This window comes from Sipha flava, unplaced genomic scaffold (genome assembly GCF_003268045.1).
Source record: "Sipha flava isolate LNK unplaced genomic scaffold, YSA_version1 49_pilon_pilon, whole genome shotgun sequence".
Lineage (NCBI taxonomy): Eukaryota > Metazoa > Arthropoda > Insecta > Hemiptera > Aphididae > Sipha > Sipha flava.
In genome coordinates, this window is record NW_020273360.1 from 1,530,605 (window position 1) to 1,661,724 (window position 131,120).

Here is a 131,120-nt window from a genome sequence, read left to right on the forward strand (position 1 = left end):
CAGTAGGTAATAATACTGTATTAATACTAACTGTGTCATAATATTTCTTAATAACTTATCGTCGACAACCGTCCGCAAAGCCATGGCTTTGGCGGTCAAACTCACGCATAAACGGTAATAAAACACAATAGGTATAAACCATCTCATCCAAAACGTATGTTCTTGTGATTTCGAACAAAGAGCAGATACTTAGAAAAAAAAAACAATATATGCTAAGGAAGTCACTGGATGTATTTCGAACATCAAAGTGTACAAATTATGCCTTGGCAGTATTAGGAGTGTTTGCATACTGCATGTAATGTGTAGGTGTATGCTTGCACATGGTATTTATACATTTATTAAAAACCATTAATTTGTGATACAAATATTTTAACGCATTATGAAAGCGCCGGGATCTTCTTAATCGTAAAGCGTTCGGGATATTTATTATGCAATCTAGTATAGACATTGGTGGCGGTTCTTTTCCTGAGATACTTAAATCCCCCCTTCAACCCTTCAAAACGGTGACACATAACAACACTACCCCAATTACACGAAATATTATATTCATAATATTCATATATACATATATATGTGTATAGGTATTTTTTTACATTAAGTAAGTCGAGTTGCGTTTATAGCACAGCTTACGGTAAGGAATATACTTTAATTCACCGTGGCTAAATTCATCGCGTGTCAAATAATCGCGGTCAATTTATCGCACGTCAATATATCGTGGTTGCAATTAATAGCACGTCAATTTATCGCCAAATTTTATCAAAATATTTAGTAGTAATATTTATTTAAATAATTACAAAAAAAATCACAATAAATATTGTTTGTCGTTTACATACTATATATTATTTACAAAATTTACAATTGCAATTGAAAATTACGAGTATGAGCTATTCCTTGTAAATAGTCATCGATAGGTCTATTTTCAAAATCATAGCATATTTGCGTCAAACGTTGAGCTTTATCCTGATACTTTTTTTTTGTTGCTGGACATTCTCCAGCTATATATTGTTCGATTTTTATTTTATTCGTGTTTTCCTCTTTTTCAATACTAATATAAATTTCCATATACTTGGATGACATTGGTTAAAACCAATGTAAAACAATTGTGCCACCCTTCAATAGTATTATTTGTTCTTGGTAAATCTTCAAAAACTAACGAATAGCAGTTCCAAATCGAAATTTTAAAAGTAGACGATTGCCTTTTTTGTCGCCTGCCAGTACGTCCTATCCAAGTATCTTCAAAATAATTAAGAATTGGTAATAGAAGTTCATAATTTTCAACAAAGAATTTGGTGTTCAAAAATTTTTCATAAGACTCAATAACCTTATTTTCTGGTACATAAGCTAAACTTGGTAATTTACGAATTTGTAGCGCAAAAGTTACGTCATCTATATATTTTTTTTTTGGAGATCTGCAGCTTGAATTTTTCGCCAAATACATTATGACAAATGAAGGAAATAACCTTTTAGCTTTGCTTCTGGAAATTCAGTAATTATTGCATTCATTGCACCTTTTTCAAAGTCGACCATAATTGTCTTAGGACTTAGATTAGACGCAATTGTTTTTAATGCTTGAAACATATGTTTATAGGTGTTTTCTTTTTTATTTGGCAATTAGATGTAAACAGACGATAACACATTAGAATACTGAACAGCGTGAATTCTATTAAATTGATAAAATAATGATGGTGCACAAGAAAACGTGCCATCATAAAACCAATTGTCGCATTGTGTCATAAGATACAATAAATATGTTGTTGAAAAAAATTAAAATTCGTTCAGTAATAATACCACTGTCATATTGCAAAAAACGATTTCCATCTATGGTTTTTGTCATTTCATCAGGTATGATAAAATTTAAGTCAGTCGGGTCGTTGGGCAACTGCAATTTTTGCTACGTGCGCGTTGAATAGTACGTTTAAGTCTATTTATATTGGGTAACTGCCAAGACGATTCAATAGGGATTTGACTAAGTGCTGAACCTATTACCGATTGTGTACTCAAATCACTATTATTACTGGCTAAATCTTTTAGATTATTAAGTGTTTTTTTTTTATGTGAATTTCTAATGAACTCGGAACGTGATTATGGTCAGTGGTTTTTTAATATTTTCCCTTCGCTTAGGTGAAGTCGTCAGCGACATTAATTTTTTAATATTAATTACATTTCCAAATAAATTTCATGTCATTTTCTTTTTCTTTTAAAAAAAATGTAGCCATCGTACCAAAGCATATCTTTCCCTTTTTCAGTTTTTAGCATTTGAAAAGCCATAATAGAATACTTTATTAAAAAACTAACAAAAATAAATTAGCGTACCCGATTAATACACGACGGTTAAAATGACGATTTGACGGTTATCATAAGACTGAGGCATTGGAAGAGTTCATTAGAGTTCAAAAATCATATAAACGATAACACACGATAAATTATGACACGCGATTAATTTATAACGGGATAAGTTGACGTTGCGATAAAATGACCACGGTGAATTTAGCTGCGATGAATTTACGTGACACCACTGTAAATATATACCGCGTACTCGTAAGGATCATATGCACACAGTAAGTATTGAATTATATTACAATGAATATACACATACATATATGTATAATATAAATTATACACAATGAATAAAATAAACTACAAACTTGCATTATACATTGCTAAGTACACTGTATTATATTATTATAGTGGGAAAATATCGGTTTTTGTTACTTGAACTGTGTTTCAGATTTTCGAAAAAATAAATCCCGTATAAATGATACCAATTATCGTAACGGATTTCTCTTAATGGATTATAATTAGTAATCGTTTTGCTGTCTTGAATGTATGAAGAACTCCGTTGTAGAAGTTATATTAGCCGGACAGTTCCAAACGATCACCATCTAAAGTTCTACAAATTACCATATACCATATGTGGTAGGTATCAAAAAATAAATAAATTGCGAGCGTAGCGAGTGCCTTTATAATGAATATTAAAGACATTTGTTTTAGTTTTGCACTTTATGTAAGAGAGGTGGTAAAATGTTACTCCTGGGTGGAAAAATTTTAAATACGGTATGAGACGTGCTCTATTTATAGTATTGGATAGTTTTTTGGTGAATTATCACACGATGTAATTTTTGCTATGAACTCTGAGAGTTTTTCACAACTTTCTATGAGTGCACTGTGCATAGTCATAGTAGACAGATGTTATACTAGCTGCGGGTTCATGTTGTATGCGTAGAACATATGTGAATAATTTACCGAAATGGGAACGCGAGTGTTTTATTGTGAATCGTTTTTACAGATAATATATAGGTACAGCAGTTACCATAAATAAAAAATAAAAATAATACGATTCTAGTATTTTATTACGTCCCGAACGAGTTAGTTGTACTCACAAATAATAGACGAAATACGATTTCGACTATCATTAACATTGGAAAGACAATTGAAACTTTTTACATTTCAGAACGAAAAAAAAAAATCTCGTGAAATTAAAATTCCGTCACAATATGTATAGTATATTGCATTGAAATAATAAATGACACAGTGCTTACAGTCCGTTAAAAGTTGTCTCCATAAAAATGCCATTCCATTATTATAATTATATTTCTATTGCATTAAATACACGTTCGTCCGTTCGTGTAAACAATAATTTCGTACAAAAATATGTATTTTTTTTTTCATTAAAATACCGTTGTGTGTGTATGTATATTTACATGATCAAACTTTTCTAATCGATGTCACACATCAATGGGAATATTATTTAAAATGAAATTACAATAAAAATTATTCCAACACGAAATCGATAAATGGATGAAAAAACCAATGTGAATTCAGGTGTTTTATTAACCTGCCATATGTTACTTCGACATTTAAATATTTCGAATAGAACATTTCTCGAAAGAATGTCGACGAATAACTGAACGGTTTGGAAAAACACGAGGAAAATCGTAAATTTTGGAAAATTGCAGTTTGGTGCACAACACCATGTGAAAAGTATCGTGTTAAGTGTAAGGTCACACGAGCGTTTTATTAACGGATGTTACGACGAACGTTAAAACGTCTGTTCTTGTACATTTTCCAGTATTTTAGTTCATGTTTTTCACTTGTAGAAGTTGATATATTATTAATTTTAAATTAAATTTTTTATACTTAAAGTTGTTCAATATGGAGACTACTGAGCAATTAATATCGGAAGTTAAAAAAACAACCAGTATTGTGGGACACATCTGATGAATATTATAAAGATAGAAATAAAAAAAATGAAGCTTGGTTGAATGTTACGTCTGCTTTATATGAAAATTTTTCAAATAACACCGTAAGCTCGTAATCTACTATAAAGAGTGTAAAAATCACCATGCAATAATCTTTCACTATTAATTAGGTGCACCCACCATTTCCTTTTTCACGTTTTTTTTGCGAATAATTTTTAAAGCAGTATACCCAAAAATCGCAACCTCCTCGTCATCCATTTTGATGAAAACTGACGTTGTCCCTAGCTAGTGTGACTGAAAAAGTGAAGTCCGTTAAAATAACGTCCGTTAATACAACGCTCGTGTGACCTTACACTTATTGACGTAGGTACGTTACGACGGACGTCATGACGTCCATCGTTGAATTATATGATTTAACACGTTACACACTCGACGTTCGTCGGTTTACCATCCGGTGGACGTCGACGACGTCCGTACATGTTACAACGGATGTAAAACTTAACGTCCGTTCTTTCAACGCTCATGTGACCCCAATCTAACACTACATTGTTTTTAAAATAAATCGAAAAAAGTAACATTTACGTTATAAATGTACTCGTATTACGTTCTACTGGAAATCAGTGAAATGGCCAATAATGTACTCCGGTTTGCGTCTTAATTCACCATTATGTCGACCGATTATAAAATACGTTATCGATTGTGTTCGATAAAAAACCGTAGTCGTGACAGTTAAACATGATGTTCTAAGTGAGGGGGGGGGCTAAAATAAAGCCAAACCTCCCCCACCATTTATATTTGTTATATACCTATAATATAAAATATACATACTGATTATAGGTATAATAATGTATAATCTATTATAATGTATATTAATGTTTATATATTAATAATGTGTTAACACACTTTAACATTAATGTATTAAAAAAATATATATATATACCTAAATGTATTAACTTATAAAATGTATCTTATGATAATTAAAAATAAAATTTGAAGATAGGTGTTGTTGCGCCAGCGATTTAATAAGTTTAAAAAAAGCAAATCCCAAGGGAGAGGGGTACACCACCACTGACCGTAATAGACCTTCGGCGAGTCGTCGTAACGTTCTGCACGTCCGAAAACCTTTGAAATCGAAAGAGAAGGTCCAACGAATTTCCCGTGAGCGTTTATCCGCGTAAATTCATAACAGCATTACACATGAAACGAGAACCTGCGTGGTAAACCGACCTAATACCCGTAAACGTTGGCCGCGCGGACGTACGGAAAGGCAAAAGCGTCGGTCCACCCTGTATGCGCACGTGACGTTTTTCGGGCACGAGCGTACACCGTACTGGTACGTACGCGGCCCAGAAATAATTTAAGAAAACGTTTTCAATCGGGACCGGAGCCGTCGCATGGGTGCAGGATAACCGTCGACGTGCCCGTGTTCAATAACATCACAATTTATATGTATATAAGTACGTATTAAAGTAGCGCGCCCGTGGCGAAGAACGTATCACGTTAAGTCCTGCAGTGCGGGACGGTCGCGTGCAGGAAATTTCAATCAGTGACGGGCTAACCGTACGTGTACACGAGCGCCACGGTGACGGGCAGGGTGGCGCGGATGCATCATATTCAATTCCCCCGGACTGGAGTTCAATTATTTTCGAGGTTAGGTCGCTGCGCGCGCCCGATTAATATCAATGTTTTTTTTTTTTCGATTTTATAATTTATAAATACAAAATAATATATTTACCAAATTGTATTTATACACTCACGTGGCGAAAACAAATTTGTCGTTTCCGAAGGGTGCTGCTGCAACTGTACTCCGAGTGAAACGTATTTGTCCTTGGAAGTTTTTTTTACGCACGTTGTCGAATGAATACATTGTAACCGATTTTAGGTCACTTCTACACCGCTACGATACGATATTTAAGTTATTATTTTAATTGTTATAGCTACTGTAGATAGAAATATTACTAATTATCATTATTCTTACTGTTTGGGTTGGATTGGGTTTGATAAAGTTCAAATCCGGTACTCTTCACAGAGCCGCGAAATAAAGAGCAGGTCAAAATCAATCATCGAACCACGGTTGAAGATCGAATTAGCCATAAGCCGGTTGTAAATGTTTCAGTATAGGTGCATTGAATCATCGAATACTTTGAGTAAGTATGAAAACCTTTATTTTACTTATATCTTATACTCTTAAGCGTTGCCATCTACCGGAAAAATCTGATTGAATACAGTACGAAAACAGTGTCTTATTGTTTTTCACTAGAGTGTGTGCAAGCTGTACATGGTTGCGTGAACAGAGCCTGATCGAAGTTTACGGCGATCGAATATTTTGTTGGGGAAGAACACGATTTTATACGTTTGTCCTTTTTGACAACACGATTGCGTACGTTTTTAGATGGGTAAGAAAAATAAACACGATTGCGTATGAAATTGTATGCAACGTTGTCAAATTTACTAATTTCACCGTATTATATCTAATAAATATAGAATACATATACGGTTAATATAATACAGTTCTATAATAGTTCATAAAAAAAATTAATAATAAAATAATAAATAAAATGAAGATAATTAAATAAAATAAAAGTAATTAATAAATAAATAATATCGACAGTTTTTATTTGAATGCAAACTATTGTTAATAAATTATTTAAAAATGCTTAAATTTGGATTCCTTGACATCTATAACCTACTACTTTTACTGATACTTGGAAAATACCGTATAATATAACGGAAATAACGAAATTTTGTTATATCTGATCTTGATATATATGATCTTTTTTAAGTTCTCTCGTATAGACATGTGATATACATCAATACCGGTATGAAAATTGGCATCAACGTTTAAAACATCGTATGCAATCGTGTTTTACCCTTTTGTTACTTCTAAAAAGTAGTTCACGATCAAGAAAAAAAATGATACAATGTATTAATTACGCTAATCTTATCATATGCTATTAAAAAACAATTTGTTCGTAATTACCGTTAAAGAATTATTACAAAAGCATAGAAATGTTTGTTTTATAGATGAGCTGCAGATTTCGGTAAGTATCATAATATTTCATCTGACGGTTATATTTGTTAATAATAAAACTTTATTGAATTACATTTTTTTTCGCGTATTTCTGAATATTTAATTGATTAATTTTAATATTTTACTGCCACATAAGGTATTGTGCGTGCGTTGACTGCGAACATCGATAAGACCTAAAATCACCACGATTCAAAATATTTAAATTGAAATTGCTTTTAAATAAATTTTAATACTTCTCTCGACTCTTGTCAAAATATTTTTATTGTTATGATTATTTTTATAGCAATTTTTGCAGATAATTGGTGGGAAATTAGAAATCAATACCCATGAATACCCATCGCAGCATAATGACGGGTACCCGTACAATGTGGATAATGTTTGGTTTTGATTCATTGGGTATTTGTGTCATTGTGCCAATGACGCGCAAACTACATACGAGTACAATAAAAGTATATTATTATGTAACAATAAAAATAAAAATAATCCAGACAATTTTCATTAATAGAGCACGAAAAGTCATTCGGTACCAGTGTACGTCCTATACGATAACAGATATCCTAGGTTCTTAGTACCCAGAAGAGAGATATAGAAAATGTTTATATGATTTTCCTGACGCATCAGACAAATCTCGGTAAATTCGGTTACCGGTCGCTATGATATTGTACAAAAATGATATTACCGAGATAGTGTATAAAGACGCGGGTGAAGTCGACTATAAAAAATTCGTTTAAATTCGAAAATCGCCGTCCATATTTAACAGAGCGTATAACAATAATAATAGCAGTAGACTGACTGTCACGTGTGAAACCCCTACCTTCTCCACCAGTGGATAAACAGTATTTGTTTCAATATTAAAACGATTTCTGAATTTATATAGTAGCAGTTATGGTACCGTAGGTGGTAACATCACGTTGTTTGATACTCGTATACAATAATAACATAATACAGTCCCGTCGCAAACGGTTTTTGTTTAGAAACAATACGACACATGGTTGCTGGATTACGAAGGAGAAGTGGAAGAATCTTCGAAATATTCTCGACCGTTTTCGGTAATCGTATCACGTACATTGCAACAACACGCGCGTATGTTCTACTGTGAACGCAATCATCACCAGGACCACGTCCATTCCATCACATTTTCTTTGATAAATCAGTGGCGTAGTGATGGGGGGGGGGCAGGGGCGACCCGCCCCAGGCGACACTTTTTAGGAGGAGGCAAAATTTCACAGTAAATAATAAAATATATTTTGTAAATATTTGAACCATTTTATATTTTTAACGCAACTATAAATTCGGACCGAATGAAAAGAGCACGGAATTTTTCATTACTTATTCTGTGACGAATTCGGAAATTCCTTTTCTTTGAATGATATTTTGTGCTCGGATTGTTTATGACTTATAATTAGCGAGAATTACTTCTATTACATATATATTAAGTTCAATATTGTTTATTACGTCCCTTTAAGAAAGTATATGATGCTTTGACAATTCAAAGAAAGTTTTATTCATGGATCTTTAGTTGTTTAGTTCACACTGTTTCGTAACTGTGATTTTTGTGCGAATAAGTACATGTATTGGTTATGAAATTATTGGATAACTTTGTGAAAATTTGAATTTTCCGCTACTTTTACCGGCATTCAACTGTGTGAGTATTAAATATTTTATTTATGTAATTGTATGTTGGACTGTCTGATATGTTGTTCAAGGTTTAATTTATTAAAATCTGGTCATGTACAAGTTTCACACTCCTATACCTAGGGTTCCGAACAAATATTTTCGGTTTTCAGATTTTTGCCTATAGATAGATGTGGTGTAAAATATAAAATATACCTAGTTTTTGAAATGTTTGATAGTTTCTTTTGTAATTCTAACTTTTATCATTACAATTTTTTTTTTAGCATCAAAAATTAAAAAAATAAAAGAAATTGGGGTGGAATAAGATAGTTATAATATGTATAAGTATCTATATGTAAGTTATATTACCTATTTAAAATTAGGGTTCACCTCGACGATCGCATGATTAAATAATACCTTTGTACATAGGTGCAACTAAGGTAAAATATCAGGAGGGGTTACAGCCCTTTTATCAAAACTTAAAATAATCTGTAGATCATCCCTACTCTTATATACCATGTTAATACAAGTATTTTAGTTAGATTTACTGCGAAGTGTCTTTTTGTATGTGACATTATTGTGAGTTAAGTATGCTGTATGCAGTATGCCATGTATAACATGGAATATTTATGGGAGGAGGATAATCCCCCTAGTCACTCCCCCCCTATTTGCACCTATGCCTTTGTACTTGTTATATCAATGGTGGAAGTATGAATTTTTGTATTAATAAACGTGATTGTAAAACAAATAAAGTTTTTTATTTAAAATTCAACCTGTATAATTCAAAATAATGATGATTGTTCTTGTCGAAAAGTTCTCTAGAATAAATGTATTCAATGTATAGTATACATTAAATTGAAATACCTAATTAAGAGGGGGGCAAAATTGTCTTCCACCCCGGGCAGCCAATATCCACGCTACGCTACTGTAATAAATATAATATTATAGTAACGTATTTATTAATCCAAACACACTCTTTGATATACGTATACACACAAACACACACGTGCCACATATTGAATCTAAAGATGTTCATTTAGCTATCATAATTTTAGAAATTCTGCTTGTTTCTAAATATAATGTTTTCGACAAAAGAATAAAAACAACGGTCATAATGCTATAATTTCAAAGCGTTCAAATAAAATTAGTTAAAAATAACAATTAATATTACAATATTTCTATTCATATTATATTTATATTATTCCATAAACATTCCGTTTCGAACTCGCTATTTTACAACGTCTCGAAATATTTATATATTTTCATATTTCAACGAACCAATCTGGGAATTCATTATTATTTATTAATTTTCTCGCTCTTCAACTCCCACGCGCACTTACTTATCGGAATACGAATACGGGATATAGAAGCCCCTCGGCTTTTTCACCGACGGCCACCTTTGATGTGTGCACATAACGTATTTACGCGCACATGGTATAACGCCGAGAGGCGACGATCAAACGATTCGTACACGCATTGGTTAACCATAAACGACTTAGTACGGCTTACGCGCATCACACGTTCACCGCGAATCGCATTCGGTAGTTGAGTCGGACGCGTTAGTTAATATTGGTAGTACGACGATAACTCGTTTATTATCATCGTAAACACGACATCTTTGACCGGCTGAATCGATCGCAGATTTACAACCGTAATGGTATACCGAATAACCACGTTTGTGCGTATACTCGTATCATGTAGCCCGGTCGATTATACACATACGTATTATAATGCACAGTGATATATCGCCGGTATCACTAGCACACGCGTGCGCGGTCGGGGGTGCGGTTGACACATCATTATTATGTATTGCATTTGTGCGTACGCCAAATGCGTGCATGGAAAATATACCCAAAGGGCGTGACACAAAAGTATGCGCGATGGTCGTGCGCTTTGTTTAATTAATCGAGACGACGATTTATCGTCGTCAACGAACATCACTGGCCTAGAACGCGAGCGAGACGCTTGTACTTGGCTCGGGTCTGAGAATTTTTTTTTCCCCCGCGAAAAAACATTGCGTCCATTATTATTATAACGAACGTGGTCGTTTTTCCGTTTCGACACGGTCGTGGACGTAATGTATGTATATATATATATATATATATATATTATTAGGACCGATCATACTGTACCGCTTGTGTACTAAACGTATATATGCGGTCACCGACCGGACCTCGGGGTACGTGTACGAGCAGATTTCGTTCTCTTACGCCTTGTCTGTAGACATTCCCCTCCTCTAATACTCTCACGACCGTAAGCCAAATCCGATCGGACAGAGGGATGAACACGATTGTCGAAAAATAATCGCGTCCTAGAGGCAATTGTTTTACGTGAATGCATGTACGTGTGTATGTGCGGGTGACTGCATGTGCAAATCGCGCGGAGCTTAATTGGACCAGAACCAACCCTCGAAACTAAACGTCGCGTAAAATAAGCCCGACCCGCGCGCACCAGTCATATTATTATAAACATAACTGATTTTGATTCTTCTTCTCATCTGCAATGTTCGTTTCTCGCATTGTCCGGTCCGCATCTCGTAGAAGGTCGAATAACCAATAAGGAAGATTTTTTTGAAAAAACGACTGTATTTTTTTTCCTTTTGTTATACTTTTCTAAAACCAAATGAATGCCGTAAATGACGGGAACCCTTCGATTAGCCAGCACTGCTGTGAACTATACTGATCCAATGACAACCGGGTGCTAGTCGAATAAAACGGTTTCGATCATCCTTCGACCGGTAATCAGTTCACCTATAAATGTTCGAAATAATCTTCTGGGACCAAAGTGTTAGGTAATCATTAATTTATGTGTCAGTTCGTCTTAGATATTATTTTTCGCTCAAGCTTTATTCTCTTATATATCTGATTGTTTTGCTAATTGAAAATTACTGATTACACCGTGGAAAAAACTATGTCCGTATGAATTAAAACATTAGTTTTTTTTATTTTATTAATAATAAACTCAGTAACATACATAATATTTATACCTGGTGAGATTGCAAGGGTTACAATTTTATTCACGATCGCGCATTGAAAATATTTCGTAGGTTACTCTTGGGGCAGGATTTTTAATCGGTCGTTATTCGTAATCTTCAGTTCACGATATAGGTATATAACTCATGTTATTCAAGCTTTAATCTTTAAGGGTTATAGAGCAAGTCTCGTAAAATAACTAACAGTGATTTTGTTAGTATATAGTTTAGAGTGTACTATATAATATTATTTTATGTTCGTACTGCATATGTACAATATGTCTTGTCAATTAACGAAGAAGAAAAAAAAGAGAAAGTGTAAAATAGAGAGAAAGAGAAAGAGAGTGAGAGAGAGTCAATAAACGAAATTCGATCTTCTTTTTCTGATTTTAGATTTTTTTCATTTTTGACTTAATATGGCTTCAAAAGTGAAAGGACCAAAAACAAAATATAATAATACATTATTGTACATAATATTATAACTGTCACTAGTGATAACCTAAAGTGTCAAGTATATTTATCGTATGATAATAAATAGTAATAATTATTAAGTATTTTGCTGGTATTACACATATCTATTGTGACATAGTAGATTGGTACGTAAGTACATTGGCATAGCTTTTGTCATCACAGTTCATTTTAGTAAGTCTTGAACATTTTAAATTATTACGATCACCGAGGATCAATATACAATATAATCCTATACAGTGCCGCCTTAATTACCAATAACGCTTTAGAGCAATAAAATTTGACAAAATATATAATTTGATAGGTACTCGTCTTAGATATTTTAGTATAAAAGGAAAATTAATACCTATCTAAAATAAAACATCAAATTTTTCTTATCATCATTAATTTTTATGACGTCCTCTAAATTCATAATTTTTTGGACGCCCTAGATCACTTGCGCTACTTGGCCCCCTCTTCGGACGGCTATGAACCTATATGTATATGTATATGAAATTAACAATCTTTTTCATGATTGCCTTTGGATTATATGGTGTTTAGAAATTAAACTATTGACGAATTCAGTATATTTTCTAACTAGACATTGTGTTTTTATTTTAGTTAATTAATAATTTATAAAACCGTTACCTATTATATTGGTGTAAAAATAAACATGGGTCTATTTCAAACCGAAATAATGCATATTTAATTGATAATCGTTCGAAAATTATTAAAAAATTATTAATGAAAAAATAATAAATACATGCCGTAAAATATATATGTACTCGTATGAATCATATCTATATAAGAACGAGTCATTCTATGACCTAACCAATACCTAAGAATTGTTGACACCATGGACATACACATGCAAACATATAAATATATATATATATGTATGTATATGTGTGTGTGTGTGTGTGTGTGTGTGTGAACAAGAAAATTTCACATTTATCAAATAACAAGTAACAACTGAAAATTGTTTTTTAGAACAATACAATTTTGCGTGACATCTCATATTAGTAAGTATAGGTATAATATTTAAATATTAAACTTTGTATTGTATAAGACATAAGTATAAAAAGAAATTAATAATTTGTAAAGATACATTTAAATATGGGAGTACGAATATATTTGTAAATATTATCTGTCATCTTTGTCATCTTGCAGTAATATTTTAGTAAATCTTTAGCGCGCGTAGACAGATGACAGAGATTCTATTAGGCTCGTCCATCAATATGATATTACGTGTTAAAGTGTGTACGTTTTCAAATCTACATTTTAATGGCTCACATCTTTATAATTATTTGTGCCGTAAAAAGTTAGACTCTAGTAAGATTTCTGTTTTTGGATAATCATACCATTGGTTAAAGTTTTCTTCTTTCGTTCAAATTATTTTGTTTAAAGGAGCCATTCAGAACCATTTAATTAAGTTTTTCCATTATTTTGGAGAAAAAAAATTGGTTATCAACCCTATAAGGATTTATATATGAATGATTTAAAAGTTTGGTAAACTTTTTTTTGTATTTATCAACATTGTGGTTTTTTCTATATTATTATTTATAATATAACGTCCTAGAAACTTATATTAAATTTGAATTATAATATACATGTATTTATACATCAACACTTACATGTTTTTTATTCGATTTGATTGAAAACTTTAATAAATGTTTGGTTAAACAATTTATTATAATAAACACATATTGAGTATAAACTATGTAATAGAATTTATTCAAAATTTCATAAGGTAATTGATATTTTTCAATTATAATATGTTACTTCTTGTTTAAAAAAAAAAAAGATATGAAGTTTATTTTCGAGATTTGTAATGTATTCTTTAGGAATTGTGGTTTTCCAAAGACCTGGAAATAATGTATCTTTCCGAAACCTTGTGTTAGTTTGAAAAATATTATTTAATCAATCAGTATTTTTTTAAAATATATTTTGATTTTCTCAACAAAAAAAAAAAAAGAGTATTTGCACAACTAACAAGAATAGTTTAATGAATAAAATGCATACTATTTACATTATTTATTTATTTATTTTGGTCCATATCCAAAACAAATAATTAAATAAATAAACTGATGCAATCAAGAGTAAGAAAATATCTTCAAAGACGGTTTAGGACCAAGCAAGACATTTTTATAACAATCGACAACCCATATGTTATCAATATTTTTTTTTTTAAATCAACAAATATTTATAGCAGTATGGAAATGAAAAAACTTTCATTACTAAAAAAAAAAAGAAAAATCAGCTGTTTCAATATTTGTAAATTACAAATTATAATAAATAATCGAAAATTGCGCAGTGATAACAAAATATTACAATTAGACTAATTAGAAAAATTTACATTTATAGAGACAGAGTTGTAAATTTACAACCAATAATTAAGAACAAATGAAATATCAAATGCATTTTGTGACTTAAGGAAGTAAATATTCCCATTCATTACTGTAAGCGCTTCCAGCATAATACATACCTTTGTTTAATAACCGCATGTGGCGTGCATCTCTATTATGTTTTGTATGTTCTTCGACATGAATTAATTATCCTCTAGTGATCACCATTTTTAATCTCGTTCAGAATAAAAGCAGTTACCACATTATAAATGATAAACATGTAAACATGCATTATATAGAACCTGTAGTGATTTATGCTACAGTTATATGTATAGTATTTTATAATTTTATTGTTTAAAGATTTTTGTAATATTTCCTAGAGGATTTTCACTAACTGATAAAATAGTTTACATTAGTTAATTCATGTACTAAAACTTACTGTTTACAAACAATTAATTGTTTATAAACATAAATTAGCAGACATGCTAAATAAGCGGCAAAACGTTTAGCTTACATGGAATACGCAGTGTTGTCTTGAACTTTAATTTGCGTATTTTTTTACGCATAATTTTATTTTGTCTATGCGTAAAAATAACGAAGGCTTAGTACAATTTTTATAATCTTTGGATTAAAATAATTGTTTATTTTACGAGAATATTGCAGATCACGAATTCGATTTGTCGGTTTTCCATTCATTATAGGTTGCAGCGGTTGTGTTCTTGCGCTATGTCGAATATTATAAACCCTGCACACGTCTTCGATACTCGTGAGAGGGGAACTTATGCAATTAATCTTTAAGTTGTGTTCGTCGATTCTATATTATATGTTATACATATGTTAGATTTCCAAACTAATAGATAAATTTACGATCTTGTAAATATAGGATACACGTCGGACAACAGAAAATAAAACGCATAAAGATAAATAATACGCGTGTTAAGTACCTCTAATCGATGTACAATGTTAATAACGACAAGTTGATCTTGGTACTAGGGATAGTATTCAGGTTGGTTAGAATATAATATATAGTACGTAATATTATTATGTTTAGGTACACGTGGGTTTTCACTAATCGATAATAATTTTTTTTCCCGTGGCACTTGATTGGCATATTTTGATTAATCGATAATTATTGATTATTGCGTAAGTACGATTGATTCTCAAATAAAATTATGAAGCCGTATTGCCGTGTCAATATATTCTGGATCTGTTATTGTTTTTCCCCGTTAATGATATATTCGCCCTGCAGAGTGCGACACGTACGTTTTTTAGGTTCACATGTGAGATAAAATAATAGGTTCATAATGATCAGTTGACGCGAGCGCAATAATGTATATATACTCGTGTCATAACTGTTAACGATACAAAATACGACAATTCTAAATCAAACCGCTGGTAAGCAAACAGCGAGTTAAAGTAGAAAGATTATAAGCCCTCGAATGGTATTATGAGCTCTGCGTATTGTGATAATTTATTATGTAACGATTAAAAGATAATATTTAAGTTTAAAATTAATGATTATGATATTTTATATGATATAAACCACTGTTAAGTGTTATATTTAACGATTACCGTACCTCATCATCAAACGTGTTCGTTTACACAACTAAATTACACATTATCTCCCCCGACTCCGTTGCTAATTTAGAGTTTCGTGATTGCTAATAGATGAACGCCGTCATTAAAGTTCGGTTATTAAAGAGTTATTATGTGCTATTGTGTGATTAGCGCTTAAAGATTTCTTGAAAATAACTTTTATAAAAAAATAACCGTTGGTTTTAGACGTCGATATTATAGATTTATAGATTTTTTTAATGTTTTCTGTATGGACCAATATATATATATATATATGTCGTAGCCACATAGTGAAATTGACCATTTCATGAAATGGAAACGACTTTTTAACACTTCGTGAAATACGGAAATATTTCATGATATGGTCACTTTTTCATGAAACAGTCGTTCCAATTTGACATTGTGTAATTTTTTTCACAATCTGGTCGTTCACTTTGTGTACCGAAAAAAATATTTTATATTTATCAAAATTTTATAATAATTTTTGTTTGTTACATTATGTAATATGGTTAGTATATTATATTAAGTTTAGTTTTGATATAATTAATAATACGAGTAGTAATATGTAGGTAATTAAATAAATTATATAATAATTTTAATAACTTATATATAATATAATTTATCGTATAGTTAATAATTATTTATGTAAACAATTCATGGCAACGGTTGTTACATTTAACACTATTTTTAAAACAAGCACAACGTTTAGTTTGACAAGCACTTTTGCATGTACAACTCAAAAATCCTTGACCTCCAGATATAATTTTAACTGTTTCACGCAAAGTTAATTCGTTTTGCTTGTCAACTTGATTAGCAGATATGAAATGTGATGTGGTACGCTGCATATTTCCAGAACTTAACCATCCTTTAATTAAACCATGTTCAGTTCCTACTCTATACAACTCATTTTTTTTCTCAACTATAACAGCAATTATGCGAGCTGGGTCCAAAGACCCTCTATTGACTTTTGGAACAGGAATTGTGATACAGTCATTAATATTGAACGTAGGAATTATAACCTATAACAAATAACAAAAAAAAAAAAAAAATACTTAAATATATTGTACACATCCAATTTATTTACTATGTATGTCAAATTATTATAAATAATAAATAATTAGATACCTGTAACATTCTTTTGGCGGCTTTGTTTTGACCTATATGCGCTGCTTCACGTTCTTCTTCTATTTTTTGATTTGTTTTACACAAATCACAAAAGTCTTCTGTGGATTCAATTTTACGAATTCCGCAATATCGTTTAACATTTATTTATTCTTGTATATAAACTTCTTGTGGTAAATTAGATGTTGTTAATCCAACCTTAAGCTCACAACCAAATAATGCTTTGTAAGGAGATCGGCCAATTATGCGGTGGTGTGAAGAGTTTTTCTGGAATTGGACAAACTTCAATCCCACAGACCATTTTTTAGATTTATTGTCCTTCATCCATGCTCGAAGTATATTTTCGACATCCTGATTGCTACGTTCAATACTTCCCTGACTCTGAGGATGTCTTGGTCTCTCATGTACAATAATACATTCCGGCCAAAGTTCCTTAATTTCGTTAATAACAGAATTTACAAACTCTCTACCGTTATCACTTTGTAAAACTTTCGGTGCACCAAAAGTTAAAAAAATTGTGAGTAAATTAGATGATACTTCAACCGCTCGTTTACTTTCAAGTGGAAATAAAGATATAAATTTTGTATGGTGGTCTTGGTATTTTAAAATCCATTTATATTTTCCGTCAGGTAATGACTGGAAATCCACCAAGTCAACTTGACCTCTTTCGTTGAAGTCTTTGCTTACAATTAGTTTGATAACCAATTTACGATTTGACCCTTTCTTACTATTACAGATTGCGCATATTGATAGAAAAGTTTCAATAGCTGGTCTTGGAATCGAATATTAATTGTGCCGCACGCATTTTCCCCACACCACCATGTCCAGTACGTATATGATAATCACTTAGTCTTTCGAACAAGTCTTCGTATGACACAACATACCTATAAAATATATAAATTAATTATCATTGTATATTATCATTTATTTATTTATTTTATCTACGTGGCGCTACGACACGTATAAATGTTCACGTGCAACGTGCCATAGCATCGGATTTCCATATCTGTAGCGCACATTCGTAATATTTATTGGCAAGCCTTTAGTCGAGCACAGTGATCGCTCTTGGACCGTCGCGCCGCGGTCATCGCAGTATGGTTTTCGTACGCAATTTGTTTTTAATTACTTATTTACTTTATAGATATAAATATATCTTACTTGATATAATCTTTGTCGTTCGTTTTTTTATGAATTAAATATTTCTTCTCGGCCACATTAATACATCATATTTTTGTAAAATATAATAATCACGTATTTTCTTTGCACCTCTGTGAAATTTAAATTTAAATTAGTTACCGATACTCACGATTAATGGGTGGTCAAATTATCTATTTTGTAGGTACTTGTTTAATTTAGCATCAGTAATTTCGGCCATAATTGTCTCAATCTTCATATTTGTATATGGCTTTTTTCCCGGTTTGTCCAAATAATACTTGTTCATTCGAATGTAAAATTCACTTTTTGGATTAAAATCTTCCATATTATTAAAATTATACAAAATTATTTTAAAGTAAATATCTAAAATGCGTGAATGTTCGAGCACAATGTAATCCGTTCACCGACTATACACTTTTGAACAAAAATCTAATATGATAAATCAAAATTAATAAAATATATCCTGCTCGTTTCAGATAACCAAGTAATTTTATTTAATAGATATTATTGTATAATATAATTTGTGGTAAAGGAATTTCGTGCTTAAATCAATAGTTATAAATTATAACTTATAACATATTTCATATTTACTGATAAAAATGATTATAAGACCATGATAAATATTAAATATATTTTCGGTACACAAAGTGAACGACCAGATTGTAAAAAAAATTACACGATGTCAAATTGGAACGACCGTTTCATGAAAAAGTGACCATATCATGAAATATTTCCGTATTTCACGAAGTGTTAAAAAGTCGTTTCCATTTCATGAAATGGTTAATTTCACTAAGTGGCTACGACATATATATATATATATAAATGTGTATTTATTGAATGAATATAGTTTTCTTTAAAATATTGTACTTTTGTGAATACTATGTTTTTTATAAAAAAAAAAAAAATGAAACATTGCCAATAAAAAAAAACGATTATATATCGTTTCAAATTACATACGAATGAACAATCGAAAAACTATTACACATTTCCTTTTCAAGTCGTGTAATCAAATTATAATATATAATGAAATTGATTTATACAGTAGGAAAAAATCAATGAATGAACTCAAAAAGAAATAATTCAATTTTTTTTTTTTTTTTGAGGCTTAAAATTATATTTGTTTGCCCAAGCTGTTACAAATTATAAAATAATATAAAATTAAATTTAAATTAAAAATTATTAAATACTTAATAGAAATAAATAAGTAAACAGTTTATATATAAAATTAAATAAATAGATAAATGCTTAATCTGGAGTATTATAATATTTATAAAGTAAAACCATTTTCGAATTAAAAATTCATAGTCAGATATATACAAAATCAATAAACTCGCGATTGAACATCAAAAAAGAAAGGAAGGAATACATTGAGAAAAAATTATCGTTTCTTATAGGAGATATTTTATTTTAGGAAACAATATTATATAAAATTAGTTCTTATTGGACGTAGAAATGTAAAGAAGTATAAATACTTTGGTTATCATCCATGCCGTAGCAACCAAACATTGAGCCTGAGGCGAAACTACAAAATGCGCTCTAATGTATTTTTAATTTAAAAATATTATGCTTATTAGATATTATTTTCAATGATTGCTTTAATTAATATGAAGGAGCTTAAAGATTTTGTAAACAAAATATACGAAATTGACCACTGTATTTTTTTAACATTAAATGCAAGATTTTTATTTTTACGCTCTACCAGGAATTGCGCCCGGGGCGTAGGTGCCTCTCGTCACCCCCTTGCAACGGTCCCATGTATACTTGTAATCTTATATACTTACTTATATATTACACTAACTATAGCAACTATGGATACATATATAATTACACTCAATTGTAATAGAAAAAAAAGTATTATCAGGTTTAGGATATGTTTGGTTACGATAATATATACGAATATATACACAGTGTGATTATTTTGTGTGATTATTACAACACAACTTGCATTTTTTTGAAATAGCAAGACCTACTTTTAATAACAGATTTAGATATAATGGCATTTCTTAAGTCAATTTGTTCCTTTTTACCCTAGCTCTAAAGCAAAAATTGAGTAAATGACAACGAGTTAAAATTTCGATAAAAATTATTGAATTTTTAACAATCATCCTAGAATTTTATGATTTATCATGCAATTTTAAGTATTTTTTTTTTGTATTCGTAGGTGTGCCGACTTAATTTAAACATTTAAATTTAATTTTGAGGAATTAATTAATTCAAATTACGCTTTTGATGTATATTTTAGTTAATTTACTATGAAAAAATTAAACAAATTACCACAATTTTTATATTTTTGAAAATTGTTATTATTTATTTGGATAAAACAAATTGTAATAACTATCTAATAAATTGTTTAAAATTTAGTCCATTACCTCCATGCATGATTGAAATCGGCGCATTACTTTACTAAACCGCCAGCCGAATGGTATCACAATTGGCTCTTAGCAGGAAAAAAACTTAGTAGAATCATTGACGTCATAATCCATGAAACTATAATAACAATGATGATGAAGATATCATTGTATTGTTTCTTTTTAAATACAAATTTAACATTCGGCGAGCAACTACTACCACTAGCCCCACGATCAAAATTGACTGTACTCGGCATTTCTAAACATTTTCATGACTACGTGATAACACATGATTGTTTTTTAGCAGGAAAAAATGTTTGTAGAACCCATGACACTATGATGACAAAGATTTCAACTTTTTTTTTTTTTAAATTTGAATTATCAATTAATTTTTGTATTTTGGTGTTTTAAAGTCTTAAGTTTATTTTGTTATGTTTTCCTGTCAAATTTTTGAGGCAACGTTTTTTCTATTTCGGGTTTCGACAAACATTCAATAAATAATCATAAGAACATAAAAAAAGCTAAAACTGTTAGACATAAGTTGTTGTACACATATCATCATTGTAGTGAATATGATTTGTGTACAACTTAAACATTAACATAATAGTGATATAAATAATAAATTTAAAAATTATAATAGAAGATTATAAATAGAGAAGTGCGTAGAAGAGAAAAAGAGAGACACGTAGTGTGGTAGTTTGAATAAAATAACAGAGACAAAAATAATTTGGTGTAATTGGTGATCGTGTATGTTGAAAGTGGTATGATTAGGTATAGAAAATAATGAGAGATTTGGAGTAGAATGACAAGGCATTCTAAAATGACACAATCAGAATCAGTGAGCACTTGAGATACCTATTGCAATAATTATTCCCCACGCCTCCTAACTATTCCTTCTCACCTCTTGCAGAGTCGTACCGAGCCATTTTTTTATTCTGAGGCAGAACTGAAGCAATGTGCTCCCCTAGGTTATAGGGATGTCATACTCACAGCTTTTAATATGTATAATACGATTCGGAAAAATCTGAAATTCTGAAACGGCAGGGTTCTTTCCGGCTAGTTAAGTAAAATACATAAGTGACGTTTTGCGAAGATTCTTTTGATATAAAAATCAACCACTGACTAAAAATACATCAAGTTATTATAAAATGATGTGAAGCATGTAATTAAGCCTTTTGACGACTATGAAACGTGAAATGATCGTTATTGAAAAATGTATTTTAGATCGACATTATGGATCAGAAAAAAATTCGAAGCCATTGAAATTCCCAAAAAAAAAACCTCCTTTTTTTATTTTCTACAACCGGAGGAGAGAAATAGATTTCAGATATCAAACAGTCGCATTTAAATGACTCCAAATGATTTGAGTGACAAAAGAATATATTTTATTCAGTAACATAATTAGTCAATGAACTGGAAACAATTTTTATGAAACGTCGTTAAAGTTGCCTACACGCAGCCCCTCAATTTATTTTCTTTGCTAGTATATTATGTTTGGCCATAGGCGAAACTTATCATTTCAATTATATTTGACCAAAAGTTCAAAACTTGAGAAGTTCAAATTGGATTTTAAGAACAGTGGTAAAGTGTGGAAATTATTATCAATAAAGAAAAGATTCTTTGGCAGTAACTTTCTATTGAATGTACCATGGTTCAAAAGAAACTTTTTTCGTATTTGCATAAAATAAATGTATGGGTACTTATTTTAATTAAATATGTGTATTTTAACAATTTTGAATTTATTACAAATTTATTACAATAATAATAAGTTGAAACAAGTAAAAATTAATTTATATTATACATGTCTTTATAGTTCAATTCAATATATATCACTTTCTTAAAAGTGATATATAATTATAATTAAAGCAGTCTCTTGGTTTAAGACGATGACCTTAATTTTGTTTAGTTCGATAAATTCTAATAAATATGTATCCATTTATTAATATGAATATTTGATGTTTAAGACATTCACTTCTGATGTTTCAAAATGGTAAGTTTTTCTCAGTACAATCAATGATTCACTATAAAATAAATTTCCTAATAATTTTTCACAGTCGTTTTAACACTCGTAAGTTCTTATCTGTTTATTTGTTTGTTATATAGCTAGGTGAATGGATTATATTTTTGGAACATGCCGTTTATATAATGTACAATTAATGAAAATAATGAACCTACTTTATTTATAGATGAACAATAATAATTGTGGAAGAAGCCAACTTATTACATAATCTCTCTCTATTACATAATAATAGCATATTTTACAATGTTTCTTTTTCATTCATTTTCGTCTAAATCGACGTAAACACTTAAGCATTATCTGCCATAAAATACAAATTGTCTGCTAAAAGGTTGTATCACCACAACTTACCGAAAAATATCGTGTAATTGTCGCAGAACGTTCAGTATTACTTTCGTCGCTGAGGTCTACTCAGACGCATCTTACGTCCTAAGCAACCAAATACTATGCGTATGAAATTTGATATTGACCGGACATCGTAATTGGATGTCATCCGATCTGACTTTGCAAGATAGTACAACAATAATCTTCAACCACTCGTACTAAAAGCCATCGAGTACTCTTACCCAAGCTATTGTTAATATCGTAGGCGTATTTACAAGAGGGGCACTGGCATTATAATTTAACTGGTATAAAAACCAAATTGAGGAGCACTATGAATCAAGATCGCCTGGATAATTTATTAATCATCAGTATTAAACAATAATTGGCAAAAATTATAAATTCCGATAATGTCATTGAGTCTTGTATAATATTGAGAGAAGGATGGATTTATAAACATTTTATTTTCATCGGCAATTATTGACATAATGTGTTTTTATTTTAGTTTTAAATGCATATTTATTGTTATGCCACGCCAATGGTTATACTTTTTGATCATAACTAAAAAACCTGTCACACTTTAGTAAATAAAAAACGGAGTTTTTAAATTTTACATATTAATCGCATTGATTTTTTTTTTTTTTTTTGTTTGACTCAATATTTTCAACATCACCATAATTATTTTATCGTCTCAAAAGATTGTTGCAACACTTAACATCGATGCCTAACCTAACGTGGGAGTAAATGACCTTCGTGCAATAGTTGTGTACAGTTTCGCTTTAGCTTTAGACCACACAGACAATGTTCTAGTTTTCCCGAACCGTGGTGCCGCCTACGACTGTATATAGTGTGATCCACATCGTCATGAAATTACATTTTCGCGTTCACTACCCATAGCTAGGAGTTGCAGCGAACGGATTTCGTGCGCGCGATACAACTAGTATAGGTACTGGGCACGTGTGCAGTCCGCATATCACTCGACCGTGACTTTTTCCGCCGAAAATTTCGATTAGATTTTAATCACGGCTTGACGCGACGCGGTCTGTGCATAGGTACATCGAACCGGACGTCATCGGTCCGTTTCTATTCCTCAAATTCTGTACGTTAGGCTTAAACCAGTGGCCGCACGTACGCGGCTGACTGAAGTTGCGTATGATTATCTGCACGAAAATGACCGTTATTAATGGGACAAAATGTGTGGCGAGAGCAGCACGCAACATGACAGTATTACGCGTCGCGCAGCAGACGAAAAGCCGTTCGTTCCGAGAAACGGACACAAATCTGTTTCGCTCGCGCGCTGAAACGCATAGTCGTTTGTGCCCGGATTCGTTCACACGGTCGAACGACGAACGAAAGCATACGCTGAGGATACGTCGTTATCAGTGGCGTATTTACGGGGGGGGATATGGGGGATAAATCCCCCCCCCCTTGACCTTTTTTTTTTCCTAGGTAGCTATAAGTTGTCTCATTTTCTCTAATATTCTTAATATGATATTACTTTTAAGCATGTATGTTTTCTGTTTTCTAAATGTTCTAGTCGTGGCAATTGTACCGCTTTGATAGTCTGATATACTAATCGCCGCTAATCGTTTATCGTTGGCGGCATGTACGACTATCAGGCATATACCTATATTATGGTGTACTGTATTTTGTACGTTTCTGCGAATTATTTTTCATGCAAGAGTGTTTATAATAAACCCGATAAGCAATCGGTAAACAAAACAAAATTACCATGAAGATCGTGGATTAACCATAGGGCGGCCGGGCGGGCTTATTTTTAGAAAATTTGTTACTAGTAGATTTATGGCTAATGTATAGCTATATATATATATATATATATATTTTGTCTTATGATATCGTGATTCGTTAAAAGTAGATATGTACGGTCATTGGACGTTGACGGATAGCGACGCCGCGCCATTCCGAGTACTGACTTACTGCCGAATTGACTATTGTTCGACTTTATTTTTTGCGTCTTGTAAGTTGTAACTGTGAAGTTTTAAGACAATATGAGTAATATTCAAAAACAAAAAAAACTTTATTTTCTTATTTTAGTACAAATAAAAAAATTTGTTTGGAAAATGATGAGGTAATTATAAAGATTAATTCTTATTTTGCCTTGATCCACACTAACCTCAATAGGTAACAAGTTAGGGGATTTTAAAAAATGTATATTATGTACGAATTAATGGGTGTTAGGATGTATTATTATATATTTCATCCCCCCCTAGAAAAAATTCCTAAATACGCCACTGGTCGTTATTACAGTGGTTACCGCTTATAGTGTTCACTGGTTATAAGAATTAGCCGCTTATAGTGATCAAGAATGCCAGGAGCGGAACAAACAGCTGTTAAAAGCGCATTTTTCGTCGCTTACAGTATTCAGATTTTCGGTTATTGTGATCAGAAATAATCATTAGAAATATAAAATATAAATATAATTTACAATAATATCACCTCTTTTTGTGTATAGGAACGATTACGAATGACAATTATCTTAATCGTGAACAATCGAGCTAATCTTATTTAATGTAACCCACGTAATGAGCGATACTTCATATCGTACATTCTCACATGTTTGAAACCGTTTTTGTTCTCATAAGCACCGATATTTTTACAGTTTATACCTAATTTGTTTTCGTCCATCGTTACTGTTTGTGTAGTGTGTAGTCAGTAGCGCACATAGGGAGGGTCAGAGTGTCGACTGACACCCCTCAGAGAATTTATGGATAACTAGTTCTGTGCAGTGGCGCCGAACTACAAAAAATGCAGTATGGCGAATATCAAATTTTAATAGTACCTACCCACCTACCAATTAGTGTAAACGGGGGGGGGGGGAGGAGCTGAAACCCTACCATAGTATAGCATTAAAAATTGATATTAATATATATATATATATTTATACATACATAAATTTATATATTTATAAATCTATTTTCATATTGTGACTTATCAATAATTTATGATATAGCCCATATAGGTGTTCACTTTATATATTAAATAATATTTATTTTCATCGCATCGCATTATCGTTATCGTATTATTTGTGTTAATATTACGGTCTTCTGGCTTTTATCGACGTAATCAGCGTACCACAACTGATGTGCTTTTATGTAATAATTTTAAGTATTAAATATTTTTAATACTTTCATAATATATTTTACACATTGGGCTGTTGGTACCACGCTATGTGTCACCTACCCAGCACCCAGTAACCACCCATTACATAATTCACTATTGCAGTCGCCATACTTGAATATAGGGATCGGCGCCATTGATTCTGTGTGAACTTTTATGAATATTTGTTTAATTTAATACTAACCAATTTTTCAGCTAGCCAAATCAACATACTAATTATGTTTATCCTAGAACTAAAGCGTCATATGAGAATAAGTAGTAGGGCTCAACCCCAAAAATTATGCTATATAAACTTATAAATTAATACCCAAAAAATTGAATAATAATTAATATGAGGTTTATTTTAAAAAAATAACCTCAAAATATATATTTTCGACACCCTTGTCAAAAATCTACTGTGCGCCACTATGTGTAGTTGTGTACTGTATTATGGCTAGTAGGAGCACGCTTTCAATAAGTAAAAAAAATATGTATTTTTGAGTCGCCGCTTATAGTGATTTCCGGTTATAGTGATCAAAGTTCTCTTGAATGAATATGATCACTATAAGCGGCGATCACTGTAGTTTGTGTTTTGTACAGCTGCTGGGCTTTTTTTAATTTTCTTTTCTTTCCCCCTACCCCACCGTGTGCTCCTAGTTGACCGAACGAAATACTCTAGAAATACTAACATCATGTAGGTTTACTCCGTACGATTTGAATAGAGCACATGTAATCGTTGCGATTCTAATTGTTATAATTGTTTTTCCTGGTTTCGATGACGTGCTCTTTCAGCTTCAACGTCGCCATTTTTAACCGCATTATATTTGTTTGTATTATAATAATACGTTTTTACACGTTTGAAGTGCCTCTCCCTCTTCTCACCAATGGTGTAGATAAATCGTTATAGTTCGGTTCGTATGTATAGTTTAAGGTTTTTAAACGCTTTTGAAAAAGTTAAATATTTTTTTCGATTTATTCACTTTTTAAATTGATGCAATTTTTCCATTATATTCATAGGTGCACATGCGTACTTTTTATTATCAATCTACCTAAAACGATATTTTATAATATTCTATTACGACGTTAAAACTTTTTAAACGAGTTCCACCCGACCATTTTAATTTTTTTATTAAACGCCGCGTGCTCTCCAATAGCATGTTATTCCTATAGCGCTATCGTCTTAAACACGATGATTGGAAACGCTAATTTATTATTTAATCACTTGATTTTTGAAAAGCACTAATGAATCATTATTCGAAACAAATTGACTTTAACGAGAAGAAAAATAACTGTAGATATATGATTGGCTAAGACGATACGCCGCGGTGCACCGGTCTTTTATGGTAATTCAGTTAATGGTACAAACAATAGTAATTCATTGAACTCTTTTTTTCTTCGTTCAATACTGTATACAGTACTGCACTTATAAATATCGCGTGCATTATATTCTGTGTCGTAATTCTTTGTAAACATTGTTTTCATAATCAATAAAATGCTTCATTGCGGTTTTTTCTCCATTTTTATTAGAATTTGGATAATTATTTTAATAAGAGATTATATTAAAAAAATATTGTTGTTTTTATAAACTTGCGAGTATATGCCATACTCATACGACAATCTCGAAAACTTATGCGTCGAAGATTTTGAACCGAAAACAAATAAAATTATTTTTTTTCATAGTAAAATGTTTTCACTTTCGGAATCCATTTTTCTGTTGGTTAACACATCCATTGGTCAAAAGTGCATGTAAACACAAAATGGTTTTTTTTTTCGTGGCAAACTGTTACAAAAGAAGCGAAACTAGTTACTGGCTGGTTTCTATAGAATACTAGTAGATTACATAAACAACGTCCGAATATACTATCGAATCAGAATGTCGTGTGTTCATAAAGTTCATATTTGCACGACCCTATACGATGTATAACGTATCACAGTAACGCTAAATTATGTACGAAATAAGTTTTTACTCTCAACCGTCTAAAAATATTTATATATATTTATATACAATTGGATGATCCTAACGAAATTGAGGAGAAACATCGTTCAAATTTTACCTACTACATTAAAAAAAATTAATTTCCTTGCATTTAAGTTTTTTACATTTATTTTTATCTATACATAATTGAAAAAAGACAATGGATACAATTAAAATTATGATTATTATGCTTGTATATAAAATCAAACACCACAAATTCATTTAAAATAGAATTATTTATTTTGAACACATGTACTCGTACTTATTAATATACAGATATGCGATAATTCTCAAGCATGTTTGAAATAGCCCATGTTTAGATTAACGCAATCCTACTGTATACACACTCACACATTACAATACATAAACATGGATTAACGATGGAATCTTTAGTGTATGTGTGGCATCAGTGACGGTACTAGAGTTTGCGAGGCCCTGAGCAAAATAAATGTTGGGTCTTACAATTTATATTAATAACATATTTTAAGTTCAGTTGAATCAGAACCGCGGGGCCTTAATTATAATTTAAGGCGCGGGGCCCTGGGCAACTGCCCCTATTGCCCACCCCCTCGCTCCGTCCGTCCAGGACATAAGTATTCGACCGAGCATTGGTTGAAAGTTACCAGTTGGTTTTCAACACGCAGCTATACGTGTATTCGGGGCTATTGGATATAATTATAATAATAAACACATCCGGTCTGACGAGAATGATTGCCGACACGCGGATTTTATGAACGCCAAAGGTCGGGAAATAATGACATCATGGTGCATTCGTACATAATAACACGTACGTCAACATCAACTGTATCGGAATTGTTAAGTCGTGGTATCTTACAATCACGCGTTCACTGATGGCACGTCGAGTATTATATCGCTGTAGTTGTACATAAATATTGTTACGACGATAAAAAATGAAAAAAAGGTCTAAAAATGTTCATCCCGAGGACGGTGGGAGAGGAGAGAGAGAAAGAGAGAGAGATGATGAATGCAAATTAGGATAAAAACGATGAAAACACTTGTAAAAAAAATATTGATGATAACAATTTGCGCAATAGCTTTTGGTGCGATTGTATAAAAACACTGATTTAGCGCGATCACAACGCGATCCTACGTGCGTACCGGATCTGCCGTGGGCAAGACATTCGTGTTGGAGCGCGCACACGCTCGCGTGTATAATTATGATACACGCCATCGGGTGCACTCGGACCGTAAGGGGCGATTGCGTCGTCGTCGGTTATTCCTGTCGACAGTCGGTCACGGTCAAGGTCGTCGTGATCCAACGAGACGGGCGCTTGCATCCGCGTTCTCGTTCCTCTCGGTCAGGCTTTCGCGGAGATCGACATGACTCACGACGTGTACAAAATAATATTGCGTACCCACCTTCGACATTATCGTGTTCACGAGAACAACGAGCAATGAAACGGTTGAGTATTAAGAGGACGTCACACCCACATTGGTTTTCTCCGTTTCACATACGTACAACATAGCAAATTTGCGTTCAGTGATTCAAATGTAGTGAAGTGAGCTTTAATATTAGAGTAAACTGACCTATAATCACACTTTAAGGAAAGAACATTATCTGTGTTTTGTTGGTCAGTTTTATCCGATAATTTAATTTTTAAGCGTGTTATGGGTATGTAAAATACAAAAATTAAAAAAAACATCATAACTCGCAAAAAACAATTAAAATATTGGAAAAAAAAAAACGACCAGCAAAACACAGATAATGTTCTTCCCTTGAAGTTTGATCATAGATCAGTTTACTCTAATATTAAAGGTAACATCACTACATTTGAATTACTGAACGCAAATTTACTATTTTTTAGGTACGTATGTCATACGGAGACAACTCATGCGGGTGTGACGTCCTCTTAACCGCGCGCACAATAGCGGTTGGTACCATCGCAATATTATTGTTGTCATATAATACGTACACGTTATTTTTAATGAGTGCCATGTGTTACAAATCGTACACAACTACGTTCGTTACTTCGTTATGAAAAGGACCGTCGCCGAGCGCGTGCGTTTTAGGTCTCGATTTGTGTGTAGGTGCATTCTGTGTACAATTAATGCGCCCGGCAGCTATAAATAAAACTGCACGCAGATAGAATCGAAGACGACGACGATGTAATGAAATATCTTTGAGGTGCGTGAAAAAAAGTTCAACAATGATTTTTTTACTCGACCTTTTTGGCACGTTTCGTGCGAGTTTCTATTACGGAAATATAAAACACACTTTTTATCAAATTATATTGTAACGATAAGCGCTCAGTGTTCCACCTTGAACGCGGCGGTAGCTTTCAGATTTTCTCGGTTTATTACAAAACGATATAAGGAAAAAAATAATCATCCTTTTTCGAGTGCAGAAGTATAAATCATAAAACCTGTTTAAATTTTATGTTTTTAATAAATACTTAATTTACCGTGGTATTACAGGAATACGCTTTGCAGTGTTTACCCTTGTATAGATGTAGTGATTTTTGGTATTTGCCGTTTGTCGATCGAGGATTTGTCCAGGGCACCAAAACGTTTTTATAACGTTATGAGTAGGCTTAGAGACTTCTAGCATTTGCATACTTTTTTTAATTATTGTTAAATATAGCAGAGTGCGAAATAAATTCGTTTCTTGGTGTCATGATATCAGATCTAAAATTTGAATGTACATTATATTATGACAAATTGTTCTAATTTAAAATTAAAAACTATAGATACATATAACTATGTATACATATTTCAACCGATCGAAAAAAAAAATGTACTAGAGAACTTAATACTTCCAGTAAAATGCTATCTGCAAACTACCTCTCATATCTCATTATAATTTTTGTGTAAGTATAAATAATACTATATTCCCGTATCGACCGTATAACCCGCTGGATATCGATTAAGATAATAGTCAATATAGAATAATAATTTATTTGTTTAGTGTTCAGTTCAGTCGATTATTATCCGTCGTTGTTTTTGTGTCTCACAATCACAGAACGTCGAATCATTCGTAAAACGTCGTATGCGTATATTTTGTAACATTGTTCAATGCCAAAAGTACAACAGTCTACGAATAACCGAATAAAAAATTTTGTTTCGGAGTTTAAAGAAACATTTAAATCCGATGGACACGTTTTATTTTGTGTACTATGTGGTTATTATTTTTTTTTAATGCATATAAATACATATTATAATGCTTAATTTAATGATTTTAGAAGTATATTTGCATGCATATTTGTGTATTTTCAGAGCTATAAGTCCCTAAGCCTAGTTATGAGTACACAGCCGGATTTACACGGCGCGAATCTGATACGCGAGGCAAGATTCGCGAGGCATCTTATTCACCTAAATGTTAAACGTTAAACGATGAAACCGGATAACGGATAACATATCTGTAAACGATAAATAATTTAAAACGCATAACTAAACAAACGAAAAACGATTAAAATTAATATCGAATAACGTAACAGAAAACGATTAACGATTGAAACTTTTAAAAGAAATTTTCATGGAAAAATGTTTCTAGCTATCAGTAAAATAAATTTGGAACATGGTTATTTTTGTAAAACTGACTTAAATTACTAGGTAATCTAAATAAAACAACAATACATTTATCAACTAGTAAAATATAAATAAGCATTAATAATTATAATTTATAAATATGCTTTCTGAAATTACGTCGGATATTGTCGGCACGGAATTCATATGGCCTGTCTCATCAAAAATAATTTTGGTGAACACCGATGAAACATTAGTAATACACCATAAATAAGTTATAAATTGACAATAAATACATATTTTACGTGGTATGTGTGTTTTATTGTTGTTGTACAATAAATATGATTAGTTCATTTATAAGTTATGAGTTGTGAGAATTACAAAGAGAAAATACCGTAAAAGGTATTATATATAATATAATATTTAAAATATGTAATGTTATTTTACATAGTACTGATCGTTAAATACTACATTTGAAAACGTTTCAAATTTTACACTAATTTAAATAACGTAAAACACTAAACTGTTCATAACGTTTTAATTGTCAATAACGATAAACGGAAAATGTTATATAGGTTTAGATTTGTATAACGTTTAAAAGCTTAAATTGAATAACGTTTAAATATCCCATAACGGTAAACAATGTATATTATTTTGATTCAAGCCCTGATTTTATCTGAGACTTTTCTCATGCAAAAATGCGATATATTGATTTCTAAAATAAATATAATTCTTTCTACATTAATTTATGTGTTGCTATTACTATACTGTTGACATTTCAAATAAATTTCGCACCCACTGAGGATGTATTAGGATGTATCATATAATATTATCGCTACATATTTACTCGTATCTCGTTAATATCTGAGTCTCGTTATTTTTTTATCATCTATACTATAATTTTTATCGTTATGCAGTTGCGTGATGATCTAACTAACTTATATTCGTAGAATCAAATGTTATAATAATTTTACAATATTATTGTTGATTAATATACCTTATAAACAAATAAATTAATGTTTTCTCATATAAATATCACGTCGTACTAATACACAGTGTCGTATTAGGAATTTTGCGCCCGGCACAAAAAAAAAAAAATGGCACCCCTCTAAGGGACCTATCCACGGAAAATATAGGAGATAGATCCTCATGAACCTTATAGATATTTTAAAATCAATGCTATTTTTGTGTAGTAGTACGCCACTGCACGCCGCACGCGATAACACAATACGCCGTATTATTATAAATAACTTATGTTTATTGACATTATCACAACAAATTTGGGAACTGATATTAGGTATATTAATAATATTTTAGATCGCTGATAGCTATATTGTTATAAATATATTAATAAATTAAATACATTAACATTAATTTATGATACGGTTATTAAAAACAAAAAAAATAATAATTTCAAAATAATTTTAAAAGTTCAATAATTCACAAGTGAGCAAATTTCCGACCACAAAATTTTGGCACCCCCAAAAAACCTGCACCCAGGGCAGTTGTAGCCAGTGCCCCCCCCCCCCTTAAATGCGGTCCTGCTATTACATATATATAGTTCAAATTCCATTCGCTCTCTTACCTACTGATCAGCGTACAAACAAAACTATCATAACGATTCATTTGAAATTTTGGAGAATATTCCTACGGGGTTATTTTTGTTTTTAAAATATTTTAATATTTCCATTGGCCGTATCGATGATGTGGCGGTAATACTATTACACGCGTTGTATTATTAGCGTATAGCGTATGCAAACTGGGTTGTTGACCTTTTGAATGAAATACTAAAAAATTGATGATAATATTATATTATATCCACATACGTTTTACTTGTCGACTCTGGCACGTATATTATGTGTGTGTGGTCAGTGACGGTGCTAGAGTTTGCGTGGCCCTGGGCAAAATAAATGTTAGGTCTTTAATTTATATAAATAAAATATTTTAAGTTCGGTTAAATCAAAATCACGGGGCCTTAATTATAATTTAAGGCGTGGAGCTCTGGGCAACTGCCCCTATTACCCACCACCTCGCGTCGTCCCTGTGTGTAGTAAACAAGTCGTTTACGTCAAACGATTTCTGTATATATACAATATAGAATAATCCTTTTTCATGTCATTCATATTACATTAAATTATATGTATACGGAGTATGATAATGTAGTGTCGGAGATCGGGAAAAAAAATTCTACTACATTTTTCTTTTCGCAACATAATGGACAAATTGTACAAATTATTGTGTGTATACATTTTATAAGTATTTTTGTTTTATTCATCTTTATATATAATGTACATTTATCGTCTTTCTCTTTCTCTCCTCACGCCGTACTTCGAAGGAAAAGTTTTAGATCTTTTTTCATTTTTTATCGGCGTAATAATATTTTTGTACAACGCCAACAACATAACAATAGTAATAACAATATTAGACGCGTTATCAGTATGGGTTAATAGCGTTGTTAGACTTTATTATGAAAACCAACGAACGATAATATTATAATATTAGAATAAATATGCTCGATTGTGAAGAATAATTTACTCTCTTTTTGTTCTCCCGGAAGTCGGATTTTCGAGGATTTTCGCGTCATGGCATAATGAGTGTATTTCGCACACAAGGTCACGATAGGAAAAGAAAAAATAAGTTTTTTTTTCGGTTTCGGTGTGTGTATTACGATAATACACGAGAATGTCGAGGCAGCGAACGAAAGAGTCACCTGTTTCTCCCCTCATTCACTCTTTTTTTCTCACTCTCACTTACAAACTTTTTTTTTATGCGTCCTTCACTCAACACTTTCATCGTCACTGCTACCGCGATACATCGTTTCTGTTTAATTTCAAATACTCTAATATCATATTAATAATATTTTCATCAAACTGACTATGCAAATAAATATATAATTAGCGAGTCACAAAATATTTGGCGTCAACTGTTAAATAATTTTTAATTATTGGTTTATTTGTATATTTGTTTATTGGTTAATTTTGAACTTAAAAATGCAACAATTTAATTTTGAAAGAGCTCTGGTCGGCTCGGGTAAGCTCGTGGCTTGTCAAGTTGCGCTCCGTGGGAATGGTATAGAGTCTATACTCTTGTCTTATAAAAATAGTACGACTATGTTAGTACAAAGTATGACTGGGCAAGAAAAGTCAGTAGAAGCAGCATTGCGTGTTTGCTGGACGTTAAATAAACACCAAAAACCATTTACAGACTCAGAAATTGTAAAAGAGTGTATGTTGGAAGTAGCCACTGCACTTTTTGAAGAAAAAAAGGACATAATTAATGCTATTCAAAGTATTCCTCTATCAGCAAGAAGCAATACAAGAAGAACAGAACTATTGGCCGATGACAACAAAAATAATTTAATTCACATTTTACAGATGGCTCCTTGCTACGCTATTGCAATTGATGAGTCATGTGATATTGTTGATTCTGAGCAAATGTCAATTTTTGTGCGCTTTTTAGACGTTGAAAGTAGAGTATTTAGAGACGAGTTGCTAGCATTATTGCCATTGAAATGCAAGACTCGTGGAGAAGATTTGTTTAAAACTTTTGACGACTTCATGACTAAATCAAATATTAGTTATGATAAAATTGTGTCTATTTCAACTGATGGCGCACCGGCAATGATTGGTAAAGAAAAGGGATTTGTTAAGAGAATCAAGGATAAGAATGCTGAAATACTTTCATATCAATGTATAATTCATCAAACATCCCTGTGTGGCAAACTTAGTACAACACTGAAGGAAGTAATGGACATAATGATCAAGTTGATTAATTTTTTTGAGGTCCCGATCTGCTCTTCAGCACAGGCAGTTTAAAGATTTTTTATTTGAATGTGATTCAGTGTATTCGGATTTACTTCAATATAACAATGTCCGTTGGTTAAGTAAAGGCAAAGTGATCGAACGTTTTTGGAGTATAAAAGAAGAAGTTATCACGTTCTTGGTAAACTTGGATTCAGTAGAATCAAAGCAGTATCATAAATTTTTAACAAATGAGAGCAATATGCTATCTGTGGTGTTTTTAAAAGACATTCTTGGATATTTAAATGTACTTAATACTGAGTTACAAGGGCAAAAAAAGTTAATTTGTGATCTGATATCAAGTGTATCTGCTTTCCGACGAAAACTTGAAATCTTTGAAGAAGATATAAAAAATCAAGATTTTATTCATTTTCCAACAATCCTAGAATATAAAAAGACTCCCGACATAGACTGCAGTATGTTTTTAAGTTTTTTGTCGGACCTTGGTGAAGAATTTCGTAAGAGATTCAAAGACTTTGCAGAAATTGGAAAACTGTCTCAATTTTTAAAAAATCCGTTTGAAGTTTCTCCGACTGGAGAATGGATTGACGTTGCTACAAAATTATTTAAACTTCCAAAATCTTCACTTCAAGTTGAAATTATTAATTTGCAAGAAGATATCTCATTGCAAATGTATAAAACTTCGTCCACTGAAGATTTTTGGATAAAGCATGTCTTGGATAAATACATGAACTGTAAAACCCTTGCCATAAAATTAGCTACTATGTTTGGCTCCACTTATGTATGTGAAACTTCGTTTTCAAAAATGACGTTTTTAAAAAAACCGATACCGTTCAAGATTAACAGATCACCACCTTGAAAACACTTTACGCATCAGTTGTTCTCCAAGAGTACCAGATTTTAAAAAACTAGCTCAAGAAAAGAAATGTCATTTTTCTCATTAATACAATTTTGTTATTATTAGTATGAATGTATAATTACTTTATAAATAATTAAATACTTTGTCTTAAAATGTGTTTTTTAATACAAAAATAAATACATTAATGATAAAATTAAGTTTAAGATTTTTTTGGCCCTCGAAATTTTTTTTTTTTAAATATTTGGACCGCCATATAAATTAATTGCCGACCCCTGGTATAGACATTGTAGGTTCGTTATACGTCGGCAAGCAAGCCACCTGAAGTTCGCCGAGCTACGCGTCGTGAGAACTCGCCTTAAGACTTACTAATTAAATTATATAAAGTGTTTGAGTAATGGACCATTTGTATTACTGTCGCCGTATTAAATTAATGAATTTTTGTGGGAAACATATATGTGTATATGTACATGTATACTTTATGACAGAAAAAATGATTATTATCAGTAAGAGTTGATTTAATGATTTACAATGATAATATTGTTATACAAAATACGGCACCGGGTGGGTCATGCCGTTTTCTGTTTTGTCTGCCATGTTGATAGTACAATATACAGTCGAATGTATGACATATAGATATTCTACCTTTTAACCCGACCTCTCTCAGTATATCTGCATAATAGTGAGTATTGTCAACTTAACATGTTTTATTTTCGAGATGACTAGCATTGTGATCACATCAGCAAAACGTGCTATATATTATCGATGAACATCGCCAAGACAACAACGTACGTATTAGGCGTGTGCAGTTTTATGTGTTCAGCAACACAGTAGTATATTAAATCCATACATTTATCTAGTGCTCATCGAAACAATAACATTTTTGAGCGCGACTATTTCGGTGGCGTCGACAGAAATTGTACAATGTATATTCGGAACACGCGCGTTCGCTGTAAACATTTCGGTTTATACCTCTATATTCCTGTATCTATATCATCGCAAACAAACACGAAAAACCGTACCTCTCCATTGCCCACACCGTTTCACGCGTTTTGCGGTTCAACTAGACGGATTTATACTATAGCGCGTTTGCCACCGCGATAACGCACAGGTCATCAAAACGTAACTGCGGCAAGTACGCAAACACGGTTACGTGCCACCACAGTAACGATAGCGCTTCATGCTTTCAATTATGATTATTTGCAAGTCTTACGAATTGATTTCGTGTGGCCAACGGCGGTTGTTATTTATGTTTCTTTTCGATTTGGTTTACAGCCTTTGTACCTATAATTATATTATAATGCACCTGGCTGCGCCTCGTCTCAAGGATTAGCTCGCGGTTGATAAGTAACAAAACGCGACGCTCAACTATATGTACGGAGATACTTCACGGATATTTCTGATTTGAGATTCTATAATATTGCCAATAATATAGTTATCCTTGAAGCGGGCCGTGCGTTTACCCAGTGTTCGTAGAAAAATTATATCCGACGAAATTGTCGATTTATCTCGCATTTAGCGTAGATATATATATTTCCAATACTTTTGTCTCTTATAATTCAATAACTAAATATCCTGCGGAACGCAGACCTATATTTTACGCGTTTTTTTTTGTCGGTTTCAATGTTGCGAATAGACTCTTTAACAAAGTGAATCTATTATTTTTATTTTTGAACGAAATCAACGCTTTTTGTTTCTAATGATGTACTCAGTGGATTCGAAGAAAACAATTTCAACGACAAAAAAAATAAATAAAATAACTGACAGTTTGAAATTCATAAATTACGGACGATTGGATTTGAAATTTGGATATCGACAATACATTATCAATTTGTATAGTGTAAGTCCACAGGACCACCACAATTTTTGATAAAAAATATTATCATAAACTATAATTTTTAATTTTTAAAACAGAATTTTTCTTACTAAATGTGCAGTAAACGTTATAATATTATGGCATGGTGTTTGTTAACGTATGATATATAACGTGATAATAATGCTAATAATATATTTACCTACAGTGGATATCAGTGGCGCTGAACTACTTTTTAATAGGTGGTGCAAACACATATTTTAACCACTCAACCATCCCTACTTAGATATTATTTGACCATCAATGATCAAAATATTATCATGTTTATATTAAGTACAGAATCTACTACCAAATACCAACAGGCTACTAAGTACCAGTTTTTCAAAATTATATAGACCCAGTACCCACCTCTCAATTTTAGGTGGTGTAAATGCACCATATTAGGTACGTATTCGGCGCCACTGGTGGATGTAATCTGTGGCGTCCAGACAGGTTACCAAGGGGTGTAATTGCATGTGCTCTCGTCGGGAGTGGGTGTATAGGTTGGTTGGTGGATATATAATTGGACAACTTGGATACCAAACATTATGGAGTATGGTAATCAAATAATATTATTATAACTTCTTCTTCTTCTTGGGTTTCCGGCCATTAAGACCATCCCATCACACATCCAATCCTCCAACCTTTCCTATCCACCGCTCTTGTTTTCCAACCCCGTCCTCCGTTTAGTCTTTCCACATCTTTTTATTATTATAACACAAACATTATACCTATACGGCACTGGGTGTAGACATTTTAATTTTAATTAATTATAATAAATCTTAATTTCTTAAATTTATAGTTATTTTAAGAGTTAATTATAGTTATAGACAACAATTTAAACGAACATTTTTTAAAAAAAAAATAAAAAAAATGATGGGCGGAGGAATAATTTATTAGTTGCATGTGCTTTAAAAATCTTCTGTGCGTCACTGGATGTAATTGATTTAATGCTGAATGCGAGTTAGGAAAATATGCGTGCGACCTTTTTGATTATGTATTCGAACGTTAGTAAACTAATTAAAATGAAATGATTTTACGATTTGAATTATATATGAATAATGAAATTTATAAAATACATGAAAACTTTAATAATTGATTGTAAAAATATGCATACTATTTCGTACAATGTGATGATTTAAAATCACATCGTATTATATAAAATAACATTATATTTAAACGATTATTAAATCTTGAAACTCCGATGAATATGTTACGATGAATATATTTACTCGTATGTAAATGTATTAATTCGTATACTTTCTTGATTTACATAGTATTATTATTAATTATTTTCCGTTAGAATTTAAACATCTCCAGAGCGACTTTCTTTATTATAGTTTATCAGATTATTGAGGTTCAATATCAAGGGTATACATGAAATTTACATAAACGGTAAATCAAATTTAAATTACGAAAAAAAACCTATGTACAATGATGATTATATGGCACGGAGAAATTTGTTTTTTTCCTATATTCGTGCTTTGTTGGTTTTTAATTTTGTTTGAATTCCATCCTGAACCCTATACTCGTATTATTGAGTGGCGGAACGAGGTATTTTCTTAATTGTGCTAATCATTGAAATTATATAAAAATAGTGAAATGTCAGCGTATGCCATCTTCTAAAAGCCGAAGAATGTCGTTTACTGTTCACTGTTTTACACGCACTTCAATTTAGGTATTGCGCAATATCATTGAATTATTAATATTTCCTGTACGATGGGTGTAAATTTAATTGAGCAATTTTATTTTACGTTATTTACAGGAGTGGGTTGTTTAAAAACCATGCACGAGATAATTGAAACGTTCAAAGCAATAGTGTATGACATATACTAATTGTGTAAATATCAGTTAATATCCATATTGTACGATACACGTATATAATAATTATTAGTTTGTATTATGCAAATTTATATTATAATACTATACATATATGATTAACTAATTGTTTAATTTCACAAGTTCCGAAACATTAGAGCACAATTATTCTATAAATTTTACTCTCTTATTCCTTTTCAACATTACCTGGCCTCATCTAGTAATATATATATATATATATATATATGTGTGTGTGTGTGTGCGTGTGTGTTAACAAAAATCATATAACGCTATGAGAGGGGGGCTTTAAAGGATGCACATGAAATAAATAATTTGCACTTTAGGTAAAAGTAATTAAAAGGTCTTTTAGCGAATGTCTCTAGTAAAATAAAAACTATTGATTCTATTAAGATCTCTAAAAGCACCTTGGGCATAGTCAAAAGAGAAACATTTGAAAATTTAAAATGATCCTTTCAGTTGTGTTGCAAAGTTAATGAGATATTTATATCATATTAAACAATATAAATAACTAAAATAATATTTAGAGAGTGTTATGAGGTTATTGTGTTCTGATACGTGACATCTGGTATTGCATATTGGAACTAGAAAACATTTTTGATAGTATAATTTAAGGTAGTGAAACATCTGATACAAGCAATGATTGGCTAAGTATTATATTTGTTTTAAAATTATTTTTACCTAATTGATATTGATATTGGTATTCTAATAGAGATCTACTTAACATGCGAAGATTCTCAGAAACTATAATCAGTAAGTTGTTCTTATGAAAAGGGATTGGAACAAATTAAGAGTGTTGATGATCCTAACAACTTGATTTGAATTCGGATTGATAACTTTCACAAGCATTTGTATAATATATATTTATATTTATCAATCCAAATTCAACTCAAGTTGTTAGGATCATCAACCTAATATATTGAATATAATTGAAATCTAAGTAATATTCGAAACAAATATATACAGAAAATATAAATATATATATGAACATCAGATATTAATCAGACTTCAAAAAATAGAAAAAATATACAAAATTATATAAAAAAACCAAATATTGTAATGCAACGTAAAACAAATATTAGCGTATCATTATATTATAAGTTTTACTTGTAATAATAAGACACATTAAATATAATTTATATAATTGTTATCATTATTATTATCATATTAAATATGTATAATAAGTGGATAACTATATATGGACAATAATATTAAAAATTGGATTAAATTAGGCTGCTACAAGAACTAACACTAGTCCAAATACTAGGAGAGAAAGTATTATTGTCCTCTATGTAAATTGTCAATAAATAATCGCAAGGTTTGTTTATTTTATTATTATTTCGTTTTTTAGCCATAAAACATGTTATTTTGTTTATGGAGGAACTTATAAGTTACGTATACGTACCGGTATTTTTTTTTTTCGTGTAGGAATTTATGTACCAATGTATATTTATTTTGGTGTAGGAACTTATCATCTCCTGTTTATTTGTATACAGTAAACAAATAAATTATTTTTCATGGTAAATTAAATAAAAATGAATTTTTCTGCTGCGATTTAGAGCAAACGTCTTCATCAATAACGATAAATTCTTCAATTTTTTAGCACACTCATTTTATATTGAAACTATTGCAAGACCATTAAGCCGTGTTTAGGAACGGTGCTTCTTAGATCATTTTTAATTAATTCCAGTTTTGAGAATGACCTTTAGGTACTTACTACAGTAACCGGTAATATAAGCAACAAGTCAGGGAAATAACATCAATAATATAGGTAACATTATATTTTTATAATATATTTTTCATATTCATTAATAGTAGTCTAAAAACTATCGTGTTAACATTGGATGATCTCTGTACAAGTTCAGTAATCAGTGATGAGTAATCACTAATCTGTATGCTTTGTATTATTTTAATATTCCATGACTTAATTTACTTGAACTGAAATTTATTTTAACAGTACCTACAGAATATTACTGCGAGGCTCATTTAATAATGAGACCCGAGGAAAATCCTGCCTTCAATTATATGTAGTTCTCCTCTGATTATATTACTTATCTATGTAAATTTTTTTTATATTTATGCATATAAATAATCATTAAATATTTAAGATAACGACGAATGTGATATACGCTGTTTATTTTATTAGCATGATCACAGAGAATTAGAAACTAATATAATTTTATGGCACTAATCAAATTAAACAATTTTTTTTCGTAAGATTATTTAAATTTTTAAAAGACAATAGTTAGTAAAAACGGCAAATGAAGGGGTTCTATCACTATAGTTAAGTCTCTAAAACGAAAAATTGTCAGGTGAGATCAGGAAAAAAACCGTTATATGTTATTTTCCGTATCACTTCACTTTTAATTTGCATTATAATAATTGTCTTGATATTATCAAAATGATTGTACAGCCAATTTCAGTATAATTGTAAGTATAATAAGATGATAGCTAAAATGTAAAAGTTTTGAATACGTTGTAATATAGTATAATAATTGTAATTATAAGTACGTGAATTAGAACACTTAAGAACTCAATAACAATCATTCAACGAATCTATATTACATTTTAGAAGTTGAAATACGTATATATTTTTAAATTATTCATAACGAAATAAAAAATTGAATTTTGCTAGAATAGAACTTATCTGGATATACATAGTTTTGATCTAAGATGAAATATAGATAAGACTTATCGATTTTGGCATAATTTACTACTGCAGATAATCTTGCGTTGGTGATACTGGAAATGTTGATATTTTGAACAGTATAAATATTTAAAAAGATATTCATTGATAATGACTAACCTTAAATAATATTTAAATAACATTCATAATTTTAAGAATATATATCTAATTGATAAATTATATATTCACAAAAATCTTAGGTAATTATTTAGTTATATTTTGACATGTTTATATAATACTATTGACTATATTAATAATATAATTAAAATAATAAGAAATTTGGAATTATCAAATATTATCTTGTACAAGTAATACATACGAGTATATTATCATAATGATAGTCATTGTGATATGTTTTTCAGAGAATGATGCATCCACGGTGGGACTCGGTATTAAAGAAAATTAAATACATTTCATGAACATGACTTCAGAATTCGGTGCGAAAATGTTTAATTTGAAATCTCCAAGGTCGAACCATTGGGATAATAACAAATAAATTATTATCGTCATCGCCGTAGTATGTTTGCTACAATATTTTGGGTTATGGCCGATAATACAATAACAACAAATCGAAAATAAATTCTTGTATCACTCGTATGGTGAAACAATAGTTATGCGGAATTCGTCAATTCAATTGTTTGATTTTGACATCACTATATTATAATTTAATACTGATGTTACGTTCTTGATGTAAAAAATCTGTCTACAGTGTTTAATTAATTTAATAATAAATATTAATCATATTTATTGTCAAATGTTATAAGAACCATTTTGATCCTAAGCAAGGTTCACTAAGACGCGTTACATAGTGGATACAATTTGTACATCCTCACTAGAGCAATGTTAAATTACACAAGAGTATCGAAATACTTTAGACGTATGGGTAGTGTGGTTGCAATACGGTTAAATTAAGTTAATATTCAAATTTTGAATCTTGAACACAGCGCACAGCGAATAATTAATTTTACATGGATGAATATGAATTAAATTGTAATCTAATACATTTTACAATAAATAAAACTTAAAAATTATATCATATAATTATAAATATAATTAAATAATAAATAATGTATTTATTAATATAAATTAATTTAATATGCGAAGCCGATATTTTTTATAAGTAGATAATTAATATTTATATAATCTAATTGAACTTCGTACGACGAATACAGGGTATTTGAGTCAATTTTAGAAAAAACATCTTTAGTTATTTAAATACTCACTGAAAGTGAAATTTTTTTTGCCTTAAAACTAGTCATTGTGTCAGAAATAAGTATAAATTTAGATTTTATGAAGACTAAATTTGCGGCTAAACTGATGTCAGCAAAATACTTTCGTGCATTTTTTATAGACGCCGCTTCTTCTTTATCCATAGAATTAACAATGGTTTTCAAAGTTTGATGGTGATTGTAGTAATAAACTGCGGCTTTTACCCACGATCTCCACTTTGTAATTATAGGTACCGAAGGAAATGTAAGATCAGATGCTGTATTTTTGTCGTTATTTGCGATACCGTTGAATGCAATATGTGTACATATGTAGGTACAATATAGTTTTTTTGTTTAGTCGCAACTGTACATTCAAATTTTTCAATAATCATGTTTGATGGTGGTACAAAATTATCATTACCGAATACCAATATACATTGCAATAAATTCGACTATACCATTATTAGTGAGATTATCTTCTTCTTGGGCTCGTTTAAAAGGTATTTAATGTTATATATAATTTGTTATTTCGTTCTTGCATTTGTAATAATTTCGAGACTAAAAGAAAATTTTTTATGGGTATCTGCATTAAAATAAACACGGAAAAAATCGAATACGTGAAATTTTAATTGATAAAGTTATATTTGGTTGAAACTAAAAATTCTTGCAGTTTATCTACAGGTAGATAAACTAATGTAGGTATACATTATGCGTACATAGAAGAATCAGAGGTATGATATTGTATTACCCGTAAGTATTAATAATTTAATTGTTGGACTGCACTAAAACTATATTTAAAGAAACTCGGTTTATTATTAATATATATACAGTGGTTAAAGTGAGGGGAGGGGGAGTCCCCCTTCTTATTTAAGGTAAGAGTATACGTCCTCTTTAATTTAAGTCGCCAAAAGTCCGGGTGAACGTTTAATGGCATTGATCACCAAAATACAATATTGAATATACAATACTTATTATAATATTACAATATTACATGAAATTTATTTTCTTGATTAATTTGAACAAGTGGAAATAAGAAATAATATGTAGGTATAACGATAAGCAAAAATGGTAAATAATGTACACCATTTATTAATTTAATTGACGTTATATCTAATTGTAGAAGATCCCCGGGCGGTTATTACCCATAGCTCTCAAATTAATGTGATAGTGATATCGACTATTATTTAAAATAAATATTAACAGAATAGAATAACTAAATAGTATAAATAGTAAATTGTGATAGAGGATTGACACTATCTTATAGATAGTACACACCTTATGTGCAATGTACGTATTGGTTACTGTCTACGTTGACCAACAACTAGTAAGGTTAGTAATTGTTAATTTTTAGTTTTGTTAAGTTTAAGTTAAGTTTTTTAAACATTACCTACTATGTATTTCAATTTATTTTTACTGAGCAGGAATATGTATAGAATTATTTTTGTTTAGGAGAAATTTGTTTTTACACCCTATGAAAATAAAGTTTTTATGAACATATATATGTAGCAGAAGAGGCTTAGATCTCATGGGTTTCCTAAAAAAGGTTGGTCTGATTTAGAATTAGGTAGGGGAACGCTCCTCAATTTTTGATGAATACAGTTCCCCTATAACATTTTTCTCATTTTAACTACTGTATACATATATATATATATACATAAATAAAAGAGTATTAAAAACATGTAAAAGCCACAAAATATATTAAATATCATTGCGTGAAAATACTAAAACACCTTTTTAGAATGGCACGTAATCACAAAATAATACTATACGCGTGTACCATCCTTCGCTTAATAATTAACTAACATTTATTCAATGATCACGGAAGCTGTAATATCATCTACTACTTAAACTTCCCGAGAGCGGGCCATGAGTCATGACTTTGTAATTTTACACCGGTGTCGCATATTTATTGCTCCAAGCTCTAAACCCTGGCAACGCAATATTATATATTTTAAACGTAATCTATTTAGTAGATCCAAAACGCAAAAAGCGACTGCATATAATGTACTTAAAATGTGTGCGTTTCAAAATTTTCACGTGATTCGAAAACGTTAATCAATACATAATTATACTCATGTTTTACCGAGTATGCGCGATATATCGTATACTTATATACTACAGTACACTGTACTATATGCGCGTTAACTGAATAGAATTTGGTATTTAAACGAAATTGGGACGAGAACATAAAATAAAAAATAAAAACTGTTGAACGTTTAATAAACATTGTTTATTAATCTTATAAATGGCCCGTTTCCTTTTCATCAGTAGCCGCGCCAGTATTGCGCAAAACATAAAATAATTTTTCATGTGCATGTTATAATGTTTATAAGTGTAATCCCTAAATAATTGACCATTGCTCATAACGTGACATTGTTAGATTATGTTTTCAGTGAATCCGTATGTAAAAGGCAAATTATAATTATTTCTTTTTTCAACATTTTTTCCGACTCGCATTGTCATGTATAACAAGGTAACTACTACTAGAACTACAGGGGTGCATTCGAAAGTGGTTTAATATAATATACATTTTTCTGCAAAAACACACGTAAACACACATCATGTCTACACGGTAATAGTTTCGAGCACTGCACACGGAGTACGCGATGCGATAATTGCAGTTTATGCACTATTGTACGGTACGGAACAAAGAACGTCGTATACGAGACGCGTGTAAGACTTGAGTGGATTAAAATAATGCCGTTATTCGTTTCCTAGTTGCCAACCGCTACGGAATTTATACGACTGTGAGCTCTGCGAAAAACTGCGTAAAATTTGGTTTACGTGTATACAATCTATAAAGCGTACACGCCACTTATAATATAATCTTGTGAGAATATTACACGTCAGTAAATAATATGGCTGCGACGTTCAAAGATGTCACGAATTAAGATAACATTATTGGAAATCATCTACAATATCTGTCATTGAATTATTATCATTTATAATGGATTGTGTTCGTCGCGGCATGCAGTCGTTTCAGGGCCGGATTTGACGGAGGGTTTTAAAGGCAATTGCCCCAGGCAGCAGATGTTTGGGGGGCATTCGGATGTCGGAACACTTTAAAAATATATTTTTATTTTGACCTTCGGTTTAAGAAATGTATGAAAAAATGATCAATTTAAAAAAAAATATAGGTTTATATTTATATTATTTGGTCTATAAAATGAGTACCTCAAGATGTTAAGTGGCACTAGTATGGGATTGGGGCATCCAGCGAATGCACAAATATATTAGTATGTAGACTTTGATTAAATATACATGGGTTTTTAATCAATGATGTGGTATAAAACTATGAACCTTCAAGTCGTTATATGATTTATTTTTAAACACCGAGGTGGTAGTACCCGGAAAATAGTCTGATAATGATAAAGCGTATGTCATTATAACATTGACTTCTACGTATCACTTTACTATATTAAAATAGCGCAGACCATGTTATTTTGATTTTTCATCTTTATCTATGTTATGCTCTTTATTGTCTGAATGGGTGTACGTAAAACAAAACAGCGACACATATGTATGTTTAATGTTCAGTTTTAGTATGGGTAAATTTGTTAAATGTTTTGGTACAATATTTCAAGTCCACTGCGTGGAGGCAGACAACTTAGAATTTTTCCGCACTCGAAATACATTTTGTAAGTTTTATTCCATGCTGTTCAAAAATGTATTGAGCTGTGTTGTAATGTACACTTCCCTGCTTAGTTAATTTTAAATAGGTACCTATTTCATAATAACTTATTCTTAAATTTGATTTAAGTATTGATTTGATATTATAACACCAATGAATAAAGTAAATAGGGCACACCATTTTACTCGTACCTATAACAGTGGCGGCTCGTGATGATCAAAGCGAATTGAGTGTAATTTAGTAATTATAATGTAAAAGTCCATTTATAAAATAAAATATATAATATAATATAATAAATATATATATAAAATATTATACGTTTTTTTGTCGTCTTCATTTTTTTTTCTTTTTTGTACAAATTATTTTATTTTATTTCTGCGCTATTTAGTAAAACGATTGCTTTATGCTCGACTTATGCGTATAGACATTTAGTATATTATATTTATATTATATTATTATATTATATATTACCCTTTTATGTATATATTTATATTGATTTATATTTATATTTCATGGGCGTGATCAAAGATGGGGGATTAACTCCCCATTGGCTCTATACAATTAAAAATATTAATTTTTTTTGCATACACGTATTTTTATTTTTTATGAATGTGGACATGATTTTTCTAAGTAAAATTGATTCTATCAACAACATCAGGGGTGGTTTTCGATAGCAAATGTTGTATTAGTTCATTTTATATTTCTCGATCGTTTTCCCAATAATTGCGAAAAACCGACGAAAATTGCAAAAAAACGACACCATTTACGGAATGTCGAAATGTAGGGTAAAAATTTGAATGAAAATTGCTTCACAAATTCAATTTTAGTAATTTTTTTAGTTTCTAATTCTTCCATTTTTTTTTTTCAATTGTTATTCTATTCCTTGAGCACTGACTTCGTAACGCTATATAAGTATCAATTTGTATATTTTTTTTTAAATATCTATAGAATTAAAAATATTAGGGTGAGAAGAATTAAATGAACTATTTAATTTCCATAGAAAGATTCGCTATTGTTAGTCGTGCGTAATGTCAATGATAAATATTCTGACCATATTTCTGGTGGAATGTCAGCGTTATTTTTTATATATGAATCTAATATATAGTCCACTACAGTAAGCTACTACTGTAAAATTTAGCAAATAGAGAACCGGATATATTCTTTTGATACGAGTCGTTTTTACACCAGTACAACAAGACACGACTCGCTACTGACCTTTGGAAATAAAATCCTACATACACCATAGCATGTAAACAAAAAAGCTTGAAAAACAATTTTTTAATGTATACTATATAATTTTTTTGTAATTTAATTTTGATAGTATATATTAATTAATGCAACTTAATTTATAGGTATTATTTTTGGGTCTTAGTAACAATTTTTGATAAGCATGAAATATTTTGAATTTCAAAATATGAAAAGAGTTCAGAGAAGTGGCGCTGCTTATCGAAAATTAAAAAGCAAAAGGAAGAAATAATTGAAAATGACATTAAAAAAATCAAATGTATATCTAATTTTTTTTTAGTCAGACTTATTACTTCTAAAAGTACCACATTTTTAAAAATATATTTATTTTTTTTATTACTTACTATTACTAACTATTTAGTATTTACTGTAGGTATATTACATTTAATTAAACTGTGATATTATTATACATACAGAAATTTGTGATTTGTGAAGCATGAACAGTGGTATTTTAAACTTGAAATAAAAAAGTTTAGGCAGATAATTTTAACGTGCAAGTATGCAAATTTTTAATTTTTTCCTTTACTACATAGATAATGTTAATTTTGTACTGTTAGGGGCCTCGAAAAATAGATTTGTCCAGTCATCCGAAAGTATAAATCCGGCCCTGAGTAGTTTCATAAACTTGAAACCGTTCGCATGGCGTAACCTGCGCACTGACAAAATAATGATGATATGTCCGTACATCATACATTTTATTTATACGTTTATTTATAAAGCAATGATTTCCATTGTATTGGTTCAATTTTGTTACATGTTAAATTATTATAAATACTAGTTTGGTATATTGAAAATATTATATTTTATTCAACCTAGATAGAAAATTAGTAGCCAGATTCTTGACAAAACTGTTTAAATACAGTTATAAATTTGATATTTTTGTCCCAAAAATATAACTGTATAGATATAATTAAAGTTTTAAGCTTTTGAGTAGAGAATTTAAAAATTGGTTAATGTTATTTCTTGATTAGAAACGGATAGCAGTATCAATAAAAGATTCAACAATTTTGAGTAAAATGTTCACGACAAATTAACCTTTTTCTATGTATTTGTAAATAATTAATCACGTATTCCCAGTATTTTTTAAATTCAATATATTTTCCCTGAAGTATTTTTAATACAGTTCTGAGGTCAACGTCGATTCAGAAGCGAAAAAAAAAAATTCAATAGGTTATTAATAAAAAAATTAACTAACACTACATCGTTATAATTTTACATTTCTGATGTTTTTATATTATTCAAGTGAGCATAAAGTTGTAATAAAAGTTGTATTGGTTAGTCTGGAGAATAAATTGTTATGTACTTTATAGTAATTTTTTATATTATGGATATACCTCGAAGTTCGTCTTGTATATATTTTATTATGTATCGTATTATAATTTTAGTAATAAAGTATTTGTCTAGACGTTGAAAATAAATCATGATACGACCGTTTGATGCGAATCAAATACCACTTATATTCATAAGCGTGCGTACAGGGTAGTCAAGGTAATCACTTGATTACTCTGTGAACCTTCCCTCCCTCACCAAAATATTCAATATTATGGCAATAATAAATAACCATATTTTGTTCAACTACTTCGAAACGTGCGTAAACGGTAAATACATGTATAAGAATATTGGAAAAATATAATTATTAAGTTAAATTAAGTTACCCCAACTAAATTTGTTAATATAAATATTAATGTGTATGGTTTTGTTATGTATGTCTGCGCACGCTTATGCTTACAGTTACATACGACTCGATCGATTTAATACAGTATAATATAAGCTGTATTTGCTCATAATAAGAAGTGGGGTCATAACATATTAAACGGTTGGAAGAGAGCTTACCAAAATACGATATACGTTAAAGAATATTATATCACATAATCTTAATACCGATAACTAGTTAACTAGTTTTCTACTAGTTATCTAGAAGATAATTAGTTCCATGAATATTATAATTACGGCTACAATAATACACAAACAAATATTCTAACTATTTTCACTTGAACCTTATCTTTTTCTTATAAATTCGTGAAACTGAAATTAACATTCCGAAAGAATATTGTTTGTATTTGTTTAAAATCCGATTTCTTTAACGTGTGATCATGTTCTGAACTACTGTACACGTCATAAAACAGAGTACTGAATACACTTGCGAGAGACTTATTAACCGTGTTGTAAAATATGATGATTGAAAGTGTAGTGCATTATTATTAAATATTCAAACGGACATGGTAATATATTACATTGTCTTCGGCAATCATCGCGGTAATGTAATGTAGCCAGTGACGGTGCTAGAGTTTGCGAGGCCCTGGACAAAATAAATATTGGGTCTTATAATTTATATTAATAAAATATTTTATGTTCAATTAAATCAGAATCGTGGGGCCTTGATTATAATTTAAGGCGCGAGGCTCTGGGCAACTGCCCCTATTGCCCATCCCCTCGTACCGTCCCTGAATGTAGCTATTTGCAATATTATATTTTCAAATAAGTACTGACTGGAGTTTTACTTTCGAAACTGAAAATCCGCAAGGAAGACGTTTAAAACCGAATATTATAATATATAAATGCATGTATCGCACGATAGCTATCTTTCAAATAAAACCCGTTGAGTACCATATAGTTTAGCTTTAGTAATTAATGCATAACATAAAATAGATTTTAAAATTAATTGTATAATAAGTTATACAAGTGTGTTCACTGACCTACAGGATTGCATACAACGGCCCGTCAGTAATGCCGGCGAAATGTATCGGAGGGACAACTTTTCCGGTTGGTGTAGATTACGTCTTATGTGAAAATGAGAATGTTATTACAGACGGACCTAGAGTTTTATATTTGATGTGCCCGATATTATTTTGTAGTTATTTTTAAATTATAATATGGGGGGATGTTATTTGCTATAGGCAAACTCACCTGCTTTTTGTATTTTTTTTAGTTCATACTTTTCTTCCATAAAACGATATTTAAAAAATACTCGACAGTTAAAATATTTTAAGTATTCAACATTTGATTTATAACCGATATTATAACCTATTACTGTATGATATTTATGGGACCGAAGTTTTCATGTCAATAAAAATAATATGTAAAATTGATTCGACAATAACGATAAACAAGTAGGTGCAATGTAATAATTTAAAATCTGAACACCCAAACTTCATTAATTATGTAAAATAATGATTGATAAAAAATATACGTAATTATTATTTCACAGTCTCGTTCCAAACAATTGTAGTTTTACTCACAAAAAACTGAAATTCAATTAATGTGTATTAATTATTATTGATTTCTTTTTTACCATTATAGTGTATCTTGGCACACTCCATAGATTCATTTATGAACGCTAATGTTAAAAATCCGATTGCAAGTGGTTGTCGCGTAGGCAATCCGATTGCTGTGGATACGGTAGACGCAATATTAGAAGATTGATCCGTTTTATACGATCTGTTCGATACGTATAATGTGAACCAATTATTAACGCGTATCTTTTACCATACTGATTTTCGCATGTCAGAACTCCCAAGGGCGGTAGATTATATTTAATTGTTCTTACTGCGGTTAACTTTGTTTGAAACAATATGCAACATATTGCATACGGTTTTTGGTAATTTCTGCTAAATAATCGAACGTACAAACTAATGAAATCAATGCTACGTACTTTTTTACGTATTTATTATTAATATTGCATGTGGGAACAATAATATACAGTTATACGATTTTATTACAGTGATTATTTCGTGACATCGGTCGAACTACTGAAAACAGTGTAAGTGCATGATTGTATCCCAATAGTATACACATGCGAGGTATTATTATTGTAATTACACATTATTACAATCGAACGTATTGTTAAAATACGATTTGGAGAGACGTGAATTGATGATAACTATCGTGACGCCTAAACCGTACTCACCGTTATCGATCGGAATATGAGTCAAATGATTGTGGAGGACATTATTTGGTCGCCAATCCAGTTGTAGAAGTTGGTATCTTGGCGCCTCGGTATCTTTTTGTGGCGATGTAGTGTTTCGGAGTGATTTCTAATATCCGGAAAAACTTCAAACAAACGTAATCACGAAAAACAAAAAACAAATAAATAACATTTTCGGGGGTCTCTTGACAACAAAACTTCTTTCGTATTAACTCTGGCAGGATCACAATAATTACAATTAAACTGTGATAAAGATTTTCCAAAGTAATGGCCAATATTGCTCGTGTACTACATCAATATGAGATATCGCGTTATTTAGAAGTCTATTATTATTATTTACTTATTAAGAAGCCTAAAAACAATAGAAACCCTCTATTGCGAGAGATGCACATGAAACTCGTACAGTATTGAAAATTATTAAAAAAAAATAACTCTAGATATTGTTAAAATGAAATTAATTTTGATATTAGAGCAGCCTCACATTATAATACGAATCGTCCATATTTTATGATTAATATTATTATGTACCTATGTACCTATCAACAATGATGATACCGTTTACTTGTTGACAATTTTTTATTCATTGGGTAGATAGATTTCCAATTGCGGTTATATTATTTTTATTTTTACGAATACTTAGTATAATAAAACATGCGGGTTTAAAAATTAAATCACAAACTATATTATTGCGCAGAAATTAAAGCGAAATAGATACATAAAAAAAAAACTAACAAGGTGGAGAAGCAATTTTTTAGGAAAAATTTATAATTTTTCGTTTACGAGCTGAAATATTTTGACCAGTTTCCGAAACTATTGTCTGCAGTCGATCAACACTTCAAGAGGTTCTAAAACCCATGGCTGAGTGCACATTCGTGCTAAAACGATGATAACGATCGAGGAGTGTGTGCGATTTGGTTCGATTATGAGCGGTTTAGCCGTCGAAATTTCTAGAACAGATACCGACGCCGTCACCGGGACTGTTTATACCACTAATGATAATTGTATCTAATAATATCAACAGCAGCAGCAACAAAACAACAAACAACATACGCGTTGTGTGATGATGTCCTTTCCTCGGCTTGCTGGAATGGTGGTGGTGGCAACGGAGGTGGGGACAGGTCTATAAAACCGATCCGGTACGCGTCTGAGTCAACAGAGTGTGTCCAAACAGCGGCTTGTGAGATTTGTAATTATCGACTCATTGCGCGTGCATACTCAACTATATCGTCAGCTAACTTCTGCACCTACCATTGTCATAGACGTCTCCGCGAAACCGGACATCATGTCGGCCAAAACGACGTTTTGGTTTGCGGTCATGGTCTTGACCGTGGTCGCTTCGGCCGTTGCTGGACCGTTGGCTACCGTCAACACCCCGGAATCGGGTAAGTCCGATTATTTCGTTATTCTTTTCTGACCCGTACAATTTTTTTCCACTGACTAACCCTCCATTTCCCTCCGTTCATACCGATGCGATCGTTTAAATGATGTTTAATAATAACAACCGTTGAAAATCGTGTGCGCGTTTTCCTTAGCTGCGTCCATCCAAATAGAACATTCTAGAAGGTCGCGGATGTTTCGTAACGTTCGCGACACCGCTTATTATCATATGTACGTATCACATTGGCGGGATAATGATATTGAAGTCGACATCCAGACGCGTGGCGCGGAACCGAGTACGCCGCAGTTGGGTAAAATCGAAAAAGCGGATCGATTATCGCGATAAATCGATCGTCTTACCATAGTACAGTATTGTTATCGTTTTGTCGACCTTTAACGTTTTCCTTTGAACACGCTCCGCCTCAAGGTATTTATATTTGAAGATAGCGCACTATACGGGTTCCCGGCTTGCGATATTTGCATAAATAAAAATGCAAACGCAATGGCATTCGGTTTACTACGGACAGCGTTATAATAATTATAATATTATCGCAGCTAGAATTATCGCGATGTTTTTATTGTTTGTACTTATTTTTCTCCGATAATAATCGACTGGTTATAAATGCTATTATTATTAGTATTATAATTATTATGTCCTCATACGAAATGAGTAAATTCACTCTGTCCGACGTGTAACGGTATTTATAACGAGTTTTTATGTGCACAGCACAACCTTTACTATGTATAATAGTATTTTAATAATACGTTATTGGGAGATCGCGGCAAAGATATAACGATACTACTTATACTCGTATCTTTCCGGCGCACTCTTTTCAGAGCCAGTTCAATTTTACGATCCACGTTAATAATTACGTATTACTTAACAACGCGATATACTTCAAGGCGGCGGGTATTGTAGAGAGGTTTTATTTTACATAATTTGTTTTTTCCGCATACTCATTTGTGTTCTAGAAAACGTTTTCTAACGTCGGTTTACCGTTATTGTTCCGTATTATACCAAAGAATATACACTTATCTATAATATACCGCACGCTCAATTGTTTTTACCATATATGCTCGTCGAAAAACCTTACGTCACGTTTATGTTTATGTACATAGTACCATCTTTAAAGATTTGGCACCCTAGGTCATAATCGTTTTTATCGCGTTCCCCCCTAGACCTATCTCGCGTACTCGTAGAAATATATGACGTACAGTGTGAACATTTAAAAAAAAAAGCTGTCCCAGTAAATGTTGCTATGCAACTCCTGCCTTTAAGCAATAAATATAACAGCACCTCTTCGTAAAGTACGTTAAAAAGAGAAAATATGGCGTGTACTAGACATTAAAAAATTAATGTTTACGACACGTGTTAAAATGCTATTTGATTGGTTGTACAGTTATGTGTACTCGCAACTCGTGTTCCGAATACGTTCATATTTGAATTACCCGGCCTGTGTAATATTGCTCATTACGATTCGGTAAACTACCTCGACCCCGGAGTTGTGTACACCACCCGTATACATTTTATTATTGTGTAATATTGAAACACATTGGACCGTGTCTTAGGTGCGAAAACGTGCGTATTAAAACGTTTGTCATTACATACTATGTACCCACCCACGTATCGTTTTCCAAAATGAATTACGCATTGGGGGGAAAAAAGTTTGTTTCCCTTAAGTCTTACTCGTACATGTATGCGACGTGAAATTTAATCAATTTAATGGCATTTTGCCTGTGAACGCGGAGAATTAAATAGTCCGAATCAAAAGATATATATTTCGCTGGTATAGCGACTCGAAACGGGCGTGTTCGCGACACACTACACATGAGACGGTTTTCAAAACACAATTATTTGTTTTATTTACTTATTAAGTACCACACAAAACTGACTACACAGATTATACGCTAATAATCGCGATCACTATATATATTATAATTACAGTTTTGGGCACAGGTTTTCTTTCTGGTCACTAATACGTCTATTACGTTACCGTAAAAAAAAAAATTAATTTTTTGACTATTCATTAACGCCATATTTCAATGTTCTTAAGGCAAATGAATATTGGCTTTATTTATTTTAGTAGTTGGTAACGGGATGTTCTTATCCTAGTATATTATTGTTAAACTTAAAATTTTATCAGCCTCTTAAAACTTTAGTACATCTCTCATCGTGTATATCCCATAGAGAGGTTTAGCCATCAGGGCAAAATTAACGAATTAAACTGCTCACAAGTCATGACTAATATGTCCTAAGGGCCTTTATTGGACTAGTATTATTGCAATATGATGATCCATAATTATCTTTAATATGATTTTTCAAATAGTTTTCTTTCAGCTATTATAAATTATTGAAATGCACGTTTTGTTTATTACGTTTTTTGAGTACTAAGAGACCTATTAAAATATTTATTTTGTGTACATATCTCTTAAAGAGAATATTTTCAAACAAAAAAAACCTTGTGGTTATCATACAGTTAGTAGTTCGAACTTTGCAACAAAAAAAAAAAAAAAAACATAATTACAATTAAGTTATCGATCCACAATCAATTTAAATATACACATTTAAATAAACATATATGGTTCTACCGTTTAAACTGTATATATTTTACAATGTTCGTAACAAATATTTATAGAAAATTTCGATCATCATTCTGTATATTCATGCCGTTTTTCTGCGATGAATTTATGACTCAAACCGTGGGTACGGCGAAACATGAACGTCGACGAACTATGTATAACTAATTAGATGCATTTACTACACCGACGAACCGCTTATGCGAAATCCGCGCGAGTGAGAGCCGCGGTGGCATGTGCATGTATTGTACGAACGTTCGTCAACACGCCGGTTACACGCCTTGTTTCCTTTTGCCGCTTACCTACACCTTCCGACGGTGTCGAGCGAATACGTGACCACGCGCGATGTTGTCCGCGCTCCGTGCGGATTTCAATGCGCATAATATATTATATTATTATACGCGTTTATATCGCTTGAATACAGTTGAATCTCAATATTTTAACGAAATATTTGAAAAAAATTCATTAAGTGATAAATATAATTTAAAGACGCATATATTTTATAGAAATTGTATCTTATCTGTGATAATAGTGCGTTTGTATAGATAAATTGTTATAACCTACGATGAACTGTATGTAAAGCAACTTTGTTTACTTGTGAACGCTTCTAAACACAAACATTATTACTTTCTAAATCGAAGATGTCATTCCACGAAAAAATGATTATGTATCATAGAAAACTATACAGAGATTCAACAGTATATTTTATTTGCAACATCGTTTCTGAACAACGCAACCGATGAGTAAACAAGTGGCTCGCTTTTACAACTCCTCACATGACGGATATTTATAAACATCGGTAATAATATAATTTCGCTCCCGGGAGCTACGCGTATTTTTCATGCTTATTCGTGAACACCAACTCTCGCGTAGACTGTTCACGATTCAAGCCCGTTTGGAATGAAACTTCAGGAAAAACCAAGGTGTAATTATAATGATCGGTACGGCCGTTGGTTGTTGTGATGTTTACGCGTACGTGTATGTAAATAAGGATTTTTTCACGTACGGTGTCGAACTAATTATTAATAAAACAATAACATTGCCTACCTTCGTCTTTGTTCATCGTCGAAAAAATAATTTTTCCTGTTTTGTTCCCACCTTCGATTCGAATAACCTTGAATTTCGATGTAGCGGCGTTATTTTCGTATTGCCGTTGTTAAGGCGAAGAAAACGAACCATTCCGACGTTGGAAAACCCATCAACCGTGTGTCCGGGGCGTGCGGAACCGTTGCACGCGCGTCGATTGCCTGCACAGATTACCACGGTACGTTACGTGGAGTCTTTGGTTCGTGAAGGGTGGCGTCGGTATGCGACGATATGATTAACCGCGGTTAGGTAATCGCTGACGGCTACGTATGTTTATCGGGAAAACCCACGGTTAATTCTTTGTACACGGAGCGCTATTGTAATATTTTTGTTACAATGATGTCTCGCGATCGTCTTAAGATAATTAACGTAACAATGCAATATGTATATGTTTTAACGTCTATTTTTAATGTTTAACGTTATGATTATTATTATCGTTATCGTAATATTTATGTATGTATGAGAAGACATCGTGTATACCAGACGTGATTTCGGACGTGACGTGACCGGAACACCGGTGCATTGTGTGTAATATCCGCCGCGACGTTTATGTGAAAATGATGAACAAAATTTTATAGACACCAAAAAAAAAAAAAAGAAAAGAGTTTAAAGAAATTTCACGTAAGATTATTGTCTTGTGCACACGTGCGTATCTTTGCTGGTCATTGTCGTCGTTTGGACTATTATAAATCAAACAGCGCTATGTTCTTGGGATATCATTACCTTCTTATTGTTCATTCGTCAGTGTTCGGCCGATGACCCATTATAGGTGCTTGGTAATATATAAAATATACAAGGAGTACCACAACCGGCGTTTTATTGACGGAAAAATGAAGAACAAGTGTTGCGTTTACTTGATATTGATGTATCAAGTTGATCGTAAACATGTGTAGTACAGGATATAGAGCGGATATCCGTGCAAAAGTCGACGAGTCTCGTTTTTCAAAATAACTATTTTTTACGCGCGTCATATAAAAAAAAAACCTTTGTCCCCTCGACTAATGTTTATTGTATTTATAGTGTACATTAATAAAGCAGCTATAAGGTGTTCACGCACATTACGCTTGCAAACAGGATTACTAGGATTTATATTATCATCTATATTATGATGAAACGGGATTCATAATGGCGGCCTAATGCACCGCTGCTAAGCCCTTTCGATATAGTTTAATACGTCTCGATTAATATTTATTATTGGATACTTCCACATTATTCCACAAATTTTGTTGTATTAGTGAAATAACTCATTATTTTTCGATAAAATCTGACGATTTTGGAAAAAAAAACGTTTTTATCGAATAAGATTTGAGTGTTGAAGTAAAAAACTAAGCTCTAATATTAACCATCACTAACGAAATTATTTGCTGGAAAAAAATAGATTTTATTTATATTTATATAAAATAGTTATTTCTCTTGTTTTTAAATTTTGGTAATAATTCAAAAGTATTAGGAAATACGACAAGGATGTTGTTTTTACTCTTTTAACGTAATGATGATTTTTTAATTAATTTTGTCGGAGAAAAGACAAACTTATTAAGTAGAAATCTATTACACAAATATAACACATCTCCAAACCAATCGTTTAATATTCATGGGCTTTTTCCCGTAAATAACAATGTAACAAAGGTAGTCATAAATTATTATCATATAAACACCTCAGCTTTTTTTTAGTAACTGAACCCTATTTTTCGGCTTAAGCGTTGAGTTTTATCGCTGAAATATGATTACAAAACATTAAGCCATCATAAAAAAATATACTGCATATTAATTATTATAATGCGCTTGAGTACGATGGCCACGACTAACGTATCATGTTAGATATCGAGTATAGCTTTTTTAATTGCATATTAATTACGCGTGGTTATAATATTAACTTCGTATTTGGATAAACATTAAATTAAAAAAAATTAATAAATATTGCAACACGAATCCAATTTATTTTTCTACATATCTTCTTAGAGACTATATGAGACCGGTTGATTATTATCATTACAATAGCAAATCGGTTTTAATTTTTGTTCCGCCACGTCGCGTTATTAAATGACAACACGTATCATAAATTCTACCGAATGGTGTGAATCAATTTTTTCGGAGTGGCTTGCATTATGTTATTTTTATTGTTTAATTTAATCACAACATACAAGCGAACACATGCAATTATTTATTAACTGGTATACATCAAGTGACTCGGTACACAGAACATGAACTACTGTAGTCGCGTATTAACACTCTTTAAAGGCAATATGGTTGGCAATTGGTTGTTTCCACGATTATAAAAATTATGACGGGGTGCAGTCAACGAGGATTGAAGCTAATTTGTTGTACAGTTCCGATGACCGACGGACACGCGAGTGGTTCTAAAATTCGTAATCGTGCCTATACGAAATGATACAAAGTTATTGTAATGTTTTAAGTACACTCATGACAGCGGTTATATAGATAATTTTTTTTTCTAATTTCTATTGAAAAACGTGTGGGGGGGCTTGTGTACGTTTTACGCGATATATTATTTTATTGCTGAAAACCGAGAAAACTCTCGTGGAGACACAGGAAAAGGGAAAGGGTGAACAACGGTAATTATTTTATATTCGGACTAACGATATTCTTTAAATATTGTCGATACACTTTTGCTATCATAGAAATTCGAATGACCTTTTCCGTTTAACAGCACAATATACGTGTAAAATGATAAAATTACTATGCCAAATTTTTAACTCATTTTGAACAATATTTAATAAATATTTTGCGACCGTACATACGAATTTTTTCATGCTGTGTATAATAACATTTATCAAGAATTCGAAGGTTATCAAATTATACATGTTTGGTCTTTGGACACGAACTCGTATATTGTTTACATTTGAATGATATTAATCTCATAATCTCTTTAACCTTCCGTTCAGATTATATATCTATAATAATACGCATCATGTATTCTTCGTGTAATAACCTATTAATATCAAACAAATTACTTTTTAATATTATTTGTGCAAAATATGTATGTGTACAAATATGCGATTTTCTTGTCTCTGCCCATACACGAACTATTATATATTAGACTGTTATTCGCATTATTTTCATCATGTTTACTGTAGTGATATTTGCAGGTTAGTGACGACGAAACGTATCATCATTTGAATTTTGTTTCCAAACACACGTATTAAAGAAAAAAATAAAAAATTACCCACTTACGTTGTTGTATCGCTGTACATGTTGATGAGGAAACGGGTTAGATTCTTCTGTAACGTTACAGGGCCAACGTAGTGCGAGCGCTTACTTGTGCACACAATTGCACTTTTGAAATAAATAAAATTTGTTGCGTTAATATTATTCTTGTACCGCACTTAAAATGTGATAGGCTCTGTAATTATCAGAATGCTTATGGGCTGAAATGGTTTATCACGTGAATAATACCATTGATTACAAATACTAGTATTTATGATCAATGATAATACGATTTGGACGTAGTTACAATGAAATACGAGTTTGATGAGCTGCAGTCGCACGTCCAATAACAAATAATAATGTTACCATCGCTATCAGACGCCGGATTTACGCGCACCTGTATTATAAGTATTTTATCTATGTTGCAATGTACTCGCTCGTCGTCCGGATGTACAATTATATGGTATTAACATCACATATTACGTATATACACGTTTGGTATTCAGCACGATAAGTCTTTGTCGCGCGATCGATTCGATGTGAACGTTTATCCGTGTCAATACCGCGGCAATACGTCATCATAGTCATTGCTTGTCTAAATGTATTAGCTGAAGTAAAAATTAAAACTTTACGGTGAATACAATACTTTGTAGTCTCCCTGAGGCTGTCATACCGGTGCATATCAAAAGTAACTGAAAAATACGAGACATATGCTTAGTAATTTTATTTTTTTTTCCTCCAATACACAATGGGAACACTTGCTATCGATTTATAACTTATACTAAGTACATCGTGGAGTATATCAACTGCTATAGTTGAGCGTCTGCATGGGTCATTATTTTCGAAGAAAAGTAGGTTTATGGAAAACGAAACGAGAGCGTAAAATATTGTTAACAACAGATGCAGGTTCTATGTTCTTGTATAGTCGTTTAAATTTTGTTTCAGTCGCGGACATGTTCAAACATCTTGGAAAGTTTGTTTGTTCTACAAATAAAATTGGTACATTTGTTGTACGGATTCACGAATGCGACTCAAATCTAAATTGGGGTGTGCCGGTGCTTTTTTCTCGGCAAGTGTATAAACACACGTAATACGTGCATCGTTTGTCAAAAGGTTTTAACAATATGGTATATCTCGTATTTGGGTCAAACGTATTTACTTAAACAGTTAATAGAGGTCGATTCGTAGATACGACATTTCACTGTCTTCATCTCTTCACTAAGTAGTATTTATAAAAAAAAAAACATCGTTCCACATTTACTAATGATACATAATTACCTATCGGTGGATTTTTACATAAAATTTATTTATCAGATAATAGAAAGATAATGTAATTAAGTTTACGTGATGAATTTTAATTTTTTTTTTTAATTCGATTAAAATATATACATTATTGTTCTTGGAGCATTTTATGTTGAATATTGATTAAAATTAATAATCAAATATGGCGTATCATTTAACTGCAGATGTGGAGTTATCCTCTTTAAAAAAGTAAATAAATACGACCGAATCTCACGGCGCCGATGCAATAACTACACAAAGAAATGTGTTCGAATACACGTAGTAGGTACTCGTTATGGAACCAATAAAACATGCTGGTGTATTTCGCTATTTTGTGTGATTAAGAACTTTAAAAAAAAACAAACTGTTGAGACAGTGGTGGAAGTTGATCCTTCGTCCCTTCGATCCTCTGACTGGATAATGGTCATTTTAATGGATATATTAAGTTTTAAAGAAATGATAAATAAACTTTTTAGTCGAATGTTTTTGATTAATACTTCAGTATAAAAAATGCGGATATCAGTTTTAGTTTAATTATTGATAGGTTATTTTTTTTTATCAACCTGATTAAAATTTTCTTGACCAAATATTCGAAACATGTTGTTTTATGGGCTGCATCCCCGAGTTAGGTCCGAAAATAATATTAAATTAATATTTTGTACGAATTGGGTTCGTGTGAATAAAATGTTTCGTCCAAACTGGGTCCGGGTGTGGTAAAATGATGTGTTTGAATTGGATATAATAATTTATCGGGTAAAACATGATTGCGTAAGTTCGTTATCGGCGATACCTTTTTTAGTTACACAATTCTGTACGATTTTACATGATTTTCAACTACAGGAATGCGTTTTTTACGAAGTTTTAAACGTTGATGCCAATTTTCATACCAATATTGGTGTATATCACATGCCTGTGAGAGAGAACTTAAAAAAGTTAATAAATACTTAGTGTTTTATTGCTTTTATTACTTATATTTATTGTTAATGATATCAGATATATCAAGATCAGATATAACAGAATTTCGTTATTTCCGTTTTAATATACGGTATTTTCCGAGTATCAGTAAAAGTAGTAGGTTATAGATGTCAAGGAATCCAAATTTAAGCATTTTTAAATAATTTATTAACAATAGTTTGCATTCAAATAAAAACTGTCGATATTATTTATTTATTAATTACTTTTATTTTATTTAGTTATCTTCATTTTATTTATTATTTTATTATTAATTTTTTTTATGAACTATTATAGTACTGTTAATATATGTATTATATATTTATTAGATATAATACGGTAAAATTACAACGTTGCATACAATTTGATACGCAATCGTGTTGTCAAAAAAGACACACGTATGCAATCGTGTTCTGCCCAATTTATCGCATCGTAGTAATAACATAAAATATGAATTTAATATGAATCACGTACTTTCTGACAATAAAATGCAATGCGTTGAAAATTGAAATACACTGATTAGATACAATAATAGTAACATCTTATTGTAATAATATACCGTACGAATATACTATTGATAGTACCGTTTTTTATTCGGGATTTCTGCAGATTTTCCTCACGCCTAGAAAAAATATTGAGATTTCGGAAAGATAAATTTTCCATAGTGCCGTTGTATGCTGATTTTTAATCTAGAAAGTTAATAGATGAAACCTTTGGAGCAATATATTTCTACCCGAAAAAGTATTTACAAAAAAATAAAAATTGAAATAAGTAAACATCGTTGTGAAACCACAAGATCATTCGCTTTCCTCAGAATCCAAAAAAGAAAATCACCCTCCTCTTGTCTGTTGTAATTAAACTTGAACGAGATAGAAAAACGATGAAAATACATTATGTTAATTTTTATAATACCGGTGTTTTTTTAATTTAATGATTTTATTGTTTTATTTCTAGAAAATGAAGCCGCCGTTGTTAACACGTTGGCACCATCGAAGACCGATACATCAGCAGATGCATCGGTTGAACCAACTGACTTGCTGCCACCCGCCAAACCTGTCGAGCAACAACAGAATCAGCAGACCGAGGGTTCGTCCGAAGTGGAACTGGTGCCGACTGATCCCGGTAAGTTCGATGTGATGCCGAACGTCAGTGTCCAGCCCGACGAGCCCGTCGCGTCGGACCCGCCAAGCACTGCGGTGTCCGGAATCGGTTCGCCGAGTGCCGCGCCGGCCGCCGGAACCGACTTGCCGAGCGCCGCGGGAACAGGCCCGGCTTACGGCAAGAAACCCAGACCGCCGTACTACCCGACCGGCGTACAGACCGCCGTGGGCTTCGGGCCTGCCCACCCTAGCATCCCGTTCTTCTTGGAGTTCTTCCAGCCGTTCCAGTCGTTGCAGCCACCATTCAGGCACCAGCAGCAGCCGTTCGGCGCCTCCGTCGATCCGTTCTATCCGTTCGCGTCGGCCCCGGCTCCGGCCCAACCGTCTCCTTTCCATCAGCTGGTCGAAGCGTACACTAACGAGTTCAGAAGTACGTGTGGTAATTGTTACGCACTGCCGCCGCGCTCCGACGGCTTTTGTTTTTAGTGCACGAATCACGTCCGAAAGAGTCCACGACCGGAGATCGGGTGCATGGGCCACTAGAGGGATTCGTCCTACGATCGAACACGCGCTTTCGTCGGACATGTTCGTGCCCCGTGATATATGCTCAACCGGTGCTGCAACAAGCCGTGTGTGTTGCGTGCGTCAAATATGTGATTCAAAGGGAGCCCTAGCCTATAATCTAATGTTCGATCAGGAGTTAATCTAAATGAGGAGGGGGTGAATATTAAAATGAGTGATATATTTATGTAGTGCAATATTGACCATGATGACCTCCCATGAATCCGCTCCTGGGTCCAAGGACTAAGAGAGAAAGATAGTAAAACCATTTTGTGATAATAATTATTTATGGAGATTAAACTGATAACTGATGATCGTGTCTTGTATGTAATAGTTTCTTTTGCCACCTTTACGATCGAAATTTGGTCTCAATTAGTTAAAGGTACGGTTTCTCTGAAGCTACCATACGTGGGGGAGGGTTATTCATTTTATTTACACACGGGTTTAAATTATTGTAGTTGCGGGACTGTGCTCAAACAATTTTTCCCGGACGGTTCGAAAAATATTTCACCGTTTCCCCTCCCCTCGATCTCCTGCTACGTGACTGGCCAGGTAGGTCGGTGCAAGACTAACCCGATGAACGCGCGTGATCCTCGGACATCACTGTTTTGAGTGCCTGGTATCTGATGACAACTTTTACGCGTCTCCGCCGACTTACTTGGTCATTCGTTTCAGCCGTGATTCAATAATATCATTGAACGTATGCATGTACTCGTGCAACGATATCAGATATTTATTATTATGACAATAATAATCAATAGTTACTAATTTGTGTGACACGAAATCGCATTGCATCGCCTAACAAACTAACCGTAATTATAATGTACGCTTCATTTCGCAGCTCCCAACGTCATTATAGTAAAACCAAAAAGAAACGTTAAACATAACACTACATCAATTCCACCTATTCCATTACTAATGAACATCATGCTTAACGCTTTTCGGCACGAGCCGACAGGTAAAAAATGTTTCCCAAGTATTTGTAATATGTAATGATATCACGTAGCTTCTTTTTTGTCGAAAAATTACTTTTATAATACGATTTATTAATTTTTATTATGTTTTTGTGTGCTTGTTTTTTATTATCTCAAATTAGATATGCTAGAAAGTTTGGAGAAAATGCCGACCATGCCGCAAATGACCAACGTGGTTAACAAGCAAGACGGTTCAGGAAAGCCCTTAACCAAGACTACGTCCAAAACCGAGGTAAATATGATCAGAGAGCAATTATTATTTGTTTAAAATGGTACTAAAACGTTATTAACATTATTCTTTTTTTAATAACAATCCTAATTTTTGTAAACTTATGTATCTGTTTTTAATGAATAGAAAAATACTAATTAATTCGATTCAGTTAAAATTAAAGTTTTAGTGTTAAAATACATATTATTCCAAATCTCTCAAGGTTTTTGACAATTCATAATTTTAACGTTGTAATAGTTTTTTTTTTTTTTTAATTAGAAAATTTAAAGCTTGTATAAACTATAATTGAGCTGTCGAGTTATGATTTTTCATTTTCAGTAAAATAAAAAATGTAAAACTCCTTGTTCTACATAAATCGTGTATGGAATAGAGTATTATTTCTTTTCATAAGTTTTTAAAAAAATGTATATAAATAAGAGTATATAATTTGAAATGTTATTTTTTTGTATAAAAAAAAAGTGCCGTTTAAAGAATACATTTTTACTGCTAATAATCTTCGTTCCATTCTGAACACGTTTTTGCATTACAAGTATTTTACGTGATATTCGTTTATAAACGTTTAGAAACGTACATTCACGTATATAATAATAATGACTCATTGTAATTATTCTCACTCATATGAATCGGTTATGCGAATCGGTTTAGTTATTTATTTACATTTTTTTTCTCCTTTAAAGACTTACACGTGTATATACGTTTATATTTAAACATTACACATTTTATAGGTAATCACGGTGAAGCAGTTTTTAATATTCTGTTTCGGTAGTTTAAAATAATATATTTACACGCACATCGAGTATAATCACATATATTTATTCCCCTCCTCCTCCCTTTACACGTATAAGACAGAGTACGATTCCAGTTTCAATAACGCATTCGTTTACTATGTTCATTCTTACTTTAATTTATCACTGCGTCTCGTTCTAGATCATTGACGGCCATGTGGTCCAAGTTAACGAAACGACGTACAGCGACGGTGACGAGAACCACAAGACTTTCTATCATTTCAAAGAGATCCAGGTACTTCCGGATACAGTTAACAAGAAAATTGCCAACGAAAAATTGGTGACAATGACCAAGGACGATTCAGAGTCGCAAAGAGTGGAGACGAACGAGATCAGACAAGATCCAGCCGATGCCACCACCTCATTTCCAGAGAGAGGAGATGAAAAATTGAAAGAAATGAGAAAGGTAGAACAATAAGATAGCTGCAGCTTTTATTCACAAGATGTAATACACGTAATAATACACCATATAAAAACAATTGATTCATTTTCACGATGGATTATTTTTGTACATACCATCTAATGCTTATGTAAATTATCATCCAAGACTTCATTAACAAAAAATGCAGCGTGTACATTTAATCCGTCCAGATATTACCAATATAATACTCCTTTTATTTTACTACTCCTTATTGCATATTATAAATATTATATTGTACCACATATGGGACGCGTGAACGCTTTTTAATAGTAATTTAGGTATTGTTAATTTTGTAATCAATAGAGTATGCATGGATAGAAAAAGCATGACAATAATAAAAAAAGACAAAATGTTCTTAGTTATTATTGATGATATTTAAAATATGAAATGAACAATACAACAATATTTATTTGTATTCTCAATTTTAATAGTTGGTTCATTTAAAATTAACTAATGAGTATTTAGACGATAGAGCATTGGTGGATGAGACATTGTTCTGTTAAATCGAATACAGAAACGACAATTTTTTTAATTTTTGAAAATTTATTGATATTGAATCGGTTTTATTATTTTCCCATTTCATCAACTATAGAATTATTATTTCTGAAAATAGAAAGGAGTGCATCATATCGTAAATGACCAAATGTGGTACAATCAAACATTTTCAACTTTTAAAAAGACTAATAATTTTTAATTTTTTTTATATTTTTCTAGTAGTTAGTTATGCCATTGAAGTTTTAATTAATCGACAAAAAAATCGTACAGAAGAAATAATGAAAAAAATATTATTTTTATCGTGATTAAATGTTTATGCGCAATTATTTCTATTGTCGAATTTTATAGCCTATAGTAATGTATACGATTTTAAATACTCGTTTAGTAATAAATCAAAATAGGACCAAAACTTAAATCAAAATACTTATTTCTGTAATAATAATTTATAATTGTACCCATTCCATCCAATAAACTATTTAAACGATAAAGTAGAATATTATTTTTGCAAATATTAGAATTAAAATAATTATTAAAATTAAATTTAGAATAAACATGTGGGATTATAAAAGTAAGACGTAAATCATACACAACATAGTGTGCTGTTAATTTTATTTGTATTTATTAATTTTATAAGGCTCTTAATATCCAAGTATCATCAAGATTTTGGGTTATCTAAACGATATAGTCTGTTGTTTTATTATTTTTACAGTAGTGCGTATTAATTATAAATGTTGACTTGTTTAAATAAAATTCTATTCGATTTTACCTGTATCGCTCGAGTTTTTATTTCTCACGACATTTCAAATAGTTGTACGATAACAAATAATTTATTGTACTCCAACTGTATACATTATTTATTTGAATCGTTTCGAAAATCAACGTCCGTTCATATACTTATTTATGAATACAACGGCGCGTAATGGGCTTGGAAATTGTGACGAGGAAGTGCATACTACGTGTAAAATAATATTCGTGAAAAATAGTAAATATTATTCGTGTCCAGTGATTTGCACAATATCATCGAAAACCGATTGTTACGCACGAATATGAAGTATAGGTTTAAAATCGGCTAATCTGCGTTTGTAAAACCTTTTTCGTTTCTGCGGTCTGAACCGAATGACCATGACCATCTTATGTCTACGTGAACCATATATCAATCTGACTGAGTCTTTTATAACCTCTGTCCTCGTCATCTTTTAGGCAAGGCACTGAATGCCGTTACTTAAAACTGTAAACGTTCGACGACGAATAATAATAACACGTCGTGTATGATGTATATATTAAACAAAATATGTTGTTATAGACCACGACAGGTGTATTGGTTTATGCTTTTTTTTACGAAAATGGATCGGAAATAATCGCAATCAGATTCCGAACCATTTTGGCCCCGCACGTTTTTCTAATAACCGATCTAAACCATCGTCGTAACATCCGTCCGGCTTGTTCATAATCGCGGGACGCGCGTACTGAGGTTTTCACCTCAGCCCGCAGCGCTGCTTGACCACATAGTGCCGAGTGTCGGTGCTCATAACGCTGCTATGCAGTGTACCGGTGCGGGAAGTCGCATCGGAACGGTCGTAAGTGGGTATGGTGCAATAACACAGAGTGTTATCGTTCGCTCGGGTCAAGGGCGAATAGGCCCATCGGAATACCGGGACTTTCCTGGTGGATCGCTACATAACTGATCTTGATATAACTCAAGCTTCACCCAAAGAATAATCTATCGACTTCATAACCAGTTTAACGTTTTAAAACAAAAGTTTGAGTTATCTAAACGAGAATAACGATGTACACTAATTTGAATGAAGAATATATAATCTATATCGTATACTACGCGTTACTGATTATTTTTCATATTATATTCATTAAAAGCTTTATAAATTTTATTAATTTTATAAATTACATTCGTCTATTTTTATTTATTCATAAAAGTGTAATTGATCGAAAATTGGTTAGGTACTATAAGTTTTACGAGTACGAACAGTTATGATAAAAGCGTGATGATCAAGTGAGTGGTGAGGGGGAGGTGTTTGGTGATACCTTGGTTAAGGTAATTTTTTGGTGCGATGTTTAAAATTTAAACTTGAGCCGCTAGATTACATTTTCCCCGGGCCGGTCGAAGCACGCCTATCCGTCCCTGGCTCGGGAGAACAGCGGTGATGGATAAAAACCGCGCGCCATCGCCTAGTAAGTCAGTACTAACGTTGGTGCCGCGAGCGTCTTCACCTGATCGCGTGAGCACGTCGCGAAGTTTTTTTGCGCGAAAAAATTGTAAATAAACAACGCATACGTTGTTAAATCTTTGCTACTGCCACAGCTAACCGGTACGTATCCGATTTGTTCTTTTCCTACTACAATCGTGTTTGGCACTACGTACGTGGCTTGCATATTCGCTTTGCCGGCAACCACCCCCTCCGTCCTCGTTTCGATCACTATCCATGGTAACGGTACCGCCGCGAGTGTGCGATGTGTTCGCGTGCGCAGTGTCCGTGGTCTCACTTTTTAATGTCACCTAAACCGCTCTCGGACATAAGAGTAAAAAACGGGATAAAAACGGTATAAAAGTCTGTCGGAATTCGTTCGAACGAGTCACAATTTCAGACAACGACTCGCCCAGTGGCGTGTTCGAGGGGTAAAGCAACTATTGCCCCTCCCCCTTTCCCAAAGCTTTTTTTTTTACGTATTTTCGGAAGCTGTGATCATAAGTTAAATTGAATTATTAAAACTAATCACCCATCATGTGTTTCCCCAAATGCGGTACCTACATGCACGTATCCAGGGAGGGTGGGTTTAGAGGTCCAAACCCTCTTCGAAATACCAAAAAAAAAAAAATAAAACTGTTATAAAAAATGACCTGACCTACAAATTTAATAGTTATTTCAAAGTTTCTCATGAGACTTGCTAATAAAATACCTAAATATGTATATATATTATATAATGAGTAATAAAGTGGGTTATTTATCAATATTTAAATTTTTTTTCAAAACCCTATACATGAAATTTTTTCCTACGTTCACCTCTGGGTATTCAACTTTTTAATCGCAATAGAAACCGTTTCAAACATTAGCAAAATATTTTGTATTACAATCATAGGCAATAAAGATGAATCTTTTATCTAACGTTATCATACTGTATGGTTGATTTTGTTATTTGAGTTTCGTACTGATAAAAAATATTTTATGTTTTTAGAATAGTGAACGTTTTGACATATAAACATGTCAAAATCAATTGTACAGATAATGATCCCCCCACCCATGAACAATTATCCCAAATACACCACTGGGCTTGCCGACGACACGTTTTCGAACGCCCGTCCCTAACAATATGTCCTGGCATCGAAATGCGTGCGGGATAACGGGGCACGCCACTGACAGTCGCACCCTTTACCACGTATACCGTGTTCACAAAGTATTACAAGTACACCATACGGTGAACTATGCACACGCCACTGGACCCTGTGCACGCGTACCGTGACCGCGACGATCAACACCGGCACACCTAACCGTAGAGCGTTGTGTTTTTCGCAGGCCGGACCCGTTCCACTGGACGATCACTACCAGACGGCCGCGGCCAGTTACTACTCACCGTACGCCCCCGCGTACTACGGACCGCGCCCAGTGATGCACCCCACCGGTCAGCTGGTGTACTACGGCCGACCACCGGTCGGTTACGGACATCCGATGTCCGGTCCGTACGGCCACCCGATACCCGGCCCGTATGGCGGCCACCCGATACCCGGCCCGTACGGCGGCCACCCGGTGCACTACGAACAGCAGCAGCGGCCGATCAGCTTGTACGGTGACACACTAGTCAACGATCTGCTAGACGCGTCCAACCAGGCGGCCGGCGTGGAAGTCGTGTTGCCGCCCGATGTGGAGCTGATCGACGTCGACCGCAAGCCGCAACGCGGCAATCAACAGCTGTACTACAAATCGGACCCACGTCAACAACGACCGACGCCGCCGTCGCGGTCGCAACAGGTTTTCCGCGCGCCGTCGGCATGAGGTGTCCGACCAACGGCCTGTTGTTGCCGTTGTTGCGCCGACGATGTTGTGATTACCGGAAAATAATTTTATACCGTAGATGATGTAATGCTATCGCATAATATAAATTGCAAAAAAAAAATAAAAACTAAAAAAAAAAAATAAAATAGTCGTCGGTAGAGACGATCATCCTACGAGTGTGTTCGCTAGACCCCAAGTCATTATTTTAGTCTCGCGCCACGACAATTTATTTTGTAACGTTTTGTACATATAATATTATTTTAAATACCACATCGTTTTTCAGCGATGATGTGTCGCGCAACACTGATAGTTTATCTAATTTTTTTTCCATCATCCCGTTCGCTGCTGCTCCGTCGTGTTTCCCATCCACCAACGGTTATTATTATTGTTATTAATCATCAAAATCGCTACTCGTATGGTCGAATCGTGATGACGCAACAGTGACGCACGCATATCTTATCAAATATCGAATTTTTACCTCATGCGAGTTTCTCGGCTGTGTTCGTCGAAGGTAGTATTACGTTCAACGGGGCTTAGACGGTTTCGAAACGTCATAATCCGTTTCGTACGAAAATCCACTTCTGGAATCTGGCTTCAGTGATGTTTCCGAACACCTCATCCCATCCTTAATCTTGTTCATACGTCGTTGTACGTACCGCGATCAATAAATTATCTAAAATCGTAAAGAGGAATTTTATCGAATCTTGACGGTCAAATAAATAAAAAGCCTAACAATATTACTATGTTACAAGCTTTCGGTTACAGTAACCTATTTAAACACCATATGTGACCATTATATGGCATTCATAAATATTAATCTGGACAACTTGAATGTTTTTGGTTCTGCTCCATTCACTCCAAGTACTCGCGAGTCGACTATTACGATACGTACCCACTAAATATATACTAACTCGTGTTATAACAATAATAATCAGATCTCATCGTGCACGTGATACGCATCGTTCTAAATGTATAAAAAAACATTATAATGTGTCGAGACACGTCATATAGCGACGGAGCAGTATCGGATCACTGAACATTTCCGTTATCGCGGAGCTCGATCAACTGTTTATCTAAATTCTAAATGTGTGTGTGTGTTTTTTTTTTTTTTTTACTATTATTATTCAAACATTGCATGTAAGACTACTATATTATTATTATTATTATTATTATTATTATAACATGTTTCTCCAATAAATCTTAGACAAATCAAATAGTAACCACGACCACACATTTTTATTTTTATGTTTTGTTAACTGTATATTTACATGACATAAATTAGTTCCGACGGATTGGTACTTATTGATCAAGAAACATATAATATATGGACTTTTCAACAGTAATTAGTGTTAAAAAATAACATTTTTATCAAGTAATTATTGATAACTACCTACACTATCATGACTCATCATGTCAATGACGTGCATTTTATATGTCATAATAATATTATAATCATTCGTGGCATGATTATTTCTGAAGAGTATCGATTTTCCTACTATACACCGTTTAAATGTCAGATTAATTTATGTTATGAATTGTGTGATTACTATTTTACAATCCGTCCCTGCAGTGTTTTACGATTTTTAAACGATACTTATTGATATTGATTACAACAATACAACTAATTGAAATACATAAATAAGTAATACATAATGCAAATCGGATCGTTTTGATTGTTTTTATATTTTGTTTTTTTCCCTTGAACAGTAAATCCACTCGTATTTACAATAATGTTTTGCCATATTTAATCGTGGATTCATGTACTTAACACAATGCACCAATTATTAGGGATTATTTATCATTTGGGCAAGCAATATTTTCTCCTTTGCGAACTGAAAAACAAAACATTTAGTTTTTAGATGGTTTTCGAAATCAAAACCCATCACGAGTGCACCAACATCGAACGTACTCTAAACATCTACGGTGGGCATTATTCTCAATGAACAATAATTTTGAAGTAATGCATAGCATGCGCGGGGTTATTTTGCGTATTAAAACCCGAATTCTCAACACAATGAGAAGAATCAATAAATCGTTAACGAAACCGAAAACAAATATGAATAACATCGTTTTACCGACTGAAAATTTCAGTCTATTTTACTATTTAATACTGCATCGGTAAATGTACCAAATCAACGTACTACGATTAGTATGTTTTTATCACATTATGGGAGATGTGTGCTATACCTTCTCGTGGTCTCCCCTATCTAATAGTGTTGGTAATATTAATGTTTGAAGTTCACTGTGTCTTTTCGCAATTTTTGCTCAACCATGTTAACAACACGAAGGCAAACTTCTAAACAGCACAAACCAGGCAGCCGATTGTTGAAAGACCTTCCGGCCTATTGGTGAAAACAACCCTTCTCAGGGCTACCCATATGACAATCATGTTTTCTATAAGATACGAAAAAGTAAAAAAAAAAAACAAAAATTATATTAGAGAATTTAAAAACCAAAAAAATACCAAGACATGTAAACTATGTAACACTAAGTGCAAGGCAATCACAGATAACAACATTAACCCTTTGCCGACCAACGGGACTGTTATGTCCTCTATGTATTTTATCCAATTAAATATAGATTAAGGTAGTACAAATGAACGTGAAAGGTTTAACTAGATGGTGAACTACATTGGACACGGAAGGTATGGACTGGCAAACTATACTGACGAGAAGAAGGCAACCTCACCTGACGCTATAATTGTCGAAGAAACGAACATACGTGTGATATCCATATTGGTAAATTGACCTTATACAACGTACACAAACTAGAGATGTAATGTATATTCTAATAATAGAATTATTCGAATTCGAATAGGTCCACTGTAAATAATTCGAATAATCGAGTATTTGAACATTCGAATATCAGTATTCGATGCTACAATACCTATTATTATTAAACGTTTTGCGTTGCGTGAACACTTAAACGGATAATTCTCGTTACGTATTGTATTGTAGCATCGAATATTGATATTCGAATGGTTGAATATTCGAATACTCGAATAATAGCCATCACTGATACAAACCCCTATCGTGTAATTAGACGTATTATCGATACTGCCAGCATCCTTCAATATGTTGGAGATAAGAATAGAATGGAATAATTAGCGCTCTGCGTAGAAAGGAGGTATACCTATAATCACTCAACATGCATATTTGAAACGTAGTAGGTACAAAAGTGTTTATTTCGTACCTATTCGAACGGATTAAAAAAAAAGTCAACTAGCGCAATAATACAAGTTTGTAACGATAAATTGATTATTAAGTCAACTTGCGGAAATAATTATCGCCAGTCCAAGTTGTGTTTTCTATACTTATTATAAATAATTGCAACCGATCAATACATTCAAAAACCGGCCGCATTAAACTTCGACAATTCAGCAATTTCATTGGGTTCATTAAAACGATCCGTTTATATACTATTTAAATACATCAATGGCGACCGATTACAGAAGTATTTTCTCTAGTTAGCGCACTTTTTCTTACATTATAGTTCAACGTGAGACAATGTTATAATGGTCGTGATTAAAATTGTTATCTTGTCCGTTCATGAAACGTAGTGCCACGTAGCCAAAATATCACAAAGACGACATAGAAACTTTCCATGACTGTAGATAGATACCTAGTATATAATATTGCTCAACGGTAAACTTGACGAAGCGATTTTTTAAATTTCTAGGACCTTTCCTGTATTGAAGTATTCGATGCAATTTAACTTCGCTGAAGTCATCAGTAATTACAATTTCTCGTCGATTATACGATACATCCTCGGTATATATATCTATCGTCTATGATAAAAGTAAAATAGTTACATCCAGGGCTGGGATTTTGATGCAAATACATCTTTTTTTCTGATGTCCCAACACATAGGTCCGTAAGAAGAAAATGTGATTCGAGTGATACTGTTTAATTTAAAGAAGATTTTATTTTGCATTTTATGACTTTAAATGCATTTCTATGGCATATGTTGCTGCTTTTATGGCATTTTTCAAATTTTTAGAGAATTAAATTAATTCATCTTCCGCTGAATCAACAATTGAATTTATCATTCAAATAATATCCCATTAGGGATGTTTTCAAACATTTTCTTCTGATAGAGGTATTCATTTCAGGAATAAACTAGTAGAAGATATATGTGACAATTTAGGCATAAAACAAGTTTTATCAATAAGCTACTCGTCCCAGTCACAGGGACTGATCGAAAAAATTAATGGTGTCCTTTCTAACTCACTAAAAAATTATATAGAAGACAATAATCAGTCTAGATGGTCATACTATTTACCATACGTAACATTAAGTTATAATGCTACCAACAAACCAGCACAAAATATAGCCTTTTTTATTTAATGCATGGCTTTGAACCATATTTTTAATTAACAACAAATTAATTCAAAATAATTTACCATACGGCATAAAAAATGTATTAATTGAACTAAACAAAATACGTAATAAAATTCCCAATATAGTTTCAAAAGCTCAACAAAACTAAAAAAATATCTTGACAAATTATATTAAATGATCAGTTTCAAACGAGGAGACTTAGTTCTTATAAAATTTTCATTTTTAGAAGTAGGAAAAATCTTCAAAATTACGTCCAAAATATAGAGGTCCTTTCAAAATTTTAAACAAAATCAATGACCTAAATTATAAAATCAAGCTTGTTATAAATAATAAAGTAACCGAAGATATAATCCACGTTACACATCTTAAACCATACCACTCAAGAGAAAATATTGACAATTAACCAACACTAATTTATACAAAATAATAATCATAAATAAATATATTGTATTAATTACATTATTATAATAAATCTATAATATATAAATTATAAGATAATTAATGGTATAGAAATAAATTAATAACTAATTACCTACTCAAATAATTATAGCAAAAAAAAAAAAATATATTACATAATGTAATAACATATATTTTCTAGTATACAAAATTCATACATTTTCTTATTCAATACATTCTAATTTTAATTTCACCTTAACTAGTTGGCAATATATTGGGAGTGATGTGGTTCTGTTGTTACTCCGTGTGGCGTAATTGTAGTAATGAACGCCATCTATGTTCCCATTAATAGTGTTCGTTACATAGTCCCCTTTTTCTTTGGAGATTATTTTGGAAAGCATGACAAAATATTTACAAAGAAAACATACTACTGACTATACATATTTACAAGTGCTGATTAAAATATCTATTATTTTTTCTTTATAGTCTTTTTTTTTTCTAGTACCACGCTTTCTTGGCGGCCGCTTTCTTTTCTATCCTGCTTAGGCCGTGTACTGGTAGTGGTATCTCATTTCGAGATATTAAATTCGTTGGTATAGTAGATGATGACGTTATGGGTTGTTCTGTTCCCTTTTGTTCGGTATAATTTTGCCATCCAATTGGCAGAGTGACAGGTTCCTCATCTTCACTTAACTCACTATACTGCATATTGATTGCATCTGTTAATTCTCCAATTTCAGATAGTATTTCTTCAACGCCAATCATATTGATATCTTCAAATCGGCGAAAAATCCTCAGAATTATCGTTATTACTATCAAATTCATTGCTGAACGCGGATTACCTTTCCAAGGTGACAATGAAATTATTGGCTGACCAAGAAATGGAAATTTCCTGGGAATTTTGGAATTTCTAGCCGAGTATGAACCTATCCTGGCCACCCACTTAAAAGTGTATGGAAACAAAGGGAGTGGTCATATCAGTTACCATTCGTCCACGATTTGCGAAGAACTGATCAGTTGTATGGGTGAAAAGTATTAACTGAAATAGTATCCAGGATAAAAAAATCCAAATATTATTCAGTATCTGTAGACTCTACTCCCGACGAATCTGACATCGATCAAATAACTATAGTAGTTCGATACATGGAAGGATCGACGCTAAAAGAAAGATTTCTCACCTTTTTACCAAACTGTGGTTATATTGGAGAAGCTACAGCAAACGCTCTACTCAAATTTTAAGGTGGTCATCAAATAGACATCATGGATTGCCATGGCCAATCATATGATAGTGCTGCAAATACGAGTGGCGAATACAAAGGGATGCAGGCTCTTATTTTGGAGAAAATCATTTATTGGCGTTTGTACCATGTTGTGGTCATTCTCTCAATTTAGTGGGAAAAGCAGCGGCTAACTCTTATCCATCGACTGTTCAATTCTTTGATTTCATGAAGGATTTATACACGTTTTTCACAGAAAGTACAGAGCGAAACCGATTTAAAATTGTCCATAAAAATAGACTATTTTAATCGAACTTAGCATACATACTCATCCGTATACAAGCTTTTGTTTATAGGCCACTATAAACACTGCCACTTTTGTAATTTATATACTTATGTGGCGTGTTTAAATTTTGTTGATATTATAATTTACTTACTTATACTTGCGTAAACATCTACTGTCTGAGGGGCTACTCTCGACTTAAGGAAATTTTAATTTTCCATCATAAATCAATTATAACCAATATTGCACTTTATAAGTCGAAAACGGAATGTTTATTTTGTGTCATGTGATTTGCCTTTGGCAATGCTTACGGCTATTGTTTTTAGTAAAATATACAATTATTGTCCTATAATTGCATTTTAATGTTACGTTGTTTTGTTTTATTGTTCCTTTTGGCGAGCAAATACGCTTTAAGTACGGATAAAAAGCTTCAGCTGCAAACCTGTACAATAAATAATTTTTATATTTTGAAAACGATAGTAATATAACTATAATATTATTCAGACGTCCGTCAGCTGCTGTGGTCGTGTGGCAGTGGAGTAGTTGTGTGGATAACGTTCAAATGTATTATATAGCGAAATGCATATATATATATATACACTAGTTGTGTTATTTACCAATACAATACTACTTAGAACGAAACTTCTCTGCAACCGTATCTAACTTAATCTGTATGTGATAGGCAAAGGAGAGTTTAGCGTAGAAATAAGTGAGCAAAGTTTAAGCAACTCAAGTACAGCAAATGTTATTAATTATGAAACGAGTTTGTCTAACGTGCAGAAATGTTTCGTCGAAGACAAGTTCAAAGCGTTTACTAACGTTTTGTGCACATTCGATTTTATTATGAATAATTATGTTTGTATAAATAATAATCACCTTTAATTATACCTATATCTAGAACAATATTTATTTATCTATGTAAATCGTTTAATTTCATCAATGTTCTATGTTTATTATTATTCGTATTTAAATTCATCAAGACGATGAATAAATATATTGATTTTTTTTCAATTAAATGTTTAATTAATTTTACTGCGTTCTAAATTGTAAATTGTTTTTTTTTAACGTTGACAATGTTTGTTAACATTTTTATAGTAGTGTTAACTAAATTACTTGCGTGTATGCATTATGTCAAGGGAATGGAGTACAAATTATTTTTTTTATTCTTAAGAACGCCTAATTAAATTATAATCATAAATTCTTCATGAAAAGTTTTCCGGTCTTGTTTACTTTAGAATGTTGAATAAAGATTATGAGTAATGATAGGTGACAAACTAGTGGGTGTCGATGGTTGGTCTAATGCGTAAGCATAATGGGATTTGTTGTAATGACGGAAGGATAGTTTGGATTATGTTCGAATGTCGGGATTTGCATGAAGTTGATATACTTACCACGAGGCTTTTGTGACATTTAGTGTCACAACAACATAATTACCTACTAGTTTCTATTGAAGTTTTACTAGTATTATTATATACTTATACTTCGTGTGAGTGAATAAAAACCTTTTTTGTTATGTACATCTCAAAAAAAACATCAAATAATCGATTAATAATTTGAATACAATTAAATACCTTTCAGATTGACATAATTACATGTTTCATTAACCTAATGTTATAGTGATCAATAACATAATATGAAATTGATGAAAATTACCCTTGGTTAGTATTTCTAAGATTTAATAATCAGTTATAGGTAAATGCCGAATTTATGTGGGCTAATGGTTAGAAAATATGCATTTTAATATTACTGTTATTATAAATCCAATATTTCAAAAACTTTTATGTCACAACTTCATTAATATATAGTATTAACATATTGTGTGTTTAAGATTTTATTTTATTTTTTATATTTATTTGTTTATAGCATATTTCATGCTCCATTTAATATCTCAAAATTATAATAAATTTAGGTACTTTCCAAGACTTTTTTTGGATTTCATTCAAGTTATGACGTTATAATTAATTTTAACTTAAACTCAATTTTTCCGTGATCTTACTGGTATCTTCCTCTCGTTCTTCCTATATGTAGTCAAACCTCCACCCCTCCCTTGCCGTGTTATTAGATTTTTAATAATGTCTACTTACTTTGTTGTACAAACAATTTTAAACTGTACGTTTTGTTTACAGACCGTGAACGGAATAAATTCAAACGAATTAACGTGACGAATATTACGATTATAGACGGCCTGATGTCTGATACCGTTGCGGTATATTATACTGTGAATCGTATCGCACAACAATAATTGCGCGAACAAACGATAATAGCGAGGGTTGTTGTTTCCAAAGGAGAAAAACCCGACGAAAATCAACAATTGATAAACTATCTTATACATGCTTGCTCCTGTAAATTAAATCGTCGCAGAGCGCACGCGATGGGGATTCACTGCGAAACGAGGATTGCGCGTACCACATGATTGTACGTGGCGTTGAAATTTTTTTAGTTTTTGAAACGTGTCCAAAACCTTATTAGTATGGATTGGTGTACTTTTGTTAGTCATCGGAATAAACATTCGTGGAAAAGCCGAATAGGCGAATTCACCGTAATTTTACATTTGAGTCACGTACCGCAAAATACAACTTGGCAGACTTAGTATACACACACATATATCCATGTATTATATGTCTCGGAGCAATAATCCAGTTCAACTAACAGAAAACTCATTCTGGAGCCGGTTTGTTTAATCTGTCACGCCATTTCATTCGCGGTGAACAGGCCTCTTATTTCGTTCTAAAAATTTGTGGTAAGTATTTTAATCATTTACTTAACTGGTGAGTGGATATTTATTTTTGTTCTAAATGTCTGTTACACATATAAACGGTAATAACGTGAGCAAATTCGAGATTTATCTTCTAGCACTTAAATGTACGTGGCGTCTCGAAATATTTTAAGTGAGAAGTGTGTCCAACCATCGGATTATATTGTAATGTTCGTGTAGATGAAAATATGATTATAATATTATGTACATAAACGCGTCCATTTAGTGTTGCGTGTACTTTCAAGTTTTAATATTTTATTTTTATTGTTGGATTAATAAACAATAATCAGTGCAGTATATAAGAAGAAGGAACATCCACAAAATCTGTATAATTTATCATTACTACATAGGTTATATTACATTATTTTTATATAACAAATTACTTTACTATAAACTTTTTCAAAAATTGAAATCTTTATTTTTTTTTCAATGTTTTATCAATAGTTTCTAAACGATTCTACTTAAATTTCAAAACAAAATTTAAAGACTTTGGTTAAAGCGATACCCTTCAAATACTTCGAAATAAAGTAATAATAATTCATATTTTATTGTACAATTCGTGGGTATATATTAGAAGACCAGTACACATTAATCAATCTCCATGACGTTAGATTTAATTGCCGGATTTACGTTTTTAAAAAATTAATTTATAATTATATTCGTTACCATAAAAATAGGGTCGCTACTCCCCTAACACTGTACAACACATTCTGCGTGAATATCATCTTGCCCAGATGTCCATAATTAATCAATGTAGATTACATTATATATCATTCGTATTTACAAGGATGGTAATGAAACAGTCATGTTCTCGATAAATATATAACAGCATAATAGTGTATAACGCAGGTACGTTTCGTCCGTAAAAGCGACTAATCAAATACATAACATCACATGCCGATATTTTTTACCAACTGGCCGCAATTGTATCAGCTTGATATGAAAGTGCGTACTTATGTCATATAATTTCACGTAAAAATTATCTTATTTTGATAAGCGAATAAAATATAATGACATTTAGTTAGGCAGATGCATACGAGTAAGATGCTAGTTAAAATCGCGACATTTCTTAACAGTGAAAAGTTAGAAATTTAGTTGTTTCGGTTTGGTTGTTTGTATAAAATATAGGTGATTTCGATTTTAATAATAAAAATTCTGTTATTTTTTCATTAAGTTCATCTTTATATTTGCTTTAAACATTTTTATAAAACAAAATAATTCTGTAGATATTATTCATAAGATATTCTTTGGCATAATATTGATCGAAATTAATTTTCTCTTCTTGATATTAATCAACAGTTTTTGTTTCAATATAAAAAGTCAGTATCAATCTATAATTATTTAATATTATTTTTTGTGCTATTTCTTTAGGTTTATAATTAAAATCATACATCAATATTTTGGACAAATAAGATTAATAAGAATAAGATTTTTGTTTTTTCAAATATATATATTTTTAAAACAATATGTTCGAATCATAATTTATATTCTATTTTAATTATTAGTTATAAAATCCTTGAGAATAATTATTTTGAACTAAAATATTTTCTTTTCTGTATGAGTATTATCTAATAACAAATTAATTCATGTACTAAAAATAATACAGGAATTTTAAATGGACTCGGGTACACATTTATAATAATAAGCAAATCGTAATATAATTATAATTAATGTGATTGTATAATTTTCTCTGTGGCTGATTACGAAACGCATTAATGATATAGGAACTGGGTATAGATGGGTTTCAATAGGATACATGATGCTCGAATATTGATATCTTTAAAGATTCTGTAGTTTAATATATTCAGATTTAGTTTTTATTATTAATTTTCTCATCATGCAGATAATACTATAATATGCTATAGGAAATTGAAAAATTTGATATAGTTTACAGTCAGTTTGCAACTAATAGAATTCTAAAATATCCTATTCCACTACTTCACAAATTTATAACTGTATATTATAATATTAGATGTTGGACGTGGACGTCCATTTATTTATTTCACGTTGATATTTATTTTTTTTTATCGTCTTGAACAAAAATTACAGATTCCATTGCCGCTTTGCCGTATTGATTTGTTCTGATGCGATATCATAGCCATTACATTCATGATGACTTTGTATATTAATTTTTTTTATACCCAATTTATAGACACCCATCTGAATGGTGTAATTTGCACGTAAAAAGTTTGCCTCTTTAGGGTTTTTTTCCATTTATTTTATTTATATTTCTGAGCTTAGAAAAGTACATCTAACTATATCGACTGTAAAAAAAAGAATGTATTATTTTTATTTCTCAGCGTCACGTATACTATAGTGTGAGTGCAACATAAGTCGCCGATGCGAATAAAAACCTGACGATTCGAAGTTTCGCTAAAACATATTATAATGTATCTACATTCTGCATATTAACTTAATTGTTTGGCTCGTCCGTTTAAATTATTTTAAACATACTCAGTTTAATTATTTTTACTGTTTGTGACATGAATATATGTGACATGGGGCGACAATTAAAAATAATATACATGGGCATTAAACATAGTGTTCTGTGTACTTACATTGTAAGCGCAGACGACAAATAATTATATTATGTAAACATGGTAATTATTGTTCTAAAACGTATTCCGCAGGACTGGTGCGTACGAATTTTTAATTAAATTTTTATTTTAACAACATATTTGTTTTTCCTTTTTTTAGTCACTTTTCTAATTTTAATACCATTACACGAATTGGTTCTATTTTGCCAGGCCCCGTAACGCGTTGCAATTGCGTCGCGATATAATAACATAAATCGTCCGTGAAATAATGTGCTGCGCATTCATACTGCAACCGCATGGTCCCCGACACGCGCAAGTACGGTCGAGACAATGCATGAAAATATTTTAATGTTAAATTAATCGTGAAATATGTTTTTATTAGTATAAATATATTTTTTCCAAGCAGAAACGAACATAACTCCATACACCGGTCGATGGTCGTTCGATCTCTTTATATGTACGTAGACCAATGTGTCGATAACGTCGTTCTGTTCGACGGACGGAAAATGTATCGCAAACGCTCGTGGTTCCGAGAACAATCGTCGCTTGTACATGATGTGAACACAGTGGCGTACGCAGGGGGAATATCAGGGAAATATAATATCCTTCCTCTCTTATAAATAATTTAAAGTATCTTTTTATATAAAGAAACGATGACTTAAAAAAAAAGGACATTTTCCTGATAAAATATCATCTTTATTAATAAACATTAACATAAAAGGTTAAACGATAAAAATATTGATCAAATTGTTTTACACGTGACCCTAAACATTTATTTTTTAAATTATTATATTCCTTCCATTGGTTGGCAACTTAGTTCAACAGTGAAAAGAACAATTTTTGAACCATAGAAATAATATATCTGGCGTTTGTTTTCTAATTTCTAATGAAACTTATGATAACTAAGTAATCAAAGATTTAAGTGAATATTATTCAGACGATATTGATCAAGATGTTTTTGAAGTAAAAGTAAAATTTTGGCGTATACATTTGTAAAAATTATGTGTACATGGTTTTTTTTAGAATCTAGATGCTCTTGATAAGTACAATAAAGATCTCTTTCCAAATGTATCAAGCTGCTTCATATTTTTGCAACATTATCTGTTACATCGTGTAGAGCAGAAAGAAGTTCTTCCTCATTAAAAAGAATTAAAACTGATTTATTTTTATTTAAATATATTCACCTAAAATGTATTTTCTTATTTTATAATTTTTATTTATAAAGATTATATTATTATAACATTGCGAGAAGAGGAGATTTAGTAGTGATGAGCAAAAAAAAAAAAATGGTCAGAAATTCATGTATATTATGTCACCTCCCCCTCCCCCTCGAAAAAGTCCTGCGTACGCCACTGGACATGTTATCCGGGACGACAATAGACCAACGTACACGAGCAGACGTTCGAAAGGATTTGGTCCCACTCAGTTTTTAGTTTTGCCCAATGTCCTGTAAAAAAATAGCAAAGGCCAGGTCCGCCGTGCGACGCGTTCAAATTGTTCGGGCAACGGTGAAGGATCTCCGAACCAAACACGATCGCGAGCTAACTGCATCCTAAAAATGTTACATTTGTTTTGAGGTTGGGCTGTACGCGAAAATTACAAACTCGACAATCACGAACACGACAAGCAGACCAAACGTGGTCGAAATTTTCTGAAAACGTCAAACATACCGCATACAATGTTCGCAATGTTTGTGTTTGTGTAATTTTTCAGTACATCAAAGGAGTAATTTTATCGATTTAAACGGTTTTTCGAAATTTCCAACGTTGAGTTTTTGGACTGTAATTCGTTCTGTATTATTCTGATGAATATTTATGTAAACTTTGCACGCGTGTGTTTATTTAATTTTTTATATAATTTATTTCTTCATTGTATGAAAATGGAAGATATTGTTTTTTGAAATTAACTTAATTTTTTTTTTTTTTTTTTTATTGATTACTGTAAAAGCAGCACTTGCAACCAAAATATCTTCATTAACATTTATTAGTAATAATTTGTATTGATATTACTCAATGAATGATAAAAAAAAAAGTTCGTTGATAATTATAAAGTAGTCGTAATAGAGCGTTGATGATGTGCGCGAATGTTCATCGGACAATGTTGAACGTGTTCGGATGATACTCGTATTATTCTTCGCGGAATATATTCAATAATCTAAGTTACTCGTACTTATTATAAGTTATTCATCTTTTATTTATCTTGTAGGAGTTGCAACAGGAAAAAATATCGTATTTTTATATGCAATACGATGGAGGAAGATTCATAAGCTCAATAAATTATAGGCCACAATTAATTTTGAGTAGAATTATCGCTATGGAAACGGTTTGACTATTTGTTTCGCTAAGGATCATGAGTTTTAAAATTCAGTATGTTATTTATGATTTGCGCATTAGTTATCTTAATCAATTTAATTGATCTATTTTTCGTACATTAAATATTTGTATTTGTAAATAGATTTTGAGTTGTATAATTCTACGACAGAACGAGAGCGTCGACAGTGTATTCCACAATGGCACTAATAGAAAATGTACAGAAATAAAATTATCATTACGTGTATCGTTAGTTTGTCCACCCAAAAATGTTTATGAAGCCATGGATTTTTGGACGTGTTGAAAAATTTAAAGTATTATATTGGTCAAAAGGATAAGGTATTTATATTAGTTTAATTTATGTTCATAGTTATATCAAAATTTACCATGACATTTTTTTATACTCTTCTACACAATTTTTTTGCTTTTGGCTGTTTTTAAGTACCATCACATGTATCTTTTTTATACTGAATTGTATAGTTTCAAATCACATAAAATATTAATTTTCAGATGTCGATTTTTATTACTTAAAGGTTTTAATTTTAAAAATTGTTTTATAGAATTACGATGTTAAATTCATTTTAATAAAATCAATAACCTATAACTTCTGTTAAGTTACTCTATCGATGCCGTATTCATATCTTAAAATGCATACATTACAAAACAATTTTAAAATAATCGAAAATATTATTAACTGTACAGGAATTATTTTCATGTATAATGAGGACTTTTTTCAATGAATGGAAATTTTTCAACTCATATTTATATAATATTTTAATGAAATTTGCCAATATTTTGGGAGGAACAATCGATTTCGACTTAATTTCGTAAGTTACATATACAATTCAATATATAATATACATATTTCATACATATGATACGTGATATATATGTATATTTTTTTCTATAAAAAATTTATTTCTATATTTGTTTTATACATTTTGTAGCAGTTGTAAAAATTTAAATCTTCGTATGCAATTTGTTTTGGATGTTCTAAAACGTCGACCTGGTACAAAAATGTACAGTTTTAGTATAATTGCATTGAATCGATTCCATTATTGTTCGAGTGACAGTGAAAATTTTTTTCTTAAAATAGCGAAAATTCCATATTTTAATAAATTTCGTCGAAGCAAGTTTTCTGAATAATAATTAAAAACTTGTTTGAATATTGCTTGGATTCTTAAAATTAAATTTATAAATTGCGTTTTTTTCAGTATAATATTTATACTTGGTATTATAAGTGGTTATACAATAATATAGTAATGTATTTATAATAGATTAGTAATATAATATTAATTTTCTTCTTCTTTTTAGTCCATCTTCCAAAGGCGGAAGTTTGATGACCAATCAGTTAACGTTGACAAAAATTCCTTTTTAAAGGTCATGGTTTTCTGCCTCTCTCAGATGATAGCCAGTGATAGTTTTGATCCGGTATATCCAATGCATCGGTGTTCTTCCACAGCTTCTTTTCCCTTCTATTTTTCCTTCAATCATCAGCTTCTCCAGGCTCCACCCATCTCTTCTTGTGATGTGGACAAAGAGCCTTAGGATCCTCTACTTACAGACCACTACCAGCCTCGTTTCCACATTTAGCAGGTGACCCGTCATTCTGGTAATTGATATCTGGTAACAAATGATCCGGTGAAAACATATCCTGTATCAAAAATATAAGATAATTTTTGTTTATTGTTTTGCAAAATAAGAACAACTCAACAAATATTATAGTCTTATAATCATTTTTTAAATTAAAACATGTTATTTTGAAGTAAAATATTATACATAATCTTAAGTTCAAAATATAAATATCTCTATAAGTCTTTGAACTATAAAATTTAAAATTAAAATTATGAGCGATGCCTTTTAAATAATTAAGCAAATTGGTATAATTATAATTTTGAACAACATTTCTTAAACGTTTGTCAAGGTTCTTATACTTAAGTTTTTTTGCTGGATTAATTTCACCTAAATTAATTTTTTCGATTTTTGCCTCTTGCAGCCTTTGTTCTTTTTTCGAAAAGTTGATACATTTTCATATCGTGTATGGTGAGATCCTAAACTTGTACTAAAAGCACCAACTCTCAACAGCGTTATTAGTAGTCCGAGGGAAATCCATAACTACATAATTGTAATAGTTTCGTACTTTAAAGGGAAACATTGGATTTTTTCTTCTTCTACGAACTGTACGCCCAATCCAAGTTTCTTCGAAATTATATTATTATACATATTATTATATTATATTATAATATTATATTTTGTCTGTCTATACTATTCTTATAATCTAAGACTTAACAATATCATACTAATTTTATTTGAAACAAATTTAAACGTACATAATATCACTTTTTGTAGTAAAAAATATTTATAATAATTATTTAAGTAACTATAAAAAAAACAAATTTGTTAATAATGAAAAATTATTGGATATTTTTTCCCCGGATTTTTGATACAGAATATGTTTTCTTCGGACCAAATGTCGTGGATCATTTATCACCGGATATTATTTACCGAATCAAATGACGCGGAACCCATTTAGCATGGTCAGAATTGAGAAATTGGTTCTCCTTTTTATTCAAGAAATTTTTAACGTCCGTCTGTGGGCTTACATCTCAAAAGCGTTTATGTGCTTTACATCTTCTACTTTGAGTGTACATGTTTTGGATCCATAGAGCATCACTGAGAAGGTAAGTGTCTTAAGCAGTCGTAACTTACTGTTAGCAAAAACGTTAAAAAGGTCCAAAAAGGTATTTGCCTGCTGACTGCTTCCCTCCAAAGTGTTACGTGACGTCTAATCTCTCTGGATGATCCGTAATATGTTTGCAAAATTGAACCTAAATATGTAAATTCATTCACTTTTTGGTGGCCGTTCAGTATATTGGTGTTTAATAATACTCCTGCTCGATCTATAACCATAGCCTTTGTCTTATTATTTGCCTATTGATTGTCAGTCCATACTTGTTGTTTACTTCTTCAACACACTCTATTAATTGACTAATCTCCAATCACCATTCCATGATTACATTCCTGGAGTGCCTCTCTTAGTACTCATTCACTGTAGATATTAAAGAGTATAAGTGATAGAATGCACCTTTGTCGAACACCCTTGGTAGGTTAGAATTGATCTGATACTGCATCTTGTGCTCTCATTACTGCTTTTGATCCAGCGTATAGATTCTTGATTAAGTGGATGATATGTTCAGAGACTCCTAATTTCTTACATGACTGTCGATAGTTTCCTCCATTGTACACAGTCAAAAGCTTTGTTGTAGTAAGCTGAATACCAATGGTTGATTGAATTCTCTACTCTTCTTTATGAGCTGGCGTATATTCAAGATTTTTTTCACGTGTTCCTTTATCTTTAACAAATGCAGCTTGATCCGGCAGTATTTAACTATCTACGTAGTACCTTAGTTTTGTATGAATGACATTCAGTAGGACTTTGGAAGCGTGTGACCCACAATCAGGCCCACACTTAAGGTGGGTGTGAGGCATGGAAAATCACAAACACTGCGAAAGAAAACTCAGAACTTTTGAGAATAAAATAGGATAGCAATATGTTTGTGTAGATCATTATATGATAATGGTAAAGAAACATGGAGGAGAAAGTACAACAAAGAGCTTCAGGAAGAAATAGAAATAGCATCATTAGTAAGAGTTTCATTAGAGGACAAAGAATCCAACTCCTTAAACTCATGTAGCGGCGCAGTAAGAATTAACAAAGTAGTACTGGAGTGGAAACCTACAGGAAAAAGACCCCGAGGACGACCAAGAAAAAGATGGTTAAATGTTGTGGAAGAAGACTTGAAGATAATAGGGGTTCAAGATTAGAGAGAATTAGCCCAGGACAGAGAAAAATGGAGGAATTTAGTGGTAGCGGTGAAAACTCTTAAAGAGTATTAAAGACTGGATGAAGAAGAAGACAATTGTAAAAATGAAAATAATATTTTCCAATAGCAGTCATGTACATAAGTATAATATTATTGTATATTATTAAATGATTTATTCGATACTTAAATTAAGCAAACCAACATATACAGTGAAAACTTTTTATAACAAATATGAAGGGACCAAGATATTTCTTTCATCATAGAGAGTTTTCGTAATAGAGAAGGTTTAAAAAAACAAAATTTTAATTATTTATGTACAAATGTATGTACCTATGTAATATTATAGATCAAACACATCATTATTTTCACATTATATTATATTTATGTATTACATTAAATTATTATTATTATTATTATACATTTGAACTACCGAGGGTATATTATAATTTCCACCCACAGAAGAATTATATTCATATGTACACATAATACACTGAGATACCTACATTGATATTTTTCTAAAAATGTTACATAATACATATATATTTTATAATACATGTAGCAATCACCAAGATAGCAGTTTCAATGTTCTAATTAACATTTTATAAAATTTTTTCGTAGTATTTAGAAGACTGTTGGAAAACCAATACATTTTTTCTAAACTTAAGAATTTCGAAAAATCATGAAAACTATACTCGCCCTTCCATACACTAGTAAAAATAATGCAAGCAATTATTGAAGAAGACGAGGACAATTAATTTTGAAAAATATTCAAAAACAATTTTTAACTATTGTTCGATAATTAAATAGACTGTAATTTTTACTGTTAACTTTAAAGTTCTTTATTTTATTTTACAAAGATAACCAGGTAGGTGATAGTACAGCGACCAAAAGAGTATGATGGAGGACAGAACAGAGAACAAAATATGATCGTCTAGATTGCTAGCCGTATAAATGTTATCACGGATCACAACTATCGAAATAAATAATTTTTACGACGTGTTATATGTATATTACCTACCTAACAATTTGAATACTACGACTTTTAATTTAATAGGCTTATTATTAAAATAAAATGCACAAATTTTGAAAAAAGAAACCACACTCATTAACTAACTCTTAATGACTGGCCATTGTATTGGTAATAGGGTTCGCAGTGTTCACATATAATTCTTCCCTACAGTTTGAATGGATTGCGCGTCATGTCTGCAAACACAACGAACAGACGAACATTTGTGAGCCCACAAACATATCAATATTTTTATACCATATAGTCTTAACTTATAAAGTCGCAACTTTACACAATTTTTTTATTATTTTTTTATCGAAATATCAGTCGAATCGGGAGGGTCGTTTGCCGGTTTTTATCAAGCGTACAGCTACGCCATGACGTGAACATAAGTGCGAACGTCAGATCCGAGTTGTTTGGGAACGTGTTTGCAGATCTATAACAAAAACCGGCTAGATCAGTTTTAAAAAATATTGCGTTTTACGAAGAATTAGAACACGAGATACGATCTTCTATCGCTACGATTTGAATAGCGATTACAACGGTGACGGTGTTTGCATAATTTAACGTGAACGGGCGTAAATACCACGAGCACACGTGGTCAACACCGATGCAACGGATAGGTTTTTTGTTGCGCGCTTGAAACGCAACGCGACAACGATAATAATAAAACTAATTATAATGATAATAACAATGATGATAGTTGATGATGATGGTGATAACAATATTATATATTTCGCAGCGTTACGGCATTATGGCTCAGTCGCGTATACAGTGTAGTTATCCCTCGATACGCGATAAATTATGGCTCACGCGATCGACGTAATAACCGGCCGTTTGTCCGGGCAAAAATCTACAATTACATTATTAGTATCGTTGCGTGAGAAAATTCGCCATCCGGTTGTATTATATTGCGAACCGTATGATGTTGTATATTGTCGTACGCAAATAAAATCCCTCGGTGATCCAAACAACGCGACAATACAGGTCTGAAAAGCGTATATAAATCGTATACTCTGTTCGTAAAAAAATCGAAGCTGACAATAACATCATGATATAATTATTACCTTTTATTAATTTGATGTTATCACATGTAAATGCCAGATCGGTTTCAAGGCGTTCGAGAATTGTCACGTACATTGTTGTAGCGGCGTCTTTGGACATAATGAAAAATACTAAATTACAGGTTGTATCGCGTACTAAAATGTGTACAGAGCATGTGCGAAATAATAACAGCACACACCGGTTCGATTGATTTAATGTCAATGCGTCATGACGTACATCATAATAATGTTATAAAGACAATGCGATACCTCTAGGACGGTCGAAATACGGCAAACAATTTTGTTACAAAATCCACAATGGCGTTTAGAGTATTGGTAACCGTGGTAACAAATTCCTCCGCGGGTGGAAACAATGGGTATAAATAAGGTCCCTCTCACGCAGTATAGAATTCGAAGACTTGGTATTTTTTTTATTTTTTTATTATCTTTAGATTTGACACTGGTTAATGTGCCGTAAGCACATTACATAATGCAGTTTTATTACGATACTTAATGGACATATTTTCATTATGTTTTAAGTGTACTCCGGAGTTTCAAAATGGTTGGTGTGTTTTTAAGGTATGTTGTGTAGGCAACTCATCTCGCACGTTGTGAGTAAAATGTGTACGTTTTTACCATGGATCTGATTAATCGCGCTCGCATCCAAAGCTCATAAGCAGTCCAATTACTAAACAATTATTTTTCATATATTAATTATTATTATTTCTGTTATATCAATAAATGATGTAGTTTTAATCATTTTTTCGGTGTAATATTAGATGTCGAAAATATCAGAAAAAAGTATAAAACTTGTAGGGTTGCGTGATAATTCAATAACTACTGTGAATCACGTTAAAACTGATTATTACTTATTATTACTTCATTGAACACATTGAGTTATTGAGTCCAATGAGTATATTAATTATACTTATTATTCTTATTATACTTTATTATACTAGTTGTACGTGTTGTCATAATAATTCATTTATTATGTTTCACCGAGAATAATATTCTGCTGAACGGTTTTTACTCTACAATATTTTACTATAAACCTCGTTAAAAACCACACAAGGTTGAAAATATATTCGAGTTATGTGCAATGATTCAGGTGAGTTATCGATACACGCAGTTACATGCGAAAACGTCGAGAACGATTAAGACTTTCACGCTATGGTGAATTCATGTTTGTTATATAATTCTTAGATTATATTATTATTATAAATATTATTGTTATTCAATATAACTGTTATTACTCTGAAGTCACAGTAATATTATGTGATTGTATCAATTTTTGAACGAATTTAAATCGGTTTCTAGCCTAAATAAATGCAGATTACAATAATTATTTTACATTTTTGTAAGATTTGATTTAGTCAAACGCTAAAATTATTCTATCAACGTCTACTATACTATACGCTAAAATAAATAACTTATTTCAGTTTAATTATTCAATTTATTTCAATTATTTTATTTTTCAAGACTTTATTACATTTTGAATATTTGTATACAATATTTTTTTGAGATTAATGAAGCAATTATTTACTACTTTAAAAATAATTAGGATTAAATTCGATTTTTGATTGAATACAACTCTTCGCAAATATTATGTTCAAGTGTTAAAATACCCACAACTATAGGGTGTTTCATTAAAAACGCCAGATTTAAGAACGCCACAAGAACTCTGTTATCATATCTCGGTAACATACTCCGGTTACCGTCACTGTGTTTTCATATTCATCTTGAAAAAAATATGGGCCAATAACACCTCCACTCCAAAAGCCACACCATACAGTTACTCGTTCAGGATGTATTTAACGTTGATCAATTTGTTGTGGGTTTTCTGTCCCCCAAAGTTTTCAGTTTTGCTTGCTTACAAATTTTTGAAATTGAAGAACTTAAGGAAGAAATTCGTCCTGCCATTGGTGAACTAAGCTCGGAGATGTGTCAGCAAGTTATATCAAATTTCGTGTTACGAACAGAAGCTTGCCAGCGAAGCCGAGGTGGACATATGCCAGTTGTGATATTTCACACTTAAATCGTAGAATATATATTAAATGTTGATATATTTTTTTTGTTTAAAATAATTTTTTCTATCATAATAAATTTATAACAAGATTAAATCCGGCGTTCTTAATGAAACACCCTATATTACCCATCTTCGTTATTCCGAAAAGTGGCCCTTTCTTAACGCACCATATATTTTTGGCTTTTTTAAAAATAAATTATTTTAAATAAAAATATAATCGGTCACCCGATTAATCTTAACTTCTCTGCTGAAAATATTTCCATTTTCCAATGAATATAATAATAATGCACTTAGATTTATTAAAATATATTTGTGTGTAGGTATGTTATTTACATTTACTGGTATATACGTACGACAAACTACTGAATCGGTTTTGAATTAAATTTGCCGGCGGTTATAACGTAATATAACTGTGACCTACTGACAACAATATTAAAAAACTAACACAAATAAGAATACGTTTTCGAGTACCGCATTGCTACTGTTTTTAGGTTTTTAGTGGTTTGATTAAAAAACAATTATTAAAAGTTAAGCTTAGTGTTTACTCATTCAAAATGAATGACAGTAAACTAAGTTCTGCGTAAAGTGTAAATTGTATAGAACAATATCATTATTAACAGTGGTTAGTAGGTTAGTAATTATCATCTCTCGGAGGAATAATCGGGACGTGTATTCACAAAAATATCGTTTTATATAATGTAAATGTGTACGCACTATACATTACGTATTCGTAAAAATGTTGACATAAAAAACCAATCAATATTATCTTATAGATATGAAAATATATGCAAAAAGTAGTTGAGAAAGGGCACGTGCAATGTTAATTCATTGAAATTCAATGATGGACATTGAAATGCAATGATGACGAACACTCGTGAACTATCATTAGTACGTTCTGTTTGATTTTAATTTAACGATATTTTTTTTGTTCCTGCACGTAATTAACATAACGCTGTCAATTTTTATTTTTTATTGATTCAATTATTAAAATTATACTATATGTAGGTATATTTTTAATTTTAAACATTATTAATTTTTCAGATTAATAATAACTACGTTAATCGTCGCTGAGTAAATGTCACTAAATAATATTATTATTTTTGACTATTTACAGTTTGCATTTTTTTCCTATTGTTTATTGTGTTGGCTAATGTGAAATTTCATGCGTACATAACATCACAAATATTATTCTCACGTAAACAAATATTTCATTATGCTGTACAGTAACAATTATACTCTCGAATTACAATATTTATTTCGAACCACGTTAAAAAAAATTACAATATATATGATAAAAACTTCAAAACGTTTATTAACGTCAAATGATTTTCATAATTTATGCACTTCTGATTTTAAATGCTAAGTAATTTTTATGTTTAACAAATTATGTCACGCGTAGGATTCGCAGTACAGTTTGATACGGACAGCGAAATTAAAAAATGTCAAAATTTGTTTATGAATTAAAACCCGATTAAGTGATTAAAAACGTAAAAAACTGATATCGTGTAAATCATACGCGTAAATAATAATGTAGTAATATACATTGCAATAGTTTTCAAAACGATTCAAAACTGTTTACGATATTTCAATCCTCCCGAAATATATCGCTGTAATGAATTTGAAAATGTAAAAAAATGTTAAAAAAAAATCGACGCGAAAAAAACAATCAATTCTATATTTAAATGTGTTGTCGCGAATCACAATGATACTCTCTCTCACACACACACACACACACATACACTCCGCGCTGACCGACTATCGACATCCCATGCAACACTGCAGTGGGCCCCACTAAAATTAATTATACATCTATATTGGAACACATTCGCGGTTCGACGTCCAGACTTGCAATTGATGTGATTTATGTTGTTCTAATAGTCAGCCGTGATACTTCATGCTGGTTACAGCTTATACGAACGAAGTTTCTATTTTCGGTTTAAGTGCACGTCGCGTTGGCATTATAATATAACTATTAAAATTTCGGGTTTTTAAAGGTTGTGTGTATTTGTTTCTCGGATATTGTCACAATCCGGTCCGAGTTCAGTGTACGAACACTGATTTCTATTTACTTTTATAATAACAATAATAATAATATTAATAAATATCAATATTGGTAATCATTACTCGCCACGTCTCGTCAACGAAATGGTTTACAGTACGTATACGAATTTTTCGTCTTAACAACTGCGTTTCAACTAAGTAACAATTGAATATGTTTTCCAGAATTGAAAAGCGTTTGAGTTAAAGTTTAGATTGCTAATTGTTTTTCATATGTGAAATTTTAACCATACAGATGGAATATAAAATATTAACACCTATCTATTCTATAACGGGACATTGGTAAATAATACATATATAATATATAATAGGTAATAGTAATTTACCTTGTTATATTGTTAAGCATTGAGTTAAATTATTATTTTTGAGTTTATTCGTTTGAGTTTAAATGCTGGAAAACACAAAAGCTTAATCAACTTATACTCATTAAAAATATCGCAAACATTGATCAGTGAAAACTATAAACATTAGAATTAATTTTTTAATTTATATTATAACAGTTATGAAGAAATTATCACCAACGCAAATTGTATGCAATAATGCTTATTCAATTATGATATAAAATTAAATTTATAAAAATATAAAAATTAGTTGGATAATCCAAATAATTCGGAATTTTGAAATCTGAATGTATCCACCATTTTGCTAAATCCATAATAATGTAGAATAACGTATAAGAACTTTAATTCTAAATCGTATAATAGTAATCATTAATTTCATTACGTATCACAATATAATACAATATAATATTATATTATATCATTATATTATTATATTAATTTTTGACACTTTTTTTTTTTGTTTTCTCTTAGTTTAAACTTTGAACTAATGAATACTCTCATGACCTGTATATTTTATTTTTTTTTCGTTATTATAACAAAATAATTTTACTTTATTGAAATCGTCATGTTAGATTTAAAGTTTTATGTTAGAAATGTACCGCAATTGTAATAACTAATTTAACTAACCGATACAACTTTATATTATTATATCAATTTTTTTAACATTACACCTATTATAATTTCTGATGAATATTTTTATTTTTTTATTTTAACGTTATACAATGTTGTTTTTATTGTGATTTCCTAAAAACTACTAATGATTTTCTTTTCTGATTACTGGATATATGATTTGTTATTTTCTTACTAATTTTATTTACATGTTAATTATGTAGCCGTTTGTTATCTGATGTTTATTTTTATTTTCCAGAAATACATTCAGTTACGATAACAGCACTTGTATTGTGGTTGCACTTTTCGAACGTGCGGTGTGTGTTTAAAAATCATCAAACGATCAGTCGATGTACGTTTATCGTCCACCCAATTTGTCCAGACCCTTTGATCAATTTTTATTTGTACACCAGGTAAGAGATAGGTAACTTATTTATATCAACCCTTGATATTATATTATGTATAATCAAACGTTGGAAGAAGTTGGTTAAGTTTATTACAATGGTATAAAATAATTTTTTCACTGTTTACTGTAGAATATTTTTAATTTATTAGTCGTCGGCCATAAAGCTGTCTATTTTTCTATGATTTTATGGTCAAAAAGGCAGTATATGAAGGAAATTTCTGTTCACAACTCTTCCTTTTGTCATTATAATGTTTACATATTTCTTTATAATATTATTACTTCGGTCTATGACTATCAGCATGATTATTTTTGCACAACTGATGTTTATTCATGACCCTAGGTCATATGCAGCAGGCTTATTGATTTACTAGACCAAATTGTATTTAATTTTATTATTTTTAATCGTATGTTGTTATGACGGTTAAATATATTAAATTAAATTAAAATATTATAACTAATAGTATAAACCCTAATAAACTAATTTGTATTGTCATTACTACGTACCATAAATACTTGAAAATAAAGTGTAGTTTGAACCAATAAATTGAGAAGTAACTCTATGTGATGCTCGTACTATTGGTGCTTGTAATTACTACAGGAATGATAAAAGGAAAAACAAACGTTCGTTAAGTCTGTGACGCACGGTGCCGGACACTGAAATAAATTATTTTAAATAATAATGTTATACACGCGCGTTGAATCACATTTCGAGTATAAAGTTTACATGAGCGTTTAGAGACAGGGCCCGGGTGCACGTATGTAGATACGACGTATACGTTTTTGATGCTGATGTGCAGTGCAAACGGAATAATATAATCGTATGATAATTTTGGTTACAACCAGACATTTCGGGAATGGATTTCAATGGGATAAACGTATACATCGAAATAATGACCATATATGAGTGTTGTATGGAGGACATATGTACTAGTTTCAAGTGATCGCAATAGAGAGAGAAAGAGAGTAATTGAAGTAAAAGCAGGACTTAAAGTGAGGGGACGCAAGGGAACTCAGTCACTCTACCCAGGGCTGCATTTAGGGGGGGGGGGTACTGTCTATAACTGCCCCGGGTGTCAGTTTTTTGGGGGCGCCAAAATTTTGTGGTCGGAAATTTGCTCACTTGTGAATTATTGAACTTTTAAAATTATTTGAAATTATTATTATTTTTTGTTTTTAATAACTGTATCATAAATTAATGTTAATGTATTTAATTTATTAATATATATTATTAATGTATTTATAGCTATCAGCGATCCAGAATATTATTAATATACCTAATATTAGTTCCCAAATGTGTTGTGATAATGTCAATAAACGTAAGTTATTTAGAATAATACGGCGTATTAGGTTATCGCGTGCGGCGTGCGGTGGCATGCTTACTACATAAAAATATCATTGATTTTAGAATATCTAAAAGATTTATGAAGATCTATATCCTATATTATCCGTAGGTAAGCCCCTTTGAAAAGCGCCAAATTTTTTTTTTTGCGTCAGGGTGCAAAATGTCTAATTACGGCTCTGACCCTACCTCTTACAACACTTAAAAATCGTCCCTTTTACATTTTTCCGAAAATTTTACCGAAACATTTAACTGTTTGTTAAAATAAATCATACACAATAAAATAGTTGAAAAATCGGCTTTGAAATTTAGTTTATGTCACTAGGTGTTAAATAGTATTCTACAAACAAAATTAACTAATATTAAATATAAATTATAAATTATATAGTAATTATATAGTAATATGTATATTTACATATGTTTTTTAAATTTTTTCATATTTTTAAAAGTTATTTACAATCTGTTATTTCAAACAATAAATTATAAATTTACAAGTTTATATATTATTATAAAACATGAATAGCTTATGGGGAGAATTAATCACAAACAAAACCTCATTATATATATATATATATATTGTATACCTACTTTTAATTTTATTTATAATCAATTATCTAGTAATTTTATTGGTCTATATGAAACGCTGAGAATAATACATGTATTAGATTTCCCCTTGGTATTGTTACCACTTTAAACTTCGGGCAAAGGAAAGAGTAACATTAAAATACATTAGAAATTATTAAAAAATATAGATAAAAATTATCATTAGTGTAGTAATGAAAACGCACAAATTGATGCATTTTAGGCGTTTAATGTTTTTGAATCATAAGTTACCATTTAGAATGTCTACCGAGACGCTAAGCCAATCGATATCAAATTATTCATTACTGAAAACATGTGATGTTTAAAGAAAAATCAGAAATAAGTTCACGATTCACATCGAACGTAATAATATACGCTCGCGAGCATTAAATAGCAAAAAATAACCACAGATATTTGATTACCATGTTTTCTTTTGGTACCCGATCGTATCATTTGGGAAGATGGCGAAATCATTATAGTTCAGCAAGGGCATATTAGTTATTAGGGAAAAAACTTCCTCATCGTTTTTTGCCGGTACACAAATGTAGTGATGTGACCACATATGAAGTGCATAACTCGACGCTGTACGATTCACAATAATAAATATACAGGTACATGCGTGCAATCAGGGTTTGTATTTCAGAGATGATCGATGCACAGGACCAGTTAGCGAACAATATGAACATGTTTATCTCTGAGACTTTTTTTCTTTTTTATGCCACCCATCACATTATTGTTATCTGTTCACCACTGCGAATCGTGCAGGGTGTCATCGCAGTATTCGTATTAATGTTGTCTGAAGTTGTTTCTGACTAAACATAATGATATTTCTGTCCAAACGCAGAGAGAACGAACATCATCCTCAACGCGTCGCATTGGAAAATATAACAAAATCGTATTATGTGAAATCTCTACCCAACAAGTTCATCGTGCATGGGTTCAACAGCAACATGACGCTGGGCTCACTCCAGAGGATAAAAGACGGTAACTATACATTAGTGTATTTTCTAAAAAAAACGGTTTTTATAAGAATCGGTTTCAGTTACATTTAACTGTGCATATACTCGCTCATTTATGTATATAGTTTAATTTAAACATCAATAGCAATATAATACCACGATTTCTGGAATTTTGTATTTCAAAGGGCAGCATTGTCTTAGTATGTATTGTAAACATTTGTATACGTGTTTATTGATGTATAGTTACCTAATTATTTAATAATAATAATAATAATAATAGTATAACTGTATTATACGTATATGATATATACGTATAATATAATGATATATATATAATATAATATATATAATGATATATACACATACATTATGTTTCACACAAATGGTAACACGAAATATTTCTGTATAGCAATCTCAGATTAAGATGGGGTTTTCAGGGGATATAGGGAATAATGAAATACCTCTTTTTTATGATTTTCAAATTTCTAACCCTTTCAGTGTTTGAATGCGTAACAAAATTATTAATTTTTAAATAGCATTAGATTTTTTTTAACACCACATTTAGATGGACCAAATTTTTTTTTTAAGTTATATTATTATTTTAATTTTAAACAATTTATGACACAAAATACTCATCATCATCTTATGCATTGTTCGAAGCTTTGTCAATTATGTTGTAAATGTTGTAAGACTTAATTTTGAGTAGCTACTGTAATTGGCTCATTTGTCACGTGTGTGAAGTTAGCCCACTCAATATAAAAAAAATTTTCTTAATTTGTAACTATTTGTAACCAAGTTTTTAGAATTTGTAACATTATATTTTTCAAGCTACTGGCAGTTTCTCAATAAGGGGCTAACTTCATGCAGCTCCCCGATTCAACGAAATCGTCCAAAACAAGTTGTAACTTATAAAATCCAATTTGTAACTATTTGTAACCAACTTTTTGAAATTTTTAACTTCTTCAATTTTGAGTAGTTGTCGATTTCCCTATGGGGGCTGCCCCCCCCATTCAATGAAATCGTCCAAAAGAAGTTGTAACTTATAAAACTCAATTTGTAACTATTTGTAACCATTATTTTAGAATTTGTAACCTCGGCTCTTTTGAATAATTGTAAATTTCTCGATGAGAGGAACTGCCCCCCCCCCCCAATTCAACGAAGTCGTCCAAAACAAATTGTAATTTATAAAACTCAATTTGTGACTATTTGTAACCAACTTTTCAGAATTTTTAACCTCGTCAATTATGAGTGCCGATGGATTTCCATGAGAAGATATCTTTATAAAAAAGTTAAGATTATTATTTACCCGATTAAATCAATTCGCCTAGAACATATCATAAGTTGAAGAAAATAAATGTATATTTAAAAAAAAAAAAGAATCTAGATTGTATAAATATGTCTTAATTAACTAGAATTTTACTTTTATTTTTATTCGATCAGGCTAAAATCTTAAATAAATTATATTTTATAATATACTCAATTTATGAATATATATAATAAATTGTTAGCACTCGTAACTTATTATAAGAAGCCACTTTACATTCATTATAACTCAATAGTATAAAATAATCTATAAAGTAAATGAATGTAAATATTTCTTTGAATTATTAAAATGATTAATTAAAATTATTTTTATAAATAAATATATACCTGTTAGAGCCTCGCAAAAATAAATAAAAAAATAAATTTCTAAAAAAAATTAATACAATTTTAAAACGCTTACAAATCTAACATACCGAATCTGACATTTTTATATAAAATATTAGATGTGGTTTCATATATTTGGATTCTGTACACTTATATATTGTTCTTTTTTTTTACCAAGTTATTATGTATTTCCCAATAACTTAATTCGTTTGCAGTGTGTTACGTGGCCATGTTTTATACATTTACATCTCCAATGTATGAAATTATTGATTGCAGTGAATACAGTAGTATATAATAAATTACTTCCTAATATATATATGAATAGTTCTTTTTAGTATTTAACTATTTACCTTTCTTTTCCAATAAACAACTTTGATGGTATATCATTGAACAAGATTTTATTTTCAGTTATCGTATTATCCTTAAAAACATCTGTTTCCAATAAAATATGTTCCTGTAGTACTCTTATATAAATTCTACTTATTTTTCCGCAGTTTAGAGACCATTTTTCTTTTTTTTTCCGTAATATTTTTATTTAAATATGTATTTACATTTTATAAGTGTTCACTACTATTTAACAATTCGTTGAGTATTATTGTTGCATTATAAAATACGGTTTTTGTAGTACAAATGGTGCATTTCAATATTTGTATACTGCTAGGTATATCAAAAAAAAAAACTTGTTACATACAACAGTAACATTGATATTTTCGTCCAATATTGAGGTTCAGATTCTACTGGTCACATTTTAAAAAGTCCACTTTCTACCAGCAAATTACCATGTTAATCATAAATTATGCTTATAGTTCCACGAAGAGGATATATTTTCAGTCTTATAAAATGATTCGTTTTATTATTAACAATATACAACTTATACCTTTTGTTATCGATTTAGCTTACTGTTATAGCTACTAAAAATGAATCAAAAGCACACGTGTTAAATATCAGAATTTTTTTTTTATTTACTTTAAGAGCTGGTAAAAGATTTAAGATTTCCATTTATTATCATTGATAATGAAGTTGATTGTGATTCTGAAGTATTTAGTACATAACGAATAATTGAACATGGACTTGTATATTTCGGAAATCGTTTGGAACTTTTTTTCTCTTTTTTTGATTTTGATAGGTCGGTCCGCTTTATTTCTGCAATTTTCTTTTGCCATTAGTTCATCTGTTATCATTATATTGATATCAGATTAATCTGAATTTATAGAAATATCATCATCACTATATAATTCCGATTCAACATTATTACTTACATTACTGTTTACATATTTATAAATAGGGAAATTTCCCTATTTGTTTAATTACTATATATCATATCAGAATAGTTGTTTGATTTAATATAATTTTATGATTTATATTCTTGATTTTTTTTGACTTGTAATAATCTAGCCAATTTCAATTCTCCTTCTATTGGTAATAAATGTAGACCAACAAAACGGTCTATGGTCCTATGTGATTGTCTCAATTCATTTTTGCCATGAAAAAAATATTCTTTGACTGGTACTGAATTGGCCTTTTCATATTTTGATTTTTAGTGTCTAGCCATTATGTTTGTCTAGAGAAGAAAATCTTTTGTAATACGAAGAAAAGAAGCACATAAATCAGGTAAAAAGTACCTATTCAAACGTGTATCGGAGAAAACTGCTACACATTCTTTAATATTTTTAATAAATGTATCCATGTTATTTTAAATATTACTAAGAATTACTAAGAACATTATAAACTTGTAACATTATTTTTCTTCATTTTCTTCTAGAATTCCTTCGTCATCTGAATTTATATTTTCTATGAAATCAACATTTTCGATTTGTTTTATTTCAATAAATATTTTTTTTCAATAATATTTTCCCTGAATTTTTTCTGATGAAGTGTAATATTTTGTACCTTCTATATTACCATCAAATTTTGAAGATGCAATGACTAAAATTTCAGTTAAAATTGTTTTAAATTAATTGAGTGTTTTTGATTTTTATAAGGATAATTATGGCTCTAACGTAAAATTCTTTAATTTTTCCGTGACATCTTATCTTAAAACATTTCCATCTACCAATCATTTTAAATAAATGGGCAATATCCAAACGCACATAAATATCTAGTCTAGAATTTAGAACTATTATACCATTTTCTTCATCTTAAAGAATCTTCAAACTCATTTCACAGTATTGAATCTTAAACAAACTATAACAGAAAGCACGTGAAACAGCTCTTGTACGTGCATTAACTTACCTCTCATTGAAAAATTTACGATTACTTGAAAGGGCCGAGGTTATAAATTCTAAAAAATTGGTTACAAATAGTTACAAATTGGATTTTATAAGTTACAACCTGTTTTGGATGATTTCGTTGAATCGGGGAGCTGCGTGAAGTTAGCCCCTCATTGAGAAACTACCCGTAGCTTGAAAAATATGAGGTTCTAAATAGTTACAAATTAAGAAAATAAGGTTACAATTATTTTGGAAAGTATTTTTTATAGTGGGGGGGCTAACTCACACACGTTCATTTGTTAGTATTTCAGTAATTCCTATCTCCTAGAAAACCCCATTTAAATTTGAAGTCACTAGACAGAAATATTTTGTTTCATCATTTGAGGAAACACACTGTATATGTGTGTTTTATTGTACAGTATCCGACGTTATCAATATTATTGTAAGAATTTAATTGGATATATGGTGAATGTCAATCGTACGTATTGTGTCTTCGGACGTGGAAAAATATTCGATAAAACCCATTGATGTACGTACACAGAACATGATATAAATGTTTTCTTAAAATTTTACAGATTATATGTATCGAAATTCTGTTTAATATTGTAATGGAAACTTCCTAAAAAGTATAACTTTATATCGTTATATTATATAAAAATATTTTATGTTTGAAATTATATATATTGTAATTGCACCTTGAGAAGTAAAAGTTGTAATTGAGGTGTGCATTCCACACGTTTTGCTTATAAAAAGTATAAAAAAAAAAACATAAACTTTACGTTTATGAAACAAAAACGAAAAAGTGTTTAATTTTCATTAGTTTTTTTGCACATATTTGGTGCATGGATTAAGAAAATAATAAAATCGCAGAAATATAATTTATTTCTGCGATTTTATTATTATACTTCTATATTATATATTATTTTATATATTATAAACTATGGCAATATGAAAGTCTTTTTTAAATATAATCATAGTATTTTTACAATTATTAACTCCTCGAATCGTCTAGATTTGTTAATCGGTAGATTTTGGTTTCACAAGACAAGAAAGTGTTTGAATTGGTATCATAAAACTAGTATCTTTCATTAACCAGGTTTAATTCGCCTTATCTCACAGACGTAAACACGCGAGTGTCGGGTGTATTCGAGTACCCCTTGAAATGTTGTAAATGGGGCTTTAAAATATATCTAAAAGTAAGGGACCCGTATTTTAACTGATATTGCTCTAATTAAATGTAATTTATTCTACAATATTTGGTTACAAATAAATTATATTTCGTAATAAAAAAAAATAAAACTAAATTTTCTAAATTTTCATACAAAAGCTTCTTATGACAGCAATAATTGACTGCTAAAGTAAAAATTATAAGTAATTTAAGGTATCTGAGAAAATCATACGAAATTCAAAGAAAACACATCAATTGGGACTAATATATCACAATTATAAATAAAAAATGAAAGTTATGTTTTTTAAATTATTTATACATCATAATTTCTTAAATATACCATCATGTTTCGTTAAGATAAAGCCTAAAAGTATTAGAGGCTCCATTTGAAATGTACGTTTATGCACGCTTATGCTTTCTACGCTCTATGAAAAAATAGCTAGGTCGTTTCACAATGTCTAACTTTTCTGTTTTACATTTTTACATTTAACAGACAAAATAAAATGAAATATCACATTTTCACAAGAGTTAATTAATATGACTCAGTGCTCATTAATGTCTCTTAAAAATTAAAAAAGTTAAACCCGCAGTTTTTTCTATCGAATTGACCAACGAAACGGAAAAGAATTATCCTTCACGAAATATTTTTCATGGCACGATGAAGTATTAAACAGTATTTAACAAGTGTGTACTGTATTACTTGAATACGAGTTAAGGTTATCAAATTTACTCTATCAATATTTTTTTTATTTTATTCATAAAACAGCATTCTTTTTTGAGATATAATGAAAACTGTACTTTTCGGTTGAAGGCACAATATAAATTATTTTAAATGATCGACAAACACCATTGATTATAAATAGCATTATTTATAATCAATGCAAATACTTGTTAATGAACGATAATGGAATAATTTTTCCTACAATTTCGTGATAGTTTAACTTACGATGTATATATTGAATATTTTGTGTATCTATTACATCCAAATGATCCTACTGTCAGCGATAGCCCATCGTAGCTATTTCGTTCCAATAGTTTTTAACTACTAATATATAATATCGATAAAGAATTTTTTATTATAATTGTAATTTGGACGGTAGAAACTTTTTCTCTTTTAATAATTCTGTTAAATATCATTAAAAACTTTTAGCATTACTGCAGAACCCAAGTGACGCAGATAGGTTGAAAAAGTTTCGTGTTTGGTAATCGCAGACTCGGATTACTATCGTTTCTGGGAAAATGTGTAATGTTTTACCGGGAATAATAATAGTATACGGCGTATTAGATTTCTTTCGGTTTTCAAGAAACATTCCGGACCAATATAACACGATAAATATGTAGACGTCTGATCATTTTATCGCAAAAACAATAACAGTAAATGGTCTATATTTTGGGTCATAAAAAAAAAAAAGAAAAAAATCTCTCGAAATATAACTACGACTTTAATCGCTGTCACGTAGTGAGTTTTACGTTGTACTTCCATCGATTCCTGTGCATCACGCCGCGTTCTGAACACTACGGGTATGTAAATAATAAGATGAAAATCATTATTACATCAAATCTCGCCGTCTCGGACTCCAGTTCTGCTGACTCCAAGTCTAATCCTACGGTATTTTTTTACGTTACGCGCGAAACGAACGGTTTTCGGCGTGCACTCGGTTTACATTACGATCATTACGACTGTTGTATCATTGTCAAACGGTCCGTTGAAGAGTATGGCAATGCCGGCGGTTGATCCGCCGGACGGTCTTGCCGGTCGGTTTTCCCAATAGGTGCGTCCGGTTACCCACGCTCGCAGCTACGACAATTCGCGTTACCGTTACTTCGATCCTGTTCAATTTTTGAATCGAGTGTTAGGTACTTGGTCTGTTGATTATATCCATACGCGTTTGAAGTTAACCGGATAACAAAAAAAAAAAAAAAAAATCAATTCAGTTCGTTTGTACGTTATTCCACAAGTCGAGCATTCTAATATAATATCATATTATGATGTACATTAAATACATATATATATATATTTTTATATATAATTTGATAAATTTTGAAATTGTACACACAGTGTTAAGATTTTCAATTGTAGTTAACGTATCTACTATAAATTTGTCTGCTGTTCAAGATGTTTGCAGTAGCATGTACGTATTATTCGTATATACGTATAAGCTTTTAAGGGATTGTCCATTAATTTATTTAAATTCCAACCAATTCCACTACACTATATTTGTTTTCTCATTTACTTATTTTGATTTTTCAAATAATTACGATAAAATAAATAATATAATAGTATTAATAATGGTAGGATTTAATAGTAATTTGTAACTGAGCATGTTTTGTCATCTTGGGCCGTAAGCTAGAGGTGGTTGTCACACCTTCTATCATGGGGTCTTCCTCTTTTGAGTCGAAGAATTACTGGAGGTCATTCATTTAGTTTATAGCGGATGGTTCTACTTAAATTTGTGAGTGACTGGATGAATCTATTTGATATTTAGTATATGTGTTCATCAATTGTAGGAATCAACAAATCTTAGTGCAGCGCTTTGTTGCGCACGAAACAGGTACTAACATTAATGACGTTCAGTATTAAGAACGAATATTGTTTTACAAACGCCTTAAAATGTTTTCATAATTTTTATGTCTTTAGTAATTATTTTGTAAAGCTAACTTTAAATCATTTGAATTTGTGTTGAAATTCCAGAACAGTATTGGTAGAACAATTTTATTATAATGCTCAAAATATAAAAACAATTATTAGTTTTCTCTTAGATGTTCGACATATATTTAGTATTAACTCGAATATTATGTGAACACCTGTTTTAGTTATTCAAAACCAATTTTTGATTCTGATGATTTTTTCAATGCTTTCAAACTTAAATAAGTAAATTAAATAAATTCCTGATCCAATTATAACCATTAGTAATATCCTATTCAATTTTTTGTATGCATCTCATCAAATAGCTTTTTATACATAAATAATTTTTTTCTATAATTAATCTTTAATCAGTTATGTTTTATGTGAATGTTGTTTTTTAAAGGGATTGTTAACAAATTATATTTCATTAAATCAAAAATACAAAAAAAAAAAAAATAAAATATATAAAAAAATAAAAATAAATTTATAAATATAATAGGAAATATTGGTTTAAATTGTAAAATTATTTTTTCCCTTCTTAGAAATGCCTTTATTAAATTTATTTGGAATAGAAAATCGATTCTAACATTTTATTAATACTGACATTTTATTACAACGGAGAATCATTACTGTTTCGAGAATGAAATATTTTTTATGAACATATGTTTAATGTGATTTAGTTGAAACAAAATAAAAAATAAATAAAATAAAATTACTATAGTTTTCAATACGGGAAATTGTATTCTCGAAAATACTTTTTTTATTCTTATGATCTTTTTAAATTAATTTTGTTTGGCTATGTTATATATAATGTTAATATAAAGAAATTTTAAAATAATGATAATATTATATTCAACTAATTTAAAACAATCATAATGGTGAAAATTCAAACTCAGATAAATTATGTACACAATAGAAGTTTCACAATTTCTTATTATGTTGATTGGTAAGTATTATTTATTCTTCAAATTTAAATTTAAAATATTTTTTACAATGCAGTTATTATTATTTTTTTTGTGGTGTTATCCATTATACGCCTAAACGCTTGTAGACAAACTACGATTAGAGCTTAGCAAGGTTGGGAAATTTAACTAATTTTTTAATTCGATAAGTTAATTATTATAAAAAAATTTGAGTTAAGTTAAAAGTTGAACATTTCTCTTCCTTTTTAGTTGACTAGTATCGGTTTCAAGTTATAAATAATAAGAAAAAAAGTAACTGAACTTTGTTAAAAATAAGTTATTTTTTTCAAATTAAATTAATAATGATACCTTTTATTAAAGCTTAAAAAATAATAAAATATAATGTAAGTATCATTATTTAAAACAAATGTATATTATTCTGTTAATTGCTATGGATACTATCAATCCTAAATCATTTTTGAAATTCAACAAAATAGTTTAAATATTTTAATATATTTTTTACCAACAAGTTTTCATCGATGGTTATATAATTTTTTAATTGAATTTTACTTTGGTGATACCAAATTGTAACTATCAAATTTAGTTGATAAATACGTAATAATTAAATTCAGGCTATAAATATGTAATAATATCAGGAATAGTGGCGTATACAGAAAATATTATCGGGAGGGGCTACTGTGGACAGAGTTAAATTGACTCTGCAATCTATGAATCACTAACAAGACACAGTAGATACTTATCTAAATTTCATTTACAGAATGTTCCAAAAATATTTGATAAAGGCAATAAAAATTGTCTCAACTGATCACATTATTTACGTATTTCCTATAGTAAGTATAATCCTGTATTTATTAACAATGGATGTATGATGTGATACTTGACTATTTAATATATATATATATGTCTACTGGACTATTTTTATAATAAAATATACTATGAATAAAATGTATTATACAATTATAGTTTATTTATTTATTATATAATTAACTCTTAATAATAAGCATTGAACCATAAATTGAGAACCTTAAAACACTTTAATGAACCATTGAAGTGCAATTGAATAAAATAAATACAACCAGGTTAAAATCATTTTTCTATTTTTTTTTTTTTTTTTTTTTTTTTTATAAAATTATTTCTAAATAAGCATAAAGCACTATTAAAATATAAAAAACGTTTAAAATAATTTTTAAGTTTTTTGAAACATATTGGGAGGGAGTTCTAGGTACCCCTTCCCTTCTATATACGCCACTGATCAGAAGTACTTATTTTGGCACATAGACAGTAGTACGAAAAAAATATTTAGACATATAACTTTGACGATAAACAATAACAACACTTGAATTATTTCAACTCCAAGGTGTTATTTATTTCTGTAAATCACATTTCTACTTATGAATATTATAATATATATAACAATAAATTTTAACTAAAATTAGTAATAAGCTTACAAACGTGTATTGGGTACTCAGTATATTACGTATTATGTTTATTATTTATCAATAATGATTATCACTATGGGTTTTTCTGTTTAATCTTTAGGTTTAACTTATACGGATCACATAACAACCACACTAAAACCACAAAATGGTTGTCGCTTGTGGTCGATATCGGCATTTATGAACCAATTTTTTTTGTTGTAATTAGAAATTATGATGATAGAACCACACCACGACTACAAATATGGCTTGCATTCCATACTTCTGTTTATATTATTTTTATTTTTTACAAATTTTATCTATCGTGAAAATGGAATTAGAAGAGACAATACGAATTATTACTTTTATTTCGTTGAACGTAATAATAATGTAATATATTGTAATAATCATGATTATCGCGCTGATGGCAAGTAGTCGGAAAGTGGTTGACGTGTCGCACAATGTGTATTACGCTGGTTGGTATCGAATTGGTTCCCAAGTTCCAAACCTACACACTAAAATGATTCTTGTCTAAAAAAGGTATTTAATTAAGGTTTGACGAATTAATTCCCGTTTAAAAAGGTATTTTTGAAAGTTAAGCCGAATTGAATCCTGTTTGAATTTAGTTAGTTGGTTTTTGCTTTTAATTACGCACATAATCCTTCCCAATTTACAGGCTTAGGACTGTCAACTTTAATGTAGGCTTGGTTAAAAATGTACGTTAGCAATCGTTGAAGTGAAAGCTAACCAGTGCATAAAATCTCAGTGCATAAAATAAAAAATGTAAGATCTATAAGCTTATAGGCAATGTCGCTCTGGTCCATCCGGATACCTGGCGATTGCTAGGGGCTTTGAGATGGGTAAAACACGATTGCGTACATTCGTTATTGGCGATACCTTTTTAAGCTACACGATTCCGTACGATATTACCTCATTTTTAACTACGAATTTGCGTACGAAGTTTTAATTGTTGATGCCAATTTTCATACCGGTATTGGTGTATACCACATGCCTATACGAGAGAACTTAAAAAAGTTGATAAATACTTTGTGTTTTATTGCTTTTATTATCCATGATTATTGTTAATGATGTTAAATATATCAGATAAAACGAAATTTTGTTATTTCCTTTGTATTATACGGTAATATCCAAGTTTCAGTAAAAGTAGCAGGTTATAGATGTCAGGAAATCCAAATTTAAGCATTTTGAAATAATTTATTAACAGTAATTCCATTCAAATAAAAACTATCGATTTTATTTATTTATTAATTACTTTTCTGTTGTTCAGTTATTCTCATTTTATTTATTATTTTATTTTTAATTTTGTATATAAATTATTTTAAAACTGTTAATAAATGTATTCTAAATTTATTAGAAATAATATAGTGAAATTAGTAAATTTGACAACGTTGCATTCAATTTCATATGCAATCGTATATAATAACAAATATTATTTGTAAGTCAGCTTATCTCCTGAACCTCTCCAAAATTCGCTCCTGGGCTCAAAGTAACCACGCTAACATGAAAAATCATAGTAGTTATTTTTCTGAATTAAATTTAAATTATGTAATTCTTATCTTAATCTTGAAAGATTGTGGATGTGATTTAAAAGAACTAGGTATAACCGCTATAGTTTATACATTTTTGTTCTCCTGATCAAAATCTAACAAATAAATATTATTAAATAATTTGAAAAATTGAGATAAGTGTTGTTAACGGTCACATATACGAACAACAATGATATTTCGATGATATTGGTTTTGGAAAAATATAAAAACAAAAATAAATTAAAATGTGAGCTCGAGCGTATCGTAACATTGTTAGTGGGTTTTTATTGAATCTCTCTCCAATATTATGTTGTTTAGGAGCCCTTTGTAATTAATTTGTCCGAAGTCTTATCATGAGCCAGACCGACACTGCTAATAGGTTAAACAAACCTTGCAAATTTTAAGCAAACTATCTTCAAATATTCTTAGCATGTAAGTTTCCCATTAATATATTCAGTAATACAGCTTTCCAAGTATTAGTTATTTGTTTCTTATTTTCTGGTAAATTTCCTTGTATTACAACTACAAAATTTAATATAATTTAATGTTCGAATACTATTTAATGTCACCATATGATAAAATATATTAGGATAGGCGCTGGTTAATTCTCTATTTATCTTTAAATGAAACGATTCGCAACAATTTATAGTCAGAGGTGCTTATACAAGGTAGAGGGGTTAGGGGTTCAACCTCATTTGCCAAAATTTAAGAATAAAAACAAATACATTTTTATACAGTAAAAGTGGCTTATAGATTATATAAGTATGAAAATATAGAACTTAAACCCTATCCCACAATTTGTTTTTGTGTACGAGCCTGTGTAGTCGTACATATGGTACATGCATATAAAGAGTGTTCCTGAAATTGTTGAGGAAACTAGTATACGCATACTCTCTGGAGTAATTAAATCAAAATTTGTTTGACATTTTTTTTTCAAAACCTGGGTTTTATCTAATTATCTTTAGAATATTATTTAAAATCTAAAAATAAATAGGTACTTGTAAGATAAGTATCTTTGCAACTTTCTCACGTGAATCAATATGTAATATTTTGGGCTTGTCGTGTGTTTTTCACGTTCAAGTCACCAGGATCAAAAAATCTGTTGAGACATATCAATTTGTATGAGAATTAAAAAGATACTTCAATCTTTTTATGGTGGGGGGGGTGTTATATATCCCTGAAACTCTCTCTGCTTAAGCCATGTGCGTGAAGTTGCCCCTCCCCCCTAAATCAAGATAGCGACTTCAAACCTTCATAGATATTTTGCAATTAATTTGCTATAATTTGCTATGTAGTTTTCAGAATTTGCATACCCATAGTTTTTCCGGAAATTCATATTTTCCATTTAGGGGGCCAACTTTACCACAGCCCCTCAATTTTAAGCTAGTTACTCCAAACCTTCACAGAAATTTTGCATTTGATTTGCTATAATTTGCTATGTAAATTTCAGAATTTGCATACCCGTGGTTTTTTCGGAAATTCATATTTTCTGTTCGGGGGCCAACATCACCACAGCCTTCCCAATTTTAAGCTAGCGACTCCAAAGTTTCACAGACATTTTTCAATTAATTTGCTATAATTTGCTATGTAGTTTTCAGAATTTGTATAATTATGATTTTTCTGGAATTTAAGATAATCATTTAAATACGAGAGTTTTACTACTTCAACAAATTTTTCATCAAGAACAAAGTGTTACAAATGTAAAATTAATTGATTCAAAGTGCATTGTTTCATTTATTCAGAATGCAAGAATTATAGAAGGAAAATTTGCAGTCCAACAATTATATTGAAAATGAAGCATTATTTTCCAATTTTCAAAATGCTCTGAATCAATAATTATCAGAATCACACTATACACGCATTGAAGAAAACTGCGATGAAATAATATAATCTACATGAGTAATTTAAAATCATTTATTTATTGAAACTGATATGGTAGCTGATGGACATCAATTTTCATTAAATTATTTTATGTGATCGTTCTGATAAGTAAGTTTAATATTGAATCTTAATTCTTATAATATTTATAAATATATTATTGTTTTATAAATTGCAGCTACCTATTAAGAACTTATAAAATAAATTAAATTATTAAAACATTAATGTTCAGCATATTCACATATAATTAATTAATATAATATAATTAATTATATAATTAATATAATTAATTACATTAAATGTTTAATTTGTTCATTGTAGGTATATTCTCTGAGGAATAGTTGGATATGAGTCCATTATATTGCGTATGTAAGACGATCAGATAGATGTTGGGAAATACATTATGATTTAATTCAAAAAATTCAAAAAATTTTAAATCCTTAAAGAATTCATATAAATCCACATTTAATTATATATGTAAAAATCTAAAATTGTTTTTTTTAATAATTATTTTAAGTTAATTTTAAATAAATATAAGAAATATTTAAAAAACTAAATTGTTTGAGATATGTTTGTTAATGATTTATGATTAAAAAAAAAAAAAAAAATTGTAATAAGAAAAACAGTAATAAACAATCTATAATTAAATTTATTCTTGAATGTAGGATAATTTTTAAAGATTTTGTATGATGCAATTCTAAAACGAAGTTAAAAAATAACTAGGAATTCTATTATAAAGTATTATTATAGTTGAAAAGTAATATTGGTTTTTTTTGACAAAACTAAGTTTACTTCAGATTTAATGGAAAAAATATAGAAACAAGATATTAAAAATGATACCTACTTAAATTAATTTTAATATTAAAACTTTTTGAAAATGGGGGGGGGCATAATAGGAATTATTTTAAAATTATGTTTGTTTTCTTCAAAACGTTTTACATTAAATCTAAATAAAAACATTATTTAGTCTTTCAGAATGAATTTAAAATTAATATATTATATACACAGTATGTTATAAAATTATTGAGTACGTTCAATCACTTTTCAATTTAACATTTTCAAATTCTGAGTAAAAGTGGATTGTATTTGAAATGCAAAAGGATTGATTTAATTTGTGTATACAATTTTGACTAGAAAGAGTGCTCCGAGACTTAAAAACCTAGTACTCTCCAATTTTTAAAATTGTAATCGTACATGTATTTTTACTTGATAACTAAGAAATATAATAATATTTAAATTTAATTAATTTAGATATGCTCCTAAACTTCTTTTGTGGAGCACAATTTGAGAACCACTGATTTAATCAATTATAACCAAATTATTTTGAATTTTGATTATACAGACCGTCAAAGAAACGTTGATGTACGATAATGTGAAAAAACAAAATCAATTAATTATTGTTTAATCTCCATGAATAATTATTATTACTAAATGGTTTTATTTTCTTGCTTTTTACATATTTTTCAAATATTATCATTGTTTCCTACTATAGGCTGGAGCTATGAGCCCATGTATTTGATACACACAATGTACACGGATATTGCAGCATTGATTCTCATATGTTATGAATATAGATATAAATAAAATTTATTGTAATAAATTAATTATTGTTATATTGAACATCCAAATATTTTCAGCATTTTACAACGGGAAATATTCTATGAATCTAAAATATATATTTTTGTAAATATTAACACTCATATTTAAATATTACATTTTCTTCATATCTCTAAATTTAACTAAACCACTAAGGCTTTTTTAAAATTCTCAACATCTGTTGATGTTATACAGGCGTGATTTAAGTATACCAAGTCAAAAAAGTTTTCTTGGAAAAATCACGGGTATGCAAATTCTGAAATTTACATAGCAAATTATAGCAAATTAAATGCGAAATTCCTGTAAAGGTTTGAAGTCACTAGTTTAAAATTGGCGGACTGTGATGAAGTTGGCCCCCCGAACAGAAAATATGAATTTCCGAAAAATCGAGGGTATGCAAATTCTGAAAACTATATAGCAAATTATAGCAAATTAATTGTAAAATGTCTGTGAAGGTTTGGAGTCGCTAGCTTGATTTAGGAGGGCCAACTTCACGCATATGCTTAAGCCACTGATGGAATTTATATAAAGAAAATAAATAAGTTAACTCATCAAGTAGGAAGTTACTTAAGAAAAAAGTTAGTAGTTATTTAAAAAATTTAACCTGTTATGTAAATAATTTAAAAGTAACTTAACTTTTAAGTCGACTTTAACTTCTTAACTTATATATACCCATCCTATTTGGTTAGTGATGAGATTAGTAATCGGTAGAATTATCGGTAGAATCAACCGTTAACAATTTGTGTATGAGTTTTAATAAAATAAAGTATGGAAATTAGCGAGAAAACTGGAATATTCAATTATTGCCATTTTATTATGTTCAATAAACAACGGAGGAATAAGTTCCAAATTTGTGTAGGTAGTTTATATAAAACAATTACTATATTTTATATTTATGAGCATTTTTACTTGTGAACCTATTTTAATACACCCCGAGGAAATAATATAAAACATATAAATAAAAAAAAGGTTGAAAACATCAGTCTGAATTCATAATGTGTCACTTAATGTGTCACTTTGACTAGACTCCGATAGAGACAATGATACAAATTTTATTATTATTCTTATTATTGTATTTTTTTTTTCATGCAGAATATCTTACACAGATGGACGTCAACGTTTGGATGCTTGACTACAGTGGCGTTTCGGCTGGACCCGTTAAGTGTTATTTAGCCGCAGTGTTCAATTTGCCGTCTGTGGGTAAGTGTACTGCACTGTTCGTGCGAAAAATCATGGAGCTATCCGAAGTTAAGGAGCACAAGGATATAATGCACGTGATCGGGTTCAGTCTTGGTGGGCAACTGGCCGGTCATGTGGCCGAACATTTAAAGCCCGTCAAGTTGCCAAGGATTACAGGTTTGCTAGCTGTGTTTACACTTCGTATGTTGATCGTGAAATCGACCGTGATCGGGAACGTTTCAAAATTAGGTTTCTGATCGGTCGGGACTCATAGGAAAGTTGCTCTGTGCTAAAACAACGTGCTGTTCCGGGCGAGCTTTTTCGCAACGACTTTACGAACCCTGAGCCATCCATGATAACATATCTGTGTCCGTATAGTCCACGATATTCGTCCCCTGCGATTATGGGTTTAGTGAAAGATGTTCGTTCCGATGATGGGTGCTACGACTTCACGGATCACATCGTTCAATAAATGTATAAAAGACTAATCGTCAATTTTCAATGTATCGTAATTTACTGTAATTTTCAAATACTTTATGCACAGCAAGACGATGAACATTTCAGGTGATAATTCCGTCGACCCCGGTTCGAAATTCGTGAAATAACCACGAGCGTGTAGTGGCACTTGAGTGAAATGAATTGTGATGCATCTTATACAATAACAAGAAAATATATTTTTTAATTTATCAAATAACATTTATTATCATATTTAGTAGAAGTAACAATAAATTACTTATTTAATATTCAATTATCATAAAAAACAATCAAATCGAGTACAAGTAAAATTGTTATAATATATTTTTTTTAAAAAAAAACTAATCACTTGAACTGTGTAAGTGCAATTAAATAAACAATTAATATTAAAGTTAATAATATCAAGTAATTAAAATTGTATGCTTAGAACTTTTGTACATATTATAAAACATCGTTAATTTCAAATACGTTTATTAATAGTTAAATAAAATTACATTTTAAACGTTCGAATAAAGTTCCATATTATTTAATTAAATAAGGGCAAACATAAATAAAATATATTTTCTGTATCTTAATTCAAATATCATAAAGTTATTGGAGCCCCTAGGCTAGCTTACTCAGCCCTCCTCTAAATCCGGCCCTGAAAGTAATTGAAAGTAATTAACTTGCGGGTTGACTCTTCCATGCAATTGTAATTTACTCAATATCGGTACAGGTACTAGATAATTCACTAGGCTTGAAGAACGATGTAAGTGAAACATACGTATTTGTACGGTACACCTCAGTGTTTCTCATTCCGGTGTATATATAATAGTACAAAATGTTTTTAAGATTGTCACCATTCATCATCGGGGGTGATAATGTTTATAGTACCCTATTATACATGCCTACGCGGAAATTCGATTTTTTATTTTAAATATCGAAATTAAGAGTTCTGAGGGTTCGATCGACCTACGTTATTACCTTTTATCAGATATATATATATATATATAATAGGGTTCCACAAATTATAATTCGCTCTCCTTTGCAGGACTGGACCCGGCTCTGCCATTGTTCTACAGCACGCATCTGAACCGAAGACTGAGTCGGAACGACGCCGAGTTTGTGGACGTAATACACACGAATGTGTTGGTGCAAGGGCAGCTTTCGCCTTGTGGCGACGTCGACTTCTATGTGAACGGCGGACTTTCGCAACCGGGCTGCAACCACAGTACAGGTATGTGTTCAATTAAGGTGATCTATAATACTATATTATTTTGCTGATTGTTAATTGCGATATTATCTCGTATCTTGTCGTGATGACTCCGATATGATTGACACTGAAACTGCATTCATAAAAATATTGATACACTATGTTACGACTGTTCTGTAATACGTGCAGAACCATTCGTATGTGATCATCACATGGCTCCGGCGTACTTTGCTGAGAGTATTAATTCGATAACGGGTTTCTGGTCCTGGCCGTGTCCGAGCGTGTTCAATTACCTCTCCGGACAATGTCCTCCTCAGGGCGATCACGAGCTGATGGGGGAGAACGTGAACGAGAGGTGAGTCATCTTTATACATTCGCGTGGGTTTGCTATACAATATGACGTGCGAAAGGTAACATGTCTTGATAATAGTATGTAACTATATCGGTTTTTTTTTACGTCCATTACCCTGGCCCCCCAATCCAGAAATGTGTGATTTTTTTCATGCTTATAATAAGTACGTAATTTGTATGAATTTATTCGACCATTTTCAGAATTTGTACGTATGGAGTTCGTTCACCGAAAAAAATTCATTTTTCACGGGAGGAGCTGGAATAACGTTATTTTTTAGCTATATATCAATACTTTGTTTTCTTTGATGTATTAGAAATTGTTGTTGCGTCAAATGTTTGGAATGATATTAGTATATATCTGAATGGCCATGTTTACAAATATGCAATACATTTGTTCGTGCATAGTGATCGTCATAATGTGAAAAAAGCTTTAGGATTACAAGAGTATATACAAGACATTTGTCAAATTTCTTCAAATAATACTCAGGCGAATATTGCTAACGAACAGAGTTTATATAATATAATTAGTAATATACAAATATATTATAAATACGAGTAAAATACATACTATCGGATATTTCTTAAGAAAATGAAAATAATTACTATTTTTATCCCACGCCATTCTTATCTAACAAATATATGTTTAAAATAGAAATAGTGTGTTTGCAATATGCCTTTGTATAAATAATAATAATAAAATTATGAATATAATGATGTAAGAGATTTTAAGTATACAGAATTCTTCTGAAAATATTTTTTATTTTGTTAATATAACACTGTGCTAATTAATAAAAGTGGTAAAATGGTTGTACAAATTCATACAAATTACGTACTAATTATTCACAAAATAAATTTTTTGTAAAATGTGTATTTTTACTGATGATTGGGGCTGGAATAATGTTATTCCAGCCCCTCCCACGAAAAACGAATTTTCTCGGTGAACGAATTCCGTACAAATCCTGAAAATGGTCGTACAAATTCATACAAATTACGTACTAATTATTCGCAAAATACATTTTTGTAAAACGTGTATTTAACTGGTGGAAGAGGCTGGAATAAAGTTATTCCAGCCCCTCCCGCAAAAAAACGAATTTTTATCGGTGAACGAGTTCCGTACAAATTCTGAAAATGGTCATACCAATTCATACAAATTACCTACTAATTATAAGCATGAAAAAAAATCACACATTTCTGGATGGGAGGCCAGGGTAATGGACGTGTTTTTTTTTTACCACGTTAACAGTAATAAAAAGATAAATTGCTTAAAATAATATGTCTATAAAAACTGTAGGATCTTATACACAATATAATGTAGTCGACGAGTCAATATATTTCAATATTGTATGACGTTTACTAAGATTCAAAAAAAATATTAAAAAAAAAAAATATGCTAAAAATAACAAGCGATAGTCAAAGAACAATTATTTAACCATTCGCAGATTCAGTGGGGAGGTGGTAGAGGTGACCCTCCTCCATTAAACATATTTTCCAAATTCGACATTTGAAATATATTATCTATATTAATTAATGGTTATCTGTTCATTGCTACCCGCATAATAGCAAAATTTTTATGGTGACTGATTACTCAACAATTGAAAGAATAAAAATAAAAGATAATTCTGTCAACAGCTCGACACTCGATAACTGTTGATACACACGTATTACGCGTATATCATTCGTAATACCATTTTTATTGTGCATACATATAATGCCGAAGAGAAAAAATGTCGATAATACAATTTTTTTAAAAAGAAACGTACAAATACTGTGGAAAATAATGATCGAATAACAATTAAGGAAAACTTAGTTATCTTTACCAATTATGAAAAAAAATGAATTAAATATTTTAATTATTAAATTAAAAATCCATTTTTGATGACAAATGTAAATTAAAAAATAAAATAAAAAACTTAATTAATCAATTTGGTGACTTAGAAGCTTGTAAAATAAATATACCTAGAGATATTTTAGAATCTACTTTTATGGGTGAATTTGAAGTTGGCATAATAATTGGTCGCAAGACGAACAATTACCACCATTGCCTTTAGAAGCTCTGAAAAGGTTGTGATCCGGATTGTTTTTTCTGGAATTTATATATTGATAAAAATAATTATCACGTAGCTACACCCAGTTACAGGTGTAACAGCTGAACGGAATTTTCATCAATACGGTGAATCAAATCATAAATGAGGTTGAGAATATCGGAGAAACGACTAAATGGACTGGCATTATTATACGCTCATCAAAATGTCGAGATAAACCACGATGAAGTCATTGACATATTTACTCAATCAGCAAACAGAAGATTAGATTTTGTTATATGATTTACAACAACTACATGCTTTGGCATTTAAATTTGTATATAATATTTTAATAAGGTATTTGATAATAGAAGGGTAATTTTAAATTGTAAATAATTCAATAATTCAGTTTAAGAAAAAAAAGTATTCATTATAATTAATAAGTAATTATTGCATATTTATAATATATATACATATATACTCATATTTACCAGTAGGTAAATATGAGTAGTAAATATATTTTGATATTTATAATCCGCCCCTTCCGTCAATGAAGGCTGGTTCCACGCCTGTAAGTTACATTCTATGTAATCGTATGTAGAGTGAACAACGTGTAATATTGTTGTACGTATACGTATACACTGTCTTTCGGAAATTATATTTTCGATAAGAGCACAAATATATATATATATATATATATAAGAACTTTGAAAATTCTATTCCGGGTAGAACAATACTTTAATTACCAGTCGATAAGAATCACTGCGGCCGGAACTTTTCGACCCAGACCCACGCAACAACGCTATTATTGTTTTACCTATGCGGTAAAAAATGTGTTTTGTATAATTTGTCCGTTTGCAGTGCCAGAGGTCAATACGTGTTGCATACGAACAACGTGCCGCCTTACGCTCAAGGTGATTGGAAATGACATTGTAAATCCACCACCAACCGCTGTCCAACGGGAACTCGAAGTGTAAATAAATGTAATTACGTAATACAGTAAAACAATCATAATAATAGTAATAATAATAACAATATTATGATTAAATAATAATGTAATAAACCTACCTGTCAACGGGTTTTTGTTTCCTTTTACTATTGGCTTTTATTTGTCGGAAATTTCGACTGAATAAAAAATCGAGTCGTGTCCGGCTTAGGATTAAAACACGCGTAAGACCCACAATAGTGTACTCCTAGTATCTGGCAATTTCATTGCTCTTGAGCTCGATACTAATTCGACTAAAGATGATGACGGTAAAAATAATAAGAAGATTAATTATTATTGTAATTGCCCTCGGGCAACGTCGTTATTATTATTATAACGGAATACGAATCCTACGGATGACAACGGCGGCATAACGCTTGGTTTAACTACACGGCCGTGGTGGACGCACGTCATTATCAAATTCGAACTGCCACCGCAGGTTTTTTCTCGAAGACCTAATGTGGAATATAGTCAGGGCTTGACTTGACGAGAGACACAGATAGCACGATAAACGAGCTAAGTGCAACATTAAAGGAATGATAATTTTTTAATTCTTACGTCCACGACACTTTCAAAAGAAGCTTTTCGATTTTTTTTTTTTATTATTACAAAGCCAAATACGCGTGATAACCATTTTTGTATACAGTAATTTTGTGACTGATATTTTCATTTCTCTTTCTCTTTCCTTTTAGGTACTTCGTAAATATAAAAATAAATTATTACTACACGTGGCACAATAAAAAGAAAAATTTAATTTAATTTTATCTTTTTCTATATTTTAGACGTTTTCTGAAAAAAAAAAAATATATATATATATATATATATATATAAATCCATCAAGTTAATTAAAAAAAAAAAAAAAAACATTATAAAATAATATTTATATTTACTGTATCGCTATGATTGTTTACAATATATGTTATACATACGCATACGAATCTAATTACTGAAATACAACGTATTCATAAATTATTTCGCATATAGTACATGAATTATACATCGTATAAATGCTTTAGAATGAATTTTTATTAGGGAAAGAATTACTTTTTATAAGCTTTTTAAATTCATAAATTCGGTGCGTAAACTATCATATAGGGTAAAATTAAATATTATGATGTGTGTTGTGAAATGTGATGATACATATAAAAATCAATTAATAATTTATTAAAAAACAGGATAAAATATTTTTTGTTAGCAAGTGATTTAAACATTACCGATATTTTATAAGATAAGGCATATTTTAAAATCCATATTAAACAAAATCATTCAAACTGATGTAAGTGAAATAAAATAAAATAATATCTAAAATGCTGGACCATTGTTTTTGATTTTATTTTTTTCGTTATTATTTTACGACTTATTGTGCAAATTATAAGACTACAGAACATTTACAATTAATTACTTTTGACAATATTATTAAACGTAATAAATTATTCATAACTTTATGAGCAAATATAAAATGACGTGTACTCGAATATATATTGCATTATAACTCTTAATTATTATTTACGTTTCTTTTGTAATCAACTAAGAGTGTAATTGACTGTTAAACAATATTTATTATTATTTTCTATTGATATGTTACATTTATATATGTGTGATACATTTATGTATGTATAATATACTGTTTGTACATAATTTATGATAGGGTTATTTTAAACTGTTCGGCCGTATAATTTATAATTAATGTTATTATAATAAATTATTTCCCTTGTGTATCGCGTGGCGGCGGCGGCGTCAGCGTCGGCGAATATCGTTCAAAAGCGAATAAATATTTTAGTCATAGTATACTTTATATTATGTATGCGAGTTTTATTGTTTGAAAAATAATAATTCTTCTAACGAGAATATAAAAATTAAATTTTCATGCGGATTCCGTGCACTTCTTCTGCCGGTCTTGCCAAACGTATTTGTATGTATAAATATAAAATTAAAAGAACAACCATAAATTGGAAAACGATATTCGTCGAACACGATTCAGCATACGACCTTACAGTTTTAATAGGAAAAAATAATCTCAACAATTTGCGAGTTTATTACTGGGATACGTAAAACACATATTGTATAGTACTTATTCTATAATAAAGTAATCAATTCTATAATAAAGAGTTCCTCTAACAACTCGCGTGTACGTCAATAGATCGCGCAATAAGTTGTAAACAGTTTACTCACACCTCGCCATACATCCATGCTAAACGCACACACACATATACTTTTTAAGTATTTATGATTTTCGAAGTAATATTGATTGTTGGGTACAATTCGAAAATGGACGAGAATAGTCTCAACTTTTCTAGTACAATCGTGATGGACAGGTACGTATTCTTATCAGAGGTATTGTTTCGATTATTCTAGAACTGACCTACCATCCTACTGGCCTTCTAACCCAGTGACGACAGGCTGTAAGTTCACGCTATCGTGACTTGGTATACATAATTTTATTTTAGTCGGTTGATCGATTATGTTATTAGTGTCGTGTTTGGTTTTTTGTGTTTACTTTGGTTGTTGTCGCATTTTGAATATAGTTTGTAAATATTGCACATATGTAATTATGAGTTTATTAATCCTTGTTTTCTTTTATCCTTGATGTGTATCAATATATACGGTCCATATTTTTTATTAATATATTAAATTTGGCACCTGTTGACGTGTAGTCAACCCGACCAATTTTGGATTTACGACCTCGCTCAAACATTATTGATTATTATGATTAGGTGTAACAAAGATTTCAGTCAACCATAATCAATGTACCACTTAAATGTATTATAAAATTACTTAAACCAACATTAACTTATACACTACAACCATCATCACTTGAAATGTACTTTAACTGAAATAAAACATGCCAAGTTTCAATATTATATAACCTTTTACTCTCACATGTTAAATAAAGTGCCGTTTCCTCATATGGGTGTATAAAATAAAATCGAATTTGATAGAGAACTGTAAAGTGAAGCTTATCGCAGAAGATATCATATTTACGGAATTGTTCTATCACTAATGTGCGTCTGAGCGTAACTTAATAACCATAATTTCATAACATTATAGAACAAATATATACCTAAAAATATAACGCATATAATATATTACCTATAATATTTTGTCCAGAAGAACGTTTTTACTTATTTTTAATACGGTTTTCTCATGATAATAAATTATAGTGTAGCTGTACAAGATCATTACATTGATCATTATAATGTTATACAAACGTCGCTATTATGTACACTTGTGTACGGAATCACTGTCACTTGATTATTTAAATTTTATGTCGTGGAATATTCGCAGGGTGAAAATACTCGCTCTGGTGCACATTTTACCCGCGAGACAAGTATAATCTTAGAAATTGCCACTATAGGCGCCTATAGTATAAGTACATATTATATTAGTATGTAATGTTTACCATATCTTCATGTGTAAAATAATTTCTTTAACTAGAAAAGGGGGAAAAAAACAGTTTGATTTTATACTAGATTAATTGCTTAGATATTCACGTATCTCTCAAAGTAGAAGTTGCATGTAAATATGGATATCACGTCAAAAGTTTTTACTTGAGATAGTATAATATAACGCACTGTACCTACACACTATGTAATGATATAATAGTATGTGTGCAAATGCTACAGAATTGTATAGGTTTTTTTTTTTTTTTTTGATTATGAGAATTAAAGCATTGTATTTTCAATCGAAAAGAATTCAAAACCTATTTTGGAGGATAATTTGGAGTGATTACTCAAGTGCTTTGGGTACTGCGGTATTGTAATACATTTGCATCTCGGCTTTTCACGCAAGAGGAAGCGCCGCGGCGTACGGTTCTTTCTGAACACTTGCATTTATACGCTAATTTCTTATTTTTTCCTATGCAAAAACCTGAGTACGCGTCCTCGATCAAAGCCTTTGATAAACATATATACCTACGTATTATTATTATTATTTTTTTTTACATTTACGACCGTTTTCGAGTGTCAATATCAAACATCACGTTGAGGAGTAATTTTCTTTTGTCGGAACGACGTGGAGTTTTTATACCATATTATTATTTTTCTTTTCACCCCGTAATTATATTAATGTATAACAGTATAGTGTATTATTAAAGCCATTAAATATTTTACCATCCGATAAGTCGTTAATAATATTTTACGGAAATAAAGAAATTATTACAAATTTAGGGTATCGGATTCGTGGTATAAACGGTAGTCGGTTGTTCGGAAATGTATACTCATATTATATTGAATTACGGTGTTAATTTTTTTGATCGTCAATAATAGTTGACTTCGTGACCACATTTATGTGTATAACGAGTGAATAAATTACGACGTGACTCGAAAAGTACAACAATTTCACTCCCGTTTTTAAGGACATTTACGGATTTTTACATTATATACTGTTTTAATAGAACACAATAAGTAAAACGGATAACAATTTTTATATAATTACTTATAACAGAAGGACGTTATGAGAGAGGCTATCCATTTATAAATTCTTAGTTAGAACTTGAAATTTATTAATTTAATTTTAAATTTAAATTTATTAGATCATAAAATAAATGTCTTTTAAAACAACTCGGAGGTTGTCGAGAAGTATTGATAAATGAGAGATGAGAAGATTTTTACGATACTGTAATTCAGTGTGTAATATTGCGTAGTAGTTTTAAACTAGCTGATCAACTGTCTATTTGTAAATCTTTATTTTGTGTGTACACTGTTTGTTACATACCAAGTGACTAGAGTTACTAGACGGAGAGAGATAGATGGAAGACAGATGATAAATTCAACAATCGATTTGCATTCACCCCGTAGTTATTTTTATTCGCTAAAATAAGATCCCGTAAAATACAAATTAACTGCTATGCGCAGGTGTTATCTACGTAGTATGCCAACCCCGACGGAGATACAACCTAGCGGTCATTATTCATTGTACATATGGCTCTCGGTGTTCCCAGGATTAATGCCTCCGAAGTAGGTAGTTCTGCTGCATTTAACCGTGGTAGTTGCGATTCAAAATATACGGAGCGTTGTGCTGTACAATAATTGTTAGTTAAGACAACGTCACACAAGAACCACGTTACAGTTTTAGGGTAAAATTTTTCCTTATTTCTTTTTTTTTCATCCTTCCTGAGTTGTCTTCAGTGCGTCTATCGATTTTGTGTAACGCCTCGAGAAGCAATGGAGTATTTATGATGATAGTTCGCTATCTCATGTTGTACATAAAAACAATGGTTGTCGTTCGGCTTGAAGGAAATTATTTTTACAATCTTAATTGTCTTTGGCAAACTTGAGCTGTTATCGCGTTACAATACGGTTGTTAAAACGACCGGTGCGCATGGGTACGCTAACAACTATTTTATAATGCATGCATATACAACCTTGATACCCTTAAGCGACGATTTTACTGGAAAAAAACATGTTTCGTGTGAGCTCCATATTAATAACTCAAAAAGGAAACATTTTTATTTTATTTAGATAATAATGTTATTAAGCGCTTCAACTGAGTTGAATCTCAATATTATTGAGATACAAAAAATAAATTTAATAATATATTTTATTCACATTTAATGTTGTCGTTTAACTCTGATTTAATTTCGATTTCACTGTTATAGATAATAAGTAGGTATTTTACTGATTGATGTCATTTTCGTATTTTTGTTATCACCTCCCGAATATTACTTATTAATTGATCTGATAATAACAGTAGGACGATAAAAAAATCTGAATTTGTATTTTTTTTGTATATAATTTTCTCTAAAATATTTAATATCTTTATTTTTAGCTTCACCTTTATTGACTAATTGATAATATAGCTGAAACAGCTATTGATGATCCATGCCATCTATGATACTATGAGGCTTGTAATACCAAAGGTAAAACCCTATATACATTTTTGTTGTTTCCCAATAATATTTATCAAACTTTTAAAAATCAAAGATTATGATAATTCAAAAAATTGAAGTTTGCATTAAGCCAATCGCAATTATCTTTTAAAAAACGATGATAATCTTTAAAATTATTATTCCACTTAGAGAAATACCACAATTCAATTTAAACAGCAGTTATTACGTATATAACAATTGGAAATTCTTTTATTAATACGTAAATGTACCGATTGAATATTTGTAAATCTAAACACTTTTTTACGTATGCAATAGCTTCCTGAAATTTAATATTGAGCTCTTTAATATAAAAATTATTTTAAACTAATTTTAACGCACTATTTTTATTTTTCAATGAACTGGACACTTTATTATTCATAATATATTCTTGGATATTTTTCCAAATAATAATTGGTTTTAAAGCAATATTGAATGTGTATAAAATAAAATATAATACAATAAACACGTTAATACAACTAAACAAGTATACTCCGATGCCATGAAAACGTCTAATTAAATGACATATTATCGAAAGTAGAGCAGGTTAGAGTAAATAATTTATACATATTTTTTTTCAGTATATCTTATTGTTTTATTAAATGTGTATTGGCTATTGTGTATTGTGAATATTGGCGACTATATTAATTCGAAAATGTCTAAAATACTGATATTTTAATATCAATATTTAATTAAATGCAACTTCCTACACAGTTTTACACATAACTAAATGTCGTAATGATGAAGATTATCTGCAACATCATCAACTGCCAGTGGTGTATATAGGAATTATTTTCATTATGGGCCAATTTATCCTCACCATAACTAAAACTAGAAATTTTTTAGTGAACGGGTGGTTTTAATTTTGACATAAATGATACAAATATAGGAATTTAAATGTATTGATTTATATTTATTATTAAATAAGATACATAATAAATTTGGCATTTTTCTACAGTAGGTAGACTTAAAATGTTTTTGACTTAATATTATGTAAAATTCATTTTTTAATTTTTTTGTAATAAAAATATTAACAATACTTCAACATTTAGAGGTATATTACGATGAATCGGCAATGCAATGCAATGAAAAGCCGGACATGATGCTGTGGCGGATCTACACACGGGGCAACACGGGGCAGCTGCCCCAGGGCGCCAGGTCTAAAAGGGCGCCTTATGAACCAATGGGTTGACTGTATTTTCGTTTATTTTAAGTTACTAAAAATAATTTTTTGAAAACATTTTTAAGAAAAAGTATCCATATAGGTCACAACTGCAGTCAAAAGTTTGGCGAGCTGTCGAGTTGAAGTTAAAATATTTTATGTTGTCTTTTGGAGTAGTGGGGGAGGGGGGGGCGCCAAAAAAACTGCCTCATGGCGAAAAAATGCATAATCCGCCATTGACATGATGTAAATACACAGCTTTATTTGTAGTGTCCTTTCATAGTTTATTCGTATTTTGATTGGTCTTGCAATCATGGACCATGGTATCAGCCAGTAACGTGAATTTTATACCTCAAAAACAACATACTATCATAGAAAAACAATAATAATAGTAGGTACGGGCCACGATTTAAGATATACTCGTATATGTATATTTTAAACAATGGTACGGGCCATGGTATCTCATATAAATATATAATTATATAATTTAGCAATATGCATAAAATGTTTTAAATAAATCTGAAATTTCACTATGAGCCCGGCACTAGCCCCCCCCCCCTATATACGCCACTGTCAACTGCATATACATTTAAGATAATATATCCAAAGATTATAAAAATTTTAACAATAAGTGATTTAAAATAATTAAATTAAAATTTAAAATCAATGAAATTTTAAATTAAAAAAATATTTTTTTTTCATCAATATCGACTTGGTATATGCGAGAAGGAATATTTTTAAAGGTTTTTATCTTGTATAATGCTATATTCAGTAGTTAATGAGCTATAAAAAAAGGTTATGCGAAATATTAATGTTACACATATTCATTTTTAACGATCTTTTTAAATTTAAGATTTCTGTCCGGCATGTGTTGTAAATACTTGTAGTTAGAAAAAAAAAGTCCATATTTTGACTTTTAAAAATTAAATGCGCTAATCACGTTTTGATATTATTTCTTAAGAACATGGTACGTATATAAATATTGATCCGCTATATGTTTGTTTTAATATCTTATACAGATAAATATAAAACAATCAATGGTACACTTCTCCAGTCAGTGCATAATTCCTGAATCTGTAGCTTTGTCTACGGAAGTGTAAATACAACGCGCCACTAAAATTGCGGCATTCCGTTTTATTATTAACGTTAAAAAAAAACGTCCTACACCGTGATACACGGTTAGAATATTAATTAATATACGAGATAACAGCGAATAATAACAACAGCGTGACGTGATGACGATAATATACAGCACCTAAGGGCGCGACCAAACGGTTCACCACTCTGCGCGACGACGCGATAACCCGGATGGGGTGCGTGTACCCTCGACCGTAAGGGTTTCGCCGGGTACCGGATATCGCAAGAGTGGAGGGCACGAAGTGTTGAGCGAGATCGGAGACGGATTAGAGCGGATCACACGTGGTCACCGCTTTGTGGCGGACACCGGGCCCAAGGGTAGGACGATACGAGTGGAGGCACCTCGAAAGGCCGGTCACGGGACCAGGTCGTGTGACGTCTGCGGCTCCGGTGTGATATCGGATACGGTGACCCGGTGCACTTGTACGTTACACAAATACCAGTGGGAAGTGTACGAGCGGCCGCGGCGGCAGGACCGATGCACATGAACTCGGATGTTATCGTCCGGACCGAATATAATAGGACCTTTCCGCCACCGGCTTCACCGTCGTCCATCCGCCTACCGGTCGCCAGGTCATTATTGTTCTTAGCCCGCGTGATTCTGAAATTTCCCTAATCAGTCGACCACGGCGCGTCGCTGTCGGTCCGCCGGGAAAACAGCCTACCGCTGCCATCGTGTTTTATCATCATCATTAACTCACGCGTCCTGCCGCATCCCTCCCCGCCAGGCGTTGTAATTACGAAAACCCACCGACCGATTGTCGTCTCGTATCCGCCGTGCAATTAATAGTGCGCTGTTCACACCTCTGCGGCTGAGGATACCGATACATTAACGCGGCTTTGTGCACGTATCATGCGATATCTAAATGCGTTTCGCCGAGTGTCCTTCGACAAATTGTTGGGATTCGTTAACCGTTAAAACTCACGGTTGTCCGGGCGAAAACTTTACGCGGTCGCCACCACGACTGCTAGGTTTGGGAACTGCAGTGAGCTCAAAAAGTGAACACGTCTGGTAGATGTGCCGGATGCGTTTGTGAGCGAAATCTATGTTGAAAGTGTTTTGTGTGACGACGGATTTACGAGTGATTTTTTGAACATGAATTATATTCTTATGCGGATGTATGCGTTACAATTCTATATTGTTAATACAAAATGAAAACGCAACAGTTTGGTAGTTCTCTTATAATGATAGCACTTGAGTTCCTGTTTTAAGCCCAATGAGAATTTTTAGACGGAAGTTCGTTGTAAATATTTGCACTTGATAATACCCCAAGCAAGATTTTTTTTTTATATTTATGCTGATATAATTAGAAATTATTAGAAAAGAAACTAAGGTTACGTGCACATGTGCGATATTATTTTTAAATTTCCCAATCAGGTTTTATTAAAATGGATAACATAATAAACAATTGTCAATAACGTGACTTTTATTAATCGTGTTAGGTTTTTTGTTGATTAGAACTTGCGTTTTCAACAGTGGTGTAAACTAAAAAAATTGATGCTGAGATTGAAATTGTAATACCCTCTCCTTAATCATGGTATAAATAAGATCTGGCGGGTTCATCTTCCTTATAAAAGTTATTGAATACATTTTTGAAATTATTAGATATATAATTAGTAATTATATTATCGTTTTACAATAATTTAGAAACATGAGATAATATTATAAATCTGAGAATATTCCTTTACGTTACTGTTCCAAATCGTTATCGAATAGATGCTGATAATTACCATACAAATCATCTTGTAATCGGACACAATCATGTATTGAATAAGGATGTTGTGTATAAAGTTTTAAATTATAACACTAAGTGTGTTTGCACAACTATTACCAGCAAAATCAATTATTGATTTTGCTGGTAATATATATTATTAATTATTAAGACATACACACGGTGACAAACACTGAGTGATACCATATATTAACTAATACTAGTTGAATAATAATAATAATAATAATAATAATAATAATAATAATAATAATAATAAT

General features: G+C 31.1%; 3 protein-coding genes and 1 long non-coding RNA gene across 8 annotated transcripts; all 4 read left to right on the plus strand.

Annotated features, from left to right (window-relative positions):
• Positions 1-34,710: 34,710 nt before the first annotated feature.
• LOC112690302 (general transcription factor II-I repeat domain-containing protein 2-like) lies at positions 34,711-36,340 on the plus strand. Its single transcript, XM_025564278.1, has 2 exons — positions 34,711-35,463; positions 35,522-36,340. The coding sequence occupies exons 1-2, from the start codon at positions 34,711-34,713 to the stop codon at positions 36,338-36,340; spliced, it is 1,572 nt and encodes a 523-aa protein (XP_025420063.1).
• A 17,507-nt stretch (positions 36,341-53,847) lies between these two features.
• On the plus strand, positions 53,848-72,799 carry LOC112690362. Of its 2 annotated transcripts, XM_025564365.1 has the most exons (6): positions 53,848-54,102; positions 64,112-64,687; positions 65,660-65,776; positions 65,915-66,024; positions 66,949-67,212; positions 71,250-72,799. In XM_025564365.1, exons 1-6 carry the CDS (start codon positions 54,003-54,005, stop codon positions 71,724-71,726), a joined length of 1,644 nt encoding a protein of 547 aa, XP_025420150.1. In that variant the 5' UTR covers positions 53,848-54,002; the 3' UTR covers positions 71,727-72,799. The 2 variants fall into 2 exon arrangements, with proteins under 2 accessions (XP_025420150.1, XP_025420151.1); XM_025564366.1 differs by lacking the exon at positions 65,660-65,776.
• Positions 72,800-80,114: 7,315 nt separating this feature from the next.
• LOC112690354 lies at positions 80,115-85,896 on the plus strand. The gene is made up of 3 exons (XR_003149208.1): positions 80,115-80,702; positions 85,460-85,620; positions 85,709-85,896. It is a non-coding gene; the product is annotated as an uncharacterized LOC112690354 (long non-coding RNA).
• A 9,411-nt stretch (positions 85,897-95,307) lies between these two features.
• Positions 95,308-121,547, plus strand: LOC112690350 (pancreatic lipase-related protein 3-like). 4 transcript variants are annotated; one of them, XM_025564356.1, is made up of 7 exons: positions 95,308-95,617; positions 96,730-96,883; positions 99,642-99,781; positions 115,859-115,966; positions 117,450-117,635; positions 117,801-117,966; positions 120,845-121,547. In XM_025564356.1, exons 1-7 carry the CDS (start codon positions 95,608-95,610, stop codon positions 120,909-120,911), a joined length of 831 nt encoding a protein of 276 aa, XP_025420141.1. In that variant the 5' UTR covers positions 95,308-95,607; the 3' UTR covers positions 120,912-121,547. The 4 variants fall into 4 exon arrangements, with proteins under 4 accessions (XP_025420141.1, XP_025420138.1, XP_025420140.1 ...); XM_025564353.1 differs by having other exon boundaries at positions 95,313-95,617; positions 115,859-116,122; positions 120,845-121,540; XM_025564355.1 differs by lacking the exon at positions 120,845-121,547 and adding an exon at positions 120,100-120,354 and having other exon boundaries at positions 95,313-95,617; positions 115,859-116,122.
• Positions 121,548-131,120: the final 9,573 nt, after the last annotated feature.

What these genes read in the sequence shown, in the direction of transcription:
- LOC112690302 (XM_025564278.1), top strand. Translation starts at nt 34,711, where the DNA reads ATGCAACAATTTAATTTTGAAAGAGCTCTGGTCGGCTCGGGTAAGCTC. An exon ending in TTAGTACAACACTGAAGGAA is followed by an intron (nt 35,464 to 35,521) that starts GTAATGGACATA and finishes TCTGCTCTTCAG; the next exon opens with CACAGGCAGTTTAAAGATTT.
- LOC112690362 (XM_025564365.1), top strand. Translation starts at nt 54,003, where the DNA reads ATGTCGGCCAAAACGACGTTTTGGTTTGCGGTCATGGTCTTGACCGTG. An exon ending in TTTTCGGCACGAGCCGACAG is followed by an intron (nt 65,777 to 65,914) that starts GTAAAAAATGTT and finishes ATCTCAAATTAG; the next exon opens with ATATGCTAGAAAGTTTGGAG. An exon ending in AATTGAAAGAAATGAGAAAG is followed by an intron (nt 67,213 to 71,249) that starts GTAGAACAATAA and finishes TGTTTTTCGCAG; the next exon opens with GCCGGACCCGTTCCACTGGA.
- LOC112690350 (XM_025564353.1), top strand. An exon ending in ACTCCAGAGGATAAAAGACG is followed by an intron (nt 99,782 to 115,858) that starts GTAACTATACAT and finishes TTTTTCATGCAG; the next exon opens with AATATCTTACACAGATGGAC. An exon ending in CAAGTTGCCAAGGATTACAG is followed by an intron (nt 116,123 to 117,449) that starts GTTTGCTAGCTG and finishes TCTCCTTTGCAG; the next exon opens with GACTGGACCCGGCTCTGCCA.